The sequence below is a fragment of the Desmodus rotundus genome, chromosome 5 (assembly GCF_022682495.2).
Source record: "Desmodus rotundus isolate HL8 chromosome 5, HLdesRot8A.1, whole genome shotgun sequence".
Lineage (NCBI taxonomy): Eukaryota > Metazoa > Chordata > Mammalia > Chiroptera > Phyllostomidae > Desmodus > Desmodus rotundus.
Genome location: NC_071391.1, coordinates 144,949,526 through 145,093,704, shown reverse-complemented (window position 1 = coordinate 145,093,704; position 144,179 = coordinate 144,949,526). Strand labels below are relative to the sequence as shown.

Here is a 144,179-nt window from a genome sequence, read left to right as displayed (position 1 = left end):
GCAAGACAAAGAGAGTTCTGGAGATGAATGGTTGGTGATGTTTGCACAACAATGCGAATGTACTTAACGCCAGTGAACTGGATACTTAAAGTGGTTAAGGTGGTAAATCTTATATTATATGTATTTTGCCACAATTAAAAATAAATTAGTGTAAAAGCCCTATGAAAGTAGAGACAGTGGTATAATGGGTCCCAACAGATATGCCCTGTGAAATTATCAGGGTTCTCGCACTCACGCCAATGACTGACACTTAAAAAAAACCACAAGTTGACCAATAATTCCAACTAAAAAAGATCTTTTGAAATTAAAAAACTGCCCTATTAATTCACTCTTCCTTTTCAGGATATTCTGCCTAGTCTTTTTCAACAACAGAAGAAGGCATTACTTTTTCTTTAGGATCTTTAGTTATCTTGTAAAACAATAAAAGCTGTCCTTCATGGTCTTCTGATGACTTAATTTCCTTTTTTTCTTAAATATTCTCCTGAAAGAAACAGAACATGGTTATTATTCATGAGCAGCAAATTATCACCACAATAGGATTCATTCGTTTATTTGTTTATCTGTGAACACTGGTGAGTGACTAGCAGGTTCTAGGCATCGTGTTGGGTACCAAAGATACAAGGATGACTGACAGTTAGGACCCAGTCCCTGCCCTCAAGGAGCCCATTGTCTAGCAGGGGAGATAGAAATAGAAAAATATAGATTATGTTCCTGGAATCTTTCATAATAAAAAACTTAAATAGTCCTAATTCTTTGCTTCCTAAATTTTCTCTAATCATAATGTATAATTTGTGATAAAGAAACATATAATTTTAAAAAACAAGTGAAGGAAATAGAAGTAGTGAGCATGTATCTGGCTTCTGAATGGGTATCAGCTTCATCCATCCCTCAGGAGCATCCAACCTCTTTCAAGAGAGCCCGTCCCTCCCCAGAGCAGTGGGTCTCAGCGGCGTGACGTCAGCTGTCCCTGTGTCACACATGTGCTTTGGAGTCTTTTGGCTCTGAGCAAGAACGTATAATTTCTAATAAAATTTTTTTTAAAAGAAATCATCCTGCAAAATATACTGTTTTTAGAATCGAGGTTAATGTTTTCATTGGGTCAGACTATTATATTTTGATTCTTCCAACAGTTTTAATACAATGTCCTTGAAGCACGCCCACTTCAGTGATACACGCTGTTAGTGATGCAACATTACTGCACACCCCAGAACTCTTCTTTCTGAAGCCTCAGAGGTATATCACGTATATTATTTGTGATGATTTCTGAGCACCATTTTTTTGCAATGTGCATACATTATAGGACAATGGAAGTAGTAAACATGTGAGAACTTAAAAAAAAGAATATATGGTTTCTGTGATGGCACTTAACTTCTCAAAAAGAATATATAGTTCCTGCGATGGTACCTAATTTCTCAGTTAATCCTTAAGATTCAGCTCTCTGGAACCTTCCCCGATCCTGTTAGGCAGGGGTCATTCATTCATTTGTTCATCAGATGTGTATGAATTGCCTACTCGACATTTGACACTAACTTAGGCGCTAGAGAACGGAGAATGATTACGATGCAATTCTTGCCTTCTAGGGGCTCACGGTTTGGGTAAACAGAGAACTGTAAGGGCAGTAATAATAAAGGTATGCAAAAGAGACAGAGCACAGTGGAGAGATGTCTAAGATCTCACCTGGGTCTTCAATTTTCAGGAATATGCCAACTGGATGTGAAGGGGCAGGAACAGAAAAGGAAGACATTTCAGGAAGACAGGACAGCATGTACAGAGGCATGGAAGGCAAAGAACATGCCCCGATTTCCTAGTTGATTAGACAGTGCAGCGCACATTGTATACCACCACTGTTTGCTGAAAGAATGAAAGAATTGCTGCTTTCTTTACTAGTAGAAGGAGAGAATTATTTGAAAAGATTTTTCAAGTAACTCCAAAATTTTTTTAGAAATTTCAGTTTATGGTAGATTAAAAACCTAATCACAAACACAACTTATATCATTTATTAAGCTCAACTCGCATAGATACAATTTCCCAGTTCTATATTATATCTTTATTAAAAAATGTACAGCCATGGAAGGAGGTTGGAGTAGATAGCAACAAGCTGGTTGCCTGGCCCACAGAAACTTCTTTCTCTGTAAAAAGGCTCTGGATTTGGGTGGCCCCCAGCAACTACATCTCTTGTTTTTTTAACCTGTCGCCTCCCTCCTCCTCCCCTACCCAGCTGAATGACAGAAGGGTAAACCGTAAGATCCAAGACAGGTCAAATCAGAGTCTTAAAAGAAATTAAGAGGTAGAACGTGAGGCTTGGCCATACCACCAGTCAGGAAAGATAGCATTTCGCGATGGGACAGAACAAACCTGACCTCTTAGAAGGAGAGACCAGAGAAAAGTTCTAGCCCCTGTGTTCCAGTCCCTGGAATCATTTCCCTGTGCTCAGCTGGACTCCATCCTTCCCATAGTTCTGAAAGAATCCTCAGTATCCTTCCAATCAATTCCGACTTCCTGTATCCTCGCGGATTCGGTCCCTGCCACTTGCAGTCAGAAGACTCAACTACCAACTACCGTAGGGAGCAAAGACGGGCACAGGAGACAGACTTACCCAGCTTCTCTGCGGCCTCCACGCAGACGCTAGGATACATGCCCTCAGTGTAAGTTGCCACCAGAAGATACAGATTGGTCTTCACAACAACCACACCAGTGTTTTCCTGGATAAGAATAAAATTGAATGCCTTCTCTCGGCTCTGATCACAGGACTAGCAGTTACGCTCCAGCCGTATTTTTCACAATCTCCTGACTTCCATATATTCCTTCATTTCTTTTTGGACTCTCCACTCTGTTCCACTGATTTAGTTGTCTTTACTCTAAAAGTTTTAGGCATCGTAGTAACAGCATGGGTATTTTGAAAAAGTTCCCCAGTTGATTGTAATATGCTCCTATCCCCGTGAGAAAGGGTATATATACACTGTGGAATTGGAGGGCTCTGGGCTTGAATCCCAGCACCTCCATTTTCTGCTGCATGGCTATGGAAGAGTTATTTAACCTTGCTTAGCCTCAGTCTCCTCATCTGTAAAATGAGGCTACTTAGTTCATAATGTAGATGAAGGGTGCCTAATCCATAATATAGGGCTTCTAGTCAATGAGATTTCATCCCCTTAATTCCTAACAGGCAACAGACAGTCAAGACAGGTTTTAAGCACAGGGTGATAGCACTTTTTGTTTGTTTGTTTGTTTGTTTGTTTTTTAAGGAGGATGTGGAATACAAAGGTAGGCTGTAGTGGAAAGAGATAGTTCAGGCAAGGTTTCGTTGATAGATTCTGGAACAAATATTTCTCCAAACCAAGCTCTCGGTTAGTACTTTCTTTTGCATATGCTCTCCTTGCACTAGACTGCTGTCTCAAACATTGCCATTGCAATAATGGGCTTAGTCTGTTCTATAGATAAGATCAGAAGAGACACAGAAAATTGGAGTCAAATTCTGAAGGTTTTACCCAGCTCTCTTCAAATCTTCAGTACTCACATTCTTAGCATAAAGAGAATAATCATCTGCCCGGACACATTTGTAGTCCTTTTCCTTGAAATACAGTCCTTCTCTTCTGGCTTGCAAAGGGTTCTTGGCGAAGCCATTCACAAGTGTTCGGACATCACTGGGCATTACCTGCAGAGGTGACATAGACCGAGAGTCAGCAAACTATGGCAGGCTGGCCACATTTGGCCCACTCCCTGCTTTTGGGTGCCTGCAACTAAGAATGGTTTTTACATTTTTAAGTAGTAGGGGGAAACATCAAAAGAATAATTTTGTGATGGGTGAAATTAAAATTTCAGTGTCCATAAATCCAGTTTCATGGGAAGACAGTCACACGCAGTCTTTCACTGTATTGTGTATGGACGCTTTCCATGACGACTGCGGAGTGGTTGTTTAGTTGCGACACAACCACATGGCCTGGAAACCTAAAACGTTTACTATGGCTCTTTCCAGCAAATTCTGTTTAAAACACTTATGCCCAGACTCTTTTCTCTTTTTTTAAATTTAAAACTCTATGCCCAAACTTATCTTTCTTACACTGAACCCTGGTGACGCTACAGACAGGCTCCGCTCCTGAAGTTTGATGAGGGCTGCGCTGTCCACATGCTTCGTGCCCAGGAGGGCATCTAACAGCAAGTTCTGCAGATGGCTCATGCTCCCTCGGCGCTGAAGAAGGCTGCAGTTGAAAGGATCCTCTCTGGCTCGCTTTCAGAAGACCTGTGGCTACAAATCTCCCTAGGATGCTTAGGATGGTTTCAATGCCAGCATGTGTTCTCTGAAAAGATGAAGAGTGAAAGGGGCGGTCCATCACCTAGTGTCCACCAAAACTCAGAGAGCAAAATGAAATCATAGAATCAGAGGAAATCACAGCTCACACAGAGCGGGTTGTGCAGTGAGTTGGGACAATCACAATTTTCCAGCTATGTCAGTGGTTTGCCTGAGAATCACCTGGGATTGAGAAACAAAAAATAAACACCTGCTGGGACGGGGAAACACTGAACTAAGAAAACAAGGCTAAGTGATGTGCTGATCGTGAGTCCTCACACTCCCTTCCCACTGACTAATACCAGGATACTGATCACCAGCCTAGGGGACTAAAAACACTTTTAAGCTACTTAAAACGACATTTCCGCTCAGGTCACCGTCTTCCTGGGCGCTCCATCAGGCCAACCTCCACAAACACTCCTTCTTCCAAGAGATACTGAAGACAGGCCACAAGTCAGGGCAGGGTTGGGGGGCGGTAGGGTTCCCCGGAGCGGCATAGAGAGCGATTGGTGGGGGTTAATACCAGTGCAGTGGGCTGGGGAGACGCGTAGGAGGCACAGGAGACTTGGGAAAGCGCGGCAGGCCAGGCGGGAGCGGAGCCTCCGGGCTCCCTGGGCAGGAGCCCAGAGCTCGGCTAGGGGCTGGTGTGAGGAGCAACAGCCCGTCCACGGACCCAGGGAAGGCGACGTGCCAGCTACTGGCTGCGACAGCTGCAGCTCACCGTGAAGCACTCCGACTCGGTTCGCAAACCAGGACCTGCAAACCCGCACTTCGGACTTCCAGGTTTCTTCTCCGCCCGACGGGGCCGGGGCCGCGGGATCCCCGTTGCACGGTGCTCGGGAAGGCAGCCACGGCTGGGTCTCCCGAGCCGGCGGCCCCTGCGGAGCCCAGGATCCTGCGTCCGCTTGTGAGCCGCGTGGGCTTGTTGCCGTTGCTCCCACGTCCCGGGACACTGGATGCGAAACGTTCTTAGACTCGGAGGCCGCGGGCCCAGCAGGCACACCCTCCCGCCGCGGCCCACGCCTCCAGGCCGCGGGCCATCGGGCCGGCCAGGCCCGCGCAGCGCGTGGCGCCCAAAGCCCTGCCAGTCACCGGAGGGGGACTTAGGTGCGCGGCTCGGCCAGCAACCTCCCTGCCAGGCCGGGTCGGAGGCCACGCCTCAAGTTGACCCAATGGGAGGGAAGGGTCGCAGCCTTGGTGCTGCAAATTTACCACGCGCAAGCCCTAATGATAGCTGTTCCCTTAGATACGGTCCTGGGGCGGGGCGGGGCGGGGGCCCCTGAGGACGAGCAAATTTTGTCTGAAAGCCCCTCCTTTCTCCAAGCACCGCTGTCGGCGTGGGCTTCTGTAGCCAGAAAGTTGCAACCTGCGGCCACCGGTCAGAAAACGGCTGCAATGCGACTCCTAGAACCCGGGCCGATAACTGCCACACTGTCCCCAAAGGGCTCTGTTGTAGGAGCACGTGGGAAGCCTGGAATTCAGGGGGACGCGGGTCAGTGCACAGAGAACCTCCCAGCTTAAAGGAGGCCGACTCCGAAGAAGTTTTCAGAAGCTGCGGTGAAGGCCCCTTGTTAGGGGAGGTGTGGGTGGCTAACGTCCAGAATCCGTTCCACCTCCGTTCATAGGTGCGAGTACTGATTATTCATTAAACAGAAGAGAGTAAGATGGTGCTGGATCCTCATTACTAAATAAGCTAAATTTTTAGTTTTTCTAAAGGCTCTGGTACTTGGGACCACGATGAAATTTTAGACGTCGATGAACTGATGAACTTCCCAAGCTCAAGAGCTCTGAAGAAAGGTTGCAGCCGCGGCCCCTCTCTTATTGGACATCGTGGGTTGGCGCTTTGAAGTTAGCACTTGGGTAGTTGCATTGAGAGCTGGCTTGTGTGAGATACAATATTTTTTCCTGTTTTGTTTCATTGTGTTCTTTATTGGTCCCTTCATTCGACTAACTTTGTGTTTATTCTGCTCTTCATTTTCTAGCTTTTTAAGTTGGAATCATAGGTCATTCATGATATACCTTTTCTAATACGAGTTAGTTTCTCTTGAAGCACATCACCCAAATTTATACATGTGGTTTTTTTAAGATTGTAATTTTTTCTTTCCTAAACATCTTTATTAAGGTATGACTGATAGACATACAATAAACTGCCCATATTTAAAGTGTACAGTTTGATAAATTTTGACTTGTATTCACACATTAAACCATCACCACAGTCAATGAAACCGGAAAAAAAACTCACATTCGGGCTGCCTGTCACTTACAAACCCAATAAGCAATGACAGCGATTGAATCTTTGTGGGCACTTTATTCAGGTGGCCGGCGATCTGAGAAGATGGTGGGTTCATACCCTAACAGACCATCTTCTCTTCTCTTTCCAGGCCAGACTTTTTATAACTGGGAATAAACAAGGTGTGGTGAGGGCTTTGAGATTCAGGGAGGATTGGGTGAAAGAAGCTGCAACATTCCTGTCCTGGGCGGTTAGCTGTTCCCAGGGGCGGGTGGCCGTCTGTCTCTCCCTGGAACACAAAGGCCCGGATGCCTCCACTTGTCCCCAGGCTGCAGTCTTTAGCAGTGCCCCAGGAGGTCAGCTGTTTGCCCAGGAGCCAGGACAGGCCTTATCTGTAGTTTCCGAAACAAAAGCTTTAACATATAGATTACTTGCTAAACTTACAACTTTTTACCTTAAGCTAAAATTTGCCAACTCTTGAGTCACTAAGATCTAGGGCAGGCTATTTGGATTAGATTGTGCTATACTTGTGTCTCTCTGCTTTTGCCTCTTTTTTTCTCATAGAATATTCTTCTACATTGTCTGTCATCTCTTCTCTTCCTAGATAATTCTTTGTTCCTTAAGGCCCATCTGAAATGTCTCCCATGTTTGGAAAAAATTTTGTTTAATTTAGTCTGTTTTCCATTGTGATAAAATATATATAACATACACTTTGATATTTTAGCCATTTTAAGCGTACAATTCAGTGACATTAATTACACTCACACACTGTACAGCCATCACCACTATCTATTTCCAAAACCTTCTCCTCACTGTAACTGAAACTTCGTGCTCACTAAGTAATAACTCCCCATTCTTCCCTTCCCAAGCCTCTGGTACTCTCTAATTTACTTTCTGTCTCTATCAATTTGCCTATTCTAGATATTTCATGTAAGTAGAGTCCTTTTGAGGCTTACTTCACTTAGCATTTTGTTTTCAAGTTTCATCCATGTTGCAGTGTGTGTCAGGACTCCATTCCTGTTTTATAGCTGTGTATTATTTATTCCCTTGCATGTTTAGGCCACATTTTGTTTATACTGTCCTCTGTTCACGGACACTTGGGTCGCTTCCATTCCACCCTTTCACTATGGTGCATGATGCCACAGTGAACACTGGTATGCAAGTGTCTGTCTGAGTACCTGTTTTTAATTCTCTCTCTCTCTCTCTCTCTCTCTCTCTCTCTCTATATATATATATATATATATATATTCCCTCCAATTGTTCTGTGAATTTGTTTTGCAGTCTGTCTCCCCAGGGAGAGCAGGCATATTGTCTAATTTATCCATGTATTCCTTTTTTTTTTGCCAGTATAGTGTGTGCCACACAGTAGAAGCCAAATAAATGACTGAATTAATGAGTTTGTGGCTTATCATTATACACATAAGCTGCACATTGCATTTCTCCCTTGAAAATATTTCCTGATGAAAAACATCATTCCATATTAGTTTGGAGATTTTTTTTTTTTTTTTTTTTACAGCTGCCTAGTATTCCCTTTCTGGGACATACTATAGTTAGTTGGTGTAATCAGTTTCCTACTGAGAAAACACTTGTGGCTTCCATCATTTGCTATTACCACAGGGGCAGAATAGGGATTTTTATGCTGAGCTCTCCATTTTTGAAGTCTTTCTACACGGAGTAGAGTGTCAATAAACAATGGTGGAAAGAATGAATTAACCAACACTAAAGAGCGAAAGAGGGCATCATAGGCGCCCAGGGGCCGCGCAGTGACAGCGGTCCTGCGCGGAAGACCCACCAGGTGGCGCTGCGGCCGGCGGACGCGCCCGGCCGGCACCGCGGCTCTCGCAGAGCTTGCCGAAGCCAGCCGCCCGCCGGCGTCCGCCAGAGTCTGCAGCCCGAGCAGCCGTCTGGGGGATCTGGCCCGGGGCCCCGCAGTGCTGCACCGGAGCCGCTGGCTCTGCTTGAAGGAGATGGAGCTGACGCTCCAGCGGATGCGGGACTCCCACGGGTCCACCTTCGTCGACGTCAGCGCGGTGAGTGCCGTCGGCTCACCTGCTCCGGCCCGGGCGTCAATCCCCCCCCACCAGCCCCGCCCCCAAGAACGCCCAGGCCGCGTCGGGACCCCCTCTGCGCACGGTGGTCGGAGGGAGCGGGGGCGGGCTTGTCTGTCCCCTACCGGGGGGCAGGACTTGGAGGGTCCCGCGTGTCGGTGGCGGCGGTCGGCTGCGGAAGGGCTCATTGCATTCGGTCGTCTTGGACCCCGCCGGGGCTCGGGGAGGGTGAACGTGGGCTTGTCACGTATTTAAGGCGCTTGGGGGATTGGCTTTTTCTGGGGCTTCTCTGGGGGGCAGCCGGAGGGTTAACCCCAGCCCGTCACTTTCCCGAAGGGAAAGAGCCCGTCGGTCCGGCGAGAAAGCGGGAGAATTAAGAGGCTCGCTCCTGAATCCTGCGCGCAGCTGGTCCCCGCTCGTCGGGGGCTTTCCGCTCGTTCCCCGGGGACCGAGATCAGCGGGCGGCGGCTGCGCTGGGCCGGTGGAAGGTGGGGACAGCTCCGGCCAGTCGGGACCCCTGGAACGCCGCCTTCCGCACACCTGACTGCGGAGCTCCGCCGAGGCCCCGGCGCCGCGCTGCACGCGCCCTCGAGGACGGAGAACGCGGCCGTCGGAAGTCCTCGTCCCCGAGGAGCCCCGGAGCAGCCTGTGGTGTGTGGAGAGCCGTTCAGGCAGGGGACCGTGGCTAGACAGCACCCGAAGAGCTGCCGCGGGTGGCCAGGGGAGGGCGCGGCCCCGGCCGGCTGTACGCCCAGTCTCTACCCCGGGAGGGACCGCTTCTCTCCCGCGGTGGACCGAGCGGCTCGCCGAGACCGCGCGCTGATTCGGCGCTAATGTCCCCAACACATGAACAGGCGTACGTTTCCGCACGGGTCTTGGGGTACCCCCCGCCCCAAAACACACACACGCCAAGCTGAGCGCTCGTCCCCGTGGCTTCGGTCACAGCCGGGGTGGGGCGAGGCCTGGGAGGTGGGAGCGATCCCCGGTCTGAGCAGCTTATGAGCGTGGATGTGACCAGGTGTGTTGTTTAAGGCCGCTGGCTCTTTGGTAGTGTTCTGTTTGGAAGATCTATCAGTTGATGTGATTGGGTGGTAAGATCCCCTACTATGACTGTACTACTCTCGATGCCGCCCTTCAGAATTTGCTTTATATACTTAGGAGCTCCTGTGTTGGGTGCATAGACACTTACAAGGTTATGGCCTCTTGTTGGATTGACCCTTTACTGTCATGTACTGTCCTCCTTTGTCTCTTACGACAGACTTTCTTTAAAGTCTATTTTGTCAGCCAGAAGTATCGCCACCCAGCTTTTGAAAAAATTTCCATTTGAGTGAAATACCTTTTTCCATCCCTTTACTTTTAATGTGTATCTTTCATTCTGAGGTGAGTCTTGTTTTCTTACCCATTCAGCTACCCTCTTTCTTTTGATTAGAGCATTTAAGCCATTTACATTTAAAGTGATTATTGATGGGGCTGTTTTCATTGTCATTTTTATTCTTTTAACTGTGTTTTGTGTCCCTTCTTCTTAAAGTACCTTTAACAGTATTTATAGTGCTGGTTTGGTGGTAACAAACTCTGTTAGCTTTGTTCTTGTCTGGGAAGCTCTTTATTTCTCCTTCAGTTGTGATAACCTTGTTGGGTACAGTAATCTTGGTTATAGGTCCTTGCTTTTCATCACTTTGAATGTTTTGTGCCCATCCTTCTCACTTGAAATGTTTCTGTTGAGAAATCGGTTGACAAACTTATGGGAGCTCTCTTGTAGGGAACTGTCTTTTGCTGCTTTTAAGATTCCCTCTTTGTCTTTAACCTTTGCCATTTTAATTATGACATATCTGCCTCCACCTGCAGCCACCTGTTAGTCTCCATCACTGAAAGAGCCTTTATGTCAAGTTGCATGAGGTAGGTTCTCAGTATGTCACCAGGAAAGGACAAGTGGTGTTCACCAGATGGATACGGGTTCAAACTCAATGTCGGTGCTGGGTTTGAGGCCACTCAGCAAATGTCCCTGGATATACCAAGTCTAGCTACCACTTGATGCGTGCTCTTCAATCTTTGTTGTAGGGTCTCAGGGAGGCATTGGAGTAAGTCGGGCACAGTTTATCAGGCCCAAACAGACCAAGATCTGGCTGTGTAAGGGGAGAGCTGTGCATAGGTTGGGTGTGTAAGGGGAAAATGGGCCCTGTCCTAGAGCCAGATGACTCTGTCCAAGATTCTGCTGGGAGGTCAAGCTCAGCAGGGTGGGAAGCTGGGAGTCTAGAGGGTAGAGCTAGTGCATCTCCTGTGAGGGGGAGGTGCCCGTCAAGCTGGGCTAAGGTGCAGGTAGTGGCCACCACCTAAGAGCCACACAACTCAGGCTGTCCCCTTTCACTTCTCTGCCCTTCCTACCAGTCTCAATGTGGCTTCTTCTGTAAAACATCCTTGGCAGACTTTTCTTCAGCTAGTCTTCAGTTGCTCTGTATTTTAATTGTAATTCCAGTTTGGTCCCCGGAGGTGGTGAGTGTAACATCCACCTACTCCGCCTCCATTTTGTATCTCTCACAATGTCTCTCCTTTTTAGGAGGAATTATATATTTATAGATGGACCACATTGGGTTTACCCATTTGTCCGTCAGTGGAACACTTGAGTTGCTTCCACGTTTTCATTATTGTGAACAACACTGCTGTGAACATGGGGGTGCACCTATCCCTTCAAAGCGCTCCTTCAGGTCTTTGGGTAAGCTCTCAGAAGTGGGATTGCTGGAGCACATGGTAGTTTTTGCCCCCCCAAACCCCCACCCCAAGGAACCTCCACACTGGTTTCCACAGCAGCTGTACCAGCAGTGTACAAGGCACCCAGACCTGGCTTCCTTTGTAAGAGTGGAATTAAAGGGTTGAAACAGGCCACATCCCCGGACTTAAGGTGTCCAGGATCCATAGTCTAAGATCAGCTGGGTGAGCTCAAGGGCTCCTCAGAGGGTCCGTGGGTTCTCAGAGGCCAGGGAGCTGCTTCTTGCTGTGGATCATCCATGAGTCCCCTGGGACGTGGCAATGGAGTGAGCATGGCGGGGTCGTGCAGCTGCGATCCCATCACTGTCACAAACAGTTTAGTCTTCTCCTGTGTGGCTGTTCCGAGCAGATGCCTCCCTCCATTTCCTTCCTAAGAGAACTGCAGCTCTGTTTGGACATCAGGCCAAGTGCATGTTTACTGGGCAGCTCCCTCCCCGCCTTCGCCCCCAGGGCTGGGTGAGCCAGGCTGGCTGGGGTGCCGGGGAGGACAGGTGGGTGAATAAAGGTTTCTCGGGTGGGTTTAAAATGCTATGACAACCATTAAAGCTTTAAAAAATGTGTGTGTGTGTGTGTGTGTATCTTCTCCCAGCCTAGAACTAAGCAGCCAAAGTGAATGCTTGGCACACTCTCAGGGAAGCACAGTTCTGCCTTGAACCAGTGCCAGAGGCCACCAGGACAGGGACATGGGCACCTGGAGGGAGAAGACAGGACATCCCCCTCGCAGCAGTGTGACACCGCCCACTGAGTCGTCTGCACGGCTGACTGCTGCTGGAGCCAGTAAGGCTTTCAGACCTGAGTCCGATGTGATCTGATTTACGTTCTTTAAGGATCACTCTGAGTTACATTTTTATGTTTATATTTATAATTTTTATTTATTTTACTTCACTTACTTATATTTTTAATAGTTTTTCTAAATTTTTCAGTTAGAGTTGACATTCCATATCAGTTGCGGGTGTGCAGCACCGTAGTTAGATGTTTATATAACTTACAAAGGGATCCCCCAATAACTCCGGTGTGGGGTCTCCTGTAAAAGGGTGTGAATCCCACTCAGGAGGGCTTCACCCTCGTGACCTAGTCACTCTCAAAGGTCCCCACCTTTTATCTAGTTTGAACTGAATTTACTTGGGTGACACTGGTTGATGAAATTGCATAGGTTTCAGGTGGCCACGTCTGCACAGCATTACCTGTACAGTGTGTGTTCACCTCCCCAAGTCAAGTCTTCCATCCCCACGTATTCCTCCTGGACCCTCTTCTACCGGCCCGCACCCCACTCCCCCTGTGGAGACCACTGTGACTTGACATTTGAGGTGATATCTGAGATGTGTCTTGAGAGGGGGTAGGATTTAGACCAGCGATTTTCAGCCGGTGTGCCGCGGTACGTGGCGTGCTGCGAGAATCTTTGAAACATGCAGAAGCTGACTATGTAGTCAGGGCACTGACCTCTTTTCAAGGCTTTTATCATTTTTTCTCTTCTTTTCATCTCTTTTCTTTCCTTTGTTCTCATTTTTTTTTCTTTTTTCACCCCTTTACTTAGATGTCCCTAATGAATTGACCGTTACATTTCCTAAGTTCTGAAATGGCCAACAGACCTAGAAAGACAAGTCTTTAGGCTCCTGCTTTACACCATGTTGTCATTTTTAAAATCTGACTCCCTCCATGGAGGGTCCTCTACCCCCTCTGCCCTGCCCCCTCCATGGAGGGTCCTCTACCCCCTCTGCCCTGCCCCCTCCATGGAGGGTCCCCCCACCCCTGTCCTGTCCCATTCATGGAGGGGCTTCTGTTCCCCTGCCCTGCCCTGTCACTCACAGGCCTCTTCCTGGCATGCGCTCAGGTCTCTGGTCTCCATGTCTCCTGCTTCTGGGCGCCGTCCCGGTCTCTGTCCCTGAAGCACATTTCTCACCCTCTTCATCGGACTGAATCCTACCTGTGCTCTCAAGGCACATCTCAACTGTCATTTCTAATGTCAAATCACAGTGTGATCTTTAAAAATATAAATCAGATTATGTCGTTCTCATGCCTAAAAGCCTTAATGGTGTGATAGCATTTTCAACCCACCCAAGGGCCCTTCATCTGCCCACCCACCCACCCCACCCTGCACCCCAGCAGCCTGCCTCTCCCTGCCCTGGGGGAGCTTGCTGTCGCTTTGGCAGCAGCTTCCCTGGTTCTCCGCGTGGCCAGATCTGTCCCAACAGCCAAGGCTGAGTGTGAATACGATACGATGTGGGCGAGCCCTTCCGTGACCCTGCTGGGCAGTCACTGCAGAGGCCCCGGCCCAGCACTGTGGGGTGGCACGTGGCAACAGGTCACAGAATGAAGACAGGCCACAGTGGTGAGACTGGTCATACAGGTATCCCAGCAACTGTTCCGGGTCAGCTGGTGGGCCAAGGTAATCAGCTGAGGCTGGATGAAGGGACCACGGGCCAAAGGTTTCGTGGGCCCTGGAAGCTGGGGTGGCCTTGGCAGGGACTATGAAGGGAACTGTCCCAAAGGAGCGGATTCAGCCAGCACCCCATGAGCAGGGGACGGGGCCTCCCAGAGCCCGTGGGGAGGAGCGCAGCCTGATGAACCTGCCTCAGGTTTCTGACCCAAGAGCCTGCGGCCCCACACTTTGTGCTGTGGGCCACTCTGTCTGAGGTCATTTGTTAGGGCCACAGTGGAAAACCAGTATTGTCCCCATCACTCCCTAGTCACATCACCTAAGTCCGTTTTCTTCATGGCTCTTAGTATCTTCTGAAATAGCGTGGTTCTTGTTCACCTGTCTGTCTCTCAGCCCCCCAGCACCTGAAAGGCCTCGCCTGAGACCCAGGCACAGTGAGGACAGGAGGGCACACACGTTTCTGACTTCATAAAATTTTATTTTTGTAATAAAACCGATTAATTAATATCTGATTTGTTAAACCTCTTTAGGACATCCCAAATAAATAAATTCACAAATGAAAACAAGTATCTTTTTTTTTGGTCAAAACCTGCTCTCAGTGTTTGGTCAGAGATGCAGTTGCCGTTCTGTGAGCTGCTCGTGGAGGGGGCACGTCCTGACAGCAGACCAGCTTCACTAGGATGTGCCTCCCGTCCCCCATAGGCCAGCCCTTTGGTCTCCCGTGGCCAGGTGACCCTGGTGTTGCTTCTGGCAGGGCCAGGAGACTCCCATCCCGAGGCTGTGACAGCTTCTCGAGTTTTAGTTTTCACTCATTTCTTACTTGGAGACCAGGAATTGCAGCCACTAGAAGTGGGGGCAGCTCTGGTGCTGTGTGCTCTGTGTGCTCTGTATGCTCGTGGCTACAGGCCTGTAGGGGGCGCAAATTGTGCCTGGGTGGGGGGCCCTCCTAAATCCCCCCTGTAGCTGGCTTGCTGCCTGGCCACCCCTTCAATAGCAGCTCTCCCCTCCAGTTCCGTTTAAGGTAAGGTTCCCAGGGACAGTGTCGGGGATTGAGTGATGTCTCTGCCTCTGGCCATAGGGGTTACTGAGGTGGGTCCTGAGTGGAGACAACCTTCCTCAGGCTGTGGTCTCAGTGGTCAGGGCTGAGCACAGAGGTCGGAGGGCCTCCAAGCAGGCAGAACTTAGGGCACTGGAGCTGGCCTGAGGCTCACATTCTTTAGGAGGGCCACGTGCTCTTGCCCCCAGGGGTGGCCTGGGAGCCAGCCCCTCCAGCTCCTGACCTGCCTCCAGGGTTGTGTGGGCTCAGCACCATGGCTTGACATGTTGGGCTACCAGGTACAGCACATCAAAGTTCTGCAGGAGACACGTGTATTCTGAATGATTATTTGTTCATCTGAAATTCAAATTTAATTTGGGACCCTATTGACAAGGACAGTGAATCCAGGGTACCAGGAACCCAGCCAGTAGGGGGCAGCAGCACCGATACTTGAGGTTTCTCTGCTGGTTGGGGGCCCTGACCAAGTTGTCAGGTCACTCAGCCACTCAGCAAATGCTGACAGAGCCGATTGGGACAGGAGGGCTGTGGGAACTGGAGTGTGGCTGACTCAGGGAGACCCAGGACCTGCCACATGAGGATATCCAGGGCTTTAAGGAAGGGGCTCTAGGCAGCCTTGTCCCCAAACCAGGGTGCTCCCCCCAGACTCTTATTGAGCCCCCACAGCCCAGCTCTGGCCCTCCTGCCTTATGCCCAATGAACAGCTGGTGGGTCCCCGCAGCCTGTCCTCTGGTTGCCCCCTGCCTATCAGGAGTGGGTGATGCTCCCCCTTTCCAGTCACTTCCTGAAGTGCCCACAGGGCCCCTACAGCGTTGGGCTCTGCTCACAGCCTGTCCCTGCCCTGCCTCTGCAGAGGTGAGGGTGAGCGCTGGGAGAAGCAGAGGGTGCTGCCCTCACCCAGCCTCCACCCACTGAGCCGGCCCTGAAGCCAGGGTCCTGCTCCTTGTCTCCACCTGTCAGTGTTGCCTCCCCCCCAACTCTGCAAGGCTCATCTGAGCTCTTCGCACACTGGGGCTGCCCTGACAGGAATACCTGCTCCTGGCCCCGGCTCTGGCCCCCCATCTAGAGGAGCCAGACCCCACTCCCAGAGCTTGCTCTGAGCCAGAGTCGGGGCGCAAATTCTGGCCTATGGGGAGAGGATTCACATACCCCAGGGATTTTTGCTCATCCTTCCCCCCAGCACTAGCTGGTCAACGTGGCTGTGATTGTGTAGGCCTGCCTAACTGCAGGCGCCAAGGCGGCTCTGACCCCAACCAGCGCTCCCAGAATTCCCGGATCCCAGAACGGGGAAGGCTGGGTGAGCATGTGCAACACCTGCCATTAATTTGCCACCTTAGTTCAGTTGTTGAAGACATGCTTGCCTCTCAAACTGCAATGCCCACAAGTCACCTGGGCTCCCGTTGAAGTGCACGTTCTGGTGCCACGGATCTGGGGTGGGGCCTGAGGGTCTGCACTGCCAATCAGCTCCCCCGTGCTCTGGATGCTGCTGGTTCAAGGTCCACGCTCTGAGAGGTGGGACGTGAGAGTTCATCAGCCCCCAAATCAGTTCATTTGTTCCAGAGAGACAAATTTGGTAGGTGTGTTGCCCGTAGCCAATGCTTTAGGCAAAAGCTGGATGATGCAACTCTGAAACCAGACTGCAGCTGCCCCGAGGGTCGTGTGGGAGGGTCCTGAGCAAAGTCTTCACTGAGAAGAGAGTTCAGGGACTCAGGGACACACAAGAGGGGGCAGGGGAGGTAGGTGCTGGGAATCCAGGCTGCAGTACTGTCTTTGGAGCACGGAAGCCTGCGTGCGCCCTGCTCTCAGGTTCCAGGCTCAGCACAACCATAGCTCACAGTGTCCTTGGGTGACAAGGTGCCTTCTCTCTGGGCCTCTGCCTGCATGTGGAAGTGTCTGCTGTGAGAGTGAGGGGTGACACTTCAAAAGGAAGAAGAGCGGCATAAATAGCACTTACCACTTACCATGAGCACTTAAACGCTCATGGCAACCCTTGGACGTGGGCACTAGACCTCTTGTTACCATCTCACCAGTGGGGAGAATGAAGCCCCCAGAGAGGAAGTGCCCAGGTCTCACAGGGTCATAAGGCCCCAGGCAGTCTGGCTCCAAAGCCAAGTCCTTAACCATCTCTTTCCTCAGCCTGCCCAGTGTGAGGCTGGATGAAGACCAGAGGAGAGGGATGCTATCCACCCCTTTACCCTACAGCCCTGAGGCTCCTCTGCAGACACAGCTGCACACCTCTGATGTCCCCTCTGCTCTGGGGCTGTGTTTGAAGACTTGGATGTGGGACTGACTATGTGGGAGAACACCCTTGGTCTCCTCCCACCCCTGATTTGGGGCTGCCCTGCTTTAAACCAGCCCTAATATGTGATACCTGACTCCCCCCAGCCAACCACCTACCTCATTATATTGTTATGGTCTGTGTCCTCCTCTGTCCCGCCCCCTAACTATACACTCTCAGACACAGTCATTTTCCTTCTTTTCTCATCTTCAGCTCAGCCCCTGGTGCACAGTAGGTGCCTAACTGAATTAATGCCCACAGGTTCCATTACAAGTGTGGGAAGGAAAGGGTGTCCCCTGACGGGTGTGGCTCAGTTGGTTGGGCATCATCCAGCAAAGTGAAAGGTCACCCATTGGATTCCCAGTCAGGACACATACCTAGGTTGCAGGTTTGGTCCCGGTTGGGGGATGTGCAAGAGACAGCTGATCCCTGTTTCTCTCTTGCATTTATGTTTCTCCTCCTCTCTTTTTCTCTCCCTTCCCCTCTCTCTAAAAAGTAAATAAATAAATATATTTTTAAACTGCTAGGGTAGTGGGGGGGAGGGTGCTGTGGGGAAGCGTTTCCAGATGTTGCCACCAGAGGGCAAGCGTGCACAGCAGCTGGAGCACTGGCCCAGCCAGGGAGAAGGTACATGGGTCCCCGGGAGCCCAACCTCCGGGCCTGGAGACAGAGGAAGGCCAGACAGAGGGGCTTCGGCATCATCCCACCCCTGCAGATTCCAGCCTGAGCTCCAGAGTCCTCCGATTCTCTTCCTTCCCTTTTCCTGCCATCTCTCCTCCCTTTCCTCTCTTCCCTTCCAGGTTCCTGGGTCAGTCTTGACTTTGTGTGACTTTGGGCCAGGCACCTTTTCTCTTGAAGCTTTAGTTTCCTCATCTGTACAACAGGAAAATAATGATAATACCCTGCTTTTGTATGCTTCCCCTAGCTGGAGATTTGGCGCCCTTGATGTAGGGCTATACTTCCCTTAGCATAGACCCTTCCCTGCTCTCGGGAAGGAGGTCCAGGCTGTGGAAGAGGCAGAATCAGGTGCCTGTTCCTCAGGCGTCCCGCTCCATCCTGGTGGGCGGTATCTTACGGCAGGTCTGTGGTGCTGGGTGGCACTGCTGGAGCGGCTGGACCGGAATGGCCACTCCTCTGGCCCAGATGCTGCTGCATCCACTTGTGCTAGGATGTTCGCAGGACGTCACCTGGGCCTACTCCGTTCAGGAATAGATGAGCAGGCAGGAAGGAAAGCACCTGAAAGGTAACCTGTGAAGGCCTCCCCCGAGACCCAGGTCCAACCAGGACCACAGAGGAGCAGATGGCACACATGCGTTGAATGAGTTTGGGAGTGAAGGGCTATTTTCTGATTTTATAAAATTTTAGTTTTGTAATAAAACTGATTCATTAACATATAAATACATATGATTTTTTAAAAGATTTTACTTATTATTACAGAGAGGGGAAGGGAGTGAAAAAGAGGGAGAAAAACATTGATGTGTGAGAGACCACATTGATTGGTTGCCACTCACACGCCCCCAACTGCAACTGGGGACCTGGCCTGCAACCCAGGCATGAGCCCTGACTGGGAATCGAACTGGCAGCATTTCGATTTGCAAGCTGACACTCAATCTACTGAGCCACACAAGCCAGGGCTACATATGATTTCTTAAACCTCTTTAGGACATCCCAAATAAATAAATTCATAAATAGAAAACCAAGGCCTTGTTCATGTATGATATATAAGAAACTGTGACTCTTCCAAGGTCGCATAACTTGGTAGTAGTGTCAGAACTAACATCTGACTTGTAGTATCTGAATGTGTGACTAGGAGGGAGGAAATCTGTTATCGTTATCTGTACTTGTACTCTGTACACACAATGATTTCAATTATGCGAAAATACTTGACCCAGCAGTAGCAGGTTTTAGAATTAGAGAATGATTGCTTTTATCATACCTCTGAGGTTCTATCTTCTTACTATGATTTTTAACATCTATTTTGGAAGAGCCAATGGCTTGCAGGTACACAAATTTTTAGCTAAAACGTCCTTGTTCCCTTTGTCCCTTGCCCAGGAGAAGTCTTACATGACTTTAGAAATGTCTTCAAATTTGAGGACAGGTGGTGGCTCTTTTCCTCAGGAGATCCTGGGATCTAGGCAGATACTTAGAGGTGAGGACTCCAGGGTGGAGGTTTTACATCTGAAATTGGGAACCTGTGGTGGATGACCATCTCGGAAGTGTATGGAGACGTCTTTTCAAAGCATTTGTCCTTGACCTGGTCTGTGCCAATCTGATGTTTTTAACTCCCCAGAGCAAACGCAGGCCAGTTCTGGATGTGAAGACGCCTTACTGCCTTTAGCTAATCACAGACAAATACATCTTTGTTTTGCTTATTTTTTTTCCGGAGATTATAAAGGAAAGAAAGTAGTGATTAACAAAACTTACTCACTTTGCTAGATTAAAACAGAAACAAACTCATAGATGCAGAGAACAGACTGATGGTTGCCAGATGAGAGGGGGCTTGGGGGGCTGGGTGAAAACGGTGAAGAAATGAAGTACAAACTGGTAGTTACAGAACAGTCAGGGAAGCGCAAAGCGCAGCATAGGGAATCTGGTCGATAGCACGGCGATAACAATGTGCGGTATCAGGAGGATACTAGCCGTATTGGGGCATCACTTCAGCAGTTCTATAAGTATCTAATCACTGTGCTGTACACCTGAAACTAATATAATGCTGTATCTCAACTGTAATTAAAAATAAATTTAAAAACAGAAGCAAAGCCATGGCTTTCCAGTAAGACCAATAATAAATTTTACAAACTTAAGGAGAAATACAGTTTCTTCTAAAGGCTAAGACAGTAGTCATTATCGGGGTCCAAATGGCACTGAAGCCCTGGTTCTCGGGATTGGAGATACAAGAATAATAAAACCCCAGCTGCATCCCACTGGGAGATTGTTTGGGCGGCTTGCGTCTTTCATTATGGACTTGGAGACTGTGGTGCCCGAAAGGTCAGGGGGATGGGGGGGTTCATTTGCATTACTTTGTGGGGTGGCTCAAATGTGGTGTCTTCCCACCCTCCTGCCACGGGGCTGTGATTGTTGCGGTGAGTGTTCCCTGCAGATGAATCTGTTTCTGGTCATTATTTCTGATTTGAACTTGATTTGCCAAGGTAGTCCCAGACATTCCAGGACTTTGAGAGGCTCAGAAACAGGCCCCCTATTCCTTGAGAGGGATGAGGAGCCAGAAGATGCAGAGGGGTTGAAGGATCAAGGCACTACCCAGCTGGGGGTCTCTGGAGGGAGGGTGTCTAGAGGGCCACTGGGCGGCCAGGGCCAGCAGGGGACCCTGCGGGGCACAGGGGCAGAGGGACTAGGAGGGGGGAACAGCAATGGGTGCATTACACTTTGCTTTCTCAGCACTGTGTGTCTGATGGAGCTTTTAAGGTTATCAGACTGCTTTTCTAAAAGACTTTATTTTTGAATGAATTGATGTGGCAAAAATGAACAGAATGTGTTTAACTTAGCAAACTACAGAAAAGCAGTCATCCAAAATGGTAGAAGGGCTACTTTTTCCATCCTCCGAAAGGCGGACTCAAGAAGTAGCCTGAGTACTCCATTCAGGGCTTCTCCGCTGTGGGCTGCTCCCCATCCGCTCGGCAGAACGCCCCTGCGCTGCCGCACAACCGGAGGAGCGAGCGCCCTCTCCTCGTTTTTTAGTTGGCCGGCTCGATGAAAGCTCCTGAGCAGATTATTTGAAAAACATTTGAGTAATTTGAATCCTAATGGCCTCAGTATGCTTGGTATTTCAAACATTAAATACATTATTTTAAAAATGAAAGAGAAAGGTATGTTTTCCCAGTGGTTGTTCCACTAAGCAATGTCTATTTCCTGCATAAAGAAACCAAATTAAAGAACACAACCTTCAATACGGGACAATGGTGTGTCTGAAAATGATTAACCTTATTTGAAAGCTAAAAGAAACACAAAAACCCAAAAGAGCAAAATGACATAATGTGTATTTTCTAGCGGGTGGGTTGGAGTCTAACAATGTAACATTTCCCACATGGTGAAGAGAAGTAAGGGCAGCTGTGTAAGACCAAAGATTTCAAGAAGATCAATATTGGGATAGGCCCCCTAAAGGGCTCCTGCTGTCCCAGCTCCTCAGCCCCGCAGGGACCAGCAGAGCTCAGCAGACCAGAGGCTAGCCGGGCTGGGAGATGGGGAGCAAACCACACCAGTTTTCTTTACCATGCATGATGCCTGTGCTCTAGAGGGTGAAGGGGGCGGCAGGAAGGAAGGAGGCTGGCCAAGGGGAGTGGAGACTAAACAGAGGCACCAGCTAGCCAGGACACCTACGTCCCAGTGAAGCATGAACCCCATGGCCCTGGCCCCTGCTCCAGGACAATAATGCTGTGGCCGAGACAAGTGACCTTGCACTCCCACAATGCACCTGCTCGCCCCATAACTCACCCAGAGCTGCAGCAGGGCAACCAAGCCAGCTGTTCCCATCCTTCCAGAGGGTGCTTGTGTCTCCCAGGTAAAGGGATTGAGGCTCAGAGAAGCTGGGCAACCGTGATTCCGGCCTCCACGCCTGCCTCCTCTGGGAGAAGAGGCCCCAGGCTCCAGAACGTGCCTCACTCCACGCGGGGCACATGTGCCCACCCCCTTCCTCTCTGAAAAGCGCCCTTTGTAACTTCTTTAAAAAGGAAACGCTGCTACCCGGGGAGGAACATTATTTGCTTCTTGTTAGAACAGACTTTTATTTAGGACCAGGCTTCCAGGGAGGCCCCATGCCCACAGGAAGCAGTGAAGGAAAGAGGAGGAAGAGGTACCCCAGACATACTGGTCGGGGCTGGTTTAGAAGGAAGACTGTGGAGAGCTCAGGGAAGGAGAGGGCTGCAGGCCCACAGACCCAGCCTCTCTCAACTGGAAACCCTACTCTCCCCTCCACAAGTCTGTCCTCTGGAAGGGCCCAAGAAGTAACAGAAAGACCATCATTCTGGGTGCTTAGTGGTTGGGCTGGCTTAACCCTTAGATGCCTGCCTGTCCTTCCCGGGACAATTAAAGTCAATTATTCTTTCGCTGATTGGGCAGCTCTTTGCCGAGCACCTACTTTGTGCTAGGCCCGGTGCCAGCATGTACACACAGCAGGACAGCAAACAGACTTGCTTCACATCGGCCCTGAACTTAGAGCTAGTGGGAGAAATTAAACAGCTGCCCAGACAGCTCTATCATCACTCATGGGATAAGGTTCCTGAGGGCAGATGGTGGTGGCCCTGATGACGGCCGGGCAGGGATTTTCCCGCAGAAGTGAAAGAATCTGCGAAAGCAGGAGGGAAGGGAAGGGGCAGGGGCAGGGGCAGGAATCTGAGCACTGTACTTTTAGAAGCCAGCCAGCAAGTCACAGTTACACCATAGTAAGGATGCTTTAGGTGCCCAAAGCCAAGTTCAAATAGTGGATTGTGGAAATGGGTATTGATTCCTGGCAGGAATTGAGAAGCTGGACCTATGCGCCGCCCCCCCCCCCCACCCCGTTACCCCCTGACTGGTGTGGAGGGTGCGTTCTCTTGGAGGTGCAGCTTGAGGCCCAGCAACTGTTGCGGTGAGATGCCCGGGCCCTGAAGCAGAAATGACAATACCTACCATCGTCAGCATTGTTTGTGACTCTTTTGTTAAAAGAAGAGCAGAGGGTCACATGGTGTGGTCCTATTTTTAATTTTTTGAGGAGCTTCCATACCATTTTCCACAGTGGCTGCATGAATTTACATCCCCCCAACAGTGCACCACGGGTTCCCTTTCCTCCACATCCTCCACAAACTTTTCTCTTTTTGACAACAGCCACCCCGACAGGTGTAAGGTGGTATCTCCTTCTGGTTTTTATTGGCACTGACATCATTAAAGATGCTGAAAACCTGATAGCCGGCCATTTGAATTTCTTCTTTCGATTAGTGTCTATTTTTTTTATCTCATACATATTTCAATAAAACTCTTAAAAAAAAAAAAGAGTAGAGGGAATGTCTGTGCTTTTTGTGAAAGCCAAGGGAGAAATTCCAAGCAGACTTCTTTAGGGTCATGGCCATCTCTGCATCTTGTCTACTCAGTCTGCTAAGTCTGTGCCTCAGACACGCATGCCCGCTGCCTCCGCCCCTGGGCACGCACACCACTGCAGAGGACCGTTCCAGAAGGAATGTAGAAGCTGCCTCAACCAACTTACGTGCTTCAGACTCAAGTGTTCTTTTATGCAACTTTCTGGGTAGCTGAATAATAAGCTAAATATGCCTTTTATGGTTGGAAATACCTTAGTCCCTTCTCTTTCATGAATCTGGTACCCCAAATGTTATTATTAAATTGTTCGTGGACAAATGAGGAAATGGAACACTCAAGTCTTTTATTCTGAATTTCAGCTTTCATTGTATTATGAATTGTACCTACGGGTTGCGTCATGGAAAAAAATAAATAAAACCTTATTTGGATATAGGACATTGTAATTCCCAAGGTGTTTATACTACATTACTGTATTTGACTCATGCAGTTGTCCTGGGAATTAGGCAGGAAATATTTCAGTATTACAGATGAGGAAACTTATAACCTAAGCCATTTAAGTAACTTGACCAATGGTCATATAATTAATTTGTTTTGTTTTCATCATATTCCTCTGTATTATCTGCAGAACTCTGTAGGATTATATATACATAACTAAATTCATCATTATTTTAATCATCTCTTCTTTATATTATGGTACAGCAAATAAGGCTGTCTATAAAAGGACTCTAAATTTATTGTTTGTCTGGATAGTTAAATTTTACCATATTTTGTTTTAATAGAAATTGCAAATAGCCCTGGAGATTTCCCCTAAAAATCCAAATTGAACACACATGGATCATATGAGACCTGTCCAGAAACAGTCCAGCCATAGGTAACCTAATGAGAACAGTTTGGGTGACATCAATGTAATCTGCATCAAATTTTGTGTTAAGCTTCCTTCACAGAAACTATTCCATAAGTATATGAGGTCTGTTTAGAAGGTATCCAGACATGTAATATGAAAAATAGAGACATTTATTGAAGAAGATACAAGGTACAAGAAACAATGTACATAGGACAATGACACCTCAGTCCCCTTCAAAGTAGGCACCTTGGGACCTCACACAGTTCTCCCAAGCACCACCAGCTGCTCTGTCGTATTTTCCTGAATCTCGTCAATGGTTTGAAATCTCTTCCCTTTCAAAGGTGATTTTAGTTTTGGGAAAAGCCAGAAGTCACAGGGCACCAAGTCTGGGCTGTAGGGGGGCTGAGTCACCTGGGTGATTTGATGTTTTTTTAAAAACTGCACCTGACATGACGCATGAGCTGGCACATGGTCATGATGAAGCTGCCAATCACCAGTTGCCCCCAGCTGCGGTCTTCTGAATCATCCAAATAGTTTCCATGGAGGAATATTCAAGCTTAATACAAAAATTTGATGCAGATTCATTGCTCTACTCACTCAGTTATTTTGAATGTGACAGCCACACAGTACACATGCTCACTCAATGGCGTCTATGACTCCCACTGACTAGTACAGTGAAGTCGTCATTGTTCACACATGTACATTCCAGTCCCCTCTCCTTGGCTGCCAGGTTACAATGGTGTGAAAACCCTTCTCATTATATTAACAATAGCTGGACTTTTTCCGGACAGACGTATATATGCAGGGTTTGACAAAAGTAGGTTTGCAGTTTGGAGTGCATGAAGCACAGTTGATTCTTGTATATTATTTATTTACTAATTATCGTATTATTTATTGCACCACCGTAAACCTGCCTTGCCCATCCTGCATACGCAGCTCAGTTGCATGGCAGGTCCGTATTCTTAATTCCAATCTTCCATTGGAATAAAAGTCTTCATTTTTTTACAGGTTTTTTTTTTCATGGCAAAGGAGAGCAGTGGGAGCTGAGTTGTACATTGGCATCTTTGTCTCATGTGGCAGTCACCAGTGCCATCTACTGTCAAGAAATAAAATTATGAAGGATTGCAACAATTTGTTCGTGAAAATCAGGGCTGAGGGAAGCAAAGACAATTTTATGATTCTAGGACTTAACTGGTAGATTCGTCTTCCCATTTTTATTTTAGATTATGACTTCCTCAAGCAACTTACAAAGTCAGATGAAATTAAACTGTAATTATTTATGTAATGATTGAGAGGACCAACTCTAGACGAGGAGGAAAATAGGGTGAGACCCAGCTAAACTACTCAGTAGATATGTGACTTCTCTCACTTTTGGTCTTTTTATCTGTAAAATACAAACAATTATACTTATAAGGTTATCTTGTTGAGTAAGTGATACATGTAAAATCTACCCAGAACTTGCAGGACAGCGTGGCCATTGTTACATGACACTTACTGAGCACATGCTACATGTCAGTCTGTGCTGGCGACGTTCTTTACAGCAGTCGTGAGAGATGGAGAGACTCTGAAAGATCAGGTACTGTGCCCAGGATCGCACTGCTAAGGGAGAACCAGGTGTAAATCCAATTTACACCTGGTTCCAAAGTTATTAACATTCCTGTCAACCTCTGTGGGTGTTCACTTCGGGGCCATCGGTGGGAATCTGCTTTTCATTTACTGCTGTGAGCTGCATCCTGTGTGTTCTGATGCCCGTACCTCATTGTACAGATGTGCCAAGTTTGCTTAACCACGTTGGACACGTCTATTTAGGAAAGTAATTTCGGGAAGATTCTTAGTTTGATATATAACCTTGACCATAAGCAAGGATGAAAAGAATGGTAAAGCTACACTTCCATGAGTCCTCACCGCATATTGTACAGATTTCCCTGTTGTATTATCTCACTGTGTCATCAAAGGTTTTTTTGCAAAGCTGTCTTTCTTCCTGGAATAGAATTTCTCAAGGGCAGAATTCATGTTTGCTAAATAAATAAATGGTAACATTATCTCTCCCACGCTGAAGAGGTGATGCCTCTGGAGGGTCTTTGAGGAAGGGACCTTAATTCTCTGCACTCCAGCATATAGTATTTATCCGAGATTTACCTACTTGAATCAGGTTGGCTAAAAATTGCCCTCCAGGTATTTTCTTGCAGGTAAACTACTTTAAAATATCCATTCTTTCTCCTTTTAAATTAGATCTAAAGAGAAATTCCTTTAATTCAAATTTCTTCTTAAAGCATGTGAGAGGATTTTACTGACATTCAAAAATGTCAATAATTATAAATGGATAAAATGCATATGTAAATCACAAAATTGTATTCCTAAAGTTGCTTTTAAAACTGGGGGTGCTTTGGGAGGTGGGGAGTGGCCCAAGAGGGTAAAGGGGTAATAAATGGTGATGGAAGGAGACTTGACTTTGGGTGACGAACACACAACATAATGTACAGATAATGTGTAATAGAATTGTACACTAAAGACCTATATAATTTTATTAACCAATGTCACCCCAATAAATTTAATAAAAAATTTAAAATAAACAATTGCAAAACAACTAAGGTTGTTTCGGCACTCATCTGTTAAAAGTAAAAAGAATAAAAACCAACTGCACAGAAGCATTTTAAGTATTAAGTGAAGTAACATATGTGGAGCATGTAGCCAGTGCGTACTCAATTTCACTCTTTCACTTAAAAATATATTTCCTGAGCTTCTACTGTGTGCTGGGTAGACAGTGTTTTAGGCACTGGTGTGAGACAATAAACCAGAGATCAAATCCTGCCCTCATGAAACTTACATGGGCGTAGGGGATGGATTGGCAGGCAGTGAAACTGACAAATAATCAAAATGAAAAGTGCTATGAAAAAAAAGCAAAGCCGGGGCAGGAGACCAGAGGGCCGGGAGGTACTGGTTTAGATAGAACAGTCACTGAGGGCCTCGCTGAGTGGTGATACCTGAGCAAAGAGCTGTTGGAGTGAGAGAGTGTGCCATGAGGATATGGGGGCAGCAGCGGGGGTAAGAGTCTCAGACAAAGAGGGCAGGAAAGAGAAGGGCCCCCTGCCATGGAAGTATGCCTGGCCCAATAAATGCAAAGAGATGCTCCTTCCCACGTCTGCTCCCACTCCTCAGCCCTTTGGTTTTCCTGATGATGGTTCCCATGATCGTACTGATTTAAGGTGCTTAAGTATTGACCACACCTGTGTACACAGATGTAGGGACATCATTGACAAAGACCTGGTCCTTGCAATGTGCCTCAAAGGATATAAAGAAAAGTAGCCAAGGCCAAGTGCTCTGTGGCAAGACCATTCCAGCTTTATGACTATTTGATTTACCAATTTGTTAGGGTGCCTGGGTTTCCAGACTTGACCACAAGACCCTACTTACTACCTACTGTAGATGGAATATGGGGCATTGGTAATGGAATACAGTGGAAAACAACTCTGTTACACAGCGTTCTAAATTCCGTTTCAGCTCCGACATTCTATAATTCTGTGATGTATCAAGGGAGCAAAGGGGAAATTCATTACCTGTACTGTGGGTTGAATGGGCCTTTGTGGGTTGACTCAGAGACCCGACAAACACTTAGAACATTCTTTCCACAGAAAAATGAGTTCTGGGTTTCACATGCTGCACTCACAGACGTTCCGAACACAGACCATTCATGAATTGGGGATTTCCTGTGGTGGGTGAGAGAGTCCCCGGTGGCCTTGGGCAGGATAGAGATTAAAGAGCAAAGCAAGGAACTACTGTAGCTGGAGCATTATGGGGGAAGCAGTAATCATGACAGAGAGCCCAGACAGAGTCCTCAGAGAGCCGCGCCGCAGCACCGCGTGACGAGCTGCTAAAACACGAGGCAGGCAAGGGGCGGTTTGTAGCATACGCTGCAGAGCCGCCTGTGGAAGCCCGCTGATGTAAAGACAAGCCGAAAAACGTTAGTGTGCTTTCTCTTTTCACTTGGGGAGCACATGCCCTTCTCTGTCTGCAGCCGGAGGCATCATCTGTCTCCAGGATGTGCACTGTTGCAGCAGGAATGCAAGTGGGAGAAATATTTTGAACAAAAGCCTTAGTTATTTGAAATAGGACTTCGTATCAGAACACTAAGCTTAAAAACCAGGCTTAATGCACAGAGTTGCTCCAAATTCTTTTATTTCCTTCCTTCTCTGACATACGAAAATTCACGTAGGGTGAACAAAAATCGTACAGGAAATAAAAAAGAGGTGAGAGAAAAGTCTTTCTCTTTAGACCCAGGGAGTGAGCAAAGACAAGGGGAATAGAAGCTCCTTGAGCAGGTTAGACAGCAAACTTCCTCACGCTCCCTTTGGTGTTAAGAAGCTTGCATCATGCATGTGAGTCAACTCACTGCTCTTTCATCAAGAAAATCTTATCAGAAATCGTTAAAAATCTGCCTAACCTACCACAGTGTACTTAATGAAATAGTAAAATCTGAACGTCATCAAGGCCATTATATTCACTTCGAATCAATCTCTCTGTTATGTATGTATTAATATGGGTGCTAATCCATAATAATAGTTTCTTTTTTAAATATTTTATTTATTTTTGGAGAGAGGGAAAGGGAGAGAGAAACACAGGGAGAGAAACATCGATGTGTGAGAGAAACACTGACCAGTTGCCTCTCACACACCCCTAACTGGGGACTGAACCCGCAACCCAGGCATGTGCCCTGACTGGGAGTCAAACCGGCAACCTTTCAGTTTGCAGGATGATACCCAACCCACTGAGCCGCACCGGTCAGGGCAACAGCTGTTTCCTGATGAGGCATGATTGCTGTTGAGGGGAAAAGTTCTACCAAGTCAAGGATGTCTGAACTATGAAATGAGTTCATAGTGTTTTTTTCATGTTAAGAAACCAGTTTAGTCCCAGCTTTTGTGGATGTGAACTGGACAGTCAGATTTGCTTATTTGTTTGATGTCTTCAGTACATTAAGTTATCAGAATACTTCATATAAGGAAGGAAGGCAGCATGCTTTTCAGTGATGTGCACAAGAGAAGAGATAAACCCATGTAAGCATGGCCAAGGCAGTGTTCATACAAGGTAATGGACTACAAACATGGGAGTGCACATGGATATGGGTCACAAACATACTGTTAACTAAAAAAAACCCTCCTACTGAAAATTCAAAATCAGCTCGAGTCAAATCATACATTATTTAGGGATAAAAACAGAGGTGTTAAGCTCTCACAAGCCCCAGGACTTAGGTCACCTCTCAGGAGGAGGGGACACGAGATGAGAGGGGCGTACAGGGGCATCCAAAGTGCTGGCGACGTTCTACTCTTTAACCTGAGAGGGCTTTGCCCATCTTTATTATCTTCTTTGAAATGAACATGCTTGAACTACTCATTGTTATGTGATCTATTTTCTCAATAAAATATTTTAACAGATATCGTTCTCCTAACAATCGTGTTTGTCCCAGATTAAGGGAGCTGAGCCCAAGATTCTGAATATTTTCGGGGAACAGTTCCCCAAAGCCAGCCGTGTGGAGCTGCTGCCTCAGAACCATGTGGGCTGGGTATGAAAACTACAGACTGCCAGCCACCCCCGCCCCCAGGCTACAGAATCAGAATGTCCAGGGTGGGGCTGAGAAGTGGGTGTCATTTTGCCCAGGTAAGTTTCTGCCTAGGCATGTCGCGTCACTCCACAGCATCCAGTCCTCTCCAGTAATCAGTCCTCCAGGACCCGTCAGTGGCTCCCTCCTGCCCTCTTGTGGTCAGTCTTTCCACCCAACCTGAGCAGAGTAAGCCAGCAAGATGAGCAAGGGAGCAGAGCAGATTGTGTCCCGGCAAAAGTGGTCTGTCTGGTTTGGTGGCAGCTCTGAGAACTGGCACAGTTGGGCTAGCTGCCAAAACAAAGCACCTAGAAACCACTAGCTTGTCTTGTGTTTCTATTTCAAGTCCTCAGCGCTCTAGCCTGACTAGTTTGACTGAAACTTATCTGTGCTCCTCCTGGCAGGGGTGAATAAGCTCAGGGACCCATAGTCCCCTTCTTTGTGCGCCAGGCCCTCTTGCTGCTGGGTCCCTGCCCACAAAGATGCCCTGACTCTGATCCTACCTCCACACCTGGACCCAGCACCCGCACACACCTGCCCTCTATTACCTGGTCTGCTTTTCTGCCTGAACAAACGCTGTGGTCTAACTAGACCACATGACCCTATCCTGCCCTCTGACTTCCACAAGACCACAGCTGTTAGGAGGGTAAGGAGCAAGAGCTGCAGAGAAATGCAGCCCTGAGGCAGGTGCATAGTCTAAAGCCACCTTGACGGTGTTCAGTGCCTGCTGTTCCCTGGCCCTCACCCTCCTCCTCAAATGGTCAGAGTTTCTGATTCTTGACACTGAGCTTGGAATGGACAAGTTCACTCTGAAAAATCAAAGGCGGAACCTAGACCAGACCCCAAGGGCAGATTCCAAGTGTGTAGAGCCCACACTCACTTCGCCCCATCTCGGTCCCAGCACACACACCTGAATTTAGACCCTGTTATTGAATAATTGGCCACTGACCTCTCAAGAGAGAATAAGGCCCTGCTTCCTCCCCAGGAGGCCATAACCCATCCTGTTGGAGGCAGTAAAGTGTAATGACTGAAAATACAACTTTAAAATAAGGATTGGATTGGAATCTCTGCTTGCTTATAAGCTGAGTGATCTTGGGACGTTATCTTAACATCTCTAAACCTCAATGTCCCCACTTGTAAAATGGGGATAATACTATTCAACTTAAAGCTTGTTGGGATTATCAAATGAGACAGAGCATAAAAATGCTTATCACACTTCATACCCATGGAAGTACTTAATAAATAGTATTTATTATTTATTATGCATTCCAGACCTTTTAGGACTTAAAGGGCTCTATCTCAGGAGTGGAATCACTGCCCAAAGGCTCCTTTCCAAGCAGCCAGGTCCCCGGGAACTCTAGACAATGCTCCAGTTTGACTCCATTCTGACCGTCTCTTCCAAACTCCACCGCGGCTCTGGCCCAGCAGCCGGGAGCTCACTCACCCTCCAGCCCGGGGCTCACACTGCGCTCCCGCCCGGTCATCTGAGGACAGTGAACCTCCTTTCCTGTCGTTTACTCTCCTGCTGGCTCTTTCCCTCTCCTCCCTGGGCTTCCTCTAATTTACACTTCCAGCCTGTCAGGAATGAAATACTGTCCTGCCCACACCCGTCCACTGTCACCCAGAGTCTGGGGCCTGAGGCTCCCGGTTCAGACAACACTGTTTTCTAATTAGGGGTCACCTAGTTACGTGCTCCTCATGTAGGGTTGAATCCCTCAAAAAATTCTTCAGAGCACCCCAGGAAAACAAAACAAAACCCCAAATAACCAAGCAAACAATGTGCTTGATACTGCTCCGCTGTGAGCCCTGTGTATACACATTCAGCACCCCCGGCAGACCTCTGCTCCCGCCCTCCGGCCTGCCTTGTCTACTCAGCGTCCTCTTCCTGCTGCCCTCATGCATCTGGTCTCTTTGGTGAGTAGCATATTATGGATGAAAAAGGGGATCTATGGAGAGATCGCAAGGCGATGTGATCACGAATTCCTAAGTGGGTGGGTCATAGTGGGTAGTCACTCCTCAACACGTAACTTCTTTAGTAAAAGGCTTATCTTGTCCTTAAATGAACCCTGCTCATCATTTCTGTGTATTTAGGTTAACACACCTTTGAAAAGCCCCCTTTCAGACCCCTCCTCCTAACCTGTGACCACCCTTTCCAACCCCTCCTCCTAAAGCTCCGACCATCCTCAAGAGAGCATGCAATCTTAACTAGCCTATAATCCAGTCCTGCCTCCCGCTCTCCCACCCTAACATAATCTTCCTCCCACTCCCTCCTTAATCTCAAATGCATAGAATAAAATCAAATTGTTATTTTCTGGATGATTTGAGATCTTGCTCCCCGGCAATTGTCGTCAGTTTTGGCTCACATAAACTCACGAACACTCTCTGCAGGTTTGGATGTTGTTACATCGACACATTTAACCATGAAATAAACTCTTTATTCAGAATTGGACTTCAGGGAAAATACAGACTTCACGGTAACCATAAGACCTGAGTTATGGGCCTACTATGCGCTCACTGGCTATGTGACCTTGTTAGGTTAGTTTCCTTTCTCTGCACTCCTCGTCGGCAAAGGAGAGGCCACCATCAGGTTCGCCAGCGCACAAGAAAGGCACATCCGCTCTTTCTGCAGCACCGTCTTTCTGAGAAGCGCCAGACATTCAATGTGTCTACTTGCTTCATTCCTCAATACAACTTCAAGGCTAGGTCCTTGACTCATCTATGACAAAGATCCTGTCAGGTGACTTGCTAGAGGCCATGAGTAAGTCAAATTCAGAAGCTCCAAACAGCAATCCAGGTCTCCCTCCCAGCGTTCCTCCATCAAGACAGCTGAAAACAATCCCACCACCACCACCACCACCTTCCCCAGAAAAATTCTGACCCTTACATCCAGGTAAAAGTTCTTTTTAACTTAAATCTGAACTTCCAAAAGGATGTGTAGGTGAAATGATATCGATGAGCTTTTTCTTGCCCTGTGTTGTAAAAACAAGAAACTAGTTTCTTTTTCATTTTCTTTCTTTAAACCTCCCCTTTGTTGTTGGCTTGGGCTTTTTTTGAAACTTCAGTTTCTAGGCACAGCTCCCAGCCACTCAGGGCCTGGTGGCACTGGCTTGACCAGGGGTACTTAGTATTCTTCAGTTCGTCATTTGATTGGCTTAATGATTTATAGGCAGAGCAGTCACGCTCCCTGGAGGGCAAATCCCTGAAAGCAAACATTTTTCTTCCCCCCCCCCCCCCCAAAGTAACATTATCTTATCTCAGACTTTGTTCCCTTATCTAAGAGAAGGTCAGATTCTCCCTGGTTTTCCAGAGCAGTACTTGCCTTGCTGGTAGCAAGGCTGATTTCTTATTTTCTTTCCTCTTTCGTAATTTCAATTTTTATGCAACTATGTAAAAGGAAATTAAGGATTTTGCAATAGACCATGGTCAGGAAGTCTCTTTTTAGATAGTTGTGCTTAATTTTGTCAGCATTATTTGTATGAAAAGGCCAGTTTGTCTCAGAAAGTTCTGCTACTCCCCCGAGGTAGAGAAAGCAGGCAAAAGAAGCAGAGGGAAGGGAGGGGAAGCAGAAATGGCCAGAGAGCCAGGGACCAGAGAAAGCTGATGGCTGGGCACAAAGAAACAAAATCCTCAGCCTTGAAACTAAAGGTCATGGAAATGACTACAGCCACCAGCAGCTGGAGCAGAGCGTGAATACAAAGGCAGGGTTGGAGGTGGGGGGTTGGCGGTCCAGGGAAGAGAATGGGAACAGAGCAAGGCCACACTGGTGGGGTGCCAGGATGATGCAGGAGTCTCATTGAGAGCTTACCTCACCCCTAGGGCAAAAGAGAGAAGGTGACCAGAGGCAGCAGCTGCAATAGCAGCATGGGGAAGGGTCCCGGGTTTAAAATCTGGAAGTAACTGATTTCCATTGCATTGCTAATCAGGACTAAGGGTTCAATCACTAAATTCAGTCACAGCTGCACAAAGAATGCAACATTTCTGCATATTTGAATCTTGTGACTGAAAGGCGTATCTGCTATACTAGCAATATTTTATTTTGTTGAAGGATGTTGTTATAGTGGACTTTTGTAAGATATTTTTACCCACACCCCCAAAGTTAAGACCATTGTCAGCATGGCTTACGGTAAAACTAATTTAGCTTTGATAATATCAAGGCTTTTTTCTCAGTATCAAGTAATAGAATGGATCCATATTCCTAATATGTGATGCTTTTGTCAGAGTTTCTCATACTTTAGTAATATATGAACCTATTTTAAAGAAAACTAAGCAGAATCCGTAGGTTGACTTATTTCTATTGTAGTGCTTCTTAAATAGGTACAAACATAAAATAGGTATGTAAAATCCTTATGTTTGATATCCCTTTATAACAATACAGGAAAAAACAGAAATATAAATAACACCCGTATAACTCAAGGTAACAATATTAATTTAATGATAACTGATGCTGTTTTGCTGACAGTAAACTGCGACTGAAAGAGTGACTGACACTTCAGTTCGGTGTTCAGCCTGTAGACCCGACCATGTGCCCTGGGACCACTCAACCCTTGTGCCCCATTTCTCTGTTCTGCTAATGCACAAAAAGGAGCATTCAAAGTTGGTCCTCATTGTAGCCCGCACGGATTGAGGGACCCCCAGGTTCAAGGAGTCTGAAGCCCAGAACCACTTGCTTTTTATTATAAAACTGGGGGAGGAACCCTATCTTCGCTCGAGGGGTACCCTGTCACTGTACAAGGAAATTCATACGGTGTCTCATCTATCATCAGACCTACCATGGACTTCTCAGTAGGAAGTGAATAAAAATGTGTTCTGAGTGCAACTCAGCTTTGAAACCAAGATTTTATAAATTAGTAAAACACACAAACAAATAAAGGCTTAGGCACTCATCCACCCATGTACACTTATTAACTGAGTTTAACTGAGTGGTTTCACTCAATGGGAATATATCATTCACCTATCATTTCTCTTGGACATTTATAGTTTAACCCATTTATTTGTAAGTATAGATTGAACATTCTTGTGTAAAGGCAGTTCAGGCATCAGCAATTTCCTCCTGGAGCTTAAGAGGAAGAAGTGGATTGAAGAGGAGAAAAAGCAAATGGTGACTCCGAAGGCCTACAGGTAGATCTGACACTGGCCTTGTGACATGTCTGGACCCAGAGGTTCACATCAAATCTCTCTCACGGAAGATGGAGCTGCTCTAGCCAAGTGCTGGGCTTATTCCCGGAAGACTTTCAAGGCTGAGAGGAACCCATCAGTGACTCCTGAGACCTGGAGTCAGCCCACCGTCTAGGCAGCAGGCGATTCAGCAAGTCTACAGCCTCGGTGCACCTCTGCCCTCTCCCCACTGATACCCTTCCTGTGAAAGTACCTGCGGAGCCCTCTGCTCTGTGCACTACATAAACCCTGTTCTTTACTGCGAGAATCTCAGGCATGTTCCTGGCCAATCTGACACACTTTGGAGCCAGTGTAGAGCAACCCCTTGTTACTCAGGCCCCTATTAATGATGTGGGAGAATGACATTCTCCTTTTCTGTGTAGGCATTACTCCTTACAGTGCAAAAGCATGGTAGCAAGAGTGCTAGCTAGCTCAGGCTGCCGATCAATCTCCTGTTCCCTGAAGTCAGTGACCAGCGAGAGTTACTCGCATGAGACAGGAATTTGGGCCCGAATTATTCTAATATGGAGTCACAGGACAGATCGGATGAAAGACTTAATTATCCTGGATATTTAGATATTATGAACATACATGTAGATGGTGGGTAGCCTCTGTACTGTTTTGTGACCCCCTTCACCTAGGTTTTCATTCTTTACCCTTTTCCACCTCCTACCACAACTCTCACTGAGTTATTCCCTTGTGTGATTTCCTTCCATGATTGCACTGATGGCTCAGAAGGTCAGTCTAATAAGTGCCTAAAACCAGTGTTCAGGGAAAACAAATGGCATTAGAAGGCCTTTTCCCTTTCAGTTGGAATCTTGAGAATGGTTCCTCAGCAACTTCTGTAATGTATGTGGGCCTTCCTTGTCTTTGCTGGTTATTGCAAGTCCAAAGGCCACCAAGCTTTATCATTCTTATATTCCTAAGATACACTTCAAAGGGCTCTTCTCTTTTTCTGAGAACAGTTGTTAGAAATTGAAGCAATACTTCAAAAAGTAAATTTCCAATTCCTCTGGTGTTTTGAACCTGCAGACTTAAATTTCCTTTGTCAGTTATTCCAAACTTATACTTGAAAGTATAAATGATTACTATCTGGGTACAACTGTGACAGATTTCCCTCCAAGCTGTGCTAATGAAGGTCACAAGCACACCCTCCACCCTGCACAAGGCCTCTAACTTTATCTGTAGAACCCTAGACGTAGTCATTTAGATGTCATCTGAAGGTATGCGAAAATCTAAGTGACTTCCGGGATGCCCTTCTAAGTCTATGAACTTACATACCTCTGAACCTTGTAGCACAGGTATGAATAAACTGTGGTTTACAGAAAAGCAGTGGACTCGAAATAATCTGAAGGTAGCTTGAAATCAATGCTAGATAAAGACAATGAACATGTTTTTATCATTACTGAAGATGTTTCATACAAGACTTGGCATCACTACAGGCAACTAGTCTTTGGTTAGCCATTTACTAAGAAAGGGTAGAGCACTGGCCAGGTGGCTCGTTTGTTTGGAGTGTCATCCCTTTACACCAAAAGGTTCTGGGTTCTATCCCTGGTCAGGGCACATACCTAAGTTGCAGGTTCAATCCCTAGTCAGGGAGTATAGAGCAGGCAACCAATAGATGTTTCTCTTTCACATCTATGTTTTTCTCTTTCTCTCCCTCCCTTTCTCTCTCTCAAAAATCAATAAATATATCCGCAGGTGAGGTGATTTTTTAAGAAGTATAGCATTTTTATTCTTTAATATTTTTAAAGTTTTTTTCTCTAAGAAAAATAAATAATGTACAAAAAAACCTTAAAATGAACTTTTAATTTTGTGCTTTAAAAACTCTTTAGCACTATTTTTACCTTGAAACTCAGAAGGATAGCAATGCAAGAATTAGGAAAGATCATCAAGAGTAAAGACATGTCATTAGAGACCAAGGTTAAGATCATTCACACCCTCATATTCCCAATTTACTTTGTACAGATATGAAAGTTGAACAGTAAAGAAGGCTAATACGAGAAAAAATTGATTCATTTGAGTTATGATGTTGGAGGAGACCTGTACAGATACCCTGGACCACCAGAAAGATGAACAAGTGGGTCATAGAGCAAATTAAGCCTGAAACATCACTGGAGGCAAAAATGACAGAAGTGAAGATGCCCTATTTCGGGCACATCATGAGAAGGCATGCTTCTTTGGAAAAGACAATAGTGCTGGGAAAAATAGGAGGCAGCAAAAAAACAGGAAGACCAACTATGAGATGGATTGGCTCCATGAAAGAAGGCATAGACAGGGCCCTACAGGAGCTGAGCAGGGCTGGTGAGGACAGGACACTGTGGATGTCACTCATTCACAGGTTGCCATGGGTCAGTGTGGCCTCCATGACATGTAACACACACATCTTGCCTTTCTCTGCACTCCCTGCCCGAGCTGAAGCTTGCTATCCCTGCTCAGGCAACAGGCAGCAGAAATGTCACTAGCAACTAGCTGGTCTAGAAAAACAAGAAGCTCTCAATTGCCAATGAAGCACACTGAGTTTCTATTTACTGAGCGGCCTGGATATATCCCACTTCCTCTCTAAGAGGCTGTTTCCTCATCTGCAAAATGGAAATGAAAATACAGGCTCTGCCCTCTCAGAGGTTGGGGTGACAATTGAACACAAACACATGAATTTTTTTTGAATACTCCAAAGCTCCCCTGAATGCAAAGTGTTGTGTGTCTGACAAAGGAGGCAGAACGCATTCTTGTACCTCTTTAGTCACAATCTCAGAATTAACTTGTGGAAGAACAGTAATTTGGCAAGCAGAGACTATTGTGACACGGTGGATTAATCTGGATGGTGACAATAAACCTGCTGGCCAGCCGCTGAAGAGCAGGTGCTGCTCACATGATGGCGGCCTCGTTTCAGGCCTTGAAAGCGTTCTAGAACATGTGGGCTCTGAGAGCTGCCAGACAGGACCCAGAGCAGGCAGTGCCTCTGTTGGAAGAGTGGAACAAGCAGGGCAGTTTTCCTCTAATGCTGAGAGAAAGGGAACTACGTTCTTATGGCTCTCTCTCTCTTTGGCAGAGAAATTGGAAGGAGAATCCCTAACGAAGTGCGCAATTTCCAGGAGCGGAATTTCATTTGTTTTTTTCAATATGGTTGTTGAACCTTTTTTGCATAGAAGACCAAAAATGAATAAAGAACAGATTCAGCAGCAGTTCTTCTAAAATAAAGCCTCCTGATCTCATTTTACTTTAGAAATTCTGCAGTAGATCATCACCTACATTGCTACATACATTGTTTCTCAAAGGGTGGTCCATGCAACATCCATTCAGGATAACATCTCGAGAGGCAAATTTCTGGGCCCCATCTCAGAACTAAGCACCTCGCAGATTTGGTGGTCAGAGAATCTACATGACCAGCAAGAAACCTAGCAGATTTATATACATGAAAACATCCAGTTCAGTTTGCCTTAATTACAAATGCTACCAAAAAGATGTAGTGGGCCTTGCAAAGCAGAAACCAGTGACACTAAAACACTTTAAAGTATATATATATATTTAGAAAGAATTCCAAACAGTGAATAGTAAAGTTCCAATGAGAAAAGTAGTTTGATAAACAGGGTTGGCTTTAGGCAAAATTTAGGTCTCCAAGGTGGAGTCAAAGGTTTCCACTGAATTTTGGAAACTTCACTTTTCCATTCTCAGCATCCCTACAATTAACTCCGTGTTCCATGACCCACGGTGCTTTCTCCCCTATAAGCTGCCTTTCCTGCATTAGTAAAATTTAATTAAAAAAATTAAAAAGCAATCACACAGGCATATGTGCAAACTTGCCAAACCTTCTGGTTGAAAATTGAAGATTTCAGATATCTAGATATTTTAATTTATCCATTAATTTACTCGTTCATTTAAGATATAGATTACTGAATATCAAGTACTGAGGCTAGAAAAATGAATGAGATATGGCCCATGCTTTTCAGAAAAATTATTCAAAACATAGGAATCAAGAATTTACAGCATATTCTTTCAATGTTGGGGCATTGCTTAACAAGCTTACCCAAGCATTATTTACAGTAATTCTCGAGGAAAATGTACTCATGTTGACTTTGCTATTTCCTATTTACTAAGGGCTAGGATTCTACTAAGTTACATGTTAATTTATAAATCTACCAACGACTAGTGGGTGGAGGCCAGGGATGCTGCTGAACATCTATGATGGAGAATTCTCCCTCCAGCAAAAAATTCTCTAGTCCAAAAGTCAGTAGTACCGAGGTTGAGAAACTGTTCTACAGAGATCAAAAACCACTCTTTTGGGGCAATTAGGAGACCTTTGTCCTCCTTGGGTAAAGCAGTTTCTGTGGGGTTTTAGTGGTTTCTGCAGTGGACTAATAAAGAGAGGGAAGTCCGGAAGTGAAGTCCGCAAGTGAAAACTTTTAAAGTGTTTGGTAGTGAAGAGTGTGAGATCAGTGAGTAAACAGGAGAGGGGAGGCGGGGCTATAGGAAGGATAATTCGTGGTACCAAAGTATTTTAAATTATGTGGATCAACTGAAATTTGCATTTTCATTTAGATGATGGATGATTTTGAAGCCATCACCTAAGCTACAGTATATTATTTTAATGAAAGATATTTATAGATTCCACATCTTAAAAACGTGGGGAAATAATGATACCTGATTATGGTCATAGCTGCATAATCACAAACATTTAGTACAGGAAAATGCTGGACGTGCCTTTGTGTCGAAAATTGTATTCTCACAGTTACATACTCAGTGAGAACCATGTAAGCTTTTGTCACTCTGTAAAATCTTATTGCCTTTCAGTATGTGATATCTAAATTACTTAAGTATCTTGTTAAGAGTCTTTCATTAATCAAATACAGACACCCCTTCAGTGCTTCGTATACCATGAGTGACTGGCCAGTCATTCCATCCAGAGGAAAAGTTCTCTTGACCACGCCTGTCTGTTTGAGAAATGGGAGGTTTCCATTACGGAGCGAGTAAATGTCATTACTATGGGAATTGTCTTTTTTAAGTAGCTTTGGAGAAGTTGTTTTGCTTTAGATGAAAAAGTCAGAGCCCTTCGGCTGAATGGGTAGTTCTTTCACAAACTTCATGCATTTAGTAGTTCGCATATTGTAAAAACATTTTGTCCAACTGATGAACATTCGACTTATTTTTAATCTGTCACAAACCATGAAACGGACCTTAACTTGTGAAGCTGACATATATATGATCAAGGATATCCTTGAACATTCTCTCTCGAGATGAGGAAAGAATGCAGAAGGGAGGGGCAAAACTAGTCTTTGCTTTGAATCTCTTGTTTTCCTTTAGTGTGGATCCAAGGTTGCACTTTGAGCAAGCAAGCTCTGAATTATTCCTATCCTGAAGGGTCACAAAAAAACTGCTGGTAATCATTGAACGAGGTTAGTATCAACTGGGCAAGACATAACCTTTCTGAAATGATTGTTTCTTCACTAAACAAAAACTTAATTTTTCCAACAGAAAATTTCTAATAAGAATTCTGTATTTTAAGGAGGTAGTTATGTTTTTTATAATAAATTGATTCAACATTGAATTGCTAAGTAGCATTATGTAAATATTGTGGCTAACTTTTCCTCCTTGCATATCTTTCTATATGCTGTTTCTCATTTATTCGGTACAGGCATATTGGGTCAACAATTTTCTTGTACTTAAGTGATTAATAATTTATTACACTATTCACTTAGTCTTATGGAAATTTTTAATAAACTTATCCTCATGCCTTTTTTAAAGAAAGCATTTTTGCCTTGAAAGGTCCAATTTGGTCATAGTTATTTTTCAGAAATTTGCTGGGTAATTTTGTGTTCTAGGGAAAATTTTTTTAAATGTTCATTATAGACATAGTATTGCTTTTCCTCTTTCCCCTAGACTGTATTCCTAGCCTAATCTGAATATGGTAGACACATGATAATTATACAGCTCGTGGCTTAGAGACAATGGTAAACTCCACAGAAAAGCCCTCCGGGGGTAAGGGCTCCGGTCGGTCTGCAGGTTCAGGCCCTCCAGCAAGAGGAGCAGAGAAAGATGAACGGCTACCGAGAAGCTGTGAGGCGCTTACGAAAGGTGCTATGAAGAGTCCCCTCAAACATACTGTCACAGTCAGTAAAGCCTGGCTCCCAGGGAATGAATGGGTCAGAGGGTTTCTAAAACTGATTGCGTGGCCAGAGACAAGTTCATTCACCTCTCCAAGCCTCCGTTTCCTTGCCTGTAACTTTTCTTCTTTACCTCAGTGGATTGTTGGGAAGATAAGATAGTTCATGTAAAGAATGAAGCAGGAACTGAATATAAAACTCACTCATGGTTTTTGCTGTAGCTGCTGCTGTTTGCTCTCTGTCCAGTTCACAGGAGGACCTGGAGCTTCAGTCGTGCCTGGCTGGCTCCTGCCTCCTCCCCGCTCTTTGTCTGTACAGGCAGACGTGGATCTCTCCTTGCTCTCTGACTCGTTCTCTTAATGTGTTCTTAATTTTAAAATAATTTCTTCAGTTATTTAGCAGTAAAATACTTCCTTAATCCCACCTGGAATAAAAAGGTGTATTTTGCTGTTTTGAGGTAGGAGTTGGAGAGGACCTGGTGTTATTAATTATATTTACAGATTAGCCTTCAGTTTACAAACGAAGAAATTCAGGTTGTAAATTAGAAGGTGTAATGTAATGTAAGTTGTAATATCTGACTATCACCATCCTGAGCTTTAAAGTAAAACCCAGATATAATTTCTAGAATGAAAAGAATGTATCTTCTCAAGGAATGAAGGCAAAACTCGATTGCCTTCTAAAGAGTTCAATTTCTGTATACGTCCAAACCACACTGGATGTGCCCGATCTCACTGATTCTCAGAAGCTAAACAGTTCAATTTCTTTTAATGGTCTGTAGACTAAGTTGATAAGTGATAAAAGGATCTGCAAATAATTACACAGGGAACTATAAGCATAGTTAACCATAGAGTATTTTGGTAATTGCTATAGAGCTAAAACTAACTTTGTCATTTAATTGCTTCCTGGACATGAAATCACTTGGATAAAATCCAAGAAATAAACAAAAATCCCAAACCCTTGACATACACTTATATTACTATCATATGAAGGACCGCACTTTTTAAAAATATCTTATTTTGAGAGAGAGGGGAATGGGGGGAGAGAAACATTAATGTAAGAAACATAGTATGCACCCTGATTGGGGACTGAACCCACAAGCCAGTCACGTGCCCTGACCAGGAATTGAACCAGCGACCTTTCCCCTTGCAGTATGACACCCAACCAACTGAGCCACAGCGGTCAGGGCAAGGACTGCAGATTTCTTAATGCTTTTCTTTTGAGTGTACATACTAGTTTCACAGAAATGTTTTCAAATGTGTAAGGACGTATGTGCAGTGCCAGACACTGAGGATACAAAGATAAACACATCCCCACTTTTAGATGTTCGTCATCTCACGGACACAACAGTCACTGACTAAGCAGTAGTGATGCGTGTACATGACAGAGATGTGCTGAAAGAGAGCAGACAGGGGTTTTATATCCACAACAGTTTTGATTGGGCATGGACGAATACTTCTGGGGAGGAGGAGAATGTGTAGAGGAGCTTCTCAAGGGAAGCGGATGAGACTGGACGGTTTGACAGGTGGCCGAGAGGAGGGTGTTCAGGCACAGAGAGCAGCCTGTAAAGGACACAGAGACTAGAAAATGGGGGCTTAGGGGAAGATTGGAAGTAGTTTGGCTATCGCGGCCGTACAGGATGATGCCTGGTGGAATGGTAGGGGGACGCTACAGCAGTAGGTGGCGACAAATTGCGAAGAGCCTGTAGGCCACTGGTGCTGGACGACTGTAAATGCTGTGCTAGTTGTGATGAATTAATTACACTGCCTTATTTTGGGCGGCTGTAACAAATTACCAACTGGGCAGCTTAAATAACATTTCTCTCTCGCAGTTCTAGATGCTGGAAATCTCAGATCATAGCGACATTATGGTTGGGTTCTGGTGAGGATCCTCCTCCGGGCTGCAGACGGCTGGCTTGTTACGCCCTCACATGGTATTGGAGAGCGAGCGCTGGCCCCTGACTTTTCACACAAGGGCATTACATTAATCCCGTGCACGCAGGCTCCAACCCCATGACCCAGTTATTTCCCAAAGACCCCGCTTCTGAATACCATCACATTGGGGATTAGGGCTTAAACACAAATTTTGGGGGAGCACATTCAGTCTATGACAGACAGCCATAGTTTGAGATTCCTAGTGTTTTTTCTTTTTTTTTCCTTCAGAAGTTCTTTTGAGGCTACACTATTAAAGGGGGGAGTCACTTCTTCTTTTTTACATAATCCCTACAACAGTGCCTGTAAAGATAACTTCCCTCTTTGCTACTTACCTTTAACTTCACCAAAGATCAATGGCTACCATTACCTGAGTTTCTTTCGGGTAATTTTACTGATCAAAGAACAGAATCAAAAGTATTGGAGAGCAGGCAGAGGAACCGGGGTTACATAGGGATACAGGAAGAGTCCAGCTATTTTGTCCTACTTCCTAAACTTCAAGAAGTTAGTACCAGCTTACCAGCTACCATCTTCCTCTTGGAGCAGAGTTGGTCTGTTCTCAGAGTTGGGCTAGTCTCAGCCCCCACCCACATTTATATGCAAGGCCTCTGGGCTGTGCGCTGGGGATGCAGCAGTCAACAAACCGCTCAGTGGGCCCCTGGAAAAGCTTAAATCTGAAGGTGCTTTAAGCTTAAGTATTGGAGAAACAGTAAAGTTTCTTTTGTAATGAAATCTTTTTTTTTTAAACTATTACCATCATGCATGGCAGGTGTACGTTATATTGTGTTCTAATTATGGCAAATTTTAGCGTTATATTATAATACCTTTGCAACCCATAATACAATAGTAGCACTGAAAGTGGTTCTTAGAAGGGAGTGATTTACTAATTTCAAATCTTAGAGGCTAAGGTCTGTGTCTTCCAAAACACAACTTAGTTGGAATAAAGTGACTATGGCTAGGCTTATTTATTCTCGAATGCAGCAGCTCAAAGCTCAAAAGCCACCTTATAAAGATCCTACAGAATTCCCATCAGTAAGGAGTTTTTTATTGACTGTAAAATTAGCCTTATGATTTTTTTATGGAAGAAGTTCTTGATAAAGTAGTGTACCATTTTCAATTCCATTCAGTACATTGGTGAGGAATTTAGTAATTGAGACTTAAGTTCTCTGCAAGCCTGAATTTAAAGCCCCAAGTGAGGGATATACAGAAGAGCGTGAGTGTGCAAGTTGTTAGAAGCTTATTTGGCAGAATTTTATTTTCATTATACAAACCACAGAAAGTGAAGCTTATATCTCAAGTGTTAAGCATCTGAGAAGATGGTGGTTTTCATCTGCAGACAACTTAGAATGGTGGGGGGGACGAATTGGTTGTGCTTATTAAAAGGGCACATGAGTTAAAATGAAGTTAGGAAAACGTGGCTGTGGCCATTACTAATTAGTTGAAGACACCAGCGTTTGTCCCGGCCACGCAGAGGTCGTGCCTAGAGAGGGGCACAAAAGGGTAATAATACTAGGGAAGGGATAGGTTTGCGGAGCGGCAGCGATGGGAAGGATCGCGCCGGGAGTGGAAAGTCAGCGCCGAGCCTCCCCAGGGGCCGACCGCGGGCGGCCCTGAGCCAGGGCCTGGGGGGGTGGGGGGGGACCGGCCTCCGAGGGGAGGAAGCATCCGGGCTACAGTGTCCGGTATGGCCTGAGGGGCCAGACGGAGAGCAGTTACCCCTTTGGCATTAGGTGCGCGGGGCGCCCGCCCTAGGTGAGTTAACACCCGGCGCGAAGAGGCGGGACCCGAAGGGCGAGGGGCCGCGGGCTCCTCCCCCGGCGCCTCCACTATCTGGGGCAGGACGCGGCGGCCGTGGCGCCGGACCTCGGGACCTGCGGGCCGCAGGACTACCGTCCGCTGGCCGCTTCTTTCCCACCTTCCACTCCCGCAGGTTCCCAGCGTCTGGCCCCCAGTCTCCGATCACAGAGAAGCCCCTGCGGCGAGCATAGGTGAGTGCTGGAGTGGGCAGTGGGCGGCTCGTCCGGCCCAGACCGGACGCGACTGGGGGTGGGCCGAGGGCTGAGGCAGCACTTCCGGTGGCGGGCACTGCACTTCCGGGTCCCGCGGACCTGCTCCAGCTGCCGGCTGTTAGTTCTCCCGGCGATGGTGGGGGCGCTTCTGAAGCTTCAGCCGCGGGGCGCGGGGGCGGTGGGCGGTGTGCCGCCGCTGCCCGGCGGGTCGCTACGAACCCCCAGGAGTTTCTGCCGGAGACACGTGGCTCGCCTCGCACCTCGGCTCCCTGGGTCTTAACTTTCAGCCGCCAGCGTCTTTGCTTTGTTCGAAACAAACTTGGAATGTCTACTTTTACACAAAACGAAGGGCAGATTCAGTGCGACAAACATTTGCAAATAAGCCAAATATTAGTCCTAAATTTAAAAAGAAATTATGAAATAAAAATTAAGAAAACCTGATGAAATATGAGTGTTGGAATTCACTTGAAAGTTATCAGATTATTCAGGTCGCTGTGGGGAATGTGGTCACTAATTCCAGGTCTCAGCGATTCCTAGGGAAGCTTAAACCTCAGACTCAGCTATAACCCATAATATTCCTTTACCCCTGTTGCAAAATTTTTCATGCATCCCCTCACTTTATCAATTACGTATTTTATGTATTGCCTCCTAAGAATCTGCTGATGAAATAAGTGAATATATGCTAGATGTTGCCGAAAACTTTATAATTAACTTAGTAAAACATAACTTTTATTAAAAAGTTAATTTAAACTAGACCATAAAAATTAGTTTTCTGAAATTAATACTTCATGATTTTCTATGAAGAAATTTCAATGTAGAAGTTTCTTTTGAATTAACATTTGGATGATTTATTCCAGTAGAATTCTTGATTCTCATCTCTGAATACCCTTTAATTACACATTCATTTTAGATGCCAAAAGTTTATATTAAGATAATGTCTGTCATTTTCTATTGTTATTACTAGCACCTTACAAATTGAAACGTAACAGGAATAATACTTAGCATCTGATTATATAGTCAATAGATTTTTTTTAATTACTGTGTTTTTATATTAAAGTGCAAATGTATACTACCAATTGATAATTAAACATATAAAAGTTATATAAATGATGTAATAAACCTTCAAAATTATACTGCAGGCAAGCAATGTTCTGATTAATTTTCTACATTAGTATTTTTGAGTGGCATTTTTCAAATTATTTGCTTAGAAGCACATTTATTTTATACTGACATACAACTTAAACATAGCTTTAGCTATTAGTCTCTAATTGTGGTTATTAGTCTCTAATTGTAGCTATTAGTCTCTATTGGTTATTAACCAATGCCTGCTTTGTTGATTCTGGTTTCTTTTCCAGTTGACTTTCATAGTTCCAAAGTGGTACCTCAGCTCTGAGCATCTCTTGCTCAGTCGACATTCTCCTTCGTGACCTTGCTGTTGTGTCCTGAATCCTCATCCTGCAGCGGTGCTTTCAGTAGTTATCAAGGGTGACAGTTCTCACCTCCTTCTTGGATGAACCCTGAGCGAATGACCTGACATGCCTCAGTTGGCTTATCTGCAAAATAGAGATAATGAAAGGACCTGCGTCCAAAAGATAGTTTGAGGATGGTCCACGTTATTCCTAAGGAGGTCAAACAAAATTTGATACTCTTTCTCCACCTGTTTAAACCTGCTACCATCGCAGGGATAAGATCTTCCTAGGTATATTTTGACTTCCATTTATTTAGTTATTAAATGAAAATAACTTAAGCTACACTATCTTATTTAATGTAAAGTTCAAGGAAGGCCCCGCAGGAGTGAGCCAAGAAAGCAATTAGAGTAGAAATATTTCTTTTCATAGACTTCAACATCAGCATATGAACGTCCTGCATTAGTCTTGTTACTCCCCAAAACAGAGCCAAGATAGTCAAGCTTGATGCATGATTACTAGATGTTTGCATATGTAAGTCAGGGGCATCTTGTGGCTTTTTCTTGTATTATCGCCTTTTTGAAATAGTCTTTCAACATAATTTAGTTTTGCGATATGATTGTTTTGTGATATGATTATTTTATGGAAATAACGTTTAACAACTAATAATAACGGCCTACAACTTTAGCTGAAGTTGCAAAGTGATCTGAATCTACTGCTGACAAGTCTCCTGGATGGGATGGGGGTGGATAGATGATTAGACTTTCAGTTCACAGTTATACCAATAAGGTAAAAATACTTTTTGCTTAAAAAAATTAGGCAAACTGTACCCCGAGGTCAGGTAAGCTACATTAAGCACATGGACTTTCTACTGAAACCCTTGGCTTCAGAAGAGTTTCTTAACTCTCTTAGATATAATATTGACCAATATCTGTGGCAATTTCTAGCAGATGATTACTTTAAAACCAGTTGTCCTTCTCTTTTACACATAGACCTGTAATGAAATAGGGTAACTGAATAGGATACTCCTTATGTTCAATGCATATAGTCTAATATATTAGGAATCTAAAAAAAGACATTCTTTTTTTTTTTAAAGATTTTATTTATTTATTTTTAGAGGGAAGGGAGGGGAAGGAGAAAGAGAGGGAAAGAAACATCAATATGTGGTTGCCCCTCATGCGGCACCCCCCCACCCCAGGACCTGGCCTGCAACCCAGGCATGGGCCCTGACTGGGAATTGAGCTGGTGACCCTCTGATTCACAGGCTGGCACTCAACTCACTGAGCCACAGCAGCTAGGTCTCAAAGAGGGACATTCTTTTAGGCAGACTTCTTCTTAGAAATAGATTCTTGCTTATTCTTACTTTTTCATAGGGCATCACTGGAAACATCACATTTACAATAGTTGACCAAAAGAAGCAATAATGCTTTGGTTGAATATGTAGGATTATAGGATATAAATCAGAGTAAGGCAAATTTGGGTATATAATTGCATTCAGAATTTGCATATTTCCAATACTCCTTCCCCCATCCTCTCAGCTGTTTGTTTCCTGTTTTATCTGGAACAATTAAGCAATCAGAGAACTTTCGTAAGATCCCACTATCTTATCTCCCCCCCTTCCTGAATCTGCTTACGTGGTCTGCCTTTTCTTTCATTTCTGTGAGTGAACAATTTGTTTCCATCAAAGGTCAACCTCTGTACTTGTGCACTGGAGACCATTCATCATCACCCTTGCCTTCTCAAGTTCACTGCTACAGCACTTCTCTAATCTTTCTTTTACTTCATTAATTTAGCTTCCTTTTTTAAAAAAAAATCAGATCTTTTCCATTGACCGACAGAATTCTTGTTATATCTCCATCCTTTTGGTACCAATTTCCCCACATAGTCTTTTTTTTTTTAATTGATTTTGAGAGAGGGAAGCATCAATTTGTTGTTCCACTCATTTATGCATTTGTGGGCTGCTGCTTGTTTGTGCCCTGACTGGAGACTGAACCTACAGCCTTGGCGGTCTGGACAGTGAGCTAGCAAACTGAGCCTCTGGCCAGTGCCCCAGTTGCTGTCTGTTGCCGTTTGCCTTCTGTTTGAAGAACCTCTGTTAGTATTTTTATAGTGTGTGTCTGCTGACAATGAATTCTCTTAACCTTTCTTTGTCTGAGAACATATTTTATCCTCATTACTGAAAAATACTTCACTAGGTATGGAAATGTAAATTGATAGTTCCTTTTAGTCCTTTAAAGGTGTCCTCTCATTGTTTCTTGCTTGAATAGTTTCTGAGGTGAGTCTCTGAGACAAAGGCTGCTGTAACCCCCGCTTTTTTGTCTATACATAATAAGTCTTCCCCCCCCCACTGTCTACTTTTAAGATTTCTTCTTTATCATTTGTTTTCAGCATTTTAATAATGTTGTGCCTTGCTTTGGTTTTCTTTACTTATACTGCTTCGATTGTGTTGTTGACCTTCTTGGATCGCTGGGTTTATAGGTTTTATACAATTTGGAAAGTTTTTGGCCATTTTTCCTTCAAATCTTACCTCTCCCTTCCCTGTGACTTTAATTATATATTTTTGAAACTGAGTGATATTGCCCTGTAGACTCTGCTTGGGTTTTGTTTGGTTTTGTTTTGTTTTGATTTGATCTGTGGGCTTCGTTTTGGATGGTGTCTCAGTCTCTTGGGCTGCTGTAACAAAATACCATAGGCTTATAAACAACAGAAATGTATCACTCACAGTTCAGGAGGCTAAGAAATCCAAGATGAAAGCACAGGCAGACTCAGTGTCTTGCGAAGGCCCCCTTCCTGATTCATAAATGGCACCTGCTACGACCTCCCATGGTGGAACAGACAAGGGGTCTCTCTGGGTGTCTTTTGTAAGGTCCCTAATGTCATTCAGGAGAGCTCTCCCTATGAAAGGCCCCACCACCTAATTCCATCACCTTGCAAATTAGGGTTTCAACATGAGTTTTGGGGGGACACAGACATTTAGCCTATAGCAGGTGGTTTCTATAGCTGTGTCTTTAGGTTCACTGACTTTTCCAGCGTGTTATTTTTCTTGCTATTAATCTCATTCAGTAAAACTTTATTTCCAATATTTTATTTTTTATCTTTAGAAGTTCTGTTTGGTTCTATTCAATACCTTCTATCTTCATCATATTTAAATTTTTTAAATTACTTTATTGTTGTTCAAGTACCGTTCTCTGCATTTTCTCCCCTCCCCTCACCCCAGCCAAACCCACCTCCCATCCTGGCTTCCACCCTCCCCCTTGGTTTTGTCCATGTGTCCTTTATAGTAGTTCCTGATATTTTAAATATTTATATGAAATAGTAAACATATTTATGACAGTAGTTTTAACATTTTCCTGCTTTTTACATGGCTAGCAATTTTTGGTAGAAGGCGGAAGATTTATACAATCTGAAGAGAAACCAGAGTACACGTGTCTAGTAATTTTTGATTGGTGATCAGCATTCGTGACTTTCATGTTGTTGAGTTCTGGATTTTTTTCTTATCTCTTTAAAAGCTATTGGGCTTTCTCTTTCTTTGAAGGCAGTTAAATTACTTGTGAATAAGTTTGATCCTTCAGAAGCTCATTTTAAAGCTCTTTTAGGGCAAGTCTAAATAGCCTTAACTCTAGGGTTAGTTTAGCCTCATTTCCAAGGGTTACCAAGGCATTACCTTTCTGGGTTCTCTGCTGAAAGCCTCATGTATTTCGTAAGCACTATGCACTCTGGCTGGTGGGAATTTGAACACCTCTTAATTCTGTGTAATCTTTAGGGATGGTTAAGCTTATAGCTAGCTCTCTGATAATTGTTCTTTCCCTGGGAATTGCAGGTGCTGAGTGCTGTTCAGTTAAAGATTCAGAGCGACTCCTATACATATCTCTGGAGCCGTTTGTCTGCATACCTCCATCTTCACTCCAACGCCATACAAATTGTAGGGGCTTCAGTTTTTCTGAACTCTGATCTCTGTTCAACTCCGTGAGACTAGCAGGCTGGTTGGTTTTCCCCTTCCTATGCCATCGTCCAGATGTTGCCTCCAATTGTAAACTTGGGGAAATTAAAGAGTTTACCTCCTTTCTTTCCTTTTGCTTGGGGATCACAGGTGGTAGTGCTATAATAATCTCCTTGAGAAAGTGTCAGGAAAAACAAACCAAAAATTTTACAAATTAATTTCCTTTGACAGTCAGTTTACCATTGTTTGTACTATTTCTCCCAGGTAGCTAATATGATTTAATACAGGTGTTTACCTTTTTAGAAAATAGAGGAAATTGATGAGGGAACAATTTTGGGAACTTCAAAGTCTGTAAAAAAATACTTACTATATTTTACTGTAATTACTTAAGTTCATCATAGTTCTAAATACTTATTGCCATTTTAAAGTCTCAGAAAGAGAGGGGGCTTTATATTATTATTTTTTTTTCTTTAATGGCCTTCTGGCTTTAAGAACAGAGATAAACAAACTAGTGAGGATGGGATATACTAAAGAAAGATTAGGCGTATTTAGTCAAAGTACCTGAGGTTATATTGTTGGCCTTATAAGGTGGGCCAGAGTTTGGGCCTTGAATGAAGAAAGGTGAAATTTCAGAAGGAAAATAAAGAGTCAAAGAAATGATACTTGGTTACTTTCTTTTAAAGTGAAAATTTGAAAGAAAGGAAAACATTAAGACCTGAGGCAGAAATAGAAATGTTAGGAGCAGAAGAATTCAGGTCATAGGAAGAAAGGAGATGAAGGCTGCACATCTGTTAGCATTTCTGCTTCCCACGTAGGAAACAATAGAGACGACGGGGGCTGGGTTACAGACTTGCCAAAGCTCTCTAATATATTTTGTATCGCAGACCCCTGGGGTATTAAAGAGTTTATATTTAGAGTGTTTATCACTCTAAATGTAGATACAAATGTGGACTATGTGCTAAGAGAGAGCTTCTTTTTAGCCTTCCTTAAACATTGGATAAGACTACTAGTTATTTGTATACAAATAAAAAGTTCAGGCACAGTTAAACATAATTTGAATGTTTTTAAAGATTTTATTTATTTTTAGAGAGAGAGGAAGGAGGGAGAAAGAGAGGGAGAGAAACATCAATGTGTAGTTGCCTCTTGTGTACCCCTTACTGGGGACCTGGCCCACAACCCAGGCACATGCCATCACTGGGAATCTAACCCATGACCCTTTGGTTTGCAGGCTGGCATTCAGTCCACTGAGCCACACCAGCCAGGGCTGAATTCTTAAATAGGTTTTTCAGAAACTTATAATGATGCTTTTATGTTTATTTATCACACCTTTAAAAAGGAATAGTAAAATAAATATCAAGTCAGTCATGTAGGATACAAACTGTGAATTAAAGTTGGTACTTTACACTGACTTAAGTAATATCCTTAAAGTAAGTATTTCCACCTGGCCACATACATCATAAAGGTAATATATTTTAGTTTATGATTTATGATTTATCAAGTTGTTTTATGTGTGTATATGTGATGATGTAGACTTGGCTTTCATTGATTGAAAAGCTCTAATATTTTTGTTTTGGGCAAAGACAGAAACAACATTTATTTACATTTATACTTTTTAATTTTAGAAACAAAAACCAAGAAATGCCTCATTCCACAAATAAAGAACTGATACTTGGCATCATGGTGGGAACTACTGGAATCAGCTTGCTGCTTTTGTGGTACCATAAGGTTCGTAATCCAAAGACTGCAATGAATTTACCTAAATTTCTTTCTCTGGGTAATGCGTTTGATTCAGTGACTTTGCAAGATGAAATGCCTAATAGCCAAGGAACAGCAGCGATCTTTCAAGGGAGGCAACTTCAGATATTGGAGAAGTTAAACGAGTTACTGACAAATATGGAAGAGCTCAAAGAGGAAATCAGAATTCTTAAAGAAACCATTCCAAAGCTGGAGGAATACGTACATGGTGAACTTGGAAGGAAGACAACGGCTCAGAGGATTAGTCCTCAGCACAGAGCTAGGAAAAGAAGGCTTGCCACAGCTCGAAGTTCAGGAACAAGTAACAGTTCAGAGGATGCAGAAAGTGAAGGAGGGTAAGTTTCTTTAAGATGTTGCCCATGTTGAATTGATTATTTTATTATTGCTATTTTTTAGGTACTTTCATTATGCATTCCCAGGCATATGCAGGGGTGGGCAAAAGTAGGTTAGTAATAATACATGATATAATAATAAATGAATAATATGAGAATAATCTGCATTTCACATACTCACAACTGTAAACCTACTTTTGCCCACCCCTGTTTCTGCTACAAACAAGACATTAAAAAAGTGGTTATTTTGGCTCCTATTGCAACTAAAACCATGTGCAATAGAGGTCAGTCTTGAAGCTAGTAGAGACTGCATTGACAAAAAGAATATAAGTAACTTACTAGTGCTAGGTGGCATCACGTGAGTATTGAAGAAGACAGTACGTGTTTGCCAAAGCCTGTCACCCTTTCTCATATGTGGCCACTGTGCAACCTGTTCCGTAAGATGCTCCAGTAACCGGGGTCCAGAAGAACCTGTGTGATGATGGGCATGGTCTGAAGTTGTGCTGAGCAATGGAGCAGCCACTCCAAATGTAGCTGGTATAACTGGGGAACTGGTTTTTAAATTTTATCTAATTGTGATTCAGTTTAAATAGCCTTATGGGGCTAGTGGCTCCTGGATTAGGCAGTGCAGACCTAAAAAGATTTGAGAACGTACAAGTGATTCAGTTTCATCCTCGGAGTCCACTGAATTCTTAAACTAAGAACATACCTAATGTTCTCTTAGAGGAAAAACAAAATGATTCATGAATGAAGAAATTGTGCCTGTCTAGTGTTTTTAAGGAGTAAAATGGGCAAGTAAACAAAGAGCACTAGTGACTGTGTCAGAGCCTGCCATTCTTAGGGCGGGACCCCATGTGTTCATTGCTGTATGCGCACATCTACTGTCGCTGGGACACATCTGTACTTGTTGACCTAAACTACATACTTGTTTGTTTTCTGTTGTATTTAAAACTACTTGCCGTCTGTTACTGGATCAGTTCAAACCTTTGACCATGTACTGTTTCTTTCTACTTACTCGACAGCGTTTAGAAATGACTATCTAGTGAATTAATTAACCTTTCTTTCGAAAGGAACTAATAGTGGATAGGGAAAGTCTAGAGGTAGCTTGTTGAATTATTTGGTGATCCCCAAGAAGTAGCATTTCTACCTTTCAAGTCACATAAGGATAACCATGCTATTTGAGTAGCAAGCTACCAACAGCGAACCTGTATGGATAGAGTTTAATATTGTAATGAAATAAAATAAAATGAAAATTAACTTGGTGCTAATTTAGTGATGAACACTGCTGTTACTTTGCATAATTGGACATATGTGGTAAGCTGTTTGTACAAATAGCTATAATTAATGTAATAGATTACACAATCTACATTCACTACACTCAGATCAGCTGAAGATGTAAATGTACATTACTCTATAGCTGAATTCAGCTCACTAGCTCTGTTTCAGATAATATGGGAAAACTTGAATTTGTCAATCCAAATTAACTCAATCAATTCAAGTTTAAAGCTAGTGTTTTTGTGTTAAAGACTCAGTTGAATTCAGGGTTCTCCCCTCTTCTCCCAGCCTCCTCCCCCCAGGTATAATCTAGGTTTCTTGGGGACTCATCATCTAGGAACCAAGAGAAGGGGTACTCAGTCTTGATATCATTTGTTGTCCTTCCTGGACCCCAACGCAGGTAGGAGGCTCCTGTGAAGTGTCCTGAAAGGCCCTCTTCACCTTTTCTCTGAGGGGTTGTTACCCAGATGTTCTGGATGGAGCTTCTCAAAGAGTGGCCCGAGGAACAGAAGCATCGATATTCCATCTAGTGTGGGAGCTTAATGGAAACGTACATTCGCAGATTCACCCCAGACCTAGTAAAGCAAACCTCTGGGAGCAATGCCCAGGAACCCGCATTTTAACATGTGCTCCTGGTGACCCTGATGTACCCCAAAGCTTGAGAAGCTTTGTTTTAGGAGATTTTCCAAACTTCTGGTGACATATCATGATGAAATTGTAGTTTTAATTAGTGGCAGTTATGGTTACAAGGAAACAAGATGTCCATGGGGCATAGCGAGATATATCCCCATGGAGTAGTGGTCTCGGTGGCAACAGAGTGGCTGAAGTGAAGAAAAAAGGTTTAGGTGACCACAGGACATGATGAACACAGAAGGTGCCTGGGATCGTGGAACGGATAGAATAAGAATTGGGAGTGGACTGAAGGAGAAGTTTCAGGGGTTAACAATTTGGGTGGGGGGCTAGATCTAATTATGGTTTTCTTAAGAAGAAGCAGTGAGGGGGAATCTGGGGATAGAGATTTAGATAAATACTCTATCCAGAAAAATATTAAACAGTGCCATATTACCCATACTAGTGTGTAATTTCCTTTCAAATGTCTAGGCAGACCTGGATTCTTCTTCCGCATCCCCCAAATATATACACCCAAACACTTCTTAAAAAAATTGATAATCATAGATTTACTTCCAGGGTGCAAGAGTACAAGGATCTGACCTCATTTATTGCCTCCTTTGGGCAGAAACATTTGTCAGTATTGGGATCTGCTCATGACTCGGTTTCCTTTGGGGCAGCTCAGTGGGCCAGTGTTCCTTCCAGAGGTGGGACTGTTCAACAACAAGCTGGCCCGATTCTGGAAAGAGCAGTTTCTTATAGAAACTTTGTGTGCATTACATAACCTACTGTTTTAATATGCAAAAGATGTCCTTTTGGAAAAGGTACTCATGGACCTCAGTGTGACTTAGAACAACCGACCACCATGTCACCACACGGGGAAAACAATAATAGATGGCTGTAGTGAGAGCCGAGCTCCCTGGGCGTCTTCCTCTCTTACACTCCTTGCTAGGTGTCCCAGGAAAAGGCCCTGAGCACTTTTTTTTCTTGATTTTTATAAAAAATTGAGACTTTAGATTCAATTCTCATGAATTCTCCAAGGAGCCTCCATTCTTCCTCTTCTCAAAAGCAACCAGAGGTGACCTCTGAAAGTGGTTTGCTATTCACTTGACCCAGAAAACCAAACAAAATCATGCAAATCAAGAGGTTCAAATCTTCATGTTCATTTTAAGAACACTCGTGAAACTTCCCAGGCCATCAAGAGTGTGCATATTTGAGAAACCACCACTTATCTGAAAGATGTCACTTTAAAGAAGCAATGTGTCCTATTCCGTCATTACAATGGTGGAGTTGGCAGGTGTGCCCTGGCTGAACAGTGTGGTTGGATACACAGTTGGTGGCCCAAAAACAGTGCTGAGTTTTTGCTACACATGCCTAAAAGTGCAGAGAGTAATGCTGATCTTCAGGGTTTAGATGTAGATTCTCTGGTCATTGAGCACATCCAGGTTAACAAAGCTCCCGAGCTGGGGTGTAGAATTTACACAGCTCATGGGCAGATTGGCCCATCCATGAGCTCTCCGTGCCACACTGAGATGATCCTCACTGAAAAAGAGCAGCTTGTTCCTAACCCAGAAGAGGAAGTTGCACAGAAGAAAAAGATATCCCAGAGGAAACTAAAGAAACAAAAGCTTATGGCCTGCGAGTAAATTCAGCGTGAAATAAATATTAAGTAAAAAAAAAAATTGAGACTTTACTTTTTTAGGGCAGTTTTAGATTCACAGAAAAATTGAGGAGAAGGTACAGAGATTTCCCATATACTCTCTAACCCCACACATGCATAGCCTCTCCATTATCCAGTACCAGACTAGTGTGTTACAATTAATGAACATACATTGACACATCATAATCATTCAAAGTCCATAGTTTACACTGTGGCCCACTCTTGGTGGTGTTTATTCTACAGATATGGACAATTGTTTAATGACATGAATACATCATTATGGATTCATACAGAGTATCATACAGAGTATTTCCACTAATACAGAGTATTAGTTTACAAAAATCCTCTGCACTCTGCCTATTCACCCCTCCCTCCCCCATCTCCTGGCAACAACTGATCGTTTTGCTGTCTCCATAGTTTTACCTTTGTCAGATTGTCACATAGTTGGAATCATATCGCATGTAACCTTTTCCGATTGACTTCCTTCACTTTATAATATGCATTTAAGTTTCCTCCGTATCTTTTTATGGCTTAACAGGTCATTTCCTTTTAGCGTTGAGTCATGTTCCATTGTCTGGATGGACCACAGTTTATCTGTTCACCTACTGAAGGACATCATGGTTGCTTCCAAATTTTGGCAAAAATGAAGACAGCTGCTATAAGCATTCATGTGCAGATTTTTGAGTGGACATAAGTTTTCGTCTCATTTGGGTAAATGCCAAGGGGCATGATTGCTGGATTGTATGGTAAGAGTATGTTTAGTTTTGTAAGAAACCTCTCAACTGTCTTCCAAGGTGCCTGTCTTCACCTCCAAGGTGAACCCTTTCGCATTCCCACCAGCGATGAATGAGCGCACCTCTTGCTCCACATCCTCACCGGCACTTCGGTGTTGTCAGTGTTCTGGATTTTGGCCATTCTTGTTCTAATTTGCATTTCTTTGATGACATATGATGTGGAGCATCTTTTCATGTGCTTATTTGTCATCTGTGTATCTTCTCTGGTGAGGTGTCTATTAAAGTCTTTGGCCCATTTTTAAACTGGGTTCATTTTCTTATTGTTGAGCTTTAAGGGTCCTTTGTATATTTTGGATGAGTCCATTTCCAGATATTTGTTTTGCATCTATTTTCTCCCAGCCTGTGGCTTTTCATTCTCTTGACATTGTCTTTCACAGAGCAGAAGCGTATCTATTATTTCTTTCATGAATTGTGCCTTTGGTGTTGCTTCTAAAACGTCATTGCCATACCCAGATTGATCTAGGCTTTCTCCAGTGTTATCTTCTAGGAGTTTTATAGTTTTGCAGTTGTATTTAGGTCCATGATCCATTTCAAGTTAATTTTTGTGAAGGTATAAAATCTACATGACCATCCTTGGTCCTGGCCATTTCTCAGGGTTAAGGAATGAGAGAATGTTTTTCTCCAGGACCAACAGCAGGTTTAGCAGATTTACTCACTACTTGCTGTAAAAGTGATGGATTCCCTAAGCTCAGTGTTCCTTTCTTTGTAACACAGAGAGTTCACTGCACGTTAAGTGTTTCTGGGCCCTCTGCATTGCCCTGTGGGACCTGGGGTCAAGGAGAACCAGCACAACTATGCTTGTGCTCACAGTGCTTGATTGGCTGTGAAAAGTCCTTGGTCTCTGACCCAAGAACAGTGTGTCTTCAGCATCCATGCAACAGTAACAGATTAGCCTACTAGCTTGTATGTAGGGTAAAATCAGATTACAAACCGACAGTTGTATGGTGAGAATTAGAGAGCTTTAGATCTCAGAAAAGGAATTTGTTCAAGGGTTTCCCAGAGAAGGTTGTTAGGAATGGAACAAAAAAGAGCAAATGGTAGGAGGGTATTCAGGATATTGAGAAGTAAAAAAATATATTTGAGAGGGTGTTTTATTTCCTAAGTGGCTGTACACATACACCCCTTATGGGGACAGTGCTTCAAGTTGGTTTGGAAAAGGAGAGGACAGCATTTTTTTTTTCTAATAATTCTGCTAATCTTGCCTTTAAATGGGTAGAAGTTGTTTCAAGGGATTGTAAACAGTGGCTCAGCAGGTCTCCATGGTCTGTGCCTGTGGCTCACGCAATCCAATGGGACACCCTACTGCCAAGGTAGAGACAGCTCGTATCATTCAGGTAGTAATAACATTTGCCGTTTAGGCTTTTTTACCTTCTCAATATATCTTCAGATCAAACTTTATAACAGTCACTTTTTCAATATCACTGAAGGGCGTAAAAATCTGGGGGAAAGCGTGTTCAAGTGAAACCAGAATGAGTTAGTAGGCCGGCAGTATAGGGGCGGCTAGTCAAAGAGACAGTCCCAGGTAAAGGATTGGGCAGATAGCATGTATGTGATGGCCTTCATTTTGCTGTTGTCTCGTCCCTTGATGTGTTGGCTGACTCCTTAGACATAATGAAGTTAGAATACACATCCCACAGTCGCACGATTGGAGCTTTTCAGAAAGGTGAGCCACAGGACAATTTTATTCCAAACTGATGTCGTTAGATTCTAGAGTCCCCATCATCACATTCTGTGTTATTGCCACGTTAAGTCCACGTGCAACCTAATGTTCAGTCTTCTGACCAGTTCCACCTACACAGGGCATTTTGTGGCCTCAAGGTGATGGCTTAGAAAGGAAGGGAGAGATTTATTTTTGATTAAAATATGGGAAAATGTTTAAGGTAAGCTTTTAAAAAGAAAAAAAATTATCTGTACATTTCATGTATAAAGGGCATTGATGCATTTACAAACCAAGCTTTAGCTCTTCCTTTAGTTTCCCACAATAACTGAGTATCTCAAATATCTGGATAATCTGGATATTTACCTGAAATACTCTTCAGAAAGGTTCTGTTTCATATGGTTAATATTTTAAAATGCATGAGGCAACACGGTATAAACTATTCTACTTAATTCCTTTCCATGGAGCAGTTTACTAGTCTCAAAGAGTTAGTATGTCTTATTATTTTTAAGACAGCAAGTTTTACCTTTTCCTTCAGGGGCTACTTTAGTTCTGGTGCCCTCCCATGTGTTTCACCTGGTCTCTCTCTCCGTCTGCTTCCCTGAGTCTTTCCACTTATCTTCCGAAGCTTTCACGGACGGGGCAGGGATGTGTGTGTAATGAGAGACTGTCTTATATTTAGACTTAGGCATTCTTTTGGGTCCCTCAGTTTTTTCCATATTGCTAAAGTGGAGGCTTGGTAGGTTTTCTCCTCTGCCCTCTCATTTGACACTGTTTTCCCCCTTCATTTGACACTTTTCTCACTCCAGCTGCTGGAAGGAGGACCGGGGCTTCCAAGCAGATCGTCCTGCGGATCAAGATACTTCAGACCCCCTGTACCACGGGGCCTCTTTCCTAACTCAGGCAGCTGTGTCTCTTGACCATGAAACAGGCCGTCCTAAGATACGCAGAGTCAGTTTACCTTCTTCACTGAATACATCTCGTTCATCTTTCTATGGAAGAAGGCCTTCTTTATTGGTTAAGCTGCAGAAAAGCAGTGCTTCCCTTCAGAGTCAACAGAGTAGAGTTAACTTCGATTCTCAAGAAAAAAGCAGCTTTGGTGATTTAAAATCGTCCTCAGAACATTTTCATTTTAAATCCAGAAGACTTTCCTCTGCTCCTAAATTAAGTATAATTTCCTGTGATGAAAGTGCTATGTGTTTTGATCTTCAACCAAGTTGTGACATATTTAATCCAAGTGAAACTGGAATACTTTATACAAACTCAAGTATTACTGATACTGAAAAATACGTAAGCTCTTGTTCTCCCGACTGTCACAGTAAACATTTTATAAATTTTGAAACACAAGTTAATTCCTCAGCCAGTTGGAACTCTGTTGCTAGAAACAACCATCAACAAAGCACAGCAACCTTCCTTTCTCTCCCAGCTCACATGTCCTGTCCTTACCGAGAAAATGAATTTGCCACGGATATTCAAGAAAGAAGCCAATTAAGGAAAGATTCTCTTCATTCTGGTTCTCAAAGTCACAGTACAGATCACTCTCCAGCTGTGATCTAATAGCATCCCTTTCAAAGTGTAGCTTCTGCTCCCCATAATGTTGGCTTTTCTTTGTTTTATAAGCTTACTAAGAGCTTTATCCCGTTTTTAAGTGAAGCTATCTCAAGTTCCTCTGAGGGTGAAAATATTGCTAGCTTGTCTCAAGATGAAGACAAATCTTCACCTATTGAAATTCTAAGATAAGTCACCTTGGATTTGATCCTGTCTTGGAAGGGCGGCCACATCAGAGGTTTCCCCAGCAGGCACACTCAGTGGCCTGTAGAAATCACTGCTCAGTTCTCATAGACGTCTTCTCCCTTACTAGCTTACTTCACTGCATTTTTTGAAAAAGATTTCTATGTTGCAGTCTAAATGGTATTTTAATTTCTGTGTTTTTGAAAGATAGTTCATTAACATTATTGGAATATGGAAGTCAGTTTATTCATGTGTCTCAGGCTTTTAACAGATTTACTGCTTATAGATTGACTAGTCCCAAATTTCTGAGTGGCCATAATACATCTGTGGGCTGCAAATGACATCAAGCTTTAATATACAGGCCTTCTAAATGTAATGCATTCTTTTAGAGTTTAACATCTTTTCTCCTAGTCTAGTCGTCACAGGTAGTATTCCTATATAATCTATGGGATGGAGCAAAAGTAGGTTTGCAGTTGTTCATATGGAAAATAATACAATAATTAATAAATAATACTATAAGAATAAACTGTTTTGCATCCTCACAACTGTAAACCTACTTTGCTCCACCCTGTACGTTGCTCCGTGTATCCATTCAGAAATTGTCATTTGTATGAGCCCTGTTAGCTTTATTTCTCATGCCACACATTCCACTGACAGGTAATGTTTTTACTAATACAAGGATCAAACCCTCAGTGAAAAATTGTCATGGAATTATGTAGACTGTATTAAAACCAGATATTTTAGTTAAATACTTTTTTAAAAGTATGTTTTATTGATTTTGCTATTACTCCCAGTTTTTCACCTTTTGCTCTCTTCCACCCAGCAGCCCCCACTCCCTCAGGCAGTCCCCACACCGTCATCCACGTCTCTAGGTCGTGCCCGTATGCTGTTTGGCTATACTATTTCCTGTGCTGTACTCCGCATCCCCATGGCTATTCTGTAACTACCAATTTGTACTTCTTAATCCCTTCCCCTTTCTTACCCATCCCCCAACCCCCCTGTCATCTGGCAACCATCAAAATGTTCTCTGTATCTATAATTCTGTTTCAGTTCTACTTGTTTGCTTAGTTTGTTTTTTAGATTTAATTGTTGATAGATGCGTATTTATCGCCATCTGTTTGTTCATACTGTTCTTAAATAATTCATTTTAGCATTTCATGTAATAATGGTTTGGTGATGATGAACTCCTGTAGCTTTTTCTTGTCTAGGAAGCTTTTCATCTGTCCTTCAATTCTAATTGATAGCTTTGCTGGATAGAGTAATCTAGGTTTTCATGACTTTGAATATTTCTTGTCAGTCTCTTCTAGCCTGCAAAGTTTCTTTTGAGAAATCAGCTGATGGTCTTATAGGAGCTCCCTTGTAGGTAACTAGCTGCTTTTTTCTTAAGATTCTCTTTGTCTAACTTTTGGCATTTTCATTATGATAGGTCTTGGTGTGGGCCTCTTTGGGTTCATCTTGTTTGGAACTTTCTGTGCTTCCTGGACTTGTATGTCTGTTTCTTTCACCAAGTTAGGGAAGTTTCCTTCATATAGGTTTCCACTTTCCTTTTCTCTATCTTCTCCTTCCAGCTCCCCCATGATGCAAATGTTGGAATGCTTGAAGTTATCCTAGAGGCTCCTTATACTATCCTCATTTTTTTGGATTGTTTTTTTCTTCTTGCTGTTCTGATCGGGTGTTTTTGCTTCCTTATATTCCAAATCACTGATTTGACCCTCAGTTTCATCCACTCTACTGTTGATTCCCTGTAAATTGTTCTTCATTTCAATTAGTGTATCCTTCATTTCTGACTGGTCCTTTTTTATGGTTTCCATGTCCTTTTTATGCTGCTGACATTCTCTGAGTTCATCTGTTCTTCCCCTAAGTTCATTGAGCATCCGTATAACCAATGTTTTGAATTCTGCATCTAGCCTCCATTTAGTTCTTCTTACAGAGTTTTGTTCTGTCCTTCCATTTGGGTCATGTTTTATTTATTTTTTAAAAGATTTTATGTATTTATTTTTAGAGAAAGGGGAAGGGAAGGGGAAGGAGAAGGAGAGAAACAACAATGTATAAGAGAAATATTGATCAGTTGCCTCCCGCATGCCCCCAACTGGGGACCTGGCCCTGACTGGGAATCAAACCGGCAACCTTTCTTTTCACAGGCCGGCACTCCATCCACTGAGCCACACCAGCCGGGGCTCATTTGGGCTATGTTTTAACTACTTTTTTTTCCCCCAAAGAAAATGATGCTTTTAATATTTGAGTGTATTTCTTCTCATTTTTTTAAATTTTTATTTTAAATAATATATATTTTTAAATTTAATCTTTGTTGTATTTTTTTTATACTACCTTGGTGTCCCATTGTACCCCCCTGCCCTGAGCAATCCCCACTGTTGTGCATGTCCATGAGTCCTTTTTCCTTTTGGCTCAATCCCTCCATCCCTTAGCCACCCCCTGCCTCCAGAGCTGTCAGCCTGCTTTCCATCTATGAGTCTGAAAACTAAATATTTTTAATACACATGCATGTATGTGTCCAGGAATTCATAGAACTCTGAAATCAGAGATAAAAATGTTATATTAGTTATTTTTATTTTCTAAAGTTAATATTTTTCAGATTTTTTACAAAATTTTTATCTTATACTATTAAATAAAATTTTATTTTAAAAAGTATCTCTAAAATTTTTATTTTCAAGAGTGAATATGTTTTCAATTTTTTTCCATTATGCAGTGTTTATAAATGTACTTATCAGAATAACTAATGAGGGGACAATGTATATAGGCAGTTAAAAAATACTTAAGTTAGAATGTAATTAATCTCTTTTTAAAGATTTTATTTATTTAATTTTAGACAGAGGGGAAGGGAGGGAGACAGAGATGGAGAGAAATATCAATGTGTGGTTGCCTCTCACGTGCCCCCAACTAGGGACTTGGCCCACAACCCAGGCATGTGCCCTGACAGGGAATTGAACCAGCAACCCTTTGGTTTGCAGGCTGGCACTCAATCCACTGAGCAATACCAGCCAGGGCAGAATGTAATTAGTCTTTTAAAAGAGGAAAGGAATTTACATTATTTTCAATTATTTGCCATTATAAAATATCCCCTAAAGGTGTCATTGGGCTAAGATGTTATTTTTCTGTTTTATCATTTTTCCCTCCAGTACTATTTGTTGGAGACTGTTTTTTTCTCCCATGAATAGTTTTGTCAAAAACCATTTGACCATATACCTTAGGGTTTACTTCTAGGCTCTCTATTCTACTCCATTGATGTATATGTCTGATTTTATGCCAGTACCTACTGTTTTCATTAGTATAGTTTTGTAAGAAGTTTTTAAATCAGGAAGTGTGAGACCTCTAACTTTTTTGTTCTCCTTGAAGATTGTTTTGGCTACTTAGGATCTTCCATATGAATTTTAGAATGGATTTTTCTATCTTTACAAAAGACATTGTTGAGATTTTGAGAAGGATTATACTGAATTTATAGATCACTATGGGTAATATTGCCATCTTGACCATATTAAGTCTTCAAACCCATGATACGAGATTTCCATTTGTGTCTTCTTTCATTTCATTCATCTATGTGTTGTAGTTTTCAGGGTACAAGTCTTTCACCTCCTTGGTTAAGTTTATTTCTCTATATTTTATTCTTTTTGATGGCATTTAGGAGCTGTTTTCTTTATTTCCTTTTCAGATTGCTCGTTATTAATATATAGAAACAACTAATTTTTGGAAGTTATTTTGTATCCTGCAACTTTGCTGACTTTCAATAATTTCAATATCCCAATTGAAATTATTATTGTTCCCCCCCTTGAGTTTATTATTGTGGTGTATTACATTGATTGATTTTCATATATTGACTAATCCTTGCGTTCCCAGAATAAATCCCATTTGCATTGCATATAACCATTTTAATGTGCTTTCAAATCTTTTTTGCTATTGTTTTATTAAGGATTTTTGCATCAATATTTATCAAAAGTATTGTTCAATTTTTCTTACAGTGTATTTGTTTGGCTTTGGTGTCAGGATAATGATGACCTCATAGAATGAGTTAAGAAATGTTCTTTCTCTTTAACTGTTTGGAGGAATTTGAGTAATAGTTGTTTTATTTTATTTTATTTTTTATTAAAAGATTTTATTTATTTTTAGGCAGAGGGGAAGGGAGGGCGAAAGAGAGAGAGAGGAACATCAATGTGTGCTTGCCTCTTGCACACCCCCCACTGGGGACCTGGCCTGCAACCCAGGCATGTACCCTAACTGGGAGTTGAATTGGCGACCCTTTTTTTTGTAGGCTGGCGCTCAATCCACTGAGCCACACCTGCCAGGGCATACTCGTCTTAATTATTCTTTAAATGTGTATGGACTTCAGCAGTGAAGTCGTGTGGTCCTGGGCTTTTCCTTGTAGTAGGAGGTTTTTGATTACTGAGGTCTCCTAGGAGTGTTATGTAGCTGTCTGTTTCTCCCTTCAGTTGCCAATGTTTGCTTCATGTATTTAGGGACTCTAATGTTTCGTGAATATATGTTTATTATTGGTACATATTCTTGGCAAATTGAGTCTTCTTTTAATTATATAATGTCCTTCTTTGTCTCTTGTAAGTTTTTAAGTTAAGTTCATTTTCCATGATGTTAGTATAGCCAGCTCTGTTTTCTTCTAGTTATTATTTACATGAAACATCCTTTTTACCCTTTTACTTTCAACCCATTACCTGTCCTTAGTTCTAAAATGAGTCTCTTATAGACAGCATATAGTTCATTCTGATTTTTTTCTCCATTCTACCAACCTGTATCTTTTGATTGGGGAATTTAATCCATTTACTTTTAAAGTAATTACTAAGAGGGAAAGACTTACTATTGCCATTTGTTATTACTTTTCTATGTGTCTTATATAGCTTTTTCCTTTCATTTCCTCCCTTAGTGCATTCCTTTGTGTTTACTTGATTTCTGAATGTATAAATTAGTTAAACTTATATTTTTTTACTTTATATAAATGAAATAATATGCTATGTACTCTTGTGTCTAGCTTCTCTCAGTTGACATTATTTTGGGATATTCATCCATTTTGTTGTGTATAGCTGTAGATTGTTCATTCTCGTTACTAAGTATTCCTCTATTGTGTAAATATACCACAGTATTCAAGCTTTCTATTTCTAATGGTCGTTTGATAGTTTCCCGTTGTGGAATGTTGTGATTGGATAAACATAGGTACACATTTCTGTTGGGCATATACCTGGAAGTGAAATTGCTAGATCCATAGAGCACACGTATCCAGCTTTCAGTTGCATTGCCAAACGTATTTCCAAAGCGCTTAGACCTACTTGCACTCCTGTCAGCCATATATGAGATCTCCGTTTTCCCCACACCCTCACCCACCCTTAGGATTTTGTCTTTTTCATTTTAGCCATTCTGGGAAGCATACAGTTAGAAGTGTATTTTTTTAATGATTTTTAAATGTTTAGTTTTCCCCACTACTTTGTAGTGGTGATTTCTAACTGAGTGGCATTGTGAACAGAGAATACAGCCTGCAGGACAGATTGTTTGTTATCTTCCGTGGCATGCTCTCCGGCCTTGAGCACATGACGGTTCTCCTAAATATTCCATACGTGCTAGAGAAGAAAGTGTTCTCAGATGCTCCATGTCTAGTTCTGTGTATGTTGGTTAGATCTGAGCTTGTTAATTTTGGTGTTCATATTGTATCCTTCTTATTTTTTTCATGTATTTTATCCATTACTTAGAATTTTTATGTTAAAAAATCTCCCATTCTGATTAGTGGATTTAATTTCTCTTTGTATATCTTTTAATTTGTGCTTTTTTATATATTTGAAGCTTGTGTTTTTAGATGCATAGAAGTATTGTTTTATGTCTGTCTTTAAATTAATTGCTTTTTTCCCTAAAGAATATTATGTCTGATATTAATGCCATTACTTTCTTTTTACTATAACTTTTTTATTATATCTCTGGTGCATAAAATTGAATTAAAAATTATCTTTAGCTCATGCAGATCCTGATGATTGGTTCGTGCATGTGTCACTTTTACCCATTTATTTGCTTAGCTGTAAACAGTATAGTAAGTATCCATGAAGCCCTCTCCTAAAAGATAGGACCTAAACAATAATCCTCATGAAACCATTTGCTCCCCTGCCAGCCCTTAATTCTGAATCCGTATTGTTCATTCCTGGCTTTCCTTTTTGTATAACTTTATTGCATGTGTATATTCCTTAAAAAACATTTAACTTTCATTGTTTTTATAGAAGGGGGATCCTACTGTGTAGAATTTTAGGAGCTTTTTTTCTGCTCAATATAAGTTTGTTAAGCCTCCTCTATATTCTGCATGTGCACATCCCCGCATTTCTCTCATTTCGACTGTCGTCTAATACTCACCCACTCTGCTGTTGGGCGTGCAGGTTATTGCCCGGTGTTTGCTGTTGGGAAAGTGCTGTTGTCTCTATCTGCACGCAGCTCTCCTTCTGCACAGGGGAGGGGACTTGGGCTACTGGGCCCTAGGTACGTGCAGGTCCAATACAGGAAGATAAGGCCGATGTGCTTTCCTAATTGGTTTTACCAATTCACATACACATGGAACCCTGTGGACGAACTTCCTCTCCAAAATTTGGTGTTTTCAGACTTTTTAAATTTTGGAAATGAAAAGGTGTAAAACAGTGGCTCTCTGTGGTTGTTATTTGCATTTCTCATCACCAGTGAATGTTTGACATCTGTTCTTGGCTACATGTATTTACTCACTTGGGAAAGCCTATTTATGTTTTTGAGCACATTTCTATGGAGTTTACTGTGTTTTTGTCACTGAGTTTGGGAAATATTTATATATTCTTAATATTAATGTTCTCCAGTTAGGTGTGTTACAAAATACCTGTTTCTGGTTTTTAAATTGTTTTTGTATTTTTGAAAGTATCTATCGATTAGCAGCAGTTTTTCATTTTAATATAGTCAAATTGATTACTCATCTATAATTAATAATTCTTTATAGTTAATGCTTTTTTACCTCAGTTTTAAAATTTTTTTTTGCCCCAGAGAATGAAAGATAATCACCTATATTCTCTACTTAGAGTTTAAAAACATTTTTAATTCTTTATACCATCTAGAGTTATTTTTAAATAATAAAAGGTAGAGATTCAATTTCATCTTGTTTTTGTAGAGATAACCACTTTTTTCAGCTCAATCCATACTGACATGAGATCTGTTATATTCCACATTTCCATATACAAGGGGGGACCAAAAAAAACGGAATTTATTTGTAAAAAATTGTGTATTTATTCTTACATGTCACCTTCAAAGTACTCTCCATTCGATGCAATACACTTATCGAGATTTTTTTTCCACTGCTCAAAACAGTTTTTGAGCTCATCGGTTTTGGTGCCTTTTAGTGCTTCTGCCATTTTTTTGTTTCACCTCTCCCACTTTGGCAGAACGTTTCCCTTTGAAGACTTTTTTCATCTGGGGAAACAAAAAAAAGTCACTGAGGATCGAGATCAGGTGAATAGGGAGGGAGGGGCATCAGGGTCAGGCCGTTTTGGGTTAAAAACTGCTGAACACTTAGCACAGTGGGGGCAGGTACGCTCGTAAAATCACCCATCAGGAAATGGGCAGATGCGTTGAAAAAATCTTCAAAAAAAAATTCACTGAGTCCGATCGTAGCCTCTCCATGACACCAGCTGGTGCACTGATACAGATGGCTTCCTGGAACACTCACCTAGTGGGGAAGCCTGTACTACGAAGGGCTGCCCTCCAGAAGATAATCCCAGTTTTTTGGGGGGTGCCCCCTCGTATGGATGGGTTTGTTTCTGGGCTCTGCTCTATTCCATCACTCACCCATTTATTCTTGTACCAGTACACACTGTCTTTAATTATTGTAGCTTTATAATTATAAAGCTTCAGAAATGAGTCGGTCCTCATTTCTGGTGAGTTAAATCTTCTTTCCCTGTTCTCTTTCTTCAAGAGTACTCTGACTACTGTAGGCTCTTTACTTTTCCATGTCACTTTTAAAGTCATCTCATGAAACTTCATGAAAATTCCTTTTAGTTTCATGAAATTGGGATTACATTGAATCTGTAGATTAATCTGGAGAGAGTTTACATATTTATGATACTGGGTGTTTCTAACTATGGACATGATATTTTTTTCATGCATAATAGGTCCTTTTATGAACATCTTTTAATGCATTTTTTATAATGTTCTCCATAGAATTTTCCCATATTTTGTATTAGATTTATTCCTAGGTGTTTGATATTCTCTGAGATCATTATAAATTAAATATTTTATTTAATTATGCTTTTTAGGTTTTTTGCTGCTAATACATAAAAATGAAACTGACTTTTATATGTCAATCTTACATGTAGCCAACTTGCTAAGCTCTCGTGCTGGTGTCATAACTTGCAGATTTTAAAATGTTGTCTATGTAAATAATCATCTCCTCTGCAATAAAAGAGGGTTATGCTACATTTGAACAAGTATGTGAAACAGGCAAGGGATTGAACTGCGTGGCTATACAGGGAAGAACAGACGGGATAGAAGGAACAGCAAATACAAAGCTGTTAAAGCAGGACTGTGACCGAGGCGTTCAAGGACTCTCTAGGAAGCCAGAGCGCCTGGAGGGCTGTGGGCAGGGAGGAGAGCGGGGGATGAGGTAGGGGCACTGGGTTTGGCTGTGTAGGGCCTTGTGGACCACAACAAGGTCTCAGATTTTCATTCGGATTTGGACACCCATTGGAGGTTTTGAGCACAGGGTGACATGATTGGAATCAAGTTTTTCAAAGGCTGTTCTGGCTGCTGTGTGGAGAATAAGCTGTAGGGGTCAAGGACTGTGGCAGGGAGATGTGATTATAGTAACCCAGGTGAGAAGATGGCGGTTCAGACCAGGGCAGCAGTAGGCAGGGGTGGTGATACAGTGGCTGTCTTCTGGATCTGTTTTGAAGCTAGAACCCAGAGGAATTTCCAACAGGCTGGATATTGCCTAGGAGAGAAAAAGAAGAGCCAGGGATGTTTCTAAGTGTTTTTGATTGGGCAACTGGAAGAATGAAGTTTCCATTAATAATGTTGTTGAAGAACTTGAATATCATTTCATATAGTATCTTCTTTATAAGGGCTTTGAAATAAACTTATCTTGTATTGGAAACAGTTGCCTTTCTCTCAAAAACTTGTTTCATTTGTATCTTTGTTAGTATTTGCTGGGGACTGTGACTACATTGGCTGCTGGAAGATTTGGGTCCCTTGTAGTAAGGATATAGATTTTTAAAGTGTATGTATTTTTTAAATTTATCTCACTCACATTTGGCCTTGTTTTTATCTTTTTTCACTACTTTTAATTTGTTCTCTATATGTTATACATCCTTACGTACCTCCTTAAAATCTTTTTAGAACAGGACATGTTTTGGATAAATGAAAACAGGTTGTTTTTTGTATGCCACCAAAAAAAAAAGAGGAAAATGTAGAAAGTAGCATGAGTTTTTAAAAACTAAGGATTACAACATCATGTGGAACTATAAATATGTATGTGTGCGTGTGCGTGTATTGAGTGCCTGCCTGCCGAGCACGCAGCGATGTTCACTGCATACCCGCTCTGTGTCGAGTGCTGTTCTAGGCACTTGATGCATCACTTGGGAAAACAGAGAACCCTGTTGTCAGTCTAGTGGGGGCGATACTGAGAAAAAACAGCACGTGTAGTAGGTTAGTATAGTAGAAGATGATACTGCAGGAAAGAAATGCCGAGAGTGATAAGGGCGATTGGCCGTGGAGGGAACGGGTGGGTTGCAGGGTGGAGGTTGCTGTATCCCATGGACTATTGGTGTTGGTCTGGGTGGGCCGCATGGAGATGACGACGTTGGAGCTGAGACTCCAAGGAGGTGAGGGTATGAGGGAAGAGCATTCCATCAGAGGGAAGAGCAAGCGAAGGTCCTGAGGTAGCGGTGTGACTAGCACGTTTAAGGAGCAGCTGGGCAGCCAGTGTGGAGCCGAGTGAGTGAGAAGAGCGTAGGAACAGGAGAGGCGGTGTGGGCTGCGAGACAAATTGCATAGGACCTCGTGGACTGTGGTGAGGACTTGAGCTTTTTCTCGGAGTGAAGGGCTGTCAGCGTAAGAGTGGAATGATTTTTAAAGGATCACTCTGGCTACTATCATGTAACTTTCAAGAGAGTTGATGGTTATTTCTGCAATTTTAGGTATATTACCGCTAACACCGATACAGAAGAACAGAGTTTCCCAGCCCTTAAAGCACTGAACGCGTACACTGAGGAATTAAACTTGAATGTCCTTCTGCAGAAGGTGGATCGCTTACGCACGAACGAGTCCAGCAAGACGGAGAGTTTTGAACTACTTTACGACCACAAAGAAAAGGTAAGAGATATATGATGATAACGTGCATATAGTTTTGATTTTTTAATTTAATCTACTGTCCCATTCGTGTTATAACCATAAGAGTTGTGTCACAGTTTACAGGAGCTAAGCGACTGCTGCAGTGTTTCTGTAATGTGACTAAAAGTTGTGTGATGTGTTTGTAGGAGTTTATTAGGCTCTAAGATCATAAAAGTGGGAACTGGAGACATGAGTATTGAGATTTACCATATTTTGCTGTGTAAAATGCACACTTTTTGCCCAACCTTTTGATGGAAAAATAAGGATGCTTACTATACATGCATGGGCGTAATGATTACATACCACGGGTATAACAATGTTACAGTGTGTACCATTGCTATACAATGTGCGCAAAAATGTGGGTGCGTGTTATACATGGCAAAATACAGGGTACTTTGATTTTTATTAATTTGTTGTATTTAATAAATATTTTTTAACAGATAAATAATGAGACACATTGCTACTCTTGGGGAGGAAGAAAAGTTACATTTTAAGTTTTCTAACTTAAAGTTATTAATGTAACAGTTATTAACATAAAAATTACTAATATAAGTATTTTAATCTACTTCTATCAGTGGTTATTCTTCAGTGTTTAATGTTGGGATGAATTGGGGAAGCCCATTCCTGCCATTGTCACAATCACCACCACCACCACCACCTCCACTATCACTACCAACACCACCACCACCACCATCACCACCACCAACAACAACACCAGCACCAATATCATCACCACCACCATCACCACCAACACCAATACCACCACCACCACCATCAACACCATCACTACCACCATCACCACCAATACCAACACCAATATCATCACCATCACCAACAATACCAATACCACCACCACCACCAATATCATCACCACCACCATCAACACCAACACCATCACTACCACCATCACCACCAATACCAACACCAATATCAACACCATCACCACCAACACCAATACCACCACCACCATCACCACCAACACCAATATCATCACCACCACCATCACCACCAACACCAATGCCAACATCAAAAATAAGAGTTTGCAATATCCCAAGGAGCAATAAATCTCTTTCTCATAAACAAGTCTAATCTTTGAGGATTTAGTAACACATTGTCTAGAAGTTTTTTAATCTCCAGGATTATATTTAGGTAATTTAGGTAAAAAAAAAATGACTGCTCTTTTGAGTATTTGTGATCTGTAATAACTTACTGATATTATCTGAAATGCTCGTTGAAACTTTGCATCGATGGTAGATAACTTAGAAGATAAATAAGAAGAGGATACTACAACCCAGGGAGAATGTGTAGATTCTGGCATCTATCAATTCTGTCTTCTACGTAGGTGTGGGGCTAATGTCTGGATAGTGTTAATTGGTTTTAAGTCCCAAATGTAATGCTATATTAAGTCATTTTTGTAGCCATGAATATTTTAATTTAAAATGTTAGACGCACAGGAATAGATTCAGTCATCTATACATACCAGCTTACCTACCTAATTTTTTAAAGTTGCAGTGGAGAACATTTTTAGTTTGGCCAAGGTCCTGAGTCAGTCTGATGTGCAGTTCTATCTTTTCAGTTTAGAGATGAAATAGAGTTTATTTGGCGGTTCGCTCGTGCTTATGGAGACATGTGTGAGCTTTCTACAAACACACAAGAAAAGAAACATTACGCTAATATTGGTAAGTATTTTGTAAAGATTGGTTATCCTCAAGTGGCAATTATTGCCTATAATAAAACACTAATGAATTTTAATTAAAGCTAAATTATCTGAGCTAAAACTAATATGTTTAATCTATTTTAGTATATCCTGGTACTGAAAAATACACATAATCTAAGGACAGAATGGTTTTTTAGGACTAAGTATATGTTCTTTAAAAATATTTGAATATATTAGAATAAACAACTGGAAAACTCAAATTTTAGCTTTTAATGTTTATATAATAAAGCCACAGAAAGATGAGACGTGAAGTGCTAATGGTCGAGAAGCAATAAGAGGCAGAAGACACTTATCCTCAAACATAGTCTTTCACCACAATTAAAATAGCCCCCCACTTCCTATAATGTGGAACTCCAGGTGCCACAAAAAAATAACTACTCAGACCTTAATTAGTTTTTTTCAAAATTTATCTTGATAAAACAAGATTAACCCTGAGTTGATCATTGTTTTAGCTGAGCGATAAGTAGTACATGGTGGTTTATTATACTCTTCTCTATACTCTTCTGCTTATTTTTGAAATTTTCCTTAATAAAAACAACAAAACAAAACCAGCCAGAATGTTAACCCATTTATACATACATACTTTGCCTTGACTCTCACTGGATAGCGGAACTCTTTCTTGCAAGAAGTCCCTTCACTGCCATTTCCGTGAGCTTCAGGGTAATGATCTGACTAAAAACTTCTTTAATTCTTTCATTCCTCTCTTTTGCAAGTTTCTCTTCTCTAAGATAACATGAGGAGGAAACAGCAGGAAGATAATGATACTTCGGATTTCCTTCCAGTCTCTTCTTCTGTCCTTTTTATTTCCAAGGAGGAAGTATTTCCAAACTTCTGTAATTACATTTCTTCCACTGGTAGATTTCCTTGCCAGCTGACCTCTGCTCTGACTCTCTCTTAGTGGGAGGTGGATGAGAGGAATCCTCTTGTTCTTTACAAATTCACCATCAGTTTGTGGGGTAGTTTTTCCACAGCAAGTCGTCTTGTAGGCCATAGACAAAATGGAATTCTAGAGAAGAGATTTATTAACTTGAAGGTAAATGAAAATTTAACCAAAAAGAACAAACTGATTGTTTATATCTACTAAGAAAAACAAAGTATATCAATATAAACTGTTCTAAGATTCATCATATTAAATACATTTCAAAACATTTATTGTATTTTTTCATTACCATTTAGCCCCCTTATACCCACCACACCCTCGCAGTTACCACCCTGTTATCCGAGCCCATGAGTCCTTTTTCCTTTTTGCTTGATCCCTTCACTCTCTAACCACCCCCGCCCCACCCCCCAGCGGTCGTCCTGCTCTCTATCTGTGAGTCTGTCTCTATTTTGCTTGTTAGTTCAAAGCAAATGTGTTCATTAGATTCCACATATGAGTGAAATCATATGATATTTGTCTTTCTCTGACTTATTTCACTTAGCATAATATTCTCTAGGTCCATCCATGCTGTTGCAAAGGGTAAAATTTTTCTTCTTTTTTACAGCCAAATAGTATTGTGTTGTGTGAATGTCCCATAATTATTTTATCCCTCATCTACTGACGGACACTTGGGCTGCTTCCAAATATTGGCGATTGTAAATAACGCTTCAATGAACATAGGGGTGCTTATGGTCTTTTGAATTAGTGTTTTGGGTTTCTTCAGATATGTTCCCAGAAGTGAGATTACTGAGTCAAAAAGCAGTTCCATTTTTAATTTTTTGAGGTACCTCCAGAGTGTTTTCCACAGTGGTTGCACCAACCTGCATTCCCACCATATCCACACCAGCACTTGTTGTTTGTTGATTTATTGATGATGGCCATTCTGACAGCTGTGAGGTGGTATCTCATTGTGGTTCTAATTTGTATTTTTCTGATGATTAGTGACATTGAGCATCTTTTGTCTATTGGCCATCTGTATGTCCTCTTTGGAGAAGTGTCTATTCATATCATTTGCCCATTTTTTAATTGGATTGCTTGTTTTTTTTTGGTGTTGAGTTTTATAAACTCTTTATAAATTTTGGATATTAACCCCTTATCAGATGTATTAGCAAATATGTTCTCCCATTCTGTGGTTTGTCCTTTCATTTGTTGATGGTTTTCTTTGCTGTGAAAAAAACATTTTAGTTTAATGTAATCCCTTTTGTTTATTTTTTTTCTTTTGTTTCCCTTGCCTAGGGAGATATATCAGGTGAAATATTGCTACAAGCAGTGTCTGAGATTTTACTGCCTATATTTTATTCTAGGATTGTTACAGTTTGGGGTCTACCATTTAAATCTTTAATACATTTTGAGTTTATTCTTGTGTGTAGTGTAAGAAGGTGGTCTAGTTTCATTTTTCTGCACATATCTGTCCAATTTTCCCAGCACCATTTGTTGTATAAACTATCTTTAGCCCGTTGTATGTGTTTGCTTCCTCTGTCAAATATTAATTGAATATAAATGTGTGGGTTCATTTCTGGGCTCTCTACTCTGTTCCATTGATCTGTGTGTCTGTTTTTATGCCAGTACCATGCTGTTTTGATTACTGTGGCCTTATAATATAGTCTGATATTAGGTAGCATGATTCCTTCAACTTTGTCCTTCTCTCTCAGGATCGCTGTTGCTATGTGGGGCCATTTGTGGTTCCATATACATTTTTGAAATATTTTTCTAGTTCTGTGAAATACGTCTTTAGAATCTTGATAGGAATTGGGTTGAAACTATAGATTGCTTTGGGTAGCATGGACATTTTAGTGATGTTAATTCTTTCTATCAGTGGACACTATATGTGCTTCCATTTATTTGTATTTTCTTCTATTTCTTTCTTCAGTTTCTTATAATTTTCTGTGTACAGGTCTTTTACATCCTTGGTTAGGTTTATTCCTAGGTATTTTATTCTTTTTGAATGGGATTGTGAATGGGATTGTTTTCTTTCTTTCTATTAGTTCATTGTTGGCATATACTAAATGCAACTGATTTCTGGGTATTAATTTTGTATCCTGCTACTTTGCTGAATTCGTCTTTTGGATTCTAGTAGTTTTTTGATGGAATCTTTGAGGTCTCTGTGTACAATATCATGTCACCTGCAAATAAAGATAGTTTTACTTTTTCCTTTCCAATTTGGATGCCTTTTATTTTTTCTCCTTGTCTGATTGCTATGGCTAGGGCTTCCAGTACTATGTTGAGTAAGAGAGGTGAGAGTGGACATCCCTGCCTTGTTCCCGATCTTAAGGGGACCACTTGTAGTTTTTGCCCATTGAGTATGATGCTGGCAGTGGGTCTGTCACATATGGCCTTTATTATGTTTAGGTATGTTCCCTCTATTCCCACTTTGCTGAGAGTTTTTATCATAAGTGGGTGCTGGATTTTTATCAAATGTTTTCTCTGCATCATTCACATGATCATGTGGTTTTTACCCTTAATTTTGTTCATGTGGTGAATCACATTTATCTATTTGTGAATGTTGTACCAGCCTTGCATTTCTGGAATAAATCCTACCCCAGGCATTAGGTCTCCTTCTGTATTTCAAGGTAGAAATATTATAGCAAAATAGACATGGTCTCTGACTGCAGAGGATCTTGTGGCTCTGTGGGAGAGGCAGTATTATTCAAATAATCATACACATAAAGAAACAAACTGAAAAACATTGTTAGTAAAGAAGGAGGCTGGTGTGCAGAGAATGTGTAGCAGGAGGATATGACAGTGCGGGTGGGCATTGGTGCAGGGAAATCTTCCCTGTGGAAGTAATGGTTTCACACAGGTGAAATCACTTGGGATCTGTTTTCAAATGGAGTGGGAGTTTAATTGAGTTAATGTATGAGCTGGTAAAAATGGAAGAAGAAATACGCTGGAGGAAATTTAGGGACAAGAGTGTACTATAAATTAGAGTAGGATATACTCAAAATAAGAAAAAAGTTTATTGTGTCAAAGAAAAAGCAGTGAAGCCTCAGAAGTGTTCATTTAGTTACTGAAATAAATTTAAAAGAATTGCTTTTCTCATCCATTTAAGAAATATTTATTTAAAAATTACTGAGTAAATTACTGAGCAATGGTAGAATGAAGGGTGGAGGGAAGGAGAGGTGGGTGGGGGGGAGATGTAACTATGATGAAGACAGTGGGACACTAAGGAACTTACTGTGTGGAACAACACGGGGACAGCCAGTTATCACTCAGTGGACAGGTCGTGGGTGCTTGGTGATGACAAAGTAAATACACTGCAGCTGGGATCAGCCTTTGAAGGACGTTGGAACTCAGTACGAGGGAGGAAGAGTGCCGAGTGTCATTCTCATGATAGCATATTGAAATTGTTATCTGAGGGAAGATTGGTTCCTGGAGAATGCAGAATGCTTTCACAAACTCAAATTGGGGTATCCCATTATGTAGTACATCTTTTTGAAGTGCTATGATTGATCATAACTTGTATTAGATATAAAATGTGAGTTATATCTACAGGAACGTTGTTATAATTTCCAGAATTAAATGATCAAGACAAATGCCTCAAATAGGTTACCAAATACAATGCTGTAAGGGAAATGTCTTTCCCTTCAGCCCTCGGCTGCATAAATGAGGCTGTGAAACCGGTGTGAAACCGGACCGTATATTACCCGCTTCCTTTTCTATTCTCCCCCCCGTACTGTAGGCTTGTGGAAGTGTGTACTAAAAGCTGTTTGTGTTCATTTGGCAACATAGCTACAATGTTGATTTGGTTATATTGTTTGTTAAGCATTAAAAAGCATTTATGCTTTATAATCATTTATTTATAAATTACTAACTCTTCTAACATGTCCACAATGTAATATCAGTTATTATTAAAATACTTCACTTTTTAATTTTTTTCCAGTTTATGGAGCTTTCTACACAAAGTACTTCTCTTAATGGATAGGACCATAAAGTACCACCTTCACAAGTTAACAAATAGGAGAATAACTCTTAAAAGATTTATATACATTATCTCAACTACTTATTTAGAGGGACATTTTGCAAGTCATTGGATATTCTTTCCAAGGCAAAAAAAAAAAAAAAAGGAACAGGGAAAAAGGAGATGGTATAAAATAAAACAGGCACATTTTGAGAAAAATTTTCAGAATGTGGTACAGGTTTGTTGTAAGCATTTGGATTTTTCAAGCCAATAAACAAACATCTATTCAAAGTAATTTTTACATTATTAAAAGTTATTCTAAACTAAGTAAAATGATTGGGAGACTTTTTTTGTGTACTGAGCCTGTTCTTTATTGTGAATGACACGGTGCCAGCTTCTCCAACTTCAGCCTTCCCTTACTCTTTTAGTGGAGAAACTCACTCTGTTCTCCGCTGTGCTCTTTTTTTTTCACCTTTTATTTTTTTGGATCTAACTTGTTTGTTTATAGGCCTATTTCTGTGCCTACTGTGAGCCCTTGGAAGTCAAGAACTGGGTCTTATTTGACTTTTTACTCCCAGGAGCACACACAATATGACACTTAGAAGTCACTCAGCAAATGTTAGTTGAGTCAATTATAAAACAATTTCTATTAGTGCTTTCGAATAATAATTGAATGACTTTTCTTGCACTTGGTTAAATCGCTTCGTCCAGTGGGTCTCAAACTTGAGCATACATCAAAATCACTAGTGACTTGTTGAAACACATTGCTGAGTCCCAGAGTTGGTGATCAAGTAAGTCCCCTATGTGGCCAAAATTTGGTTTCCAGCAAGTTTCCAAGTGATGCTTTTGGTCTTGGGACCATACTTTGGAAACCACTCATTTAAATCAATAATCTACTCTTTACCAAGTCACATCGAGGAACTAAGTGTAAGTACATTTATCTTTCAGGAAAGACATTAGGTGAAAAAGCTATAACTAGAGCACCCATGAATGGACATTGTCATCTGTGGTAAGTACATAGAATGTATGCAGTCTTTTAAAATTCTAATATGCCTCGATAAATTATAATGAAATTTAAAAATATTATTGACCATTTAACCTGTCACATTCACTGAAAATATATTTAGTAAATAATACTAATGGTTCTTGTTCTGTTTATTTTCATGTATTTTTTAATATACATATTTTAAATATGTTTAAGGTAAACTTTCATTGAAGATTTCACAAGTGAATCTATCAAGTTCAGTGGCTTTGAATTTGATGGATTCTAATTAAAAACTAATTTAATATAACATTTTATTTGAAAACAAATACTAAAATGATTCTGTGTTTCTAGTTGAAATGTAGAAAGAATGCTTCACAGAATAAATGCACATCAGCCATTTCTCATACCTTGATGACTAAAGGTATGCCAATTCTGCAGGTCAAAGAAAAGCCATTTATAATATAAGAAAGCTCAAACAAAGGGTATTTAATTAGTGGGATGGGTATAGGTGAATGTCCTTGGAAAAAAAAGAAAATTATTCTTGAGTATGGTTTTTTTTGAATTCTTCATATGTATAGAATTATAAAGCACAAATAAGAAGAAATATATTTTAATCAATGTTCCTTTTACTTGTAGTTGCATTTTTGCAACATTTTTTAGTTTCTTAGGTTTTTTTTTTCCTCCCTGCAATGCAAGTACTTTAGGTGCTAGGAAGATACAGTAATAAATTAATTTATGAGCCTTCTCTCAGACCTAGGTTTCCATAAATCCATCCTTCTTCAAGATTATTTTGTTCTTCTGGGGCACTCTGAGGCAAAATCTCTCTCAAAAGGTCTCCCTTTCCACAGGTTGTCGTTTGTCTCACAGAAAATTCATTTTTGCCCCACCAACTCTGGAAATGTACAGTTTTCCCAAAGTGGACCTGCTTCTTGACTCTGCCACCAAGCAGGGGGAGTTCCACCCACAAACTTTCATCTCAAAACTTCCCTGGGCAGAAGTCAACATTTTTTTATGTCCCCTAAACTCCAAGGGACACATGCAAAATAAGAAGAGGTCTTCTGAAGCTGCCCTTACTTTCCTTAATATGAGATGTAAGCCTACCCCCTGCCCTCTCCCATAAGGAGGTGAGTGGTGGAATTCACAGCACCTAACACTTCTCTTCATAGAACTCTCACTCCATGTCTCTTTCGGCCACAGTGAATTCTTTGCCTTCTCTTGGATAGCCTGGCGAGAGGTGAAGGGCTAAGCCTGGGAGACCCTGTGAATCATTTCCTTAGCATGTCATGCATGGATAGTAGACTGTCTTGCTTCAGGAATTGAAGTACCTAAAAGATCAATATTGTTCTGTGCCCTTGGTACCTCCGCCAGAACTCTAGGAGAAAGGCAATTTTGCAGTCAACATCCTGGTATGTATCTTTACGATAATGTCCCCAGTATATAAGGTTCCTGCTATTATTTCTATAGCCAACTGTACCTTTCTTATCTAATTTGTATAATAATATTAATAAATTAACATGCGTGCATTTGCTACACATGTTCCTCCACTTTTAGTAGTAATAGTAATGAATTTTTACTGATCCAGCCACACCCTGTTCATCTCCTTCAATGTTGGAGGTGTTTGGGAGCTGGTTAGCTAGATTTAGATCCAGAAGAACACCCCGGTTCTACTCTTAACTAAGCTGTTCTTCCTGTTGCTCCTCCTCCTCTTTCTTCTCCCCCTTCTGGGTTGCTTTTCCTCTGCTCTCCTCTTCCATTGCCCTTACTGCATCTGCATCCAAGAAGAATCACATTAAAAATGTACATATGGTGTTCATTCTCAATTTGAGGGCATTTATCAGTGTCAGCTTCCAAATTTTCATAGGAGAAAATGTTGGCTTTTCTTTGAGGGCTTCATAAGTACCATGAAATCCATCTTTTGAGGACAGATTATGCTGAAGTCTTTCTGAGTGGGTTGCCCAGTCTCTTATCCATTAATCTGGCTGCTTCGCCTTTATTCATCTTTTTTACACTTTTTGTTGTGAACAAATTGTTATTTTTATAACCATGGGATTTAACCCCAAAGTTAACACACACCCATAGTAATGATCCAGTTGTGGTTCACATATTTCTTATTCAATATCAGCTTTGATGATAGTAAAAATATTAAAATCTATCAGTTGATTAAAATATAACAAATTCTAATGTCAATTTTGTCTAAATTCTTGGAATGTATTATAATGTATTTACTGAATGCAAGAGTTCATGTTCATATAAATAGTAGAGGTTTAGGGTGATGGAAAAAAGAGAAATTAAAACTTGAGAAGCAATGGGTAAAATTTAGGTTTACCTATTCCATTATTACAATAAAATGTAGTAAAAGGGTCGTATTCTGCTGGAAACTCTGTTAGTATGTTAAGACATTTTCTTATTCATTCAGCATAAACGACAAACTATGTCCTACAGACCATATCCAACTACCTTCTTCTGTAAGTAAAGTTTTACTGGAGCACAGCCTCACCCTGCCTTTGTGCCTGGCCATGAAGTTCAAGAGTTGCAACAGAGACTCTGCCCCCAAAGTCTACCATGTTTGCTAGCTGCCCCGGCAGCACAAGTTTGCCGACCCATGGTTTACAGGGTTCTGTGATGGTTTACAAGCCTTCATTTTGAAATAAAACATGCAATCTTTAGGAATAATTATCGTGAAAGATTACCATCAAGGGAATAATTGAAAAACAGTATTATTTTAAAGACTTGTTTTTCATCTTCATCTGTTCCAGAGTGAAATTGCTTTGTAACTTTAAGGCTACATGAGCTTTCTGTTCTGGAATCAACAGACTAAAACCACCAATGAATTTGCAGTTTGTTAGCCAGATTGGCCTGCCCTTAATTATAAATAATGTCTTACATATTTTGTGCTCTACCGTTCACAAATTATATCCATATGCCTCATAGCATGTGATTCACAGAGCAACTTTTCATTTTATAGACAGGGTGAGCAAGGCGCTGTGTGTGTGTGTGGTGTGATATGTAGATTAGTAACCAGTGTTCACACAGTAAGTGGAAAAACAAAGGCAGACCTTATATTCTTAAATACTCAGCATTCTCTTACATTATTCTTCCTCTGCTTTCTCACAGTACAAGTGGCATTCATGCTTGATCAGAAGTGCTGCAGGGAAACGAATGGAGTTCTAGTAGTTGTTGAAACAAGAATGTTTGTGGATTATTAGCGATATATTCCATATCAATGCCAGTAAAGAATTTTTTTCAAAATGCTGTGGTTAGAACGACCTCTAGATGGAGGTACTAGACCATATTGTGAACTAACTCTCTTCAGAGTTCCCATCAGTGTAAGAGTTCAGGAAATGAAACTTTATATTACCACTTTAAAGATGAACACTAGGAAAAGCCACAGCACACACCCAGAGACACAGGTGGAACTGCTCTCGGAAAAAGAGTGGTGATTCCTCGGGGACAGGGGACAGGTGAACTTCGAGTTTGTCATATGTAGAGATAAATACGTTTTAGACTTTAAAGAAGCAGACTTCAAAAGGATTCTGAAAAACAAGAGACTCTAGTGACAGGTGGTATAAGGGGAAAGTGTACCTACTTCATACAATGATATTCGTAAGTCACGGCTTTTTTCTTTCTCTCAGTAACTCAGAGAGAAGGTGGTGAGGACACTGTAAAAGCCTAGAACGGGCATGAGTAGATCTCATTTTCAGAAGCAGAAGATCGATTCCACCTCTGTACATCGGCGAACATAGAATCCTTCCCTTTGGTTCCAGCATTGATAGTTAGTTGGGTGGTTCTGTGAATCTGCAGATGAGGACATTCAAGTAGATGTAACACAGATTTTTCTAAAGATGTGACATGATCTTTTTTTTATTTATTTCTTTGCTAGAAGGCATTAAGGCAGGTTCACTCCTTAAACTCTTGTGAACAAGATGTAGAAACACGGGCAAGCTTCTGGGCTGTAGCGCTGACAGGAGGGTTTGGGCCTCAGCCATTTGACAGAGAAACTACTGACAGTATCATTGTCAGTCTGGAGATGGTTCTGGAGTTCCAGGTCTATGTCTTAGTGGTTTTGGTTGTGGGTGAAGATGTAGAAGGCATGCTTATAAAAGTCTCAAAATAACACAAATTAACATGAACAGGAGTGTGATGGATGACAGAGTAACCCCAGAGATTTTCACATATGAAGCAGCTCAAGTGCCCATCAGTAGATGAGCGGATAAAACAACTATGGGACATTTACACAGTGGAATACTACTCGGCTGTAAAAAAGAAGAAAATTTTACCCTTTGCGACAGTATGGATGGACCTGAAGAACATTATGCTAAGTGAAATAAGCCAGTCAGAGAAGGATAAAAACCATGTGATTTTACTCATATGTGGAATCTAATGAGCCAACAAGCAAAACGGACATAGACTCAGAGAGCAGGATGACAGCTCAGGGGGTGGGGAGGCGAGGGGGTGGAGGGTCGAGCAGAAAGGTGAAAGGACTCATGGGCATGGACAACAGTGTGGTGATTGCTGGGGGGAGGGAGGTAGAAGGGGGGAAATGGTATTGAAAAAATACAATAAAAGTAAATTTTTAACAAGATACTGAACAAGGTGTTAATAGCGATAAATATGGAAGGAGGGCTGGAGAAACAATGTCAAAGTTTAAGGACATTAGATAAAAACAGATAGAAATTTGAATAAAGAGGAGTTTAGTTAATTTATTAATATTGATTCATTGTGAAAATTCTGTATCAATATTGTATCAATATTGGAGCAGTTGTGATAAATACACCATAGTAAAGTAAGATTCAAAAAGTAGAGAAAACCAGATATGGGTTTATGGGAACTCTGTACTATCTTTGCAACTCTCTTGTAAATCACAAGCCATTTTAAAATAAAAGTTTATTTTTTGAAAGTGGCCTAAGGTATTAAGTCCAAATAGGTTATGATACCCATAACAAAAACGGGGAGTTTAGAGATGCAGTCCTGTGGGATTTTGCTCTGTGTTCTGGAACTCTTTGAGAGGAATGAGAGAGCATTTCAAAAAGCATGAGGAGGTTGGAGGTGAAAACAGCAGGTGTCACAAGTGAGCTCAAGAGTCTTTTTCCTGTACTATTTCCTTAAATTCTCTGGTGGCTGCAGGGCTGTACGTGAAATGCCGCCTGATTTTACAGTTTGCGAGTAGAGTGTCTCCTCATCTGGTTAAGCTCTCGGATCACTTTCAGTAGGTTGATTAGTCATCACTCTTGCTTCCACTGTCACAGATTCCATTGATCATGCAGAAACTGAAAATTTAAGAGATCAAAAAGTCATAATTGAAAAGTAGCCATTTCATTGGCTGTGCCTAAGTTATGTGAATCATGTGATCTTTGTGTCCAGAAATGGTCTTACTATTCCAAAAGGAGAAAATTGTTTACTTCGTATTTATACTTGAAAGTTATGCTTACCCACAGAAACAACGGAGAGAAATACCACCCAAAGTTACCTTTTTCATTTGTTATGACAGTGCAAGTAAAAGTGAACACCTACTTTTGAAATACTTAGGTAAATAAATATTCTGCCTAAGACAGAAACACTCTGAAATAAATACTGCAAAGACTTTTGAACAGACAGAAACACTCGGAATGTGAAAAGTAATATCCCTGATTTTTAGAGTAAGCAAATTGCTGAACAAATATCACACCCAATTTATAATCAAATAATTAGGTCTGTAAATTTTGTATTCCCAATGGAAAAAAAGTAAATAATGGGCCACTCTAGTCTGGTAATGCAGGTTTCCAAGGAAGGATTGAAGGACACAGGAAATCTCTTGAAAAAGCATATTCTCGAATTACTTTTGACTCTATTTAGTTTTTAGTCATGATATTTATTTTTATTTTGAAATGACATTAAAGGAGGCCATGAAATTTTAATTTTTATTGAAGAAGCAGGGATTTGTTGATACAATGTATTTTTCAATTTATTACTTTTATGATTAGATTTTTTCTGAGAGCCTCTTTCTAACTTTATTGTTGGTGATAGCGATAGTAGCAGCCTACATGTCTTGAAACTCACTGTGTGCCAGGCAGTATTCTAAGCAATCACATGTTTTAGGTATTTACCCTCAAAGCATATATATGAGATAGACGGCGGTAGCATCCCCAGTTATAACCAGGATTAGCATCCCGTTATAGATGGGGTTAGCATCCTCAGTTATAGATGGCGTTAGCATCCCCAGTTATATGTGGCGTTAGCATCCCCAGTTATACGTGGTGTTAGCATCCCCAGTTATAGATGAGGAAGCTGGCCTCACGTTAATGTCAAGTATTCATTATTTTTCAGGATTCATGTAGATTTTTCATCTATATGAATACTTTTGTTAAATATTAATGAATGCTCCAGAGACATTTTTTAACTGTTATGTTTGGTGGCATTTGATTAAAAGTTCACACAATATCCATTGTTTGTATCTTTTTCAGGTACGCGGTTTTGTGTGGGCATGTATCTGAGTTTGAGGGTTTACAAAACAAAATCAACTATGGACATCGCTTCAAGGTATTTCTTGATATTAAAAATGCTTTAATGTAGCGATATGTTCCATTAACAGGTCTAAGTCAAATTATTCAACGAATTAATCTCTAGGAATTTATCTTTTTTATTTAAATGAAATGGCATTCTTCAAATAGTACTATGCCCAAAGGAATCAAACTCTTGGGGTGATTAAAGATTGTTATTATTCTAGATCCTGAAAGAAGTCATCTAGTAGATGAGTATAATATTTCCAAAGATAGAGGATTAGCCTGTTGGTCATGAGCTCACCAATACTGTAAACATGACCAGGATTAACTAGTTAACATTTTCTACATATTGATTCGCAGGAGGAGTAGAATCCAGTGTAGGGCTTATATTTGCCATGACAGATGAATGAAATAAGTAAAGTAATACATATCATTTATAATATGCCTGTAGCTGTAATAGCTCAATAAATAACCCCTCAGGGTCAATACTTATAGTGATAGGCAGAGCTGTGTCCCACCTCCCTGTAACTATTTGACAAGATCATTGGACTAGATCCCTCTGCCATCTAGTTCTGCTGTTTTTTCCTCCATGATGCCCTAATTGTTTGATATTTGTGAGCTTGCCTCTGAATCAAGTATGATCTAGGCAAGCTACGAGCAGACAGTAATGTGATTGGGTGTTTTCTGTTTTTTATAGTGACATTTTGGCTTTAAATTACCTGTAGCCTTATTAAATCATAGTCACGGTTCTGATTCTTGTTCTGAGCAATCATTTTTCATAGTGAATTAAATGATAATAATGAACTGTGTTAATTGTCAGTGATAGGGCCTGAGGAAGAGGACGAACACCACTGTAAAGCTCCCTTCATTTTACTGGGTGCAGTCCCATTCAGTGCTACCTTGAAATCTTGGGCGATGATACTTCTTTGGGATTTTCTTTCAGGAACATCTAAATAAAGCAATTCAATTATTACCTGAAGAACCCTTTTTGTATTACCTCAAGGGAAGATACTGTTATACTGTAAGTTGGTTGCTTTTATCTACAAATCTTATTTGAATATACTCTGATTGTACGATATATTTTCAGTGACTTATTTATTCTTTTATTGTTTTACCTAGCGCCTACTCTATGGAAATAGAGTAAAAAACCATATTTTATGAGTTCATATATTTATATTTTATAACTTATATGTTATATTACATATAATATACGGTTTTATATAAGTGCATATGTGTTTTCTCCCTTCACTGCCTTTCCATTTCCCCGTGGAGCAGTCACGCTGTCTCTCCCTCTGTGCTCTCTCGGGGGGGCACCTGCCCCCAACACACAGGTAGCACCTGTCTTGGAGCACTGCTCTGTTTTGTGGGAGGACTTTTCTCATTCAGAGTTGAGTGAGTATAAATTGTGTGCTCACTGGCCAGAAGATAAATAAAACACTATCTTTATCTTCAAGAAACTTAATTTAGAAGGGGACATGAGACATATAGAAATAAAGGTGGCTGGTAAGTCTAAGACCAAGTGTCTTGAATGACATTAGGGGAAATTAACAGAATATGAAAATATGTCTTAAGAGATGTATGAAAAAATTACCATGAAGAAAAATACTATTTGTGGATGAGAAAATTGGGGTAAGCAGAAGAGGAAACCTTTACAATGGGGCTTGAAGAGGGTTGGGGATGAGGAGGGAGGCTTGCTTTTACTGACCTCCTGCTACACATCAGGTGTGCATTTCACGGTTTACGTTCCTTATCTAAACACTCCTTCTAACAGCTCTCTTAATTATAATGATCTCAAATGATCTCTTAGAAGCAGTTTTTATTGTGCCAATTTTAAGTATGAAGAATCTGAGTCTTCCTGAAGGTCAGAGATGCTGCTAAGCTTTAAAAACCATTGACCCAGTCTCACAAGAGTCTGGGACCTGCATGTGTATTATTTGTTTAGGCTTCAAAACCCAAGAAGGAAATTTTAGTACAAAATGGAACCAGATCTTCATGCCGTAGACAAATGGCAGAAGCTGATGTTAGCCCTCCCTGGAGGAATGGAGCTTCTTCGCTTTATAAAACTCTCTCAGAGTGGCCCAACACTAGCAAAACCATAGCATATACGAAAAATAAGCCATCGGGAAAGACAATCAACAAAAACAACAAAAAAACAGAGTAGATCTAAAAGGACTTTAGATTTTGGAAGCATAGAACACAGGACATTAAATAGCTACCTATCTGTGTTGTTGTTTTTAAATAAGAGGAATTGGTGGCAGAGAAATGGATGAGGAGCGTAAGACTATAAAAATTACCAGGTCCAGTTGAAAAAGATGAAACGGTCTTTGATATAAAAGGTATATTATTTGGCATTAAAAGAAAACTCCATAGAAAATTTCAGCCGTAGATAGGCGCCCTTAGAGAGGAGGAATTAGCAAACTTTAAGATAATCTGAAAAAGTTACCTGGGATGCAGCACAGAGGAACAAAGGGATGGGACTTGTGGGGGAAGAGATAAAAACGTGGGAGGTGAGGACACCACTGGGGTAAACTTTCACCCACCTCTCTGGGTAGTGAATGGAACAAGAAGACAGAAAGTGTCGTAAGTTCGTCAACATTGGAGCTTCACATTTAATGACTTTGATCGAATACATATATATGAAAATATGTACCTAACCATTGGCAAATACACAATGGATATGCTTTTTCAAGCACACATACAATGTTTACAAAATTGACCATATGTAAGGTCATGAAGCAAATCTTAATTTTAAAGAATGGCTACCATACAGGTTTTCTGATCTTAATATAGTTACATTAGAACTTAAAAGACAAAACAAAAAACAAATCCTTTTTTTAAAGATTTTATTTATTTATTTTTAGAGAGATGGGAAGGGAGGGAGAAGGAAAGGAGAGAAACATTGATGTGCAAGAGATACATGCCCGCAACCCAGGCATGTGCAACCTCTCTGCTGGCAGGCCGGCACTCAATCCACTGAGCCACGCCAGCCGGGCTATAAGAGCAAATCTTGACATTAGAAACAATAAGAAATAAAATTAAAACCACAAAATGACATGCCATTTTCACTTTCTCACTCATCTGATAAAATTAATAATATCAGTGTGAGATGTCACAAGGCCATGGAGCCAACAGGAATTCTTACACTGTCGTAGGAGCGCACATTGGCACAACCGTCTTGGAAACAATGGGGTGGTATCTTTTAAGTTTGATTACTTGCCTACCACATGACCCACCCTGGTGTCTGCCCTAGAGAACCTCTTGCAAATGTGCTTCAAAAGGCATCTAAAAGAATGCCTGTAGCAGCCTTGTTCCTAAGAGCAAAAAAATAGAAAAGGCCCAACTGTCCATTGACATAAGAGTGGATGGAAATTTGTTGATGTATGTTTAAATGATGGAATATTTCACAGTTACTTAAGTGACTGAACTTCAGTTATACTCAACCAGGATAAAATCTTAAAACTATAATATTTAAGTGAAAATGTTATGCAGCTGAAATTATCAATAACATAATATTGTATGTCAACTATAACTGAAATATAAAAAATTATTTTAAAAAACTTCTTAACTAAAAAAACCTCATCAAAGGAAATAACACAACATTTAAGGTTTTTTTTTAAAAAGCAAAAATAAATGTAGCAATCTGTAACACTGTGTACAAAAGCAAGGGAACAATTTTTTTTGAATGGAGGTCAGTGGCTGCCTAGGAACCTAGAAGATGGAATTGGGAAGGAAGGCGCTTGACGGGGTTGGGAAGAGCATCAGTACCCTTTTAACTATTCATTTCTGAATCTTTTATGATAAACGTCTAATACTCATATTTGGGGGAAATGAAAAAATTTTTAAAGAAAACAAAAATAAATTTCCTCCTGGATTGTAAGTAGGTATTTTGGGCCCTCCCTGTACACTCCCTCTTGGTTGAGAATCCTCGTTCTGTTTAAATTTCTGACGAGCTGCCCTATGGGTCGGGCTGGCAGCGTGGAGTAGGCAGGAAGGGAGCGAAGGCAGGGTCTGGCAGCTAGTACACTCGCGCCAAGAGATACTGTGCAGTCCTCTGAGAATCGCGCATCAGATGAACAGGCAAGGTCCTCATTATTCCTCACCCCCACCCCTTTTCCCTCATTGAACACGTCTTCTTAGGAGTATTTCACATTGGTTTTGAAACCAATGCGTTCAGAGTTCATAGTTTGTTAGAATTGTAAAAAGGAAGGTAAAATATTAAGACCATAAGGCCGGTATCTCTCTTATACATTATTTATAAATATGTATTTACATGTTTTATATGCATATACATACATAGATACTTACACAAACGTGTGACTGGGAAGAGATTATTCATTCAAAAGATGACAACTTTCTAAAAGTGACGTCGTCTATATTTGCAGGTCTCAAAACTGAGCTGGATTGAGAAAAAAATGGCTGCTACTCTATTTGGGAAAATACCGTCCTCAACTGTAGAAGAAGCTTTACAAAATTTCCTTAAGGTATGTTTTGTCTCTCCATTTTTTGAGTGTCAAACTAGCTACTGTCTGCACCCGTCCTTCCTATGGTCGTCAAGGAAATTTTTCTCTCCTCCACCTGTAGGTCTCGAGTGGTGTGAATCCTGGTTCTGTTTTGAGCCTCTCGTAACGTTTTAAATCTAAAGTACTTCCTAGGACAGCTAGTTATGCCCCAGGCTTCAGGCACAACAGGCCTCACTACCAAATCCAAGAGCGACTCTCTAGGCCATGTGAATTTGTTTAAAAGAAGTTATGCTCCGACTATGAGACTTGGTCCCAAATACTCCTGATTAGCTTAGTATAGGAACAGTTTAATCTTAAAGAACTAGAAGATGCTAAAAGGAAGAGTTATTTTAAAAGCCATTCCATAAGTTGCAGGTGGTTCTATGAAATGTTTTTGGGGCATTAGACCAAATTGGTATTTTCATTTGTGTTTTAAAATGTATAATTGCTATACTGACAAAACTCTGAGCAGAAATGTGTGTGTGTGAACACATGTAAGTGTGCAATATACCCACCCATATAACCAGCTTCCTGTTGTGTTAATCCCTTCACCTTTGTCTAGAACCAGTTACAGAATTTTATAGATACTCAGGTATCTATAAAATAGAGGAATGCTTCATTTAATTATGTATAGTATGAAATATAGCTCTTAGAAACAGTGGAATAGATCTGTGTATGCTAACTTGAAAATGTGGCTGTAATATGTTGTGGAAAAGAGTTTTGGACCAATATGAAGAAAACGATCCCATTTTATTTTTTTAAACCAATTATCTTTTAGGGGGGGCGGTGTCTATTCTTGGTAAAGGTGTGGTAGGATGCATGTCAAACTGTTGGTAGTGGTTACCACTTGGGGAATAAGATTGAAATTCAGAATAAAATGAGAACAAAGAAACTTTTACTTTTTAATTTTGGAAATGTCTGGAATGCTTGTATCTTGTAAAACAAGACATTTTTTGTAAATTTAAAAAAGTATTCTTCTTCTTTTGGGCTCTGCATCCCTCTGGGGTGGGGACCAGGGCCAGGCTGGGAGCTTACTTACGTAGGCCCTCGTAACCACAAAAGCCGACCCAGGCAAAGACTGTCCTAGGCTCTGAGAAGAAGAGCTCTCTGATAGCTGTAACATGCACCCGAAAGAATTCCTCTTTACCAGAGATAAAGAGAAGGAGCTGGTTCATAGGGGATTAGCAGATGAGGGGTAAAGTACCCTCATAACTCCCACTTATTCAGCTCTGCAAGTAGGTCTACTACTTGGGCTAGTTGTGTCAAGGGTCTGTCTTGTCTTCAGACGTACTGGAGGTGGTGGACTTCAGATATTATTCAACTCATACGGAAGATGTTGAGATTAAAGAAATTAAATGTGAATGTGGTGGAAGATGCTTGCTGTGGGATACCAGTCATGCCAGACTCGTTTCCTAAATAAGTTGTGAAACGTACAGGACCTGTCTGGGGAGGTGGGGGGCGGGCAGTGTATCAGCACTTTTTTTGTTCTCTAAAGGGAAAAAGAGAAAGTATACAGAAGAGGAAGTGAGGAGATGGTTAAACCAAAGAACCCCCAAACCTTAAAGTATCTTACTGCTTTGTAAGCTCTATGACCATAGTGATAATTTCATTTTATTGGTCAAACTAAGAAGCTATATTTGCATCCAAAGGATACTTTGATCAAAGGACTCAGATGTGACACAAGCAACCTAAATTCTTAGGTCAATTTGGTTAATATTTGATTGATTGAAACCCATCCTCTTCACTGGTTATTGTTGTTTTAATATCACCCCATTTTTCTATCTTCTGTTTTCCCTTAAAATCAGGTTGAAGATCTGCACCCTGGTTTTTCTAAGTGCAATTACATGTTCCTTGCCAAGGTAATGACGACGGCTGTTTTAAGATAAGTTTGAATCTATTACCTAAAATGTGATTACCTTTAACGTTGGTTATTTCCCATTTCTAGTGTTCTGTGGATCTTAACCAAACAGCGGAAGCCGTGAAGTTCTGTAATCTGGCGATGCTGCTCCCTTGTGTCACCAGAGAGGTAAGTGAGGCCGGACGGTGCCAGTGGAGCCATTGTTTCGCCAGTACTACTCCAGCTTCACAGGTGAGCAGTGGCTCACACGCGTCTGGAGTGCTCTTCCGTACTGAAGCATCTTGACTTGGGTTTAACGTGTACTGTGAAGTTTTAAAGATTGCGGTTGGTCACACTTCACCAGACCACTCGGATCTTTAAGAGGCTCACGCACCGTGCAATAGAAGTTAAAACATCCCGATGCTAATTAGGCATTAGACAGCAGGTAATGGGACAAGCCCCACTAGGAAGGAGGGGGGACAGCAAACAAGCTCAACAAGCCGCCTACCTTAGAACAAGAGGAGTGTCCACGGAGTTGCCACCATCAGTCCCCAGCTCACAGCAGGGTGTCGCTATGCAAGGCCATGAAGAAGACTGAAAATGCATTTTTACGTTTTCTTGGTCTTTGAACACCTACCATTAATGAAAAACAAACTATTGCGTTGATCCTTCCCTTTTGTTCACTAATTCAGAATTCTGGATGTGCTCTGAGTTTTAGAGATTCCACAGAGTTACCAGCTCAGTCCATGTTCTTGTGAGCTATTCGCTTGTACCATGGGAACAAGAGGAAATACATCAGTCGCTAAACATCATCATCCTCGGAATCACAGTTGGAAAGAAATGCCTCAGAAATAAGCGTTCTCTTCCTCTCTGCTGGAGTGAGGCAGGCTCTGGCATTTGCTGGGATCTGGGGTATTAACATATAAGACAAAGCTGTCCCCCTCTGGGTGCTTACAGCCTAGAAGAGAACATGTGGCGTACGTTCAAATAACTAAGCCCAGGGTAGAAAGCATGAGTGCGTGAGTGCCTAGGCAGATACAAATAATCGGTTATGGAAATACTGAAAAGGGAGAAATTACGGTTACCTGGAAGACATCAGGTAGCATTAGAGATGGAAAGATGGAGTGCAAAGGTGTGGGCGGACCACACTGGCTGTCATGAACAGAAGCACAGAGGTGGAAAAGCAAAGATTTGTTGAAGGAGGGTTGAGGGCAGTCATGGGAAATGAGGCTGGAAGGGCAAGGAGAAGCAAGGCCTGCCCAGGAACTACAGGGCTCAGGGGTGTCTGTGGTTTTAAACACAGCGAATCAGGCTACACCAGGCTCTTCAGCAGCTACGTCTGCAGGTCTTGGACTGCTTATATGTTTGGAATTTCCTACAGGGCTGATTGTCCTTCTAACTAGAGTCCCTTAGTTGGTTCTCTTGGTTAATAGTGAAAAACAGCAGTCTCAGTAGCAACGCTCCTTCTCCAGAAGACAAGCTGTGTGATTTTTTTGAGCAAAACACAGATTTTTGTCCTGTTGGTTGCTTGTTCCATGTTGGTGATGGGACCCTACTATCTTCTGAATGATGTCAGTTTGGATAACATGCAGTCATTTAAAACTGAGTGTCTGCATTCTTGCTGAAATGTGAGATTAGAATACAGTATGAGAATGAGCTATGATATCTGGTTTGACATGCAAACGTTCATTCGCAAAATGTAGAGCTCTCACAGGAGGGCTACGAGGTACTGACGAGCCTATGTACCTAAGTCTCTTCTCTCCCCTTTCCTCCTCTCTGTCCTCCAAATCTACCTCCATGGCTCCAAATGCTTTCCACTTGCCAGGGGCCCTCAACTTTCTATCTGTAGACCTCTCTTCTGAGCTCTAGGCCTGGTTCTGTAGTGTCTTACTTGGCATCTCCTAGTGAATATCTTGCAGATGTCTCCAGCTTATCTCATCATCAGGCCTTTGCACCTGTTCTTCCTCCATCTTCTCTTTTTAGTAAATGGCTCCCCCCATCTACTCACCTGGGAAAGTTGGGAATCATCCTGGTCACCTCCTTCTTCCTCGGCTGCCCAACCCAGACCTCTACCCCATCACCACATTCTTGGAATTCCTCTTTTAAAGCATGCCTTGAGCCATCCGACTGCCAGCACCCCACACAGCGCACCACCTGGATCCTCCCGTGGGTCTCCTCACAGCGTCTTGCCTCCTGCCTCATCATTCTTCATTTTTAATAGCAGCCAAAGCAGCAGAATAAACCAAAACTTTGACATGTCATTTCCCTAGTTTAAAATCTTTCGCTTTTAGAATAAAGTTCAAACATTTTAACAAGCCCCTCAAGGGTCTGATCTAGCTCCTCCCAGTCTCTGGAGTTTCTGATGTCCTCTGTGATGTCCCCTCCTCTGCACGTGTTCTTCCCTCAGGACCTACTGTTCCCTCTTCCTGACTCACTCCCACCTGCATGTTCTGCTTCCTTCACCAGCTGGGGCCCTACTCCTCGGCAGACCTTACCGTAAGCACCCTTTCCTCAGGAAAGACTTCTTTGACACTCCCAGGCAAGCAAGTACCTTGCACTTTTCCTTCATTTAGCACAGTTGTGATTATATAGTTATTTGTGTGATTGTGTAGTAATCAGGTATGTTTCATTCACCGCTCTATTTCAAGGCCAAGTTTAGTGCCTGGGATATAATTAGGACTCAGTAAGTACTGGTAGGAAGAATCAAAAGACTAATACCATACAAATAAATATAATAGTGCTAATAGCAATAATAAGTGGAACTAGCAATAAAGGTGACTAAGAAATCTGGACACTGGAAATATTTATGTAATAGGCAAAATAGCATTAACAGATATTTCTCACATTACTTTTTATTCCTTAGTGATGTTTCCATTTGTATTCCTAGCACTTCTTTTTTGCCCCCCAAGTAGTACATGTACTGCCAGGAGTATCTCAATTCCTTGAAATTAACAAATAGAATGAGCTGAGTTATCGGCAGTACCCCTAGCTCCATAAAGTTTCTCCAGATTGATCTATAGCCCATTTGTGATTTGGCCAACCAACTTATTCATTTCCAAAATGTCTAGCAGTGCCACTAGTTAAAACAAAGGAAACACAGCCATTTAGTTTTCTCTCCCTTGTGAGTTTGCAGAACATATCTGCTTCTCTCCTGCGGCACTCGCAACTCTTTCTGGCATTGTGGTTGTTGTGGACTTGTCATCTGTCCCTGTCAGGGCGCTCATCACGCTGCACCGCCTATTGGGAGTGTCAGCCCTCGGGCACTAGCGTGAGACACGTGTTTGTGAGCAGCTTTCCATTCTCAGAACTTGAAACTGCAGTATTCTGTTAGTCATGTGGAGTTTTCCTGACCCTGGGAAGGTAAGCTCAGGTCCTGGGAAACATTCCTTTTCTTAAATTGAAAAGGATTCCTGCGTCGAAGGCAAGGTGAGGATGATGGCCAAATGACGCAGTGATTACTCCGGCAGCCGGAAAATTGTTTGCCTGGAGGAAACATTTGAGTTATTGACTTGGAGTACTCTGAGAAAGCTCAGATACAAAAAGCGTGGTGTGGTACACACATACATATACACTTACAGTGAGGGGTGTGCTAACCTAGTAAAGAAAAAACTATTTAAAACTTGCAGTATTTTGAAGTGACGTTAATTACTTTTCTAAGATAAACTCTTAGAGGACAGATAGTAAAGACAATGTTCCCAAAAGAACCACAGGAAGAAATAGACCCTGGGAATGCTACAAGTAAAGAATACTTGTTCATATTAGCAAGTGATACAGTTGGCTTTGCAGTTACATGTTGTTTAAAGTCCCAGACTACATTTCCAACCTTTTAAATAGACTGAGAATCTTCCTTGTCCTTAGGAACTCCTTTAGTAATAAAATCCTAATCCTGCTTCCAGCCTTTCTAAATTATGTATCACAAATACGGGGATATCCCCTCTGCTGGGGGCTTGGGGTACAATGGGAAAGAAACAAATACTTTCTTGTGGGGAAGGCAGGCACTGAACACCTAATAGCAGTAAAGTGCGGTGAGAGTTGTGGAAACGAAAGCACAGAGATTTATGGGAGATGACACCTGGGACTGCAGCCTGGACCAGGTACTAGGGAAGGCCTTCCTGAGGTTTTGATGTGTAACTGGAGATTCTAAGGAAATTAGAATTTTAACCCTGGGGTTTACATCATTAAGATTTGCTTGGGAGTAGAGGGCTTGTTAAAAATACAGATTCTTGGTCTTTTGCTGGAGAGAGAGAGAGAAGCTCTACAGAGCGTGGTGACACCGACCTCAGTGTCATGTGAGGCTGGAGGACAGCAGCCAGCTGGTCTCCCTAGGGGGATAAGCTCTGAAAATCAGATGTAACTTCCTAGTTGGTTCAAGGGGGAGAGCTGTGAGACAAGGAAGAAGATTTCCCCAAGGCCAGAGTCCAAGCAGGAAAGTCTTAAAAACCAAGATCTGACGTCCATGTAGATGACACATAGGAAGGAGCCACCTAATGTCATGTTAAGATCCATAAGGGTGAACCCATTCCTCCATGTTGGAATTGTCCTGGGAATCGGACACGTAAAGCATGATTTCAGATTGAGGGCAGAGAACGTGTGCCGTCTCAGCAGAAAGTTTTCGATAGTTTGAATCTGAGGAAGAAAGGAATAACCTGAGCTCAAAACCGTAACTGAGTTCTAAGAGGACATTTGCATAAATAGTGTCACTGTATGAAGTGCTGGAAGCGGAATGAAGACCTCATAGGTGCCCAGATAGCTCTGCGGTAGACACGCTGCGCAGGAGAGAACTGTCGTGCAGGAGAGTAACACACCTGGTGAACGCCACCACTGTGGCGAAGACTGACCAGCGGTGATCACCACATGATCATCTCAGAGTCGATATGTAGAAAAACGGATCGATATGTGGACGTGGGAAACCTCTAACAGCCTCCCACTTCCTCCTCACTAGCAGAAATTTCTCACTGGAGAGGAGTTCTTTGAATAGATTGATAATGGGGAGGTGCTCCCTCCCAGCTCAACAGTGACTCAGCACGTGTTAACTCACACTGCAGAGAACCCCACAGTGAACGAACGTGGGAAACACTTCAGCCAGGGAGCTACCTCTTGTTTGTGTCAGGGAGCCCGCACAGGAGGGGGACACTGTGGAAATGCCTCCAGTAACAATTGATCCTTCAAGTGGCATGAGTGAATTCGCTCTGCAGAGAAACGCTGCGAATGTCATCCCTGTGGGAAGCAGCCGTTAGTGATGCTGTCCCCTGTTCCGTCTTGAAGTGGGGCCCACTGGAGAGAAACCGTGTGACTGTGATGTATGTGGAAGGACCTCAGCCTCAGCCAGAGCCACCAGAGGCACCAGGCTGTTCACACAGGGAGACACCCTGCAGCCTTCAGCCAAAGCTCACGCCCGGGTGTGCTCAGAAAACTTCGGGTAAGCCAGGAAGGAAAGCTGCAGGTCTTTAGCAGGTGGAGGAAGCCACTTGGGAAATACGGGGTAATGCATGTTGGAGGAGCAATTCAGTGAAATAACACGGGAGCCCTTCACTCACAGAGCGTCACTCCGGGACGTGGGAGGGTTTTCACCACTTGAGACTCTCTCTGTGTCATGGCAGAAGGGAGTCTTCAGTAGCACACATGCCTTAGTCGACCTGAGACTTCTCACGCTTGGCAGCTCCTCGGGCCTCATGTCAATGTAAAACCATCTTCATCTTGAGTTTATATGAGAAAACTCACACTGGAAAAAGTGCTCTATCAGGAACCCTTCAGTTCACAGTTCAACATATCATTTACACTTTTGCCAAATGACATATTACTGAAAATAGTGTGAAGATACAGAACTGTGATACAGTCTTGGAAATGTTGAATCAGAATTTAGTAAGACATTATAAGCAACGAGATAACCTCTCTTTGGTAGACTAACCAGCGTTGCTGATTAAAAATTTAGTACATTGGTATTTGTCTTCCATACCATGGAAAAGATCAAGAAACATGCCAAGTGGAAAATTTCCCCTTTACTGTTTCAGTACTCATCAGTTGATTAGTTTCTATTTTTATGCAACTTGAAGCATATTTACAAAGACTTTGTTTAATCAGGGAACAGCATTTAATGTAACTGGAGAAATGCAGAGCACATGATGTGTTCTAATTGTTATATCACTTTTGAAATGCGTGTCTGGAATGGCAAGGGTATATGGAAACGTGGACAAATAAGACACGCTTTGCATGTGCTTCAGATATCCCAGGCAGTGCCCTAGTGGGTTGGGGTTAGCCTGTGTGTGTTTCCTAGTGTTCCTGTGTCCCAGCATCTCACCACCGATTTAGCAGACAGGGCTTCTAGGTGCCAGGCACTGAGCTAACCCTAGGGTAACAAAGATAAACATGAAGTGTGGCTTTTTATAAGTTCTTTTAAATAATGTAGTTAGCACCCTAGATTCATTCGTTGCATTTTACCACAACCTTCAAAAAATACTGATTTGATAGAAGGTAAATTTCTAGTTGATCCAACACTACAATTGAGTCAATGTATTAATGTTTATGATTAAGCTATTAAAGAACTTAGAGTTTTTAAAAAATCTAGCAGCTACTTCAAATATCTCTTTTGTCCATTTTTTCTCATATGTTTATTTTAAATTTATTACATTCCTTAAATTCTTTCTGATAGGTGCTCAGTAAATGTTTAACTTCAGAAATGCATAAGGTACCCTACCACCTGAATTTATTGCCACTCTTTCTAACTTACACACTTGTTTTAAAAAAAAATAACAACACATATAGAGTCCTATAAAACATATTAGAGGACTAAATCTTAACTATAAAGCCTCTGATAAAGTCAATAATTGAAATGTATGTTTGTCTGGCTGACTGTACAGCAGAATCTCAGATTTCTTCAAATCCTGCTGCTAGGGCCAGGACTTCTTCCACATCTCATAGTTGAAGAAGAAAACAGTGTTTCCATTGATACACTGTCCTTCCTGTCTCCTACACCCCGCACCTGGTGGAGGAAAAGCCCAGACATAGCTCTCCACGTGACTCCCGTTCCCAGAGACTTGAATCACGCCTGTCCTAAGAGAGCCACAGTTTCTTTGTAACCATCTTTCAAAACAGTCTCCCCTCACTCAACAAAAGTCTACTTCAAAGTACCTTGAGTAGCAGGATGAATGTGTGAATTTTCATTGTCTATTTGTGTTTTCTTTCTAGGATAAAGATGCAGATGATGAGGTGAAAAAAATAAGCACTACCTTGAAGAGGTAAATAAAAGAACATACTTGTCAACAAATCAGATGTGGGCTACTAAATTTTAAACTCATTAAACTTGTGATTTTTATTATCCTTTTCTTGCTGTATGGGTAGTGTGCTCAGATTTGAAGGTAGAACCCTGTTTCTGCAGAGTGCATTCACCGGCAGCACTACAAAATTAATCATGTTATTTGGAGAAGTCTTTTTCCTATAATGTCACTACAAAATGTTCTTTAAACATGTATGCTTTATATTTTTCCTATCAATAAACTACCATTCTCTTCAGAATATTTCTTTAAATAAAATACTTAAATCAATCCAATAAAATGAACTCTAATGAGTGTTTTATTGTTGTTTCAATGGAAACTTTACAAAACAAAATAATTTCATTAATGTGGAAGAAAAATAGAAAAATGGGCAAAGGATATGAACCAGTCGTTGGTAAAGGAAGAAAAGCAAAAGGGGAAATATATTGTAACTGGTAATCACAGAAATGCAAATAAAATTGAGAAGATACTGTTTTACCTTTGAATTAGCAGGGTTTTTTTCCTTTTTTCTCATTTTTTAATCTTTTCATTTTTATTTATTTTTTTAATTACTTTATTGTTGTTCAGTTTACAGTTTTCTGCATTTTCTCCCCACCACTCCCCCCACCCCAGCCAATCCCACCTCCCTCCCTCACTTCCACCCTCCCCCTTGGTTTTATCCATGTGTCCTTTATAGTAGTTCCTGAAAACCCTTCTCCCCACTGTCCGCTCCCCCCTCCCCTCTGGCTATTGTTAAGATTGTTCTTAATTTCAATGTCTCTGGCTAAGTTTCATTTGCTTTTTTCTTTTGTTGATTATGTTCCAGTTAAAGGTGAGATCATATGGTATTTGTCCCTCACTGCCTGGCTTATTTCACTTAGCATAATGCTCTCCAGTTCCATCCATGCTGTTGCAAAGGGTAGGGGCTCCTTCTTTCTCTCTGCTGCATAGTATTCCATTGTGTAAATGTACCACAGTTTTTTGATCCACTCATTTGCTGATGAGCACTTAGGTTGCTTCCAGCACTTGGCTATTATAAATTGTGCTGCTATGAACGTTGGGATTCATAGGTTCTTTTGGATTGGTGTTGCAGGATTCTTAGGGTTTAATCCCAGCAGTGGAGTTGCTGGGTCAAAAGATAGTTCCATTTTTAGTTTTCTGATGTTTTCCACAGTGGCTGCACCAGTCTGCATTCCCACCAGCAGTGCACTAGGGTTCGCTTTTCTCCGCATCCTCTCCAACACTTGTTTGATTGGTTTATGTTGGCCATTCTGACCAATGTGAGGTGTATCTCATTGTGGTTTTAATTTGCATCTGTCTGATGGCTAGTGATGCTGAGCATCCTTTCATGTCTCTGGGCTCTCTGTATGTCCTCCTTGGAGAAGTGTCTATTCAAGTCTTTTGCCCATTTTTTAATTGGGTTTTTTGTCTTCTTGGAGTGGAGTCATGTGAGTTCTTTACATATTTTGGAAATCAGACCCTTGTCTGAGGTGTCATTGGCAAATATGTTTTCCCATATAGTTGGTTCTCTTTTCATTTTAATGCCATTTTCTTTAGCCATGCAGAAGCTTTTTAATTTGATGAGGTCCCATTTGTTTATTCTTTCTTTTATGTCCCTGAATTAGCAAGGATTTTTTGTCTTTCAAGGAACCGTCAATGCTAGCTGTGATGCCATGAAGCGGGACTTTCTTATATGCTGCTGGTAGGAAGGTACTTCAACACAAACATTTGGTAAAATGTAGCCAGAGCCCTAAATGTGTATTTTTAATCTTATAATTTCATTTCATAGAAATAATCCTAAAGAGAAAAAGTAGATTTATCCACAAATGTTCCTAACAACATTATTTATTACAGCAAAACACTGTCCCATAATAAGAAAACAGTTAACCATATTAAAATATGATAATAGGATATTATTATTATTATTATTATTGCTATTATTATTTTATCCTCACCCAAGGACATTTTTTTGTTGCTTTTAGAAGAGAGGAAGGGAGAGAGAAAGAGAAACACCAATTGGTAGCCTTCCCTTATGTGCTCTGACCAGGGATCAAACCTGCAACCTGTGTATGTGTCCTGACTGGGAATCGAACCTGTGGCTCATCAGTCTATGGGATGATGCTCCAAGCAACTGAGCCACACTGGCCAGGGCAATAGCTATTATCTTGACATTACAAAGAGTTACAAAAGTGATGTAGCTCTTGCTTATATATTGTTTTGTCTTGTCCTCACACTTAAGAAGCTCTGTGCATTTTTGCCCGTGTTACTCCTCCAACTTTGTTCTTTGTCAAACTAGTTTTGTTTGAGTTTCTATATGAATTTTAGCATCAGGTGTTTTTTTTCTTAACTTCTACCAAAAAAAATTAGCTTGAAGACTCATTGGGATTGTGTTGATCAATTTGTCTCCTCACTCAAGGAGACTGTGGGACTCCTATGGGGACCCCTCTCTGCCCATGGCCTGGAAACTCGCTAAAGGTGAGACATCAGTAGGGCTCACCGTGTTTGTCACCTGTCTCTCAGGGTCACTGTCCTTCCTTTCTTGCTGTCCAGTATCTCAAAAACCATCAGTTCATGTATTTTGTCTGTGTTTTGAATTTCAAAAGACAGAAATTGTAACTCTGGGAGTTGTAATTCTGCAATAGTTTCAGTCCTATAAATCATTACTTCATATACATAGAGCAAACTCAAACATATTAAATTTCTTTTTTAAAGTTTCTGTAATCAAATGTATTCATTCTATAAAATAAAGCAGTTTGAGCAAATGTGCCATGAAATTAATTATTCAGTTGGACTTTGGTTAGAACTCAGACAATTTTTGTTCACTGTTAGCATTCTTAAGCTTTGGCAAGTAAAGTTTACACATGAAGAATTAAATTGTACCTTTCTGCCTTCTTGAAACTTCATATTTGCACATCCCAGCTAATTTACTCTTGGGAGACCTGACTGAGAAAGTAATCTGCTAGAAATTACAAGTGGAAACAGCATTGGCATTAGAAATTATTATTTTTTTAATACAGATTTTATTTATTTATTTTTAGAGAGAGAGGAAGGGAGGGAGATAGACAGGGAGAGAAGCATCAACATGTGGTTGCCTCTTGTGCACCCCCCACTGGGGACCCAGGCATGTGTCCTGACTGGGAATTGAACCAGTGACCCGTTACTTCTCAGTCTGGTGCTCAAGCCACTGAGCCACACCAGCCAGGGCATTAGAAATTATTAATGCCACATGACTGTGTGTCCAGCAGAGCCCAACTGGACAGCCACTCCTACTTATACAGATTGGTCCCTTCATGGGGTAGTGTGGCGTCCAGAGCCCAGCATTGTCCTAATTTTTAAAAGGTCCCAGTCCTGAAGATTTCCCAGTCAAGTTACTAATTCAATTATTTATTTTGTCTCTGTTTGAAATGCATTTTGTTTCCTTAGTGTTCTTCAGTCCTAGAAGCTCAGCATACTTAGCAGCTGTAATTAATTAAATGTTTACTGAGCTGGTATCATGGAATCATGCAAGGGCTAATCCAAATTTGTGGGGCCTCAAGCTTAAATAATTGGAAGATTGTTAAGAAAAAGAATAGCTCTGACTGGTGTGGCTCAGTTGGTTGAGCATCAGCCCACAAAGAAAAAGGTCGCTGGTTTGATTTCCAGTCAGGGCACGCGCCTGGGTTGCGGGCCAGGTCCCCGGTTGGGGGTGTGCGAGAGGCAACCTATTGATTTTTCTCTTACACATCAAAGTTTCCCTCCATCTCTTTCTCCCTCCCTTACCATCTCTCTAAAAATATGAAATCTTTTAAAAAAGAAAAAAAGAATTAAAAATTTAAACTACTAAATTAGGTATGAAAGGAACTATTTAGAATGAAGAAAAATCACAACAAATTATAAAATATAAAAGTTGATAAATGCCACAGATATTACAAAATTTTAAAAAGTAATATATTGTTTTTTAATTATGCAGCACACTTTTAGGGTGTTTTCTTCGCACATTTTGCCACACACCCTTTGTCCATTTCGTCACATGGCTTTAATTTCACATCATTTTCTATAGTGAGCACGGAGGACAGGAAAGCTGCTCTTTCCTCTAGCACGATGGATCGACACTTATGTTTTATTCCTGATAATTCTTGTTAGCGATGCTGCAGTGACCGAGCTCTGGAGAACTCTCGCGCCCTTTGAGCATGTCGAGCGGGCTGCTATGGCCCCATTGCAGCTGGTCCGGCCCTGCCCAGCCTTGGCGCCTGCCCGGCCTTGAAGCCTGGGTCTCAGTGGGGCTTGAGCAGGGAGCCAGGCAACGCCTTGTTCACATCTTTCTCCTTGGAGTCAGTCAGGGTCTGAAGCCTGATGCAGGCCCCAGGATGGAGCTGTCACTGGGGCCAGTGGAGGTGGAGGTTAGAGGCCACCTGCTGAACCCACCATAGGGTGCACAGGGGACCCTCAAGCTGGGCAGCTCCCCACACCTCCTCCTGGGGCTACGGATGTTCTTGTGTTGGGTGGAGGCAGGGAGCAGGAGAGAGATGGGCACAAACCCATGCAATTGAGGTTCCCTGAGGAAGAATAGACAATACCAGTATCTTGCCATCTTCTTCCAACTCACTACAGCCTAGAGGCCAAGGTCTTCCGCAGGGCTTTCAAGACACCCCACACTCCTGTGCTGCTACTCAGGCTATCTCTCCAGAGTAGTTCCCTCCATCTTCCCCTTACACACACCCATCCACACACACTGTCTGTGTCCCTGACCGACGGGAGTGGTGGTTGCTCAAGACCTGCCTGGTGTTCTGCCTGTGGCTTGGGCTTTTTTGTGGCATAGGGCCACCTTCACCTTCCCGGGACCTACTTGTGGAAATCGCCCTACCCACTCCAGGCCTGGCTCAAGTGACGGAATTCTGCACAAAACCTTCCTGATGCGCAGGACTAGACATCCTCTCACCCTCCTAAAACAGCAGACTCCTTCAGATCTTCAGCAAGGTGAGGACAGTGGCCTTCTGTCATTCCCCTTTGTACCTCCTGTCTAGCAGTATATGCTCAACATGTTCATCTGAGTAAAGCCACTCAAGAAAGAGAAACTCCCTTTGCATATTCCCAAATTTCCTAAAAGAGAAAACTGAGAGTCATTTCTATGCTTAGATATGACGTACCAGGGAGAGAGCAGAGGGGAAGTGGGGTGGGGAGTTTGGGGGGGAGCAGGAAATGGAGAAGCCCAGTATATCAGGGACCAGGCAAGAGACAGTAAGTGAGGTGATGCCAAGACCAGCCCTTAAGGCTTCAAATTCATGATACTCAATTACTCCCTAAAAACATTACAGACCTGTGTACATTCTATTTCTTTCTTTTCTTTTCTCTTATAGCTGCTACAGCCTTCATTAAATAGGATATAGACCACATACTAGGCCTTGTGGCATTTCTGTGACCCAGTTGCATATTTTTTTCTCTTTGAAATTTTAATTTTTACTCCATTTCTAGGCTGCAGTTTTCAGTCTATTGTTTTGGCAATAAAGTAACTCCTACAATACCTCCGTGTGAAATGTAAAACTATTTGGAGCACTCTCAGCGGACCCTTCCTGACACCCTGGCAGGTGTGAGTGCTGGCCTTAGGGGGTTCTCAACCCCTGTGCTCGTGGGAAGAGGAAAAGATGACAGAGCGTGTTTGTTGCTGTAGAGTCAGGTCCTCCAACAAGCACATACATTGTGTTTGTAACATCTACAAAGTTTTCTTCTAACTGAAAAATAAGCCCTGATTTATGTTGATATTAAACTTTTAATTTTTCAAAGTGTTATCATATATTTCTGTGAAAGCCTTTCACATGCTGAGGTAGGTTAAGAAAGTGGTGCCATCCTCATTTGCCGGTGGAGGACACTGGACCCAAGGTTAGATTTGTTGGAGGTCAGGGTCACATACCTAGTTAATGAGAGAACCGGCACTGGGCCCAGCTGTCCTGACTCGCGGCCAGGGCCGACACAGCGAGCAAAGACCTGTCGGAGCCGTACAACCAGTCTTAAACCGTTTAAGATTTAATGTCCTTGGACACTCTGTTTCCTTTGTTGCCATTTACCTAAAAAAGTGCTTAAGGCAGCTAAAAAAGATAGACTTCTAAGAACAAAGAAAGACTTGTTGAAATTTGTGTGATTGTTAACTTCGCCAAGAACACACTAGTATCTCCCACAGTGGGGGAAAAGGTTCATTGGAGGGAAAACAGTAATTTAAGATGGACTGTGAATAGGGAGCTTAGTGTCCGTATAAGAGAAATTCATGGGAATCGCCTGGAAAGGTGCCTTATTCTACTTAGGGAACAATTTTCTTCCATCTGGTTGTGGTAATTTCCCTTCAAGATGTTGCTCAGAGTCATACTTTGTTTCCCTTTTCATTGCCATGTAATTATGTGAATTTGCACTGTTCCATCACCGTAATTTCTGTTTCACAACGTACTTAGCTGGGATTATGACCTATCTCACCGTTTCAAATGCCCCCAATCAGGACTGTTCCCCTTGGCTCCCTGAGCTGGCCGCACAAACTTGGGGGTGAGGGAGAAGTTTGTGTGCATTTTCCCAAACCCAGGTCGTATTACCAATACCCAGCTTCTTTGCACAAAGGCCAGCTTGCGGGGTGGCGGAAGCAAAAGCCGCACATTCTCCCGACCTCCCACGTTGATCTCGGGCTGGTGTGCTCTCTGTGCAGGAGGTCTCCTCCCAGGAGGCTCAAGGCCCGTGAGGAATGCTTCTGAACACAGTTAGCTGGGCCCTAACTTCAGTTTCTCGTTTGAGAGAGAAGCCAGTGATCTGAAGAATCATCTAACCAGGCGGGCTGTGCACATGGTTCACAGCTCGTGACTCAGCCTCAGTCCCGGCCCCGCGTTTTTGCAGATTGGGCCTGAGCTGCTCACCTTTCCATCGCCAGCAAGGGGTTCTCTCAGAAGTGACTGTTCTCTCTCAGTGGTTTGCTTGACCCTGAAGCCTGTTCATTAGAAGGAGTGTGGGCTTCTTTTGCATCAGCTTTATTGAAATAAAAATCACATTTAATAAAATGCACCCATTTTAAGTGTACAGATTGGTGAGTTTAGACAAATTCAAGCCACAGTGTAACTTCTACTACAATCAAGATATAAAATAGGTGCACAATTCCAGAACGTTCCCCTGTATCTCTTCCCACTCAGTCTCCCACTTACACCCCAGTATCAGGCAATCACAGATCTGCTTTCTGTCACCGTAGTTTGTTTGTTTGTTTGTTTAGAATACCATATAAGTGGTATTCTTTCACTGAGCACATCTTTGAGACTTACTTCTCATTTGTATGTCAATCGTTTATTTCATCTTGTCGCTCTGTAACATTGCACAACTTGAATATACCACAGATTACTTAGCATCTCTCCTGTTCTGGGTGGTTTGCAGTGTGAAGTTGTCGTGCATTAGGCTTGGAGGAACACTCCCGTGCACATCTTCCTGAGCACATGGGGAGGGGAAATGAACACCCGGCATGGAGCTGCTGTGTCGCTCATTAAGTGTGTGCTACCTTCACAAGAAACTGCCCCTCTGCCTTTCAGGTGGCGGGACCATGTTGCATTCCCCTCAGGAATGTATGAGGCTCCAGTTCCACAGCCTCGTCGACACGTACAGGGCATATGCCCTTAGAGACTGGTCAGTCTCAGTACCTAATTTCAGGTTGTAATTTGCACTTCTCTAGTTAGTCATTTGACCTCTTTTCCTGAGCTCATGGGTATGCCTTCCATGACTCAATTGCTCTGACTAGCTCAGTGATACCACATTCAATAACCCTCCTGTCCAACACATCCTTGTCAGGTGTTTACTTTTTCTTTTTTGCCTTAACAGCAGCAGTACATAAAAAAGCTGACAGAAGCTCTAATTTCTCTCCTTCCCCAGGGTCAGATCATTAAAACAGACCTTCTGAAATCCCTTGCACTGGAAGTTGAGCAGGTACCAAACACTGCTGGGAGAAGGAAGGTATCAATAGTATGGGCCTCTCCCTCTCTTGCTCTTCTGCACTTACAGAAAGCCCTGTTCCCCAACCACCAGCCATGAGTCCTCTGACCTCTCACAACACAGTGTGTGCTTCTAATTTATTCAATTCTATATTTCTCCCAGTTGTTTTCTACTCCATAGGCACATGTATTCATTCCCTAAATAGATTAAAAGACAACGCATCTTACCTTGCTTCAATGTTCCGGTAATGCTCAAAAAACATTCTAAAAATTGAATTAAATTTACAATTTTACACATACACACACACAGAGAGAAAGAAAGAGACTGAGACTGAATTTTATTCCGGATGTGAACCCAAACTTTTCACCGCTAGGACTTTCGGAGATTTCTCCCAGCCCCAACACACACACACGCACTCCCTGCTCTTGCTGGCAATGTAAAAGAAACCGCAGTTAGCCTGGAAATTATCTTGGTGGAGTAAATCAGCATATTGTTTTGAGTTTTTGCACTGTACATATTAATTTTAAAAGAACACATGTCTTGGTTCAGTAAAATTTGCAGAAAGCCAGACATCCCATAAAAAGAATTTGTTGGTTGAGATGTTTATCCCTCTAGCTATCTTCCCCCTCTTTATGACTACAAAGAATACTGGGCAGCGGCCCACAGGAAGTCCCACTGTGCCGAAGCAAAGGGTCTTTGGGAGTCTGGTTCCTTCCCACCCTTGGACCGGTCTGCTCATAAGTGTGCCGGCTGCCACACTGCCTCTGCCAGCAAGTGCCCCTTTCAGCCGGGACATTCTACTTCTGCAAGGCATGGTCCAGAGAGAACAGGCTCAGCCACACCGCTCCCCCTCTCTCCCTGCCTCTGTCATGTTGTGGAACTTATGTGATGGGGGGTGAGAGGTGAGGGGCCGGGGGAGGCCAGGGTATCGCTGCTTCACTGGAACTGGCTGATGCAGAGGAAGACATCCAGAGGGCCACAAAAATCAGACTTTTTCTGGGGAGAACTAAGGCCTTCCAATAACTGATCCTTAGTTAACCCATTGTCCATCAACGGGTAAGTTAACCAATATCCATAATGATGATCCTACAGTATTCAAGATCCTGAGGTGACTTCTACATTAAAAAAAGATTAAGAAGTATGTGGTAAATGTTAATACTTTAAGTAATTTCCCTACAATCTTCTAAACTCATTGGTCTCCACGTTTTTGATAGCATGCTTGAATCAGTTTTTTTAATTGTCATTCTCCCCAAATACTTATGTTTATTTATAAATTACACATATCAATTCTCTACTAAACTGTTCATAATAAAACACACAGAGAGAACATTTTAAAGGGTAAGATTACCTCCTTTCTCGATTAAAAAACATTCTTAGCAGAGCAGAACCAAAGGGACACTTTCTTAACATAATGAAAGATGTGTATCTGAGCCAACATGCTTATTGACACAGAATTTAGAAGCATTTGGACTGAGGTCAGGGATGGGACAAGGCTGACATCATCACAACCCTTATTTAGTATTGTTCTGGAAATACTAGCTCTAACTAGAAAAGACAAGTAAATTACAGTATAATATTTGAAAGTAATATATTAATGGAGTATAATAAATATCATTATTTATTGGGTTGGCCAAAAAGTCCATTTAGTGTTTTCTGTAAAATAAGATACATTTTCCATTTTCACCAATAACTTTATTGATTTGGATATTTTGAGTAAGTCAGCTATCTTCCACATGGTATAACGTTGATTGTTCTCAATTAACATCTCGATTTGATCACTATCACCTTCAGCTGGCCTACCTGACTGTAGAGCATCATCCAGTGAGAAATCTCTAGCATGAAATTTCGCAAACCACTTTTGACACGTTCAATCTGTCACATTACCTTCTCCAAATACTGCACAAATCTTTTTTTGCATTTTTACCTTTCTTGAAGTAACAAAGCATAATATGCCAAAAATCTTGTGTATTTTCCTCTATCCTCAATACTAAATGGCTACACAAAAATTCACCAGTTTCGATGTTTTGTTTAAATGCACACTGATATGACAACTTCCACAATACAATCTAACAAAATTGTTTCAAATGAAGCTAAAGACAACTACGCAGTACTAGAGCCATTTTGCAAGGGGGAAAACCAAATGAACTTTTTGGCCAACCCAATATATAGGTAAATAAACTTATATGCATGAAAAACCTGAGAGAATTAACTTCAAAACTATTGTGAACAAGAGAATTTACTGAGGTGATGCAGTAAAAAACGAATGTGTAGAAATTAAAAAAACAACCCATCACCAATACAAACAACTGCCAGTTAGAAGATGTAATGAAAGGTAATATCCCATTTATCATAACAACATAACAGAATCAAATGGCTAGGAATAAACCTAAGAATCATGCCTGATAGGTAAGCAGAAATCTAAGTACCCAAGGGTTTGAACAAATAGAGACATACTGTATTTTGACAATGAAGACATTATTCAAAAGTTATCAAAAGTCCCTTAATCTATAAATTTAGTGCAAAAATTCCAATTAAAACGCTAATGAAATTCTTTTTGTGTGTTCTATGATTCCACTAGAAAAACCAACAGCAAGATTACTTGTGGAAATTCTGAAAAAGGTGAGTAAGGAAGGGAAGCCATCCTTATCAGATATGGAAGAAAAAACTGTAAGTCTATAATATTTAAAGCAATATTGTGAATGAATAGATGAAAAGATCAGTGAAACTGAATAGAAAGGCCATAAATACACCCAAATGCACATACCAATGTAATATAATGGATAAAAGTGGCATATGAAATGGATCATTCAAAAAATGAGCCTTCTTTCAAAAAGGGAAGAGAAAGAGTGAGAAACATTGGATATGTCAAATTTAGCAGCAGGTTTAGATCTAGTTTAACCAGCAGGAGGCAGCAGCATCCTGAGATCCATTCTCCCATCCCACCTTCTTCTAGGCCACTTAGCTCGTAAAGGGCTTGAGCGGTGTTACCTGAATCATTGTATTCCAAGTGTGCACTGCTGCCTCTGGTGCTACACACAGCCCAATAAATGTCCACACGATCTTTAGCCTGGAATACCGCAACAGGGAAACGTGCCAACTAGGAAGGGAATCAAGGCTCAGAATTAAAGAGGACAAGTAGAAAAAGAGGAAAAGGGAGAGAGAAAATAACTCAGCTGGGCACACAGCCAGGGGACCCTTGTTGATGGGCCCGACTTAGAGATAAAGTGGGGCCCAGGACAGAGAACCATGGAACTGGCCCTCACAGAGGGGTCTGCTGTGTCATCTGGGCACACCCATCACACCGGGAGCCCAGAGGCATGGCTCCGTGTGATCCTGAGCAAGCCAAGTACCTGTTGTTGGGACACTTCCTCCTGCTGTGTCCAAGCTCTTAGGGTTCACATAAGAAGGATGTGATGTGACAAATGTGAGTAGACTTTGCAAAATCTCACTTTAAAATGAGCCTTGCTTGTAATATGCACGCACCTCACTGTCACCGCCTTTTATTTCCCAAGGAGCCATGGTGTCCTTGGACTGTGTAGACCCAGCAAGAACCCAGATGCCCTCCCCCAAAGGAAGTTAAGGGTGAGAGCCATGAGCGCATCAGCGTCTTCTTGCTGCCCTGTTTAAATGCGGGTCCTGGGAAGGAGCGATTACCCTGCGAGCCTCCTGCTTCATCTGCCTCCATCCTGCAGGAAGTGAGGCGTCTTGTGGAACCTGATGAAAGACGCAGAGCTCTGGCCAGGGCACGCAGCAGCAAGGGCTTTCCTAGATGCGGGACTCACATCAAAGCTCTCTTCTTCCGTGTTGACATATGTAACTCTTTAGCTGGTCTGATAACACATACAGAGACAGGCTCGCAGCTTCCTGTGGGGGAAACAGAGCCAGAGAAATGCTGAACTGAGCTGGCAGGTACGGTGTTTTTTCCTGCAAAAGTCTGATGGGAAAGCAGCTAGGCCATAAATCCGCTGTGTGTACTAAAGCGCAAGGGTGACCAAGGCTGCCTCAGGTATCCTGGTGGCCTTGTTATCTATTTCCAGAGAAAGAGGGGGAGGAGTCAAGAGCAAAGATCCTGGGAAAATATGCTGCTTTATCACTGGAGTTCATTTATTTCCCAGAAACATTGGCTTGGAGGGAAAGGTGACATGATATGGAAGAGAAAAAACTACTGGATTCCAAACTGAGTTCAAATGCAGACCTGGCTCTTGCTGTGTGTATGAACTTGAGCAAGTGACTTACACTCTCCCAGCCTTATTTCCTCATCTTTAAAATGGTAATAAAAATTCCTACTATGAATTTTGTAGGAAGATCAAATAATGTACGTAAAATAATTGGCACATATTAATGGAGAATTGCTCAGCTTCCCTCCTGTGAGACAGAGAGTTTCCTGGCTGTTTATATCTCCCTAAACAGTTCCACATTGCTTTTCATCTGCAGACCCCTGCAGAGCCACTGAAGTTGCTCACGTATAAGAATTTGGTGGGTACTTGTTGACTATTCCCCTAGATTCTGGTGTTTAATAAATTTCTGCAGAAACAGGCTCAGCAATGAGCTCACTGAACATCAGACCCCCTGAAGAAGCCCATGGCGGCATCAAAGGAACTTCGCACAGATCGTGGGAGAGAAGCTGTGCATTTCATTCCATCACACGCTAGACTGCACTCACACAGATGGCGAGTCGGCGCTGGTTTTCGTGACTTAACTGGGCCCCCAAACATAGTGCAGAATCCTGGTGAGACTTTCCTGAATTCAGATTTCTTGTTGGTGTTTCCAGTGGCCCATTGGCTATGGAGAGCTTGGAAGAAACGCAAGGAAGGAAACCCACAAACTCTTCATAGACGAGACTGCTTCACATGCTTCACACCCTTGGCCTCCTTGAATGCTCCCCACTGGACCGCTGTGCCCATTTTACAGGAGCTGAAACAGGGCTCCCTTAGCATCCATAACTCACACAGAGAGACAGAGCTAGTGACCCTGAACTGACAGTCACACCCAGCCCTTTCAGAGTGAAATGGGGACAGGCTAGGAATTTTAAGAAAAGATAAAAACGCCACACATTCATAAGTTTTATAAGCCTGTAGATGCCTCTAGGGCCTGGTAGTTGTTGACTTCACTTGCAAGCCTGACATCCAGGACTCTTGCTACCCTCCTTCTGTCTCCTCATCTCTGTTCTCCCTCATCCCCTTCTCTGCTTTGTCCATTTCTTCCACCATTTAGACTATCAAAAGGCACAGTCTGGCTCCATTTTACCTGGCAGAAACTTCCTGAGCCCAAGGGAAGGACTTTGGGGACTTTGCATGGGAGGACGTCTGCCTTGGTCTCCAGACCCCTTCACGGAGGCCAGCGCCCCATCTCCAGGCTCAAGGAGCATCTGGGCCAGGCAGGATGGACCACTAACTGTGAGTCTACCTTGCACAATGCACGCTACCCTTCCTTCCCTTGGGGTGTTTTCATTTTTCTCCAACAATCAGATGAGCTGTGTTCTTTGTTACTGGTTCAGTTATCTCGGTGCATGGGGGTAAGAGCCAAGGAGAAAACTGATACCCGATGTTGTGTAAGCCATTTTCTGGGAAATTTGTCTCTTGCATGGTTCAGGGCTGCTTATCCCTGCTTGCATCCCTCACCCCGGAAGCATCTGCGCCTTCGGAGAAAGCCTAGGCATGGAGGAGGGGAGGGGCGCGGCATGATCTGTATCCTTGCATCCTCCGGAGCTAGGGGGCAGCCAGACAGAAACCTCGCATCTTCAGTCTTTGTGTCCCAGCATCTGGGGTAAAACCTGCCACATAACAGGCACCCAGTAAAAGTCTTTTAAAATCAGAACCGAGAGGGGCTGGGTCACACAGGGTGCTGCTCACTAGCCCACGGGGCTGGTACCGCAGGTCCACTGCGGGCGGACAGAGGCAAAGACCTGGTTGTGGAGTCCACCTGGTTCCCGTGGAGGCGTGCCCCCTGGAAGTCCAGCAGGGCATGGAGTTCCTTTGTGTCCAGCTTTGATTTGACTTTTGTTAAGTGATGATGAAAATAATGATATTTTTTGAGCAACAGTTAAAAAGTCAGATATTATTTGACACTCATTTTATTTCATACGGTTGTCTTACGGAGGACAATGTTCATTTTAGGATTGTCCTTTAGGATTTTGGTCATTTAGGATTGTTCTCATCTCGAGGACACGCAGACCCAGAGGAAAGCCCAGAGACTGAAAAGTCTGCCTCCCGAAGAGCAGGGCAGGGAAGAGGAGCGAAGAGGCTGCCTGCCCCAGTCTGTAGCTAACAGAGTTCATGAAGAGAAGCTTACGTAAGAGGCACGTCTTGGGCAGCGGCAAGACTGAGTGTGCTCTGTGCTCCTTGACAGACACCAAACAATTACGTGGGGTGAAGGGGAGACAGGCACAGGTGCCAGCACGGGATGCTACCGGTGCGGGAAATTGCTTTACGGGCTTGACCGCGATCCGCTCCAGCAGCCAGCACCCAGTGGGGGGCGGGGCAGGGGTGCTCACGTGAGTCACGGGAGAACAGCCATTTCGATCACACAGCCTCTAGGGCGGCTGTGGGACATAATCTGACCCTCTGGCTCAGGTCCAGCTCACAGGTCTAGGTCACATCATGGAACAGTCTCTCTGCTGCGTTCGTTTTACAGATGAGATAACTGTTGCCCAGAGAAACCAAGTAATTTGCCTAAGGTCACACAACTGGTTAAGTAACAGAAATGTGATTCTGACTCAGGCCTGTCTGGTTTCAAAACCCGTTCATTGGCTACGAGTGGAGGCAGTTTTTCTTGAGTCCCCAGGCCCTCTGTTTTCTCACTGCTTCCTTGGAAGCCACGACTTCCTTCACTCGAGGGGCACAGGCCCTCCTACCTACACCCCCCCGCTCCTCTCTAATATATCATTTCTGCTTTGATGAGAACATCCATCCTCCCGTTCACTCCTGTTGTTAACGAAAAGGCCCTGCCCCACTCAGAGAGGAATTACTTTTGAGCACAATGAGGGAAGACCTCTCTCCCTGCCTTGCCGGAAAACCACCCAGCCTCCGAGGCTGAACGGTGGGTTCCCTGAGGGGTCAGGACAACAGTGTAAGATGGCTGGCGTGGCCCTGCCCTCCCACGGCCCTAACGTCTCCATCTCACCATCTGCCCCAGGACGCCGAGGACCAGGCCTTGCTGTGAAGATTAATCGACACAAGGCACAAAAAGGTGCCCAGCACAATGTCTGAGAAAACACACTGAAACCCCTACTTGCTCCTCCTCCCACATCTTAGCATCTCCTCCTCTCCTCTGGAGGCTCTGCCATCCTCCTCAGTGGGGCTACCCAATGCACTGCAGAATCATGCCTGGAGCAGGAGGAAGACCTCTGCCTTCTGGCACCCAGGAGACCAGCAGGAACACCCAATTTCATGATGGGGGAAGGACAATGTGGGGTGGGGGGACGGAGTACCAGCTCTGAAGCCCAGTGCTATTGGAAAGATCAGTAGGGATCAAATTTTTCTCACCATATATGAATTACTCTGTGTGTGTGAGAGAGAGAGAGAGGGGTGGAGAGAAAAGAGATGGCGAATGGGGTGAGAGAGACAATAGCTATAATTAATAGTCACCAGTTTTTGAACACCTATAATCTAGATCTGAGCTTGAGTCCTGGCCCATTCATAACCATCCATGTGACCTTGAACAACTCGTTTAAACTCACTAGGCCTCTCTGATCTTATGCTTTACTATTCTGAGAAAAGTATTATTCCCATTTATTTTACTAATGAACAGACTGGCTCAAGTCACACAGCTAGCAAAACTCCTATGATTACACATTATATCCCAAGCTTCATAATAAGTATTGTATGTACTATCATTTAACTTTTATAAAAATGCAAGAAATGTTAATAGTCTTATTTTACTGGTTAAAAAAAATGAAAAGACTTAGAGGTAATAAGTAGTTTGTCCAAGGTCTCATGTGAAATGAGAAAATCTAAGGTGAAAACTGGACTAAATGAGTGTCAAATAATGTAGTCCTAGAGGATAAAAACAATAAAACAGTAACAGCATTCATTATGCGCCATGTGTTCGTGACCTTGCACAAAGCACTTTACATGCACTTTTTCTCCTCGGCGACTTTGAATGAAGCTGCTGTGTACATTTGTGTGCAGGTTTTTACATGGACACGTTTTCAGCTCATTTGGGTAAATACCTAGGAGTGTGATTGCTGGATTACATGATAAAAGTAAACTTAGTTTTGGAAGAAACTACCAGTCTGTCTTCCAAAGTGGCTGCGCCATTTGCATTCCCACCAGCAATGAATGAGAGTTCCTGTTGCTCTCCATCCTCATCAGCATTTGGGGTTATCAGCGTTTTGTATTTTAGCCACTCCAATCTCATGGCTTTAATTTGTAATTAATTCCCTGTGACATATGATGTTGAACATCTTTTTATGTGCCTGCTTTCAGAGGTGAGGTATTCAGATATTTTGCCCATTTTTTTTACAGCATTGTTGGCCTTCTTATTGTTGAGTTTTCAGAGTTATTTTTACAATATGAATACAAGTCCTTCATCAGATATGTATTTTGCAAATATTTTCTCTTGGTCTGTGGTTTCTCTCTTCAATTTCTTTACAGTGACTTCCACAGAGCAGAAATTTTAATTTCAGTAAAATCTAACATCAATTTTTTTCACTGATTATGTTTTGTTGTTGTATCTAAAAACTTATCAGACAAAAAGTCACTTTGGTTTCTCTTCTAGAGGTTTAAATAGTTTTGTATTTTACATAGTCCATAATGCATTTTGAGTTAATTTTTGTAAAAAGTGTAAAACCTGTGTCTAGATTTCTTTTCTTTTCCTTCTTTTTTTTTTTTTTTTGGCATACCGACATCCAATTGTTCCAGCACCATTTACTGAAAAGACTGTTTTGTCCCCATTGCCTCTATTTCTAGACGTCCTCTACCGTTCCTCTGTGCTACGCGTCTGTCTTTTCGTTGCCATGCAACCACGATAACTTGATAGTTAGTCTGGAAATCAGACAGTGTCCGGCATCAGTTTTATTCTTCTCAAGATTGTATTGGCCATTCTGGGTCTCTTGTTTTTCCATACAAACTTTATTTTTTTTCCTTTATGCTTTTAAATATATATATATATTATTGATTATGCTATTAACAGTTGTCTTTACTTTTCCACCTTTGCAGCCCCTCCACCCAGCACCCCCTACACCCTCAGGCAATCCCCACAGTATTGTTCAATTCCATGGGTCATGAGTGTAAGTTCTGTGGGTACTCCATTCCTACACTGTACTTAACATCCCCATGATGGTTCTGGAACTACCTGTTTGTACTTCTTAATCCTCTCACCTCTTCAGCCATTCCCCCAAAACCCCCTCCCATCTGGTAACTATCAAAATGCTCTCTCTACCCATGATTCTGTCTCTGTTCTTCTTGTTTGCTTAGTTTGTTTTTTAGATTCAATTGTTGATAGATTTCTATTTATTGCCATTTTATTGTTCATAGTTTTGATCTTCTTTTGCTTAAATAAGTCCCTTTAACATTTCATATAATAATGGTTTGCTAGTGATAAACTCCTTTAGTTTTCTTTTGTCTGGGAAGCTCTTAATCTGCCCTTAGATTCTAAATAATAGCTTTGCAGGGTAGAGCAATGTCTTTCCTGCTTTTCATCACTTTGAATATTTCTTGCCAATCCCTTCTAGCCTGCAAAATTTCTTTTGAGAAATCAGCTGACAGTCTTATAGGAACTCCTCCTGTAGGTAACTAACTGCTTTTCTCTTGCTGCTTTTAAGATTTTCTCTTTATCTTTAAGCTTTGGCATTTTAATTATGATGTGTCTTGGAGTGGGCCTCTTTGCATCTATCTTCTTTGGGACTCTGTGCTTCCTAGACTTGCATGTCTATTTCCTTCACCAAATTAGGGAAGTTTTCTTTCATAATTTTTTTCAAATAGCTTTCCAATTCCTTGCTCTTTCTCTTCCCCTTCTGGCACCCCTATGAAGTGAATGTTGGAATGCTTCAAGTTATCCCAGAGGCTGCTTATACTATCCTCATTTTTTTTCCTGCCTGTTGTTCTGATCGGTTGTTTTTTGCTTCCTTATGTTCCAAATCATTGATTTGATTCTTGGCTTCATCCACCCTACTGTTGTTTCCCTCTAAATAGTTTTTTTTATTTCAATTAGTGTATACTTCATTTATGACTGGATATTTTTTATGCTGTTGAGATCCTCACTAAGTTCCTTAGCATTCTTCTTACCAGTGTTTTGAACTCTGCATCTGATAGATTGCTTATCTCCATTTCATTTAGCTCTTTTTCTGGAGTTTTGATCTGTTCTTTCATTTGGGCCATGTTTCTTTGTCTTCTCATTTTAGCAGCCTCCTTGTGTTTGTTTCTATGTATTAGGCAGAGCTGCTATGACTCGCTGCCTTGGAAGTATGGCCTAATGTAGTTGGTGTCCTGTAGGGTCCAGTGGCACAGCCTCCTCTATCACCCAAGCTGGGTATTGGACGTGCACCCTTCATGTGAGCTGAGTACACCCTCCTCATGTAGTTGAGCCTCGGTTGCTGTTGGTGGGTCAATCAGAGAGATTTAATCAAGTCAGTCAGCTGCAAAGGATTGGCTGTGACCACTGACCATCAACCTCCACCCTCTGTGGAGGATCAGCTGTACAGGGGCAGGGTGGTGGTGTTCTGATGTGGTCTGTATTTGTCCACTGATTGTGCTGGCCCTGGGATTTTCCAGATGGTGCAGGCCAAGGTCAGCCCTGACCTGTGTTTTGCCTGGGGTTACCCTGCCTGAGCTATAAAGCAATCTGAGTTGGCTGCTACTTGTGCTGGGCTTGGAGATTCCAAGGGAAAGCCAGGCTGTGAATCTAGTCTGGCTGCTACTAGTGCTAGGCCTGCAGCTCACTGAGGCCAGCTATTGCTTATTTGAGAGGATTTAGGAAGTTGTGCCTTGTGAGCCAAGACCAGCCATTCATATGGAAAAGCAGCTTAGGTGGGCCCAGAAGTTGGGTGGGGCAGAGTTTCTGGAGACCTCCAAAGTGAGTCAAACAGTATTAGCCAGGTTGATGGTGTCTCAGATAGGGCACAAGCTTGCTGGCTCTGTAGAGGGAGGGTTTAGAAAAGGGGCAGTGGCCTCCACTCACCTTGATGCCAGGCCCTTCAGTTTCTCCCTGTATACCACTGGTGTCTTTCAAGTTGCTACCTTGGTGCTGGAGCTCAGAGGGAGTGAGTCTGCATAGGTGAGTCCATGTGTGGGTTCTTTAAGAGGAACTACTTGGGGTTTCAGGAGTTTCATCCACTGACTCAATGCCTGCTGGTTTTTGCAGCCAGAAGTTGTGAGGACTTATCTTCCTGGCACTGGAATCCTGGACTGTGGGGACTGCCGTGGGGCTAGGACTCCTCACTCCCGAGATACTCCTTCCAAATTTTTATCCACCACACATGGGTGAGAGAGCAGCCTGTTCTGCATCTGTGCCTTCCTCCCAGTCTGGATGGATGTGGTTTCTTTAAGTCCATAGTTGTCAGACTTCCATTGAACTCCATTTGTGATGGTTCTGAGTGATGGTTGTTCTCCATTTTAGTTGTAATTTTGATGTGGTTGTGCGAAGAGGCATGCCATGTCTGCCTACACTGCCACCTTGACCAGAAGTCCCACATAAACTTCAGATCAGTTTTTCACATTCTAAAAAATCGTTTGATTTTGATCAGAACCACACTAAATTGTACAGATTAAGTTGGAAAGGATTAACTTCTTTATATTGAAACTTCTGACTGATGACATATCTCACTATTTATTTAGATATTTTTTTATTCCTTTCATCAAAATTTTGTAGTTTTTCACATATAAATTGTGTCCATATTTTGTTAGACTTATACCTAGGTACTTCCTTTCTTGTGTACTGTTATAAATGGTATTGTTTTTCATTTTAAATTCCCACTGTTCATTACAGATACATAAGCAAGCAATTGATTTTTTAAAATTAATCTTGTATCCTGTGATCTTGTTCTAATTGTTTAATAATTTAAGGAGTTTTTGTTCATTCTTTGGGATTTGCTACATAAAGCTATTTATCTGCAAACAAAGACAGTTTTATTTATATCTTCATAATTCGTATACCTTTATTTTCTTTTTAAAAACCTTATTGTATTAACTAGGACTTCTAGTATGATGTGAATTGGAGTGTTGAAAAGAGACATGCTTGCCTAGTTCCTGATCTTTGGAAGCAAGTGTCCAGTTCCTTACCATTAACTCTAATGTTAACTACGGGCTTTGTGTAAGTCTTCTTTATCAAGTTAAGAGAATTTCACTCTATTTCCACTTTTCTGAGTGTTTTTTTAATCATGAATCGGTGTTGGATTTTGTGAAATGCTTTTTCTGCAGCAATTGATTTGATCATATGATTTTTATCCTTTAGCCTCTTGCTGGGGTGGATTACATTAATTGACTTATAGATGTAAGGCCAGCCTTGCAAATCTGGAATAAATCCCACTTGTTCATGGTGCATAATTCTTCTTATACATTTGTTATTTGACTTGATACTATTTTAAGAATTTTTGCATCTATGTTCATGAGTGGTATTGGCCTGTACTTTTCCTTTCTTATACTCTCCTCATCTGATTTTGATGTTAGAGTAATTAATGCTGGCTTATAAAACGAGTGAAGAAGTATCCTTTCTGGTTTATAAAAGAGATTATAGAAAAATAGTATAATTTCTTCCATAAATGTTTGGTAGAATTCCCCAGAGAAACCACCTGAGCCTGTTGTTTTCTTTTCAGGAGGTTATTAACTACTTATTCCAATTCTTTAGTAGATATGGGTTTATTCAGATTAGTTCTTGTGTGAGTTATGGTAGTTTGCATCTTTCAAGGAATTAGTCCATTTCATTTAAGTTATCAAAATTGTGGTCATTGTTTGTTTTTCTTTGTCTCCCTTGGGAAGGAAACTAGTAAGGGGTTTTCAAGAATTGAACCAAGTTCTGTATTTCTATGAGGATGAGAAGGAATGATACCTGTAACACACTTAGCAACAAGATTGACAAGTAGAAAGTGTTGACTGCTGTTATGTGTATTATATTCAGTGTTTACTAGATTCACAAATTCCATACATGTGTGTTTGAGCCTGGTATTTTGCTTCTCACCTACCCTGATTTTTAAAAAAGGGAGGGCAACAGATTCCTCAGAGGCAGGATTTCTGCAATGGTGGAACAAGAAGCTTGGAAACTCTCTTCCTCCAACATTATGGTAAAAACTAAACAGAATTTTTAGTTTAGTTCAAACAACTGTTTTGGGACTCTGGAAATTGATCAAAGACATATAATAAATTAAAAGCATTAATTAAGGAAAATTCCCTGAGCCTTAGCTAAAAACAGTGGGAATTTGTAGCGTTCTTGCCTGGAATTGTTCTTTTTACTCCCTATCCCTAACTCAATTTGTATGGTAGTTATACTAGGGTGGAGCATGCAATGAAATCTTGTAGCTGCTTTGCCAGGGCTGCTGATTGATTGGAACAAAGGATGGAAAAAGTCAATGCCAGTGGTTGTGGCAATGAACAGTAGCAATCTTGGTGAGAAACAAATAGGAAAGACCAACATCACAGCTAGCCTGAAGTTGTGATCCTGATTGAGGCAAGCAACAGGGAGACAGATTAGCTAGAAACTTTACAGTACCATCCCGGAAATGAGGTAGAAGTAATGAGTTCCCACATATCCGGAGAGTCTGAAAGGCCGCACACATGCCCATGGCCACATACCCACTCAGAAGAGACCAGAGATGGCCCTGATTATTCACATATCCTTGGCTGAACATGAGCTATTGCACGTGTAAAACACAGAAGAGCTTGAAAAAAAGTGAACATCTGGGGTAGACTCATAAACTGTCTGAACTTTGAGTGCATTTTCCAACCCACACAAAGATTCATTGGCAAAGGATAAAAATCTATCTGACTCAGTATTTAAGCACAACCTCTAACCTGTCATTCCTAGGCTGACCACTAAGCTTTGCTATAACACGGAAAATCATAAGGGAACCAAGCTTAAGAATAAAAATAAGAATAAGAATAATAGCTTTCTGAAAACTAAGCAGAAATATCAGCAGTAGAGAAAGGGACAGAAAAAATATTTTAAGGAATAATGGCAAAACCTTTCAAAATTTAATAAAAAAATATTGATCTTACCCCTAAAAAGCTCAAGGTAAACTCAAAAAAAGCCACACCTAAGTACATCATGGTCAAAGTGTTAAGATCCAAAAACAAAAAGAAAAATCTTAAAAGCAGCAAGAGAAAAGAGTCTCATTATATACAAAGGAACAATTAATAGCTGACTTTGCATATGAAAAAATAGAGGATAGAAAGAAGTAGGATGGCATAATCAAAGTCTCAGATGGAAAAATTGTCAACCAAGAAATCTATGTCCAGCAAAACTATCCTCCAAACATGAAGATGAAATAAAGACATTCCTAGATAAACAAAGACTGAGAGAATTCATTGTCAACTGCAAGAAATACTAAAAGAAATCTTCCAGACAGAAAGGAAATGACATCAGATGAAGACTTAAATCCACATGAAGAAACAAAGTGCCTGAAGAGGTAAATATGTAAGTAAAAATAGGTTTATATAAATAAGTCCACACAAAGACTTGTATGTGAATGTTCATAGCAGCAATATCTATAATATCCCAATGGTGGAAACAACCCAGATGTCCATCAACTGGTGAAAAAGTAAACAAAATCGGTATATCCATACAATGGAGTACTATTTAGCAATAAAAACAATGAACTACTGATAGGACATGAGCTGATTTATAAAACCTGAAACAGCTCCAGCTGTGAAAAGAAAGCTGACGACTCAAAATTGGAGTCAAGACATCTGGAAAAGAAACCCTGACGAGTGATAAAACCACCGGGTTGCTATAAATCGTTTTGAGTGGAAGCTGCTTCCTCTGGGGCCAATCTGCAGAAGAAACAAGTTGTAGCAATGTCTAGGCCACACCCTGACCAAGCCACATACGTGCTGGGAAAGAGAGGCTTTATTAGCACCAAACTATTGCATCTTAAATTCAGGGATAAGTGTAAGGCTATGAGTTGGCAGGCTTGAGATTCGTTTGAAGCTCACCAATAGATTTTCTTTTATTTTTTATATACTTTTAAAATTTGTTGTAGTCACATTGGGTAATAAAATTATATAGTTTTCAAATATACAACTCTATGATATATCATCTGTATATTGTATTGTGAACACCACCCAAAGTCAAGTCTTCTTCCATCACTGTTTATCTGTCCCCTCCACCGCCTTAACCCTCTTCTACTTGCCCCCACTCTCCTTTTCCTCTGGTAATCACCATACTGCCCCAGCATCCCCACGTGGCATGCATCCATCCCCCAGTGCCTTCTCAGGGACTTGAGTCCTACAATAGGCTCCTTCTTGTTCTGCCTCATCCTTTCCTCTCCCTATTGGACCACTGTGGCCAGTATATGCACATGCCTAAGCATCACTTACTTTGGAAAAATACCTCTCATGACCATTTATCTCCTCCCATATATCCCCACATACAGCACCAGTTTCTCTGATTCTCTCCTCCTGTTCCTGAAAAAGCAATCATGTGACCAGCCCATCACATGTCTTCACATCTCAGGTGTTTTTGTGGAACCTTAAGAAGTCCATAGGGCCTGTGCCCTGCCTGATGGGATGTGAAGAAAAGCTGGCCTGGATACCCTACTGTGACAGGATAGGAAAACACCAGGAGAATTCCTGGGCAAGTGGGATGGGAAAACTGAGATGAGAAAATTAAACAAGGCTAAACCATTCATCACAAGACTCTATCTCCTCTAACCAAGGAGACTCAAAAGCAAATGGTTTATACCTCTCCTCCCTAACCAAAGAATGCATAGCTTAACTCTCCCTGGTCTGGGAAATAGAGAACAGAGACCCAAATAATGTCATTTGTGCCAGCAAAACCCAAGGACGGATAAAGTCAGGGGAACGAATAACAAAACCCCACTAAAAGCCAGACAGACCCAAGATAAAAATAAAACAGTGTAGCAGACCAAAGAATATTCCCAAACCCTTCTATGAGCTCATTTTAACACATCAGGATATTAAAAATGTACCTGGAAAGCTAATGAACATTATGCTGAAACCCTCCCCTAAGATTCTCACCCAGAGAAAAAAGATAAAAAGCCCTCAGAACAGAGACTCAGGGTGAGCTTTCTCTAGAGCATGCCTCTGCCCCTTCCCAGGCATTTTATTTTCTCCTAAACCCTCCGTGTTTCCAGGAGACTTGTAGCCAGGGGAGCAGTGGGCAGTGGCAACTCGACCAGTGCTTACCCCCTGATGCTGTCTCCAAGGCCCCTTTACTCTGACTTTCCAGTGAGCTAACAGCAGCCCGCCTTGGCTCACTACTTTCCTGTAACTTTTCTAGGGAGCCAAAGCCAAGCACTGCCTAAGCTCTCTCCTGTTACTTCTACTCTAAGTCCTTCCTTTGTGTCACTGTCCCCAGCCTTCATAAACATACTTGCAAAATCACCTGGACTCGTATTGTGAAATCTTTCCTACATGAAGTCAGGCCAGACTGAGGCAGATACGCTCCAGGCTGTCCCTGTCCTGTAACACTATGATGTCCCAATTTCTAACAGAATTCCTGGTCACTTCATTAAGAACTCGGAATCAAGAGAAAACATGACTCTTTGTGAACTCCACATACATTTCTTAAGGTAAGAACAAAGGACCGATTTACCATGTGGCTCTGAGTGATTACTCTCTTTCCTTGTCTATTGAGTTGGTGTAATAACATGTGTTCTATTAAATGATGATTTATGTTATTATCTATAGGATCTATGTAAACAGAAAATTTGGCAATAAATATAAAAAGATCTTGAAAAGATAAGCACTTAACAACAAGACAATACTTGAAAGACATGAGTTTAAGAACTTGGAATGGGTTCTTATTTAACTTGGGGTGATTATTCCTGTTTTTATTTATGGTTTCCTCTCGTGCTCTAACAGAATCAACACAACCTGAAATTTAATAGTAGTTCTTACTCTGAATCCAGCTTCCCAGCTACAAAAGCGATTAACTGAAGTTTAGAACTGAAGTTTGGCAACACCTGAATGGTCAATGCCTGAAAATCAGAAGGAAATAAGACAGAAGAAGCAGCATACTGAGAAGGCTCATGGGTAATCTTTTGCTTCTGTGAACCTTCCACCTGGAAAAATTATCTGAAAAGTATCACATTATTTAGGGCACATTATCTGCAAGCACCAGATTCAGAGTTGTGGGGAGGGAAGAACAAGTTGTAACGTGGTGAGGCTGGCTGTTCCCCGGGGTCGGGGAGGGGGAGCAGAGGGGAGCCTCTTCAGGAGAGACATCACCAACTCTGGTGACAGGGATTAAGGTTTACTCTAGGGCCATGAAACCTCATTAGCTCAGGCTTCATTAATTTGGAATTCAGGCAATTAGACGGAGTCTGTTTTGATGTTTATCTTTGATTTGCCAATCCTTTCTTCAGGGCCTTGCAAATACACAGTGAAAACAAAATTTTGAGGGGAGTGTTGAATACAGTCAGCCCTTCACACTCAATTGGGATATTGTGTGTGGAGGTGTTTGTGGATGGTGATGGGACTTTAAATTCCCTCTGTATAGTGCATTGAGGTGGAAATGAACATGATGAGTGAACTTCATGCTCTTAGTGATTCTTCATAGGACTCCTTCTCTTTCTTTTTACTGCCATCACCAGCAGCTGCTGGTTTTTGCTGGGGCTATTTTCTACAAACTTCTTTTTTTAAATCAGTTCCCACGGGGACTCTGAAGTCAGGAAGAAAACACTCATGCTCCTTTGACATGAGAGCGTGGGCCGTGGGCTGGGCTTGCTAGCTGATGGATTCACCCCCATGCTCTGGCCTCTCTGTCCATGGGATTTGAATCCGTGCCTCAGCAAAGTCACCACGTGGGACAGACTCTCAGCCACTGACTCCATGACTGCCCAATCTACAAACATCAAGGCTCTGTTGTCATTCAAAGCAGTGATTCTTAACCCCAGTTATGTCTTAATTCATTGTGAGATTGAAAGTACTGTGTTCCTAAAAATAAAATACCAACTAGTGCAGATAATGTCACTTAAAACTAGGTAAGGGTGACCGTGGTTGATTTAATAGGTTATCTCTATGATAACATAACTTCTTCTCCTTGAGTTGTGATAAGCTTTTCTGAGTGAGAGAAAAAATAGTGCCATCCAAATACAATTGCCAACCCTGGCTGAATAGCTCAGTTGGTTAGAGCATTGTCCCAATATACCAAAGTTGCAAGTTCAATCCCTAGTCAGGACACAAGAATTGACCAATGAATGCAAGATTAAGTGGAACAGCAAATCATTGTTTCTCTCTCTTTCTCTCTCTCTCTAAAATCAATAAATTAAAAAAAATTTTAAACGATAGTAAAAAACAAATAAAATTCCCAAAGACCCACAGCCTCAGTTAAGACCAAACATTCAATGACAACTGGCCATTACTGATGTATCAAGAGTTGAGTATCTCAGTACTACTATCTTAAACGTGCTGGAAAGTTTGGGGGGTTTCATGGGAACATGGAACTTGTACATGTTATCTACCATATGTGCCAGAGCAGGAGAGAGCTTCAGGAATGCTGCTGAAGAAAGAGTACAAGCTCTCTCCAAGGGCTCCAAGAAGTACCATTTATTTGTCCATGGACACATAAAATATTAAATTAAAAGTCAGTCTCATCTAGTCCCTAAATGGTTCCCAGATAACATGTCCCTAGGCATACATACATACACACACACACACTCTCCCACCCCACCTGGGTTATCACCACCTCCAAGCACATCATATTCATTCATTCAACAGATAGTCATTGAGCAGATATGAGATGCAAGCACTGTCTGTATCTTGCCCTGGGAACCCACAGGGAACAGGACAGATGACCATGCCCTCCCATGCCTCAGGTACTTGTTCAGGATCTTTTCATCTCCCTTCTTCAGTATTGCATCTCTCCGGTCAACCCCTAAGCATCTTTCCTGGCCCAGCTCACGTAGCACCTCCTCTGTGGAGCCTTTCCTAACCCTGATCTCCCCATGTTCCCCGGGAGAATGAGGTATTTCCTAATCTTTATTCCCGTAGCACCTCATACATATCTCTCTTCCACCATCCATCACCCTGTGTCGGATGGGATGTCAGAGCGTGTCTCCTGGAATAGAAAATGAACACCTCTGAATCAGGGAATGTGTTTATTTTTATAACAGGTTGATTTTCTAACAACTTCTAATAGTACTTACTGTTTAGAAATAAAATAGATACTGAATAAATTCTGGCTTGACTGATCTGAATGTATTAGACTTGATTATACTTTATTTTACTGTGCTCTGCATGTAAGACATATGAGAATTCTTCAAAAACACATTTCAGAGTGTCCTCTGTGACTATATAAGAGGAAGAATTTAGTTTATTTAATCTTTGCATTACCTTGGAATATGTGTGCTAATTGTGAAACTGTGGTGCACTCTCAAATGTTGTAAAATTACAGACACCAAATAGTTGGGGAAGAAGAAAGTAATCGAACAAAGACTTCACATCCTGAAGCCGCAATATGCTTTTCAGTTTTGTTTTAGTGCTGTTATTACACTGTGTGGGTCTGAGTTTTGCCAGAATTTAACTGCTGTGTTCTCTCTCTATGATAAAACACCTACATTTTCAAACAACCTGGAATATCTCCTTCATGAAAAATGCCTTTGACTGGCTTCTGATCCCTAGTGACCTCAGTTGGGGTGTTGGCTTTGTGAGTTCATGTCTCTCTATGAAGCAACATCAGTCTGTAAAGGCCCCAGCCCTGTCCAGGACGGTTCAAGGCTGAGGTAGAAATGATGCATGTGGAAGTGCTTTGTTAACCCTAAAGTGCTTGAGAAGCATGAGGAGGTTTCCATTATTATTAGCTGGTGCCTTGAGGAGTTGATGGTGTGGACCAGGTTGGCCCACTTTTCTGTAAAGGACGAGCTGGTAAATATCTCAGGCTTTGCAGGCTGTACAACCTCTGTCGCAGTTACTCAAATCTGCCGCTGTGGCAGGAAAGCAGTCATAGACCATAAGTGAGCGTGTTTGTGTTCCAACATAACTTTGTTTATGGATACTGAAACTTGTATTCCATAAAATGTTCATGTGTCATGAAATACTATTCTTCTTTTGATTTTGCCAACCATTAAAAAATGTAGAAATCTTCATAGCTCACAAGCTGTACAAAAGCAGGTGGAGGGGCAGATTTGGCCCATGGCCCGTGGACCTCTGGGGTAAACATAGAAGATTCATCTATTGAGATGACTGGTGGCCAATGGAGCTTATTGAGGCTGTCTGAACAGTATTAGAATAAATATTCAGGAAATATTTAACTTGTATTAGTGGTACTAGAGAACCACACTAGTTCTTGGATTTTCTTTTTCTTTAAATATAATCGTGTTCCTCACATGTCTTGTTTCTTTGATCTGAGTTTATTTTCCACTGGGAGTATTGGGTTCTTCAACTCTAAGGCCAGGTCAACTCTGGAGGAGTCAGCCCCTACGGGCTCAGGGGAAGAGGTGAATGAGCCCAGGGCAGAGAAGTAAAATCACAACTCCAAAGCCTTGGGAATCACAACTCAGAGTCTCCTTGTTTGGAGTTAACCATCCCCCAGATTATTATTTTATACATGTTCTCTCCTTTAGTTACCAAGTGCTGCAGGTTCTCTGCTTCAGAACTGAGGTTATGGACAGTTTTCTGTCTCAGACCCATCTTTTCCAAGAAATCTTCCTGCTTTCCTACCTGAACTGGAAAATACAAATCTCTCCTTCCTTTGAATTTCTCCAGCACTTTATATCTACCTCAAGCATCTTCATCCATATCTTCACATTATATTTATCTTCAGATCCACTTGCTGAAAGAAGCAAGGTCTCTGAATCCTTCCATACAGCTCATACTTCTTATCACGATGCCTTACTCAAAGTAGACAGCAAATACATAGTCACCAACTGACTAAGACAAAAATCCAATAAGCTGACAAATTGGTTCATCTATAGCAGGACTCTCCAGTCCAGTAGAATTTTCTGCTGTGACGGAAGTGGTTTATATCTGTGATGTCTTCAGCAGTAGCCACTGGAATATGGCTGGGATGACCAGAGAACCGCAATTTTAATTGTATTTAACCTTACTTCCTTTAAATTTAAATAGCCATGTGTGACTAATGACTACCTTATTGGACAGCACAGGTGTATAGGACAATAATTCATTTCTTTTGTGAGTGGATTGTTTATTTGGGCAGACCATGTGAATAGAAAATATAATGCAAGCCAATTGTTGTGTATTGCATAGAAAGCCCAGTAGGATGATTAGATATTCCACTTTTCAAGCAACAGAAATACACCCACCCGTGTAGCATTTACATTCTGGGGAGCTAGGTCTGGTAGAGACAGACAATAAACCATAAACAAGATTAAAAGCTTAAATCTATGTGAGATTAACAGGAGATAAGTGCTATGAAAAAGAGGGGGAAAAAAGAAAAACAGAAAGAGTAAAGCCCGACAAGGCGAGTTGAGAGGGCCTGGCAGGGCCAGGCAGACTGAATTTTAAACAGAGTAGTGAAGATGGGCGTCATTAACAAGGTGGGATTGGAGCTCAGACTCAAGGGAGGTGAGAGAGGAGGGGCAAAGCAATTGAGAAAGGTGCTGAACTTGCAGAAGCAAGTGGCAGGTCTGTATCATGAACCAAACTCACTGGCACGTTGTCACAAAGAAAATGAACCTGCTGGGGCACTGAGGAAGGAGGACACTTTTGTTGATTTTGTTAACAAAGCCATGATAGAGGTTTCCAGAACCATCTCTTAAAGTTAGAAATTAAAACAAAGTGGTAGGCAGGCTTGCTCTACTTTTTACTGCAGTAGGTTTCTGGAACCCACATTGGAAAAACACAACAGTAAAAAAAATCAATCTTATTCCTCCACCTCTTTGTCCAGCCTGTGTTTCCCATTTCTTTCCTCAAGGTCAATGCCAGACACTAGGAAAGCAAAGTGCCAACTGGATTTGCTTGGGGGCAGTGGAAACTCCAGAAGCAGAGTCTTAAATTAAAATGGTGATTGCTGGGAAGGGCAAGTAGAGAACTGAGATGCCCTCTGGCCTGAAGCAGGGCAACGATGAAATATGAGCTGGGGGAATAAAGACCAGAGGAGGCATCAGACGGGCCAGTACCAAGCCTGCCAGACCAAAGGCAGCCATAGAGGTTTTCTCTAAGTGCAGGAGTGGAATTCCATGGCCCTCTTTAAGCTGGGTGTGACATGAGCCCTGGTGTCCCAAGGCCTAGATGACAGCAGGAGCTGTCATTAATGTGGTAAAACAGTGAAACAAGGCCCAACAAGGAAAGCATTTCTGGATGGGCAGTACAACACCTGGGATGTCAGACCCTGGAAATGGTAACTCAAGGCTGATCAGCAAGCCCACTGAGATTAGGGTGGAAATCCTTTTCAATCAAACATAATGAAAGGCTCGTTCAAGGGCCAGGGGCAGAGTCTATGAAATATTCTAGAAGAAGATCCATTACGTGTTTCAGAGAATCAACTTGACATCTTTTGGTGCACCTAAAATTAAGAACTAGTAGGCCCTTTTAACTTGTGTCTTTCAAAACATTGCTGTAAAGTATGTTAGCTCCAACGTACTCTCAGAGAGGGCCTGCCCTCTCCTAATTCTTCAGGAATGGTTTTGGTGCTCCCAGGGGAACATGATTCAGAATAAACTTGAGAGTCTAAGGCAGGAAATGGTCTGGACCATACCAATGCCATTTGGCAAAACCAAAAGCCAAGACTGATTAAGGGCCTGCCTAGAATATTTGTCATTGGGCGTGCTGAGATTATTGTATTTCAGACTCTGGGCTGTGACTCATTAGTGACCAGCTTGTCCTTAATCCCACCGCTTTGTGTCACCTTCTTCAGAAAGTCTTCCCTCACCACCCACTCTGAAGAGTTCCCCCCAACACACACACACACACACACACACCCCTGTTTTATTGTCTTTATAGCACGCTTACAAGTAACTAAAATCTTATTTCTTTATTTTCTCTCTCTTTCCACCAACCCCACTAAAATATCAGCTCTAAGAGCTCAGGGCCGGACTGTCTTGTTCATTGTTATATCCTCAGTGTCCAGAACAGTGCTTGCCACCGCCTAGGTGCTCAATAAATACTCATTCAATAAATACTTGAATTATAACTGCCATCAGTGGCAGGTGCCAACCCATGGCTATAGTTACTGTTGCTCATCCCCAAAGCTGGTGTTCTGTCCTGAGGACCTGCACCAACAGTCTGCACCAACTCAACAGACTATGGCCCCAGTTCGCACATCTGGGCTTGACCTCCTTCGTTCAGTGCCTCTGTATCTGCCAGCAGCTGCTTTGCTATCTGTCAGCCTCCATTCGGCCCCAGGTAAGCTTATTTGCACCAACTCTCCTTTAGGAAGAATTTTAAAAATCTTTTTAATATACAGTTTTATGGATTTTAACACACATCTAGATCCATGTAACCACCACCACAATCAGAAACCACTCCCACCCCCCGCCAAAGAAAAAGTCCATCATGCTTTGGAGTCTCACCTTCCCTCCACTCCTCACCCTTGGCAACCAGTCATCCGCTCTTCATCACTTTAGTTCTGTTCTTTAGAGACTGCCATCCATATAACTGGGCCCATGGATTGGAGGCTGGCTTCTTTTACTCAACATTATTCCCTTGAGATTCATCCCATCTGTTGCATGGATTCATAGTTTATTTATTTATTTTTATTGCTGAGTATCATTTCCTTGTGTGGATGTGCAATATCATGGTGGTTTAGCCAATCTCCTGTTGAAGGACATCTAGGTTGCTTCCACTTTGGAGTGATGATGAATAACACATACAAGGATGCTCCTGGCAGCATGATTTGGGGATGCATGATGCTGGAGGCCACCTGGGTACCCATTCCCAACAGAACAGTTGGTGAAAATGATGAATGCCATGGGCCACAAGGCAACAGAGATATGTACACATTTGCACACATTAAAAACACACATATACAAAACATAGTACAAATTTTGCTGGAACACATATAAAAACAAAAAGTACAAATTAAGCACTATTGAGAGGGATGGAAAGAATTGAGAGGGAGGACAGAAACAGAATAGAATTTGTTTTAATTTTTTAGAAATAAATAAAAAACACAATTAAATATTATGTAAAAAGAGGCTGGAAGATTTTTCTGGGTTGTGGAGAGACTCTTAGCCAACCTGAAGTTGTCTCAGTGGCTGTTAGGTTTGTGCTATAATACTGGGTAATCTGTGCAATACTGTGTTGTTTATTTAGTATAATATTTAGTTAGTTTATTTGGTCTCTCATAGGGATCACAGTAGTCCAAAACCAGTTCCAGGTGCTCTGGTTATGCTGTTTTCCAAGGCAGGCTTCTCATCAACATCCTTGTTTCATTCATACCCTGGTTCTGTCTCTCTCTGGCTGGTGCTCCCAGCTTTCATCCTACTCAAAGTCTCTGAGAGCAGGAGAGGCTCTGATTGGTCACGTGAGCCAGTGTGATGCAGCCCTCTCAGAGAGAGTTCTCCAATCAGGCCACTGCACAAGCAAGTAAACCTATGGAAGGCCTTTGGATCCCGGGCCCAGATGGATATAGGACAAAGGTTAGGGGATTGTAAGATAAAGAAAGCATGACTTTTTTTTCTTTTTCTTTTTTTGCATAGGGAACAAATGGATGATGTTTTCCTCAATTGAGGAAAGTTGTGAATCTTTCTGGCACTTCCCAATGTCACTTACTCTCTGACTGCACCCTGAACAAAGGAGGTACATTGTGAAACTCCAAGGATCATAGGGATTAAAATACAGACCGACAGACTATGCACCCAAACACAGGCAGCTTGGGGAGTGACCAGCTATGTAGCAGGAAGACAAGCCCTGGAGTCAGTTCATCTCTAAGGAAAGCCCAGTCGCCGCGCCTTCTAACTGCATACTTTAGCCACGTTACATTACTAGCCCCCTTACAGGACTGTTGTATCATAATGCATTCAAGTGATCAGCGTGGCGATGTGTACAAAATAAGTGCTCAGCGCATTTTAGTTCCATTTCTTCCCCTCCTACCTGACACACATTCAAAAGTGTTCATGAAGCTCATGCAACCTGTGTGTGAGTGAATAGAGGAGCTACAGGTACAGGCTGCTGTTTGCCTATAGCTTTTCCTCCAATATTTTGCATTAAAAACAATTGTTTCTGAACGTACCAATTTCCTTCTCTTTTCTAAGAATTGCAGCTCACAGGTCAGAACTGGAGAGCAGAGTATGTGAGTCATTGAGTCAAAATGAGAGTTAGCAGCCAAAACTTCTATAATCCTTGTGGAGGAAAATTGACCGGCTCCGAGGCTGTAGAAATGACCTTGATGAGTTTGCAGCAACACACCTGTCTATGTCCCAAGCTGCATTCATTTCCTACCCTGGGCTCCGGTCTGCTATTCCAGCGCATCGGGTGCATAGAATCCAACCCTGCTAGACAATTTCTTTTCTTGTTTTCACAGTAATGGGAGCTAAAGTCTGGAAGAAATAAAGGCCCTTGGCCCTGCACAAGGCTGCCATCTGTGAGGGGGGCTGGTGAAGGCCTGGGGAGTCACAGCAGAGGCCCTGTAAAGCCAATGCTTTCACCAGGTAAAAGTCAGCAGAAAAATATTTCCATACAGTGTATTATAGAGTACTCTCATCTGTTCTATTTTATTGGACATTAATTGTACTTAAGATACAGGTACCTTAAAAAAATGAATGAATGAATGTATCAAATTAAAAGCAAAGGCTTTCATGTAAAAAAAAAAAAAAGGAATAAATGAACTTCTCCAGGAAAAGATCAATGTGCTGTGTGCTGTTGAGGGGGAAAGTAATGTGTCCTGCATTATTTAGATGAAGCAGAAATATAAGGCCAGAGTCTTAAAGTCTCAAGCTATTCAAGCTTTTAAAATTAAAAATTAATTCCCATTAATTTTGACATTGGTCATTGTTTTTTGCTATTCAAATTTAACATCTGTGTTGGTTCTCACAAATTCAAAAATATAAAGGTCAGGAATTTGTTACAAAACTGAATACCAAAAGCCTATTTAAAAAGCAAGCAAGCAAGCAAAAAAGCCTCAAATGTAGAATGGCCAAATAAAATGTTTAAAATGCAACATTTTAATTCAAGCACTTAAAAATAGTAGTTGAAATGAATAAATGCATTAGACTATATTTGCTACAACATAAAGCAGAACTTCACAACGAGAACATGAAAGTGGTTTTTATTTTTTTGGTAATGGTGTCCTCTTATAGGTAATTACTGATACAGAATTTTTAATTCGGTATATCAAATAGGAAAGGCTAGACATTAATGCCGTGTCCCCAAAATCCATTTCAGGTACAACTATGCATTCTAGCCACTATGTACATATTAAAAGCATACATGATAAAATACAAAAATAAGAAAAGGTTAAATAAGAAGTTGTCCTTGAGTTATGAACATCTAATAAAGTATACCTTTTTATCACACATTAGTGTCCTAGCTAAAATACACACAAGTTAATATACAGGGTCTGGCACAAATAACACCCCCTTTTATTCCATAAAAATCTTTTATTACAAAATCATAAGCATGTAACTCCGTAACATAACCATATCACACTCAAGCATACCATATGACATTTTAGGTGAAATGTTCAAATTGCTGTCCATCTCGTGCGAGACATTCATGTGTCCTACCACCCACACTCGCTGGCGTTACTTCTGCTGGACCCTGTGTAATGCTATGCAACTATTTGATCTAATATAGATCTATATGAAAATATTAAGGCTGTAATAACATTTCACAGGTAAAGGCTAAGTTCTGAGACATGAAGGCTTTTAGATAACCCACAAAACAAACCTGAGACATCTTTTTGTTTTGGCAAAAAGCAATTTTTTTACACAGTCAAAGCTTTAATATATAAATGAAGAATTTAATAAATGATATACTTTACTGCAACCACCGGGAGTAGATGATCTGACTAGAATGGTGACCAGCAAATGCATTCTTTCTCTGGCAGAAATAAAATAAGGTTTTCTGATTCAGCCAGTAATGTGGTTACTGTAGCCTCCAAATTTGGTTATTTTTATTTGTTTTGGCTTTGCTTTCCTTCCTTTAACTAGGCTATAGACATATTAAATAAGCCAGCTAACCTCCAAGTGCCCACCTGAATTTTTTCTATATATACACAGCTTTCTCATTGCTGAAAGCACCAGATTAACTGAGCCCACATACATAAAAACTTCATAAAAACAGATTATAGCACATCTGGATCTGGCTGAGTTAATGAGACAACCAGACTGGTAAATGATTATGTATTTTGCCATATATCATGCACAGTTATTGTCCAAAGTTTTTAGGGAAAATAAGGATGTGCACTATACATGGGTATAATGATTACATACCATGGTTATAATGATCCCATGTATAATGGACACAAAAATGTGGGTGCACATTCATACATGGCAAAATACGGTACTTCGCTGCCACACATCTCTCAGAATAAGTAGACTAAGGCAGCCCCGAGTCGCTGTCTCAGCCTTGCTGGAGGGGTGAGGGGAGTAGGTAATAATATTTTGGAATTGCCAGTGCCCCCCAAAATTTGAGTGTATTGGTAAGCTTTACTTCTATAGTTGACTCTACAGTGCCTTTAAAAATACTGGCACACTTTTTCATATTCAAGAGGTACAGCTAAGAGATTTTATAATTATGTGAAATTTTTGCCAAGAAAATATTTCAAATTACAAAATAGATCTAAAATGTTGTGGATTTTTTAAGTCTACTTGGGATTTAATATCAGCACACAAAACATCTTTTTTCTAAATATTCATGTTTTAAATTAATTAACTTGGAATGAGTTGGGAAACATTTAACCATCTTTCTTCCTTTCCACTTTTTCACTCTTTTCTCTTACCACCCCCCTCCCCCCACAGACATACACACAGCCACGGTACACTCCTTCCTGGATGATTTTCATAGGGTTCCAAAAGCTTAATTAAACAAGCTGTAAGCTTTTAGGCCACTGAACAACTTCCTTTGGACGTTTACTTGCAATGAACGTTAAACCTTTAAACTTCACTTGGTACTCCTGCAATCGTCCATCATTTTTTTTAAGGTTTTCGGATTATTTCCATAAACTAAACGTGTACATTTTGTTCAAGCTTTATGTTTTCACAGTTACCGAAGCGATGGCTCACTGGGTTGCCATCTGAAACAGCTGGGTGGTCTGACTGGCTTCACGCCGCAGGAGGGTCCTCCCAGCAGCCTCCCCAGACCCCCTTCCGGTCTGACTTTCCAAAACACTGACATCATTGCTGGTTTTTTTTTAATCATTTAAAAGAAAAAGTAGGTCTGTTATAATGGGAATTTCCCCTCTTCTTTCCTAAAAAAGAGAATATCCAAGTAATTTGTTGCATTATTCCTGCTTCATAGGAAACACAGGTGAAATTTCTCTGCCTTTCAATGGCTAATGGTCAGGTTTCCAGTAACTTCAGCTGGAACTCAATAATCAGAATGTCTTTAAAATTAAATTAAAACTTAAGCATGCCAAGAGTTTGGAATTATGACATATGAACTAGATCAACTATATATTTATAATTTTAATAAATAATTGTAAAGCAGTAAGGAAGACATCCTACAGACCCAATTTTTAGATTTTTCAGTTGTCATTTGAGTTTTGGATGCGAGACAAGACTTTGCTTCAACTTGGTCTCCATGTCAAAAATTGGTAGTTGATTTAATCTAACTCATTTCATGTATCTGAGCCAAAATAGTTCGATTGGTTGTACTTTTCAATTTGCTATATAACATTATAAAAGACATAAATTATTCAACCTTTTCTTGATCAAAACAACACTATTTAATAATAAAATAACTAATACATATTGCTTATGAATAATTATATATGTACATATATTGAATTCTGTTTGGTGATTTTTTTTAAACCCATGCAAAGTATTGAAATTAGTGCATTGCAATCACATAATTTAAAGCTTAGCTGGGCTGGTAAATCTTGGTTTTTTTGGTGGGGGGAATGTTTCTCATAGTTGAAATTCTGTACTTTGGCAACCAATACAGCTTGGAATTTTTTACAATTTAACAACTTACATTTTAAAATTCATCATAAATCGCTGAAATGCACTATAATCACTAAACCAACTACTACTGATTTCCTTTCCAGCAAATGACATTATGAGTCATCCAAACGAAAGTAAAAGAAATCACATCAGTAGGCAAAAAAATAAATCCATCCACAGATACCACAGCCTAACTAAGCTGCTGCATTGACGAGGTGAGAAGGAAATTTCTGGTCCGAATCTTTTCCTTCTTGCTCTCAATCACATGTCTTACACTGAAATCATTTGCCTTTGCATATTCAACACTATTCTGAAACTTCACTCAATGCAGTTTTCTACTGATGTTCCGAACATCAATCTCAGATCCGACCCACCAAGGCCTGGTATTGGAAGTACTCTTCAGCAGGTAGTTCTGCGCGTGTACTCGTATGTGTTTTATCTCTAAAGAATGCTCCCTTGAGAAATTATTACCAGCATTTGATGTATGCCTAAAAATTCTTTGGGCCTTTTAACTCTTTGACTCAAAAAAAAAAAAAAAAAATCTTCCCCAAGCTCCTGCACAGCCCAGGGCTGATCTGAGAACACTCGGTTGATTCGTGCTCATTTTAGAGCTAACTGAGAAAGTGGCCCAGAGAAGCTGGAAAATTTTGGTCCCCATCCCCCAAAACTTGAGTACTTCTAAAATTACAGCTTGCTTCTGGCTTCTCACTGGCAGCCTTTCTCAGCTTGTAACGTTTGGACAGCCCTGTCGAGGAGCTCCATGGACTCTCTGAGAGTGACGTTGATTTTAAATGACTTGGGTTTAATGGTCAGACCATAACTAAAATCCATTTCTGCGGGCTCGTCTGGATTGGCCTTGAAATTGCACTGGTGAGCCAGGATGGCAGTGAAGAGAAACAGCTGCACCTTGGAAAGCTCTTCCCCGATGCAGCGCCGCTTGCCCATGGAAAAAATCATCACACTGCTCGTCAGGTCCTTGTTGATGATGCCGTCCTTGTCCAAGAACCGGGCGGGATCGAAGTCCTCTGGGTTAGGCCACTTCACCGGGTCATGATTCACGGACCACTGGTTAACAAAAACCACTGTGTCCTTGGGAATGTGGTAGCCCAAAAGAGAGGTGTTGGCAGTGGTGGCGTGAGGAATGGTGACCGGCACAAAGCTGGAGAAGCGCATGGCTTCATAAAGAAAGGCCATGACATAGGGCAGTCTGGGCTGGTCCTCCAGGCAGGGCAGACGGTCTCTGCCCACAACTTGATCCAGTTCGGCCTGCACCCGAGCCTGCACTTCAGGGTACCTGTTTAGTTTTTAATGCAGAGGGAGAAAATGAGGGAGGAAAATTCATTCTTCTTTCATTTAGAAAGCACATTACAATTTATTTTAATCCCACCTTCTTTATCTGCATTAGTGACTGAATTAACATTTCCATACTGCCCCCCAAATCTAAAACAATTTCTTAATTTCTCACTCAATTACAAGATCGGTCAATTAATAGTTACATTTCCTTTCACGAGCCCCTCATGGCTAATGCTCTCTTTCCCAAGTCAAAAACTGTCAAAGTTTTATCAGCCTGAAAAAGTATGATAACGGGCAAGGCCAGCCTCTCCATTAGACAAAGCAGGCACAATGCTTAAGACCCGCAATACTTTTCAGAGGCCTGTAAAAATGTTTTCTTTTTTTTTAAGTCAGAAGAAAAACAATGAACTTTTAGATCAAAGAAAATGTTTTAATTATATATTTTAATATATTTATCTTTATACCAATGCACTCATATAATTTTAATTTTTTCTTCTTTATGGAGTAAGGCGTCTACCAAGACAAAAGCTCCCAGGGCCCATAGAAGTTAAAATGCAGCTGTGAAAGCAGATCCTTCCCCCCCCCATCTCCCTCCTGTTCTCATTTATACAAAGACAATTGGTATGCTGATAGGTAAAGCAACATATCTTCTAAATGTGAAAGCAAATTCCCAATGTTCGTGAGATTATGGTACAATTGTAGTACTTTTTCACTGTTGGTGATATGAACTAGCACAATCCTTTCGGACAACAAACTCTTACTACCCAGCGAGATCTGTAAGGGTAACCCCTCCCCAATCTTTTTAAACCTGGTAACCCATACCCAGCAATGTATTTTCAGAAAATAACAGGTACAAAAATATATACCCACAACAATGGCTGAAATTTTAAAAGTGTGAGCAACATTAAAACTCAAGCAATGGCTATATATAATATCTTATTGTGGCAAAATATTATGTAACCATCAAATGTTACTGAAGTGGACACGTTAATCTATTAATAAAATGAAATAGAGTTTTTTTTAATTACTAAAATAGAGTTTAAAGATGGGGGAAATGTCCATTACAATAAGTGGAAATGTCAGAAGTAAAAAAAATGTAAATAATTATTGCAACCCTGAAAAAAAGTTAAGCATGATGTGAGGAAATCATGAGTGATTTGAAAAACTGCTTTGCTAGCACTGTACTTCAGGGATCCGCAAACTTGTTCATAAAGGGCCAAACAGTAAATATTTAGGTTGCGGAACAAGCCCTCTCTGCCCCAGTTATTCCCCTCTGCCTTGTGCTGTAGTGTGAATGCAGCCACAGACGATACACACATGTATTTTATGTATTTTGATAAAACTTACATACTCGTCCAGAAATGGTCAGTGTAATGTGTCAACTGGTCATATTGTCTTTTCACCAAAAAGAAGAAAGATGTATTCATCAGCTATATTGAATTGCAAGTGACCCAAAAATTGTTTTATTTCCTTTCTCTGTCCAATCTGATTCTCATGAAAAAGAAAGTCTGTTTCAAAAGATAACATGTTTATCTGGGGATGCGAAGGACCTACCTGGGATGTCTTCTTTCTGACCTATTATTGACTTCTCTTCATTGGCTTTCTATCCCTCCCCCATAGGTGTTTCTATGGTAATAACACTGAGAAGCGATTTTAAATACAAAAAATTCAATGTGTGAAAGTAGCCACACAATAGTACCTAAGGGTTGCAGTCTTGCCATGGATTCTAATAAGGAGCTGTCTTTGGCTTTCAATATCTGAGGCGCCAGCAGATTCGGCGTTTCCCACTGCTAACCTGTGCACCAAGAAATGTCACAACCAGGGTTTCTGGTCTCTCCGGGCAATAAAGATTTGCCTCGAGCAACACATTCGCCTCGAGCAACACATTTGCCCCGAGGGTAGGCAAAATACAGGGCGCCAGTGAAATGTGAAGTTAAGATAAACTGTGGCTAATCTTCTAGTGCGAGTATCTCCTATGTGAAATTTCTTTAACTGTTAAACCCGGCAACAAGCGATACTGGGAACTTGTTTGACTCATACGTTTCATTAAGGTCCTTCATTAAGGGCTTCACTAAGGTCCGCGACCTTAATCGCGGTGGTCCCTGGGGCCCAGGGGCCAGACAAGTCCACAGAGGCCCCCCGGTTTGCCTGTCTGGATACTGTTCTGCGCTCCATAAAAGTGACTGCTTCTCCGGTTCTTCACCCGTAAGACACTTCTCTTACTCCTAGAGCGACGGATTCCCAATATCCAGCACAACGCTCTGGCTCCCGGCCGCCCTCCTAAAACTTCCACGCACGTCAACCATCCCCAGGCCCAGTCTGAGGGCCTCCGGGCCGGCCTCTGAGCTCTTCCTTTGCTCAGGATTAAAGCCCGGAGGGGCCGCTGGCTTTTCGCGCCAGAACCAGGAGGCCTCCAATCTGCGCGGATGACCAGCAGAGCCGATTAGGCTGCTGTGTTTATTTAACATTTTTACTGCATTACCCGTTCTTTCGGAATCGTTCCAATTATGCTTCTCCTGTGCCAGGGAAGACGAGGTCTGGACTGATCAGCGGGCACCTAAATCGTCCGCGCCCCCCGCCCCAGGGGTTTCGCACAAATTTGTCCCCACTGGAAGAGACAGCCACAAGATCAGAGGTGCCCAGAGGTCCCTCTCCAGCTGGGCGGGGTGTGCCGGCGCACGTGTGTCTTCCCTCTTCTCGCCTCCCTGAATGGCGGTTTTCGGACGCACTACATAATTGAAAGGTGGGTTCCTGGAGCGAAACGTCCACACCTCCCTGAGCTCCACTCACGACCTCAGCCTCTTGCAGCCCCACCCCGCCCTGGGAGGAAAGGAAGGCCCGACCCACACCTCCCGGAGGCTTTACCTGATGAAAAGGATGAGCAGCCACTGCAGCGCGGTGGAGAGAGTGTCTTGGCTGGCGCCGAAGATGTCGGTGACAGTAGATGGCACGTAGTCCATGTCCAGCTGCGCGCTGCTGTCGCCCGACTTCTCGGCCGCTTCCTTTTCTACCGAGAGGATGCACGCGTCCATCATGTCGCGGGGGTCGGCTCCAGGACGAAAGCTTTCTTGGTGCCTCAGGAACTTGTCGATGATAAAGTTGCTGAAGTTGCGGTTAAGCTGCTCGAATTCTCGGAAGGCGGTGCGTACGGGGTTAGGGAAGCGCTGCAGCCAGGGCAGCACGTCTACCAGGCTGCCCGCGCCCACCGTGCGCCCGAACTCCTCGTTGTGGCTGAGCAGCTCGCGGAACTCGGCGTCCTCGTGGCTGTAGCGACAACCGAAGCACGCGGCGCTCATGACGTTGGCCACGGCCACCACGGTCAGCGGCCGCGGGTCCACGAAGGCGCCTCCTGCGCTGCGGCGCACCAGCAGCTCCACCAACTCGCGCGCCTCACCTAGCACGTGGCCCTCGAGGACGCGGCGGCTGCGGAGCTGGTGCGAAAGGAAGGCGCGCATGGTGCCGTGCGCCGCGCGCCGCTGCGCCTTCCAGCGCTCAGAGTACTGGCCGAAAGCCAAGCTGCGCCCGCCGGACACCACTCGGAAAGAGGCGAAGGACGGGCGGTCGGCGAAGGCAGCGCCCTGCTGTATCAAGGCCTGGCGGATGGCGCGCTCGCCGTTCAGCACCACCACCGGGCAGCTGCCCAGGTGGATTTGGAAGACGTCACCATAGCGCTTCGCCAGGCGCGCGAATGAGAGGTGCGGCGCAGGGCCCATTGCCGCGGCGTTCCCGATCAGCGGCCACGCAAAGGGACCCGGGGGCGAGGACCCCGGCTGCTGCCGCCGCTGCCTCAGCAGCCACTGGCCCACGTGCACGGCGGCCAGCACGGAGAAGAGCAGCAGGAGCGTGGTCTGCTGGGCGGACAGCGTAATCGGCAGCAGAGGATCTTCGAGGGTGAGCCTGGTGGCCATGCTGAAGAGAGAAGGGCAAGAGAGTGACACTCAGGTGTGCGGAGAAAGGAGCAGGCGCCCCACGCCTCTACCTTCAGCCTCGGGCTACCACCGTACGCTGTTGGGTAGGGAGGTCGTGGGTAGGTTAGGTCAGGGCTGCCTCGATGGAGAAGCAGCTGGAGACGTCCTTTCCCTTCCCAAACCCACTCCCCAAAGGCAACGGGAGGGGCCGTGTTTCTGCTTCTCTGTGGCCCAGCCTCCCAGTGCCCCAGCCGCCGGGTAACGGTTCCTGCAATTCCGGGACAACACGGCGGGCATCGAGGTGGTGGCGCTCAGTTCCCTCTAAGTGCTGATCACCCGTGCCCCTGCACCCCACCCCTCCCCCGATGTGCAAGAACCCAACAGAAGAGGCCGCGGGAAGGTGACGCCGTGGACAGACTGACCTGCGAAGAGGCACGGTTTCCAGCGGCGAGGGACAGCTGGCTCCTAGGAGAGACAGGGCTTTTGTGGAAGGCAAGTGGTCAACCTGAGTGCTTCCAAAACGCCGGACGCCCGTTCGGACACTTGCTGCCAGTTCTGGGGAGCCTTAGCACTCACTCTGGAGTGTGGAGGCGTTGTCTGAGCTAAGGGCACTCGGGTTGGGACGAGGATGGAGAAAGGTGACTCCTCTGCGCAGCCCCGCTGCACGTGAAACCCCAGCAAAGTCGGGGTTGTCTAACAGCGTGGGGATTTAGGTGGGGGACGGATAAATGGAGTCAATACCTAGCTCTCTTGCCCCCCGCGCAGCACTGAGAGCTGGAGTCGCAGAGGCGTGGCCCATTTGCACTCAGCCACTCCAGAGTCAAAACGCGCCATCCCGTTTTTAAAGTCTGTGTTGAGGGAGGAGGCAGCTGGACCTGGAGGGGCGGGGCGCACCGGGGGGGGCGGGGCGCGCCGAGACTGTCCACAAGGCTTGGGCAGCCGCACGCAGGTGGTCACGCGAGGCGGCTCCCGGGCGTCCAGGCGGCCTTGGCGAAGTAGCTGGTGATTTTACTAGTAGAGGCTGTCTGAACTTTTCGTGTACCCGAAAACCGCTCTTAATCACAGTCGAAGCTTCCCATCCCGCTGCGCTCTCCGTGGGAGCGTGCCCCAAAAGTCCCGTCCCTCCCGGTGACTTAAGCTTCGGCCCACATGAGAACACCGCTCAGGATCCTTCGGTGCCCGCGCCGGGAAAGGAAACCTGTCAGTTTGGAAATGAGGAAAGTTCGGTTTGTGGTAGTGATTTGCCTGACAGCCTCCCTAGTTATTTTATGTTGAGGTTCTCGCAAACAAATGGCCCTCAGATGAGGTCCTTTTGCGTGCAAAGTTCTCCTAGTGCAGCCATATCAAGAATCCCTGAAAGACGCCGCTCCCCAGCCCCGGGCCACGACTTGTCCTTGGCACACAAAGGCCAGCAACTGGCGGCCCGCAGCTGGCCCGGAGATTTCGCGCGAACAAACTCCTCCAGGTGGCGCCGCCCACTGGAAGGCGCAGCAGCGCTCCGCCGGCCGCATCGGAAGCCCTAAGGGGCTCTGGGCCCTGAGCCAAGCTGGGGCACACGCTGGGGACGGGAGGGTGGGTCGCTCTGATTCCCGGAGGGAGATGGGGAAAGAGAAGGGGGAGGCAACTCGCCGCGACTGAGAACTCTACGGGGTTGAAAAGTTCCTTTGCTGTCGCCTCCCCCTTGCGTGCGGAGCTGTGCCTTGCGTGCATCGCTTCTGCAAAGTCGGCTTCTGTCATATCTATCCCTCGGCGCTTCTCACGGCACCTGACACGCCGGGGCGGCGACGGGGGCGGCGGCTGAGGGCTGGGTGCTGGCGGCCACCACCCTCCGCAGCGCACGCACAGCCGCGCCCGCAGGCCCAGCGAGGTCAGACCTTCAGGCCACCACCCGCGGACCAGACCTAGAAGCGAGCTGGCCGGAGATCGGGACGCCTCTTTCAAAGGGGAAGCTGGAGGCGTCTAGGTCAGCGTTGGCCTCTGGCTGGCTGCACCCATTCCTACTGGCTGGTGCAAAGTATTTTCGAGAGAAAAGGTCTTGACAACAACGCTGGGGAAAGGGCAAGCCCGTGGGAGGCGTGGGATGTGTCTTAGTTAACCAGGTACGAATTGTACTCGGGCCCTCAGGGTTCATCAAGTGTAAACAAAAAAGTTGTGCACTTACCACGTGACAACCCTGTGCTTTGAACTTTATTTGAGCTGCTAATATGTTTCCCGTTTACAGAGGAGGAAACTGGGGTTCAGAGAAGTTATGTGACTTACTCAAAATAGCACAGCTATCAATCAAGAGGTGGAGCCAGGATCTGAACCCACAAAGTCTCCTTCCAGATCCATCATACAAGTTTATGTGGAAGAAAACCCTCAGACAAAAGGCACAAATGCCATCTTGCCTGTCTGCTCTCCCCATCTCTATGCCTTAAAAAAAAAATCAGCTGGAAGACTTTTATAAAATTTTATTTTTTAAGCACAGCTGACATACAATATTATATTAGTTTCAAATATTATATTTGTTTACTCAGTACCATATAGCAATTAGATATTTGTACCATAGGAAATAATCACCCTGGAAGAATTTTTTTTTTGATAGTTGTTTTTGCTTGCAGAGTTGAGGATTGTGAGGATCACACAGAGAAAATATCATGCTCACTCTTTGCGCTTCCATTGGTTTTGTGTGAGGGAGGCCTATGGACTGCGCCTCCACTAGATGTTGGGTTACGGGTAAATTTCAAAGAAAAATAAAGGGATGTCTGAAAAAGAGTCTGACTTCTTGAGAGACTGAAATGAATGGTAATATATCTGACCTGATAAGAAAATGCCTTTTTGTAAAAGTCTTCATTTGGTAGTTTTTGAGATGTTCTCTAGAAATAATTTCACACACCACTACAGCGTGCTCACGTCCATGATGAAGTTAGTATTTAAGCAACTGGTTAAATAAGCATTAGTTTCCCAGAGCTGTGTTCGCCTACATATTCTTTGAAATGAGTTTCATAACAACCTTACAATGTCCAGCTTTAGCAAGACCCTTGCCTAATAATTCAAGACTTCTGCACGCATCAATCTCTCATTAGACTTTTAATTTGGTGGACAGGAATTATCTGTGGGCTAATGCCAATTCTGAGCTATCAACATTCCTGAAAGCCTTTACCACTGTATCTCCTCCAGCATCAGAGTGGATGGCGGTCGCCTTTAAACCACATAAATTCCTATCTTTCAAAGTATAAAGCAAGGCTGTTCCTAAGGCCTCTTGTTTAATTCCTGAATAATGTCACATAGTTTTTAGATAAACTCCAGTGCATGCCTTCCTGCCACAGCCAATAGTTCAAGCATATTCCCTAAGCTGTGGTGGAGCCTTGAGTTTAGCTCTAGCTCTAGGACATGACTTAAAAAGGCAGAGGAACCAGCTGAGCAAATGCTATCAGGAAGATAAGCCCTTATCAATTATAACAAACTAAAATGAGTGTCTATGGTACTACCTTCTTCAGAATCTGCAGGCCTCAGGTTCTCCCAGGCTTTGTGGTGTAGACCTCTGTTGCAGGGCCCATCTGATACCTGATGAAGATACAGGGTAAATCTAAAGTGGTCTGTGGGTACCCATGATCCAGCTCAACAAGATGGGTCTCCTCCCTCTAGTGAGAATTCACACCAAGCTCTTTAATTATCATAACTTCTCAACCAAAGTCAGTATCTAAGGCCCAGGGATCTTTCAGACAGCAGCACAGAATATGGGGATGTCACCCACCCAAATCTGAAACTTGAATTGTTTGTTGCAAATAACTTTCAAAAGAACAGCTAAGAGAGTTGTTCAAGCTAAAGAGAGTTCAAGGTAGAGGTTTAAAATACTTTGTCTTGTATTGATTCCAAAGAACAGACACTCAGCTTAAGCTTGTTTAAGCAGGACAGGAAATGCACTGGCTCATGTGCTGGGAATGATAACCGTGGTGCCTCACAGGGCTGCTCTCCCTGACCTCAATCTGTGTTGGCCTCTGCTGGGGCTTTGTTCTGCAAACTCCATGGGGCGAGAGAGCTGACCATGGGCAGTATTAAATGAACCGCCTCAAGAAAAACAGAACATCTTTCTTCCAAAGTCATTACACAGGTCCCTGGAAGGGCTCTGACATGCCAGGCTGCATCAGGCCCCTTCTGTGGCCAAGGGGCTAGGACTATTATAAGAAAACAATG

At 42.5% G+C, this 144,179-nt stretch overlaps 3 protein-coding genes across 5 annotated transcripts; 1 reads left to right on the top strand and 2 right to left on the bottom strand.

Moving 5' to 3' along the window:
• Positions 1-131: 131 nt before the first annotated feature.
• Positions 132-5,289, bottom strand: PFN4 (profilin family member 4). Its single transcript, XM_024552514.3, has 5 exons — positions 5,007-5,289; positions 4,058-4,295; positions 3,515-3,652; positions 2,597-2,702; positions 132-481 (listed from the first exon to the last, which is right to left on the bottom strand). Exons 2-5 carry the CDS (start codon positions 4,172-4,174, stop codon positions 453-455), a joined length of 390 nt encoding a protein of 129 aa, XP_024408282.1. The 5' UTR covers positions 4,175-4,295; positions 5,007-5,289; the 3' UTR covers positions 132-452.
• Positions 5,290-44,388: 39,099 nt separating this feature from the next.
• RMDN2 (regulator of microtubule dynamics 2) lies at positions 44,389-98,062 on the top strand. 3 transcript variants are annotated; one of them, XM_053925243.2, is made up of 11 exons: positions 44,389-44,667; positions 51,657-52,124; positions 69,990-70,164; positions 71,759-71,861; positions 77,665-77,725; positions 84,142-84,217; positions 85,124-85,201; positions 88,563-88,661; positions 90,485-90,538; positions 90,625-90,705; positions 97,702-98,062. In XM_053925243.2, the coding sequence occupies exons 2-11, from the start codon at positions 51,673-51,675 to the stop codon at positions 97,753-97,755; spliced, it is 1,233 nt and encodes a 410-aa protein (XP_053781218.1). In that variant the 5' UTR covers positions 44,389-44,667; positions 51,657-51,672; the 3' UTR covers positions 97,756-98,062. The 3 variants fall into 3 exon arrangements, with proteins under 3 accessions (XP_053781218.1, XP_053781219.1, XP_053781220.1); XM_053925244.2 differs by lacking the exon at positions 44,389-44,667 and adding an exon at positions 46,063-46,387; XM_053925245.2 differs by lacking the exon at positions 44,389-44,667 and adding an exon at positions 48,058-48,188.
• A 33,885-nt stretch (positions 98,063-131,947) lies between these two features.
• On the bottom strand, positions 131,948-142,011 carry CYP1B1 (cytochrome P450 family 1 subfamily B member 1). Its single transcript, XM_024553034.4, has 3 exons — positions 140,426-142,011; positions 138,961-140,004; positions 131,948-136,096 (listed from the first exon to the last, which is right to left on the bottom strand). The coding sequence occupies exons 2-3, from the start codon at positions 140,001-140,003 to the stop codon at positions 135,508-135,510; spliced, it is 1,632 nt and encodes a 543-aa protein (XP_024408802.2). The 5' UTR covers position 140,004; positions 140,426-142,011; the 3' UTR covers positions 131,948-135,507.
• Positions 142,012-144,179: the final 2,168 nt, after the last annotated feature.

Coding starts and splice junctions, on each gene's coding strand:
- CYP1B1 (XM_024553034.4), bottom strand. CDS start 140,003: ATGGCCACCAGGCTCACCCTCGAAGATCCTCTGCTGCCGATTACGCTG. Junction 136,097..138,960: donor CTGCTCATCCTTTTCATCAG/GTAAAGCCTCCG, acceptor AAAACTAAACAG/GTACCCTGAAGTGCAGGCTC.
- PFN4 (XM_024552514.3), bottom strand. CDS start 4,174: ATGAGCCATCTGCAGAACTTGCTGTTAGATGCCCTCCTGGGCACGAAG. Junction 2,703..3,514: donor ATTCTCTTTATGCTAAGAAT/GTGAGTACTGAA, acceptor ATTCTTATCCAG/GAAAACACTGGTGTGGTTGT. Junction 482..2,596: donor GGAGGCCGCAGAGAAGCTGG/GTAAGTCTGTCT, acceptor TGTTTCTTTCAG/GAGAATATTTAAGAAAAAAA.
- RMDN2 (XM_053925243.2), top strand. CDS start 51,673: ATGCCTCATTCCACAAATAAAGAACTGATACTTGGCATCATGGTGGGA. Junction 52,125..69,989: donor GATGCAGAAAGTGAAGGAGG/GTAAGTTTCTTT, acceptor CTGCAATTTTAG/GTATATTACCGCTAACACCG. Junction 90,539..90,624: donor ATTACATGTTCCTTGCCAAG/GTAATGACGACG, acceptor TCCCATTTCTAG/TGTTCTGTGGATCTTAACCA.